This window comes from Marmota flaviventris, chromosome 1 (genome assembly GCF_047511675.1).
Source record: "Marmota flaviventris isolate mMarFla1 chromosome 1, mMarFla1.hap1, whole genome shotgun sequence".
NCBI lineage: Eukaryota > Metazoa > Chordata > Mammalia > Rodentia > Sciuridae > Marmota > Marmota flaviventris.
This window is the reverse complement of record NC_092498.1, coordinates 103,859,261-104,003,439: the sequence shown is the minus strand read 5'-3', so window position 1 is coordinate 104,003,439 and position 144,179 is coordinate 103,859,261.

The following is a 144,179-nucleotide window of genomic DNA, read 5'->3' as shown; positions in this document are numbered from 1 at the left end:
TGTAATATAGCAAAAGATTTTTAAATTTTTTAAAATTTGTTCTAATTAGGTATACATGACAGTAGAATGCATTTTTCACATGTACACAAATGTAACACAACTCATTCTTCTGGCTGTACATGGGTCAGAGACACACCAAGAGTATAGTCATACATGTATATAGGATAATAATGTTCATCTCAGTCCACCATCATTCCCACCCCCACATCCCTTTCCCTCCCCTAACTCTCCTCTGCCCACTACAAATTTCCTTCATTCTTTCCTACTCCACCCCCATTATGGATCAGCATCTGCTTATCAGAGAAAATATTCAGCTTTGGCTTTTTGGGTTTGTCTTATTTCGCTCAGCATGATATCCTCTTGTTTCATCCATTTACCTGCAAATGCTATAATTTCATTTATCTTTAAGGATGAGCAATATTCCGTTGTGTATACATAGCACAATTTCTTTATCCATTCATCTGTTGAAGGGCATCTAGATTGGTTCCATAGTTCAGCTATTGTGAATTGAGCTGCTGTAAACAGTGTAGTTGCTGTATCATTATAGTATGCTGATTTTAAGTCCTTTGGGTATAAATGGAGGAGTAGGATAGCTGGGTCAAATGGTGGTTCTATTTCAAGTTTTCTGAGATACCTCCAGACTTCTTTCCAGAGTGGTTGCCCTAATTTGCCGTCCTACCAGCAATGTATAAGTGTACCTTTTCCACCACATCCTCACCAACACTATTGTTGTTTGTATTCTTGATAATTGCCATTCTGACTGTAGTGAGATGAAACCTTAAAGTACTATTGATTTACATTTCTCTGATGATGAACATTTTTTCATATGTTTGTTGATCAATTGTATTTTTTCTTCTATGAAGTGTCTGTTCAGTTCCTTAGCCCATTTATTGATTGGGTTATTTGTTTTTCTGATGTTAAATTTTTTGAGTTTATTATATTATATTACTTCTATTTGAGGTGCCTGTGGTACCATTTTGTAGGCTGTCTCTTCACATTACTCACTGTTTCTTTTCCTATGAAGAAGCTTTTTGGTTTGAATCCATACCATTTATTGATTATTTTATTTTTTGCACTTTAAGAATCTTGTGAAGGAAGTCAGGTCCTAAGCCAACATGATGAAGATTTGGGCCTATTTTTTCTTCTATTTGGTGCAGGGTCTCTAGTCAGTGTCTAAGTCTTTGATCCACTTTGAGTTGAGTTTTGTACAGGCTGAGAGAGTTTTAATTTCATTTTGCTACATATGGATTCAGTTATCCAAGCACCATTTATTGAATAGGCTATCTTTTCTCCAAAGTATGTTTTTGGCTCCTTTGTCTAGTATGAGATAACCATATTTATGTGGGTTTGTCTCTCTGTCTTCTATTCTATACCATTGTTCTACATGTCTATTTTGGTGCCAATACTATGCAATTTTTGTTACTATTGCTCTGTAGTATTGTTTAAGATCTGATATTGTGATGCTTCCTGCTTCACTCTTCTTGCTTGATTGTTTTGGCTATTCTGAGTCTCTTATTTTTCCAAATGAATTTCATGATTGTTTTTTCTAATTCTATGAAGAATCTCATTAGGATTCTAATAGGAGTTACATTGAACTTGTATAATGCTTTTGGTATTTTGGCCATTTTTTTTTTAAAGAGAGAGGGGGAGAGAGAGAGAGAGAGAGAGAGAGAGAGAGAGAGAGAGAGAGAGAGAGAGAGAGAGAGAGAATTTTAATATTTATTTTTTAGTTATTGGCGGACACAACATCTTTGTTTGTATGTGGTGCTGAGGATCGAACCGGGGCCGCACGCATGCCAGGCAAGCGCGCTACCGCTTGAGCCACATCCCCACCCCTATTTTGGCCATTTTGACAATATTAGTTCTGCTTATCCAAGATCATGAGTGATCTTTCCATCATCTAAGATCTTCTTTAATTTTTTTCTTTAGTCTTCTGCAGTTGTTATTATAGAGATCTTTCATTTCTTTTGTTAGATTGATTCCCAGTTTTTTTTTAGGCTATTGTGAATGGGTAGTTTTCTTTAATTTGTCTTGCAGTGGATTCATCACTGATGAATAGAAATGCATTTGATTTGGGGGTATTGATTTTATATCCTGCTACGTTGTTGAATTCATTAATTCTAGAAGTTTTCTGGTGGAGTTTTTGGATCCTCTAAGTATAGAAACATATCATAGGCAGATAATGATAGGTTGAGTTCTTCTTTTCCCATTTGTATCCCTTTAATATCTTTTGTTTTTCTAATTGCTCTGGCTAGAGTTCCAAGGCCTATGTCAAATAGAAATGGTGAAGAAGGGCATTTCAGTTTTTAAAGGGAATGCTTTCAATTTTTCTCCATTTAGAATGATATTGGCCTTGGGCATAGCATAGATAGCTTTTACAATGTTGAGATATGTTCCTTCTATACCTATTTTTTCCTAGTGTTTTGAACATGAAAGAGTGCTGTATTTTGTCAAATGCTTTTTCTGCATTTATTGAGATGATCATTTGATTTTTGTCATGTGATGAATTACGTTTATTGATTTCTGTATGTTGAACCAATCTTGCTTTCCTGGGATGAACCCCACTTGATTGCGGTGCACTATCTTTTTAATGTGTTTTTGTATGCGATTTGCCTGAATTTTACTGAGAAATTTTGCACCTAAGTTCATCAGGGATATTGGTCTGAAGTTTTCTTTCCTTGATGTATCTTTGTTTGGTTTTGGTATCAGAGTCATACTAGCTTCATAAAATGAGTTTGGAAGGGTTCCCACCATTTCTATTTTATAGTATAATTTGAGAAGTATTGATGTTAATTCTTCTTTAAAGGTCTTGTAGAACTTGGCTGAGAATCTTTCTGGTCCTGGACTTTTCTTATATTATATTTTGATGGCATCTTTTATTTCATTGCTTGAGATTGAACCTCTTGTTTCAGTTTGGGTAGATCATGTGTCTCTAGAAATTTGTCTATGTCTTTGAAATTTTCTATTTTATTGGAATATAAATTTTCAAAATAATTTATATTTATCTTCTGTATTTCAGTATTATCTCTCATATTTCTTTTTCATCACAAATTTTAGTAATTTGAGTGTTCTCTCTTTCTTTTCATTAGAGTAGCTAAGAGTTTATTGATTTTATTTACTTTTTCAAAGAACCAACTTTCTGTTTTGTCAATTTTTTCAATTGTTTCTTTTGTTTCAATTTCACTGATTTCAGCTTTTATTTTAATTATTTTCTGTATTTTACTGCTTCTGATGTTTATTTGTTCTTCTTTTTTCTTGGGCTTTGAGATACATTATTGGGTTATTGATTTATTGATCTTTTATTCTTTGAATGATTGAGCTCATTGCAATGAACTTTCCTCTTAGCACTGCCTTCGTAGTGTCTCAGATATTTTGATATGCTATATCAGGGTCCTCATTTACCTCTAAGCACTTTTATTATTTCCTCCCTGATTTTTTTCTATCCATTCATCATTCAATGGCATGTGATTTAGTCTGCAGGTGTAGGAGTAGCTTCTCTTTTTGTGTTGTTGATTTCTAGTTTCATTCATTATGATTCCATTATGATCTTTCATTCCAAGACAGGGTAGTATTTCTATGTTTTTGTATTCGCTAAGATTGTTTTGTGGCATATCATATAGTCTATTTTAAAGAAGGATCCAGGTACTGCTGAGAAGAAAGTGTATTCATTCATTAATGGATATAATACTCTAAATATGCCTGTTAAGTCTAAATTATTGATTATATTATTTAGTTTCTTTGTTTAGTTTTGGTTTGGGAGATCTATCTAGTGGAGAGAGGTGTGTAAAAATTACCCAGTGTTATTGTTTTGTCGGTCTATTTGATTCTTGAAATTGAGAAATATTTGTTTGAGGTACAGAGATGCCCCATTGTTTGGGCATAAATATTTACAATTGTTATGTCTTGTTAATGTATGATTCTCTTAAGAAGTATGAAATGTCCTTTTTTAATCCCTTCTGACTAACTTTGGCTTGATGTCCACTTTATCTGATATGAGGATGGAAACCCCTGCTTATTTATGCAGTCCATGTGAGTCATATGTTTGTTTCCCAACCTTTGCCTTTATTCTGTGAATGTCTTTTCCTAGGAGGTGAGTCTCTTGAAGACAGCATATTGTTGTTGTTGTTTTTAATCCAATCTGCCAATCTGTGTCCTTTGACTGATGAGTTTAGGTCATTAAAATTTAGTGTTATTATTGAGATATGATTTGTATTCCCAGTTATATTGATTTATTTTTGTTTTTTAACTTGACTTAGTTTCTCCTTTGATTGACTTTTCCTTTAGTGTAGTTCCTCCCATTGCTAGTTTTCACTTTTGTTTTGTTTTCATTTCCTCCTCATGAAATGTGTTGCTGAGAATGTTCTTTGGTGCAGGATTTCTACTTGTGAATTCTTTTGACTTTTGTTTATCATGGAAGGTTTTTATTTCATCTTCAAATCTGAAGCTCTATTTTGCTGGATATAAAATTCTCCGTTGGCATCCATTTTTCTTTCAGAGCTTGATATATATCATTCCAGGACCTCCTGGAGGTGAGTATCTGAGTTGAGAAATGAACAGAGAAGCAAATTGTTTTCCCTCTGTATGCAATTTGATTTTTTTCCCTTGCAGTCTTTAAAATTCGATTCTTATTCTTTATGTTAATCATACTCATTATAGTGTGCCTTGGTGTGGGTCTGTTATAATTTCTTACATTTGAGGTCCTGTAAACCTCTTGTAGTGGATTTTCCATTTCATTCCTTAGATTTGATAAATTTTCTGATATCATGTCACTGAAGAGATTGTGCATTCCTTTTGTTTGTATCTCCATGTCTTCATCTATCCTGATAAATCTTACATTTGGTCTTTTCATGTTATCCCATAATTCTTGGAAGTTCTGTTCATGGTGTCTTACCATCTTCTCTGTATGGATGACTTTATTTTCATGAATATATATTTTGTCTTCTTTGCCTGTGGTTCTGTCTTCTAAGTGGTCTAGTCTATTGGTAATGCTTTCCATTGAATTTTTAATTTGGTTTAATGTTTCCTTTATTTTAAGGATTTCTGCTTGATCCTTTTTTATAATCTCTGCCTCTTTATTGAAGTGACCTTTCACTTCCTGTAATTTTTCTCTGATACCATTCTTTTTAAAAAATTCTAATTTGTTATGTATGGCAGCAGAATTCATTACAATTCATAGTACAAATATAGAGCATACTCTTTCATATCTCTGGTTGTACACAAAGTAGAGTCACACCATTTATTTTTTTATATATGTACTTAGGGTAATGATGTCCATCTCATTTCACTGTCTTTCCTACCCTATACCCCTTCCTTTCCCTCCCTCCCCTTTGCTTTATCTAGAGTTCATCTAATTCACCCATACTCTTCCTCCCCACCCCATTATGAATTAGCCTCCTTATATCAGAGAAAACATTCAGTTTTTTTTTTTTTTTTTTTGCAGGGGGGGGGGATTGGCTAACTTCACTTAGCATTATATTCTCTAATTACATCAATTTACCTGCAAATGCCATGATTCTATTCTCTTTTAATTCTGAATAATATTCCATTGTGTGTATATATAATTTTTTTGTTATCCATTCATCTACTGAAGGACATCTAGGTTGGTTCCACAGTTTAGCTATTGTGAATTGTGTTGCTATAAACATTAATGTGGCTGTGTTATTATAGTATACTGTTTTTAACTCCTTTGGGTATAGACCAAGGAGTGGGATAGCGGGTCAAATGGTGGTTCCATTCTCAGTTTTCCTAGGAAATCTCCATACTGCTTTCCATATTGGTGTCCCTGTACCAATTTGCAGTCCCACCAGCAATGTATAAGTGTGCCTTTTCCCCCACATCCTTGCCAACACTTATTGTTGTTTGTATTCTTGATATCTGCCATTCTGAGTGAAGTAAGATAAATCTTAGAGTAGTTTTGATTTGCATTTCTCTAATTGCTAGAGATGATGAACATTTTTTCATATATTTGTTGATTGATTGTATATCTGATACCATCCTTTTTTTCAAAGATCAGTCTAACTATGTATATTCTAAACTCTTTATCTGACATTTCTTCTACTGTGTTGTCTATGGATTCTATTCTTAGAACATCTTGGTTTGTTTGAGGCACTTTGTTCCCTTCTTTTTTCATGTTGTTTGTGTATCTTCCCATCTAGTGGTATGGATCTGAGGCAGTACAGTTTCAAATCTGTAGTCTTATATTGTCCCTGAAGGCTTCTAGTACCTCACTTTTAAGAAGGAGATGAATATTAATGCACCCAATACAAACAATATACAGCCATAAATCAAATAACTCCTATTAATTTGTCTACTGGTTTGTCACAATAAACACAAATAATGTGTTCAATTATTGTCTATAATATGAATAGTAAGTTTGCTAAAAGGGTTTAGTAAGAGCAAGGGAGGGATTAATAGAGGTTGGCTGTTAGCTTGAGAGAAGTAAGAAAGAGAATCCAGGATGACAGATAAGTGAGAGAAAAAATATATACAGATTTTTTAAAAAGTAAAAATATAAGAATACACAACAAAACTGTATTATACTATTCAGGCATCCCATTACTTAATAAATTGATACATGAAAAATATTTGGATTCGAAGATAGTAATGTGAGAGAGGGGGGAGAAACAGTCTCAGTGAAAGACTGAACAATTATTTCTGTTGGCTTTCAAAATTTTTCAGCTTCTCTTCTCCACCAATAGGTGGGGTTGTCTGAAGTTTGATGGCAGCTCTAGTCTGGTGGGTGCCAGTGGGGTTAGCTGGGTGAGCCATTAGCAAGATGCCCTCATATTCTCTTCCAGTCTTCCCACCTATTGCAGCTGGCCCCTTCTATCCCTGCACACTTCAGGACTCCTTGAGCTGGAGAGAGCCCTGTTCTCTCCAGTTTCTCCAACCTGAGTTCCCCCAGGGGAAATGCCTGCAGTCTCCACCTTTCCACGGGTCTGCCAGGCCCAGACTGGCCCATGAAGACCCAGATGCAATCTGATGAACCTGGTGTCAGATTCCCCAGGCTCTGCCTTGCTGCAGTCCCAACATCCCAATGCCATTTCAACTTGCAGAGAGACTACCACAGATAAACTCATGCAAAGGAGTGACCCTGCAAAGAGGCAGTCAGATGGTGGCCACTATCAACCCAGCAGGAAGACCAGACCTGCAGGTGTCCAGGCAATAGATCTCCAGGCCCTGGCAGGTTCCCTGACTGAGATGGCCAGGTGTGGTGGCAGTAGCAAACCTGCAGGCTCTTTGGCCCTGGCCATTGTCCCAAGATGACTGTATCTGCATGTAACCAAATATACAGGTATCCTGACAATGGACTTCCAGGCAGCAGCAGGAAGTGGGCAATCTGCTGGTAAATGTCAGGCAGTGAGTGATTTGCTGGTGAAAGGTGGGTGATGAGCAAGCAAAAGGCAGGCAGACAGGCAAATTATTTTTTCACACTATACTTACTCCATGAAACCTTTGCACATCTATTGAAAATCACTACCTCATATAAATGAGTCTAGTGAGTCTTGATTATCTATTCAATTCCATTTATCTGTCTCTTTTTTTCTGCTACCACAACATCATCATTACTATACTTTATAAGACACTATAATGTTTAAAACAATTCTGAAAAAGATTAAAATGGATAAGATAGAATGTGTCTTCTTTTTCAAAATTTCTTTAGACATTGCAATTCCTTGGAATGTTTACATAAATTTTATAATGGGTTGGTTGACCCCAAACCCTTCTGGTATAATAATCAAAATTGCATTAAATCTATACATCAATTAGGAAGCTTGACATTCTAATAATATTGAGGCTTCCAACTCATGAACAATGTGTATCTCTCCATATTTTAGGTTTTCTCTAATTTGTTATTAGTGGTTTGCAATTTTCAAGATTTTCCAGATATCATCCTGGTATTGATTTCTACTTAGTTCTAAAAGAATCTGAGAATTTCTTTAGAGAATTAAATTTTTTTTAATTATTAAGTATTTATTTCAGGACCCAGAATATGGTATATCTTGGTGAATATTTTATGAACACTGAAGGTGTCACAGGTGTGTGATCTGCAGTGAAATAGTGCATAATCCTACAGTTTGAAAGGTCACTATGGGAAGTATTTCATGCTAGAGGCAAGGTTTATGATGGACTTGATGTGTTTTGAAGTGTTATAAAGAGGATATTTTTCTTCTGTATTGTTTACTTGTTTGTTTTAGATATGGAATAAACTAAGTTAGGGTCAGGATGGTGTTTGAGAACTATGAGAAACATACTCCTCATATTCCCCAGGGAGGACCTGGAAAGTAGAAAGGCATGTGACTGTTGGGTCATGAAATGACAGCCTACCACTTTGACCACGAGCCATCAGGCTTATTCCAGCATCTAGATGAATGTGATAACACAGTGTATTGAAGACTTTGTGCTTATGTTATATGGAATGAACTTCATGTGTGAGATTATGAAGATTAGTTATGACTCAATGAGTCATGGAAACTTCTTTCAGACACATTCAATGATAGTCCCTGAAAACACATTAATTACAAAGTACAGTTGTGAAACCTGAGTGGTAGGTTACAGCATCTTGGAAGTTGAAGGCATCAGAGACTTAGAGGTTTAGGTACCTGAATTCTACCTGTGTGAGATTAGGCAAACATTCAGGACAGAGTCAAAGCTTACTAGCATGTCCCGTTGCCCAGTCTCCTGCCCGCCTCTCCTATTTTATTACTAGAGGCCAGATTATAAGTTTTAACCATGTCTACTCAGTTTAGTTTCCTCAAACCACCATGTTCTTTCTACCCTAGAATCTCTGGCCACACCTCTTCTGACACACCTCCCATTTTATAACTACAAAACTTCTATTATACATTTAAACTAAATTTTGGAACTAAAGTCTGTTCTGATATTCCAGGAAAGAATCAATAACTCAATGTACACATGGATTTTTACCTAGTATGAAATTATATTGTTAACATTATGATAATCTATTATAACAATTTGCTTATAAATACGCTCTGCCCATTAAGATATAGTGTTGAAGGACAAGAATGCTTTCATTATATGTATTTTTTATAATTCCAATGTTAGGATAGTGCATAGACAGTTAGAGATCTCTCAGTTAATTTTTGTTTTAAAAAATGTATAAATACAGCTTAGCTATTTTTTCCCCTAGTTGGACAGTATACAGACTGACTTCAATTTGAGATCATTTGTAGAAATTTAGGACTGAATACAGTTCCAGTCCTTTGAGGAAATTAATTGTACTTGGAAAAAAGAACTGGGCATACAACAAGAATTTTGTAATAGTAAAAAAAAAATTAGTTTATTTTAGATGAACATGTCACCAAATTATATTGCTTGAATATATTCATTTCTGAAGTTATCTTTGGCTTGACACATTAAGAAATAACCTCTAGAAAAAAATATGAATAAATGGATAACTTTGGAGGAATTTATAATGCTTAATTTTTGGAGAAGGTTTGTCAGCAATCATCAAAGAAGTTAACACAAAAGAAAAGACTGTAATTATGAGACTTCTTACCCTGTCATAAGCATTTCTGTTTTAATAATGTCCAGTTGTGCTCACAGAAAATAAAGAACATTCCAGGCTAGGGCTGGATGCCCATGCAGGCAAATGACGAGCACATAGCACATAGGGAACAAGCTGTTCTATTCTGCTTGCTTCAAGTAGCTGCTCTTAGTCCAGTGAATAAAGAGAAACAATAAAACCAGGAAAGAGTGTGTAACCAGAGACAAGAAGCTTGCTAACAATGTAGGGATGAGTGGTTGTGCAATGGAGCAAGAGCAGTGCCATCTTATGCCCAACACAGGAGCCATCCAGAGACCACGGTGGGGGTGGAGCATGCTGTCACAGCCACCTCTTTGCAAGTCATGTGCAACAAAAAAGTTTAAAGCTGTAGCTATTGTGAGATGGAAGGGAGGTAAGTTTGAGGCCAGCCTGTGCAGCACAATGAGACCCTGCTCAAAAAAAAAAAAAAAAAAAAAGAAAAGAAAAAAAAAAGTGGCATGGCATCTATACACAAGGAAACACTATTCAATTATAAGTAAAGATAATTTGTAATTTTTGACAACTTGGATGGAGCTGGAGATCATTATGCTAAATGAAATAAGCAAGGGAGAGAAATTCTGCAATCTCTCATTCATATTTGGAAGCTAAAATTTGATCACATAGAAGCAGGAAGTAGAATAGAGGTTGATAGAGATTAGGAAAGGGAACAGAAAGGAGGCTAGGGAGAAGGTGGGACATAGGTTCCAAAATATAGTTTGAAAAGGGAAGTAGTTCTGATACTGTGTAGCACAATAGGACAACTCTAGTCTAAGACAATCACTTATTCACTTCAAAGTAACTAACAGAGAAGAGTCTCAAGGTTCCCAATGTATAGAATGATAATATTTGAGAATATGGAAATGCTAATTACCCTGATTGGATCATTAAACATTGTTTATATGCATTGAATATAACACTGTATTATGTAATTAATTATAAATATCATGTCAGTTAAATAATGTTTTAAAAAATTTTAAAAGAAAGCCCTTTATTTGTCCCACTCTGTCCTTTGACTATACCTATGATGTCCCATGCCACCAAATACAGAGCTGACCATAATGCAAGAAGGGAGAGACAAGGGGCTGGCTGTGTTGGAGCCTGCCTCTTGTTTATATTGCTTGATAGTCATTTTAGAAATTGCAGCTTAATGGTATCAATAAATATTTCATTTATTCACTGAGTTTAGGAAAAATCAAGATGTCTCTGCTTCAGAAATGATTCTGTGATATTAACTGTGTCCAGGTGTTCATGCCTGAGAGATTTGCTGGGAATGTACTCTACTTCAAAATGTGATTTTGAGTGAGTCAATTTCATCATTTAATGTCATTACAAACACTACTCGTAGACTTGATGTTTTATCCTCACATTCTTTTTATTGCAGACATAATTTAAAATACAAGCTTATGAATGAATGCCCGAGCCACTGTGAAGCACATTAACACTGTGAGCTGTTACCAACTTGTTTGAATCTCGTGAGACAGAAAATCCCACATAGCTACTTACATGGAGCAGGTTTATCACTCACAGATAAGTGGCGAGAAATAACAGAAGCCTAGAATCCATCCACACTCATCCTGCAAGGCTCAGGAAAGCTGCCTAGGATGGATGGATTTCTTCTGTATGTGCTCCATTGTGTGCATGGCAGGCAGGGGGCAGGTGGGCAATTCACACTGGAATTAATCTCTCAGAGTAATGTGAGTCCCTGGGTTAAAAAATGTTGAATGATGGTCGATTTCTGGGGGTTGGGAGGACGCAACAGAACCTGAGCTATTCTGATCAGCAGCCCCACCCATATCAGGATGTTGTACCATTCGCACATTCTACAATTATTCTGGAACACTGAAAGTAAGAAAAGTGGGCAGACCTGTCTGTCCAAGTCTCCCAGAAATGTGTACTACAGTAACTACATCATATTTTTTTAAAAGCTAATTTATCTTCCATTTTTTAGTGAACAGGATTAAAAAGCTTTAGAGCATTTCCAGGTTTAAGCATAGTATCTTTAAGCATCCCTTGCCTTGGGATTCATGCTTTCCCACAATTTCTGCATCCTGTAATCCTTAATTCTGTGGCTGCTGTATGCAATCTTCACTATTACGTATTCATTCCAATTTCCTTAAAAAACAAACAAAACCTTTTAGTTTATTGTGAAATAGAGCTCATGTGGAGAAAATTGAAAAGAAAACAATACCTAAATATACAGATCAATAAACCATCACAGGAAAGCACCCACTTGAATGTCGTGAAGATCCAATGACCAGAATACCACCAGAGCCTAGGAGCCTCACCGCAATAGTAACAAAAACAGCATGGTATTGGCACCAAAACAGACTGGTAGACCAATGGAACAGAATAGAAGACACAAGAGACTAACCCACAAAATTACAATTATTTTATATTAGACAAAGGTGCCAAAAACATGCATTAGAGAAAAGATATGCTCTTCAACAAATGGTGCTGAGAATCCATATGCAACAAAATGAAATTAAACCCCTATCTCTCACCATGCCCAAAACTCCGCTCAAAGTGGATCAAGGACCTAGGAATTAAACCACAGACTCTGTGTCTAACAGAAGAGAAAGTAGGCCCTAATCTTCATCATGTGGGATTAGGCCCCAACTTCCTTAATAAGACTCTTATAGTGCAAGGGACTGGGCTGATTACAAATGATACATTACAAATGATACTTTAGTTACCATTTTTTTACATGTCTCTTGATGCAGATGTGATGTATTTCTCTTGGTCATATCCTACTGGAAGTAGAGTTGGCTGGCCATGGGGAAGGTTTACATTTAAATTTAGTGTAATTGCCAAACTCTTTCCTAAAGAAACTGTGTTAATTTAGATTCTCCCTGAAGTTTATCATCCTATTAAAAGCCAGTCTCTCTAATTGATGTTCATTTGCCAGTCTTCACTTATACCATGGTCATTTTAATCATAGAACCATATGTTTCAAGAGTTACAGAGGAGTTTGCAAACACTCTGGTTTCAGTCTTTTACCTTGTATATAGGAAAGCAAAATTCAAGGAGAGAACAAAAATTTCCAAGCAGTAAATCTTTTACATAATCATGTTTTATGTTTTGAGATAGGCTTATTTATTCTTGTGTTCCTTCATAGCCTTTAACATTTGTGTGAAATAATGTACAAGCATATTTTGTGTATTTGAAAGCAAGCTATTTTCTCTGTGGACTTGGTGAACTGTGCTCTGGCTAAGTTTTTTTTTTTCAATTAGAAAATAAGTAAAATGAGAGTACACATTCACAGAGTTTATTTATGTATATATGATCCTAACATGCTCTTAACTTATGATTTTATACACACAAATCTTTGAATTTCCAAACACATGATTTTGTTGAACATTTTTAGTTACATTATTTTTTCTCACCTATTCTATTTTCTATTCTCCTTTGTGGAAAATCCAAAATGTGGGACAAACAATTATAACCCTTTTCTTAAGATGTGTTTCTTCTCTGTGTGTTTTTTGTTCTGTTGTTGTGTTGGCTATGGAAAATTAATAAAATGTATTTTTTTTAAAAAGTGGTTTTAAGACTTACTCAATCAAGAGCAGTTAAATGCGGTTTCAATGCTGAAAATTTCTATTAATATAAGAACAATTTAATTCAGCTTAAATACAAGCAAACTTTAGGTTTCATTTTCCTTTTAGAATTGGGTGTTACCAAGAAACTACTTGTATTGTGAAGAAAGGTATTTAGAAGGATTTGGTTCTTACTGTTTTCTCTTCATATTATACTTTGACTTCTAATCAATTAGAACTCTTGATCCCTCTGAACTGTAGACAATGATCCATGAGCAATTAATGGAGTGAAGTTTGTTGAACACAAAATACTATATAGAAACTCAGTGTCACATCCTATTTTCTGAGAGAAAAGACAAATGCTGAAAATTTATTTAAATGGTTTCAGTCCTGATGTGCAAAGACATTAGAAGTTATTGCTCTTATCTTTACACAAGAAAAGCTGAACAAACTAAAATCAGTGTCTTTGCTCAGACCTATCAGAGAATCTAGGCTGCAGGGTGAACTGCAACTTGAAACCTGGAGAGACAGGTGAATAGAGAATCTCACCAGAGAGCAGTTTAGCTAGAAGCCTCCAGACTTAAGAACTGGTAATGATAAATTTGACAAATTGCTGGAGGATGAATCAAGACTGGTTTTAGTGTGAAAAATTCCTTGAGTCACAGTCTTAGGGGTCCCTTACACTCTCATGGGTTTCATGGTTACACATTTAGAAACTCCACTTGCTTCTCAAAAAGAGCTGAAAGACATTACCTCCTGTCTCTTGCAGGGGGTAAGGTGAAGATAACTATAGTCAAATAGACCCAGAGCATCTCTATAAAAAGTACTTCTCTCCAGGGAAAAGGTTTAACAGAGACTTTCTCACATGCTCAGAAATAAATTTAAATATATCCACCCTGCCCTTGCCTTCTCACCTAAAGGAGCAGAAATCAAAAGTAAGAAACACTAAAGATGGCCGCATCCTGGGGGCATGGTATACTAAGACTGAAATGTAATCATAAGATTATAGAATGTTTTCCCTTTTCCTAAGAACAAAGCAAATAAGAAAGGATAAAAAGTGCTTGACAGAATTATGTCCTTAGTATGAAGATCCTAGATACTTTGGGAAACTAAATCAGAATATGTCAAACAAAAATTTAAGTTGATATTTGAAGGAGCAAGCAGACCACAGACTCCAAGGATACAGCGAATTGAGCGGCACTATAGACAGTTACAGGATGGTCCATCAAACAGCAACAGAGTACATGTTTTTATCAAGTGCACATGGAACATTCCCCTACATAGACCAGATTATGGAACATAAAATGGCCTTAGTAAAGGTACAATATGGAAATCAAAGTATGTTCAGTCCATGAGCACTTGGTTCCCATTGCTATGGAACTGAGACAAGGTAGAATATCTTGGTGGAGAGCAAATGGAAGAGCAGAGCTGCTCACCTCATGGCAGTTGACAAGCAGAGAGAAAGAGTGAAAGGGGCAAGGGACAATGTATACCCTTCATGCACACACCTCCAAAGACCCACTTCCTTCAATTAGGCCCCGCCTCTTAGACTTTCCCCCAACTCCCAGGAGTGCCACCAGCTATGGACTAACACATGAACCTATGGGGGACATTCCAGGCCCAAACTATAACAATGTGCATATTATAAAGTGTATATATTTGAAAAGAAGAAAGATCTATAATTAATTATCTTACTTTCAACCTTTGGAAACTAAATAAAGAACAGCAATTTTGACATAACACAAATGGATGAAGATAAATAATAAAAGATCTGAAATCAATTAGCTTGAAAAAATCTTATAAATTATGAATATCAGCAAAATCAGAGTTGGTTCTTTATAAAGATTAACAAAATGGATACATCGTTAGCCAGAATAGTCATGAAAACATTGAACACATGAATTCCCATCATCAGAAATGATACATGATAGAGCATCAAGTATTTGCTCATTAATTATAACCAATGTCCTATATGAATGTAAGATGTTTGTAGTAGAGAAGATTGGTTCTGAGGTTGAGGTTTTTGTGAACACTTCTCATTAAGTTTTCAGTTTTTCTATGAATCTAAAATATTTCTAAAAGTAATTTATTTTAAAAAGCTTTTTTTCTCTTTTGAGATTATGTTGCCCAGACTTTTCTAGAATTCCTAGGTTCAAACTACCCTCCAGCAGCCTACCAGTAGCTGAGGGTATAGATGCATACCACAGTGCCTGGCTAATAATAGTTTTTAGTAATAAGTGTGGGATGTTAGGAAAGATGTAAACTCAGAGTCAACTGATGAATATTCCAGTCTAGACTCATCAGTAACCTCACCTGTGACTTTGAGTGGAACATTGCATTTCCATATTTACCAGTTTCTTCACTTACCCACTAAAAGTAGAAATGTGCTGATTGCTTCTTGCAATCACTATATTATTTACAGCATTAAGGGGGAACTTTTATGGACCAGAAAAGAAAATGTTCAAATCATGTGTTGGACTAGTGGATTGGAATTTTTCCTTAAAATATTGAGAAAGAATACATGCAAAACATCTATGTTTATTTGTTCCTTCTGTTAAGAAGAAAAAAAATTCAGAGGCTTTTCCCCAATGCTGTTTTCAAGTTTTATTTAAAGGTGAGAAATCTGAGCACAGTGACACAAGCCTTAAAAGATGGGGGCATACTTCCAAGCCTGCTTGAGATACTCAGCTGGTCTGTGTTAACATGAGGACACCAGGATGGCTTCCATGCAGCTGTGGGGTGTGTTCTGAGATCACATGACCTTCATTTTAATTCCAAACCTTCTGTGGCTGGTCTGATCTTGCAGCATTTGCCTGACTGCTCTAAGCTTCTTTGTCTGAAGATCTCAACAATACTAGGGTGTGTGACTATTGTGCAGACCATAATGCTACTGTCTCCCATTCATTCATCCCACATGGATATTGAGCAGCTGCTACCTTATGGTGCCAGGAGTATAATTACCAGGGTTAGAAAACAAATGAATGACCCCTACTCTGATGGCCTAGCAAGGATTTCCTAACATTAACTTTACAAAGTTTCATTTTAACACACTTATTATTGAGTGTAAAGTTTTCAACAATTACATTTCATAAAGTTATCTATACTGTTTAATGAACACTTGAGGTAGTAGTTAAATACAAAAGCAATTTATTGCATTTTCACTATGTTCTTTGACAATGTATAGAAGAAAAATACATAAATGGTCTTCAAGGAAATTAAAACTTTTTTTTTGGGGGGGGGGGTACTAGGTATTGAACCCAGGAGTGCTTAACCACATCCTCAGCCCATTTTTTATATTTTTATTAGAGACAGGGTCTCCCTGAGTTGCTTAGGGCCTTGCTAAGTTGCTGAGGCTGGGTTTGAACTAGCGATTCTCCTGCCTCATTCTCCTGAGTTGCTGGGATTACAGGCATGTGCCACTGTGCCCAGCCAGAGAGATTAAAACTTGCTAAGAAAACACGATATTCAATAATCTAAGACTTTTAGGATATTTGAGCTGTAAGGAATGGGAAATTCTAATCAAACTGGTCTAATAGTGAAGAATTTTTGTTTCCTTTAGCTGACTTTGCAAATACAAGAGAGTTCTCAATCTCAGTCCCTCTATTTCCTGGTGTGTTTTTGACTGGGCTTCTCATTGCTGGCTGGAGATAGGTATATATAGCAGTGTAAGGTGTAAATCCACCTTACAAAATCCAACTTGTTATGGTGTTCACATCTGTGTAAGATCACTTTCAGAAGAGAGGCCATCTTTTATTTTTCTTCAGAGTAAGAAATGTTTTCCCAGAGTGTTCAGAAACTTTACCTTCCAGTTCATTCTCAGATTTTATCAGTCAGTCCTTTCCACCACAATCCCCAACTCAGAAGTGATATCCAAGTAGAGAGGCCCCAGTTTGTCACTCTTAAGTCTGTGCATAGAATTATGTGTCTGGAATGTTTGGAATTAACAGAGCCATTGGCACAAATATGCCCAGGCTCCAAGGCATGTTTGATCTCAGGAGAGCCCTAATGTACAACAGCTGATCTCTTAGAATATTGAGAAACCCAACACACATCTTTGTTCCTTCTCTTCATTTCACATTAAAAATGTCCACCTCCACATGGATACTCAATGTGTAATCCTGATGGAGAAGCCAAGAGTCTTGTCTAGTTCCTGAATGCAAATCCAAGTCCAGACTGTGGCTCTTGTGGCATCCACTCTAGCATTCTCCTCTCACTGCAAACACACCTTTCAAACCCAGCTTGTTATGCTGTTCAGGGATGCAGTGTCAATATGAAAAAGGGCATTCTTATTTGTCACATGAAGAAAAACAATATCTTCAGTCACCAATTGCTGGCAGTCTCCTGGAAAAGTACAGCATAGATGCCTTTTTAATGAATCAAGTCTGGCCTCTGAGCTCTGCTCACTCTGAGAATCTCCACTGTCCTGTGGCTTGAGTGGCTAGTTCTTCCTTGGAAGGCTTATCTTGCCCACTGAAATCTTTGAGAGGTGTATGATGCTCCCAATGCTCCCATAGACTTCCACTCTGGTTATCTGAGTCTTGTCACTGAACACTGGGCTGATGTGGTGCTGAGCTATGGTGCCTTAAGGGGTATGCAAGCCAAGAGTTGTCTTTCTTTGGCAATTTTCATCCTTTAAATACTTAGTAATTCCTTCTAGTCAACCAGAGATCTTGTCTGCCCTTTCCTTTGAATCTAGAGATTTCTGTATCTTAGCTACAAGTTGTTGCTATCTGTCCCCTGGAATTAAGTTTATTAGACTCTACTTTCTTTCAGCTTCTGCTTTAGAAGTGTGGAGGAGAAAAAGAGCCCAGTATCAGGATGCATCTGAGCTTCATCTTCTCAAAGCAAGACCATCTGTCTCAAGGAGACAGTGCCTCAGAGGAAGTGGTTGGTAGGGGATCAGATTTGTCTCAGGCAATCTCAACTTCTGCTAGAACTCCCATCTACCTGTTCTCCTAATGCATTTTTACTTAGAATCTACCTTAGTGTCTTGCTAACCCCTCAAATCTGCTTACCTTTCTTTCTCCCTTTTAAAGACTTTCAACTAGCAAGAATGGTCTATTATTTCTTTTCAGTTTCAGGCAAGCCATCTTAAAGCTAAAACTTTAGCCTACAGCCTGGACTCTTGGCAGATTCTGAGCAAAGGCCACAAGCCAACACATGCTGATGACAATGTTAAACTTTCCCAGAGCCTGTGTGCTTACAGGAACCCCCTTTCCTACCCTAGCCTATTCCCAATCAGTCCCACCTCACAAGACTCACATGTGCCTCCCTTGTCTTCCCGCCTTAGCACCCCAAGACTCTTTGTATTGATAAATATTCTCCCAATAGTAATGGCCTGAATACAACCAACTCCTCACTGTCTGGAGCGGCATCCTTTATATCAATGTCCTGAAGTTTCCTCACTACATTCTCCAATGCAGGAGTGAGTGTTATCAACTAGGGGTTTATTGTCTCCATTCAGCAAAGAATTGAAGAAAAGAGATAACAAACAAGCAGCAGGTTTATTGTAAAAGTCACAGAGAGAGATTTCTCCAAAGAAAAGGGGCCCCAGAAATGGGAATCTGGTGGGGAGTTTTGACTTGTCCCTTTTATGGTCTCTGGAATTACTTCCTTTCTTTTTCTCCTCCTCTGTCCACGCTCTCCTCACTATTATTGATTAGTGCCCTCTCTATCCACACATCTTTTTTTGTTTTTCTTCTGGATCCTCCACTTAGGAGCACGAGTATGGAAATGTCTGTCTGGTTGGTTCCCTCTGCTTGTGCCCAGAAGCACTTTTGTCAGCCAGAAGTTGACCTCATTAGAAGACCCTCTCCATGCTCCTTTGTTCTGCCCCTGCCCCTGTCCTCCTCACTCGCCATCTTGCCCTGGCTGCCTAAGTCCTGCTATATCTCTCCACCTCAGAGCACTGCTTGGCACATATCACCATGGTTTAATCCATTTTCTGGCTCAGAATAGTGGGGTCCCTATTACCCCCCTGGCATACCCCCATCATTCAGCTAGATTGATATTTTAGAGTCTGGTTTGCCAGCACTGCCAATTTCAAGTTCTGTACCAACTTTTAAAATCCTTATTTTTGACTAGTTTTTGAGATGCAAATGATAGAAACCAAAAGATGGATTGGCATAAGTGATGAAAGATAGTTTTGAGTTCATCAATTGAGATCTGAGATGGGGAAGCCTTAGGATGCTGTCAGTCAGCAGGGGTGGGATCATGCTGTCTTATTTCCTGACTGAGAGATGATCTGTTTCATTTTCATGCAAGTAAGGGAAGACTGCCCAATGATAACAAGCAAAGCCTATTTATTCAGAGCTTTTTACTACTAGGGCACCAGCCACCTTCTCTTGCATGTGACTGAGACTTACAGGAAGGCAACACTGAGCCCTGATGGTGGCTTGGGCTTGGAAGGTAGAATTGGGGCATCTGTATGATTGGTTGAGAGCATATTTAACTTTCTTCAATTAGGCCTAAATTGGAAGCAGTAAGGTATTCATCAAATACTGGTTATTTGGGACCAATTATTATGAGGTTGTTGTTTGGCTTCCTAAATCAGTTGTTAGTGTGAGAGATTCGGCTTCTTGCAAGATTGACTTGTAGAGAGCAGGGTGGTGTCCTGGGCAGGCCACTGTAGAGAATAGAGTGGCTTTCTGGGCTGCTTGTTGCAGATTGTGGATCAGAGTTCAATGTGGTCTGGATTTAGTATCTCAAGTCCTTGCTTAAACCAGAGAGGGGGGGGGGGTGCTGGGAAACAAGAAGTTTTCTGGAAGCCACAGGAAAACATCTTCATGTATTTATTTGGCTTGTTTTTGCAAACAAATAGCCAAGCCTCCATGATGGGGGACAGGTTGTGGCATTTAGCTAAATTAATCTTGCTAAGGGGTCTAATTGTTTCTTCTTTCCCTCAGGCACACAGGCTACATGGGGAGAAGTAGGGGGCCTAATACTATAAAAATCCTATCAGAAGAAGAAAGAACCACTGCCTCAGCAATTTTGTGTTTCTGGACAATTTTTAACTTATACATGTTAAATGATTCAAATTTAAAATCTGTCACAAACCACCTGGAACAATTTTGGTTAGGAAAAGAGGCCATGTCTAGTGTTCCATTTTGAGAGGAAGCCCCCCAGCACTGTTACAGATGGAAGCATTTCAACTTCCAAATATAGCTGCTTGTTATTACTGACACATGGTGTGGCCCAGGGGGACTTTGTGCACACAGAATTTCTTGTGAAACAATAGATGTTGCTTAAGGCTTCTAAAGTGCATCACATTTATTTTGCTGTTATAACATTAGGGGGAAAAAAAGCCTGTAAATAATCAACTCCCTTGCAAAATGCTTTGGTAAATTTTAAGATTCCATTGTTAAATGTTTCCTTATTTGCGCTACAGAAATTACAAAAGACACTTACCATAAATAAACTTTGGTATTAATGTTTAGGTACATTTTTATAAAGAAATATTTTAATCATGAAAGCAAGTCTTTGCTTGTTTACATATATATTTATTTACTAGTTTGAAAATATAACTATTGACCAACATTCATGATTAAAATATAGTTTTCTCTTTAATAATATCTAACAAAATACAAATTATCATTGAGAGAGATTGATAAATAATTTAAAGTCAGCACACTGATTACAATGTTGAATTTTTCCCCCCATGCTTTCTGGGGACAAAGAGAACTAATTCCTACTATAAACAGTGAGGTATATGCAGAGAAAACAGGAAACAGGCACATCATGAGGAAAAGGTATTTAAACTGTGTGTGCCTATCAAAATTATTTCCAAGCGTAATATAAATTGGAGGCTAGATATGCTTTTCTTTTCTTTTTTCTCCTTTTCTTAAACAGATGTATGCATTTATGATGTACATATAACATATGGAAAAGCCATGTAAATGCTGAGTTCATGGCCTTGTGCTATGTGTCAAATAGTCTCTAGTGCATACACTGGCATCGACTGGTTTTCCAAGAATGGGTACCATAATCTGATTTAATCAGCCAGTCAGAATCTCTACCAAAGGAGCCTCCACAATATCTTCCTGGTTTTTCTGACTTATCTTAATAAGCAAAATCTCTGCTCTTTGGTTTTAGTACAAACCAAGATTGCCTCTGGAGTTCTTTTTAAAGCTGTTATCTTAAAGGAGTGTAAAGCTTAGCATTTCTGCATTCATTTATAATTTGCTAGAGACTGTCGCGGCTGACAGGTTTCTAATGACTAAGAGCTCTTTTCCTCAGAGACTGAGGAAAGTATACATCACTAAGTGCTGTACGTGCATCAGTGGCATGGTGAAGTGGCAGATAGGAGTAGGTAGGTTATTTATCTTCTTATTAATGGTGTCTTATAGTTGTACATAATTTTGGAATCCTTTGTTACATATTCATGCATGCACTCAGTATAACAGCATAATTTGGTTAATATCATTCCCTAGTATTTCCCTTTTTCCTCCACTCCTCCCTCCCTTTCCTTTACTGATCTCCCTGTGACTTTCATGAAATCCATTCCAGGTGTGTTTATTGTAAAGGACAAAGAGTAATGGCTCAAGTGTGAGGTTCTGAGATATCTATTCTCTACAGGAAATGCACATCCACAGGATGGAGGCCTCCCAAGCACAGTGAAATGGCGCAATGTACAGATGCTTGAGGGATGCATGCACATCATCTATGTGGGAAGCTGGCAGAATTTTGGTCATGGTGGACAGACTCATAGACCATGGGATGAGTCCTGGAACAGGCGTCTAAGTGATGGAGATAGCTGATGGGTTTTAATCTTGAAAGACAAGAAGCCAAGTGTACAGAGAAATATAACAAATATTCACTTATTAGTTTCCAATACATTCAACAAACTCTAGGCAATAAATACTAGGTATACAGTCTAGAGATATTCTGAGTCCAGAAGACTCAAAGGCACTTAGTGTAATCTCAAATATATTCCCTGAGAAGTGTAGAGTCTTGCCTGGGAGACCTCTTGTCAAGAGTTAGACATTGGAATAGTCAATGGGCTGGGCACATAGAGAGCTATGCAAAATCCAAAGAAAGATAAGTTAGAAAACCTTCATGAAGATGGTCCACCAAGTAGAACATCAATGGGTGGGCAGATTATGTGACTAAAAGAAAATTACCTTCAAAACAATTTGACTAAATGAAGTAAGGCTCAAATATATTAGATTAAAAGTAAGGTTGTCAAAGTAGCAAATTCTACTTTAAATGTTGGGTTGAAAATAATTATGATCTTCCTCAGTTACTGTATGTTTGAATTCATTATTTCTCTCATTCCTCCTTTATCAGTTGAATGCCCACTATGTGGTAGGGCCTGGGACACATCATGAGGCAAATCTAAAAAATGACTAGCTAATCTAAAAAAAAAATGTATTCTAGACAGGAAGAGAATTGTAAATCAGAGTTAACATATAAAATGACATCATAATTGTTGCTGCATTCTTCTGTGGGAAGGAAAAATTAAGAAAATGAATGCTCATTTTGCAATATTATATGCTGAGAATCATGACTTTATTACATGTATGTAATTTTTTTTCATATGTAGATACTATTATCTTGACTTTACTGTGGAAGTAGCTAAACCAAGGCTCAGAAAGCTATATTAATCTAGAGACTATCAAAATGAAAATGTAAGTTCATCGGTGTACCTTGACATATGATCTATGTATATTGTGGACAAATGAGAAGCAATTAGAAAATGCAGAAGTAGGACCAATAAACTTGCAATGGAAACACAGCTAAGAGTTAACCCAGAAATCAAGGTAATGAAGTGTTCATCAAAATAGTATGCAGAAAATATAAAATATTGTTGAAGATGTCTAAGAGTAAAGTAATAATGAGAAGGTCTATATAATATGGAAAGTTGGAGAATATCATGCTAAGTGAGGTAAGCCAATCTCAAAAAACCAAAGGCCAAATGTTCTGTCTGATTCATAATGGGGGCGGGGGTATGGGAAAAAATGTAGGAGAGCAAAGGGGAGGGAGGAGTGAGGAGGGGATGGGGGCAGGAAAGATGGTGGAATGAGATAGACATCATTACCCTAGATACATGTATGACTGCACATATAGTGTGACACTACATCGTGTACAATCAGAGAAATGAAAAGTTGTACTGCAATGTGTACAATGAATCAAATACATTCTGCTGTGATATATACCTATTTAAAATTAATTAATTAATTAATTAATATAAAAAGAATGAAAGTTATAAAGTTGTTATTTATGGCTGCATGAATCGAAAACATTTCCAAGTGAGCAATAAGAGTTATACATGTAAAAACGTGACCAGTGCAATCCACATCATATATGACTACAAGAATGGGAAGCTATACTCCATGTATATCTATGCAAGATACATCCTACTGTCACAAGTAACTAAAAAGAACAAATTAAAAAATTATAAAAGTGTCACCCATTAAAACAAGAGGTATACATGTGTTCTAAAATGCAGTTGGAATTGGTCTCTCTCCAGAGAGAGACCTAAAGTTTTCGAAAAAATGAACAAAGAAGATGGATTGACTTAACTGGTATCAAATTCATTTTAAAATTAGTTTAGAGATTGATAAACAGACTGATCAATATCTAGAATTTTAAAGACTTATTATTAAATTAATAATAATTTAATTTTAAAGATTTAAATTTAAATCTTTAAAGATTAATTTAAAGATTTAAAGATTTAAAGATTAATTTAAAATTAATTAATAAATTAATTTTAAAGACTTATTATTGAAATTAGAAAACTATCCAAAAATTGTAAATTGCCAAAATGCAAATAAAAAGTTAACAGAAGAGAAAATTTGAGTGCCTCATAAACAGCTAAAAGATTCTCAGTCAGAGATAAAAGCATTCAGCTAACACTGAGTAACATCTTCACACAAATCAGATTGGCAGCAGTACAACAATGTTATAATACTTATGCTGCTGAATATGTGGGCAGATATTTTGCTTGCTCAAGGGCCCATAAGTTGGCACAACTTTAGAGAGCAATTTAAAAATAGCCAGTAAAATTGAACAGGGGCATGCTCCAAGCTGAGCTCTTCTGCATGTGGCCATAACGTATCCTCTGTTAAATTGTGTTATAGCAATGCTGACTTTAAATGGTACAGCACCTGTAATAGTGAAAACTTGGAGACAATCAGTGTCCATCAGTGGAGAATGGTTGGTTATATGTCCAATATGAAGAAAACAACAGGTTCTTTGAAGTCCCATGAAGTTGCATCACATGACATTACCTCCTTGTGAACAGGGTCATGTGATTTATAACACAGTACAGCTCCTGAAGACATAGAGTGGGAAGCTTAGATGGAGGCACATCCTGGCCCTGACTTAGGACAGAGGCTCTCTTTTACCCCTTCTGGATGGTTTGGGTTTGGATAAGTGGGTGGGGTAGGATGGGCAAAATAAAAGACCAAGGACACAATTTCAGACAAATTGCTCTTGGCAAGCCCATGAATCTCAGTGAACATTTAAGCAGGCACCTGGATATGAGTTTGGAGCTTTGCAGAAATGGTGGGGATCACTCATGTATGAGAGGGGATGCACATAATTGACTATTAGTGTTCCTCAGTTTGATCAAAAGTTTCAGGTGAATTAACTTTAATGTATATGTTCCAAGGGGAAGCCTATGAAATTTTCGACAGGTCTTTCAGTTTCAACTTTTTTGGCACAAACTACAAAGACTTGATTTCCTTCCACCTGTCTTCCACCTACCACCCTTTTGGAACGACTGAACATAGAAAAACTAAGATCTGTGTTATGCTCAGGTTTCAGAAAATGCAAACAACAAACCTTTCAAAATCCAATCACAGAAATATATCCTCAAGTTTTGCTCCTTCCACATGCCTCACACACTCAATTCTCAAGAAAGGAGTATGGTGCTTTCAGGGATTAAGAAAAAAAAAAGGCACAAAAGGAAATTAAACCAGTAATGAATAATTTTAAATATATACTTTTTTAGTTGTAACTAGGTACATTAACTAGGGAAAAAGAAAAATAATATGTGATTTCACATTTTGTTCCAATAAAGATCCATGAACAATCCAATTTTTAGGCTTCTAATGTTGAAGGAAATAGCAAAGGATATTAACTTGTCAATCTGAGTTTTACTGTCTAAGTGTGAACATGTTAGGCCATGTGTATGATTCACATGAATGAGGTCTGTGTGTATGTGGAGGTTGTCTTTGACATTGCCCCACTAACCACCAGCAGCCAAATATCAGGAGTAACATATCAGGTACAAAAGACATTGGAGTGCCACTTAGTAGCTTTTGCATTTCAAGCAAATCATTGAGTACAAAATGAGATACCTTTGTAAGTCTTGAAGATTACTCACCAAATTCTCAGTGTCATTATAATATTAACATTGATACTGCAAATTATATTTATAATTTAATTTTTTTTAAACATTGTCTCATCCTCATCCAAATCCAGAAAGGTAGGTAGAATGATTTTTTTTTTCTGATTTTAGAAGCAATATAGAAATATATGAAACAATTAAGTTACTTGTCAAAGAACTTATACATAGTAAATGTGTGGTAGCAGAACCATAACCAAAAACTTTAGATTCCAAGTACTTCCCCCCACCTTTGAATACTCCTGCCATTGTCAAAGTGTCACCTACTGACAGATTCTTTTGGAAAGAATGTCTTGAAAATCTTCCTGTCACAGTACATCATTGCATGTATGACTATAAGCAGTCCTCAAATTATGAAATAGTTGTTGAAAATGGGCCATTTATTTATTTGTTTTTAAGGTCTCAATATAATATAGAAAAAATATTTTAAGTAACAGTTGTGTATTCACAGATATCTATCACAATACTTCACTGCTTTTTTTGTGAAAGTGAAAATAATTTAGATATGGTGAAAGGAAGTAAAAAAAGAAGACGAATTCAGAAATTCCCTGGTTGAGAGTTGAAACGAGACTAAGAACAGAAGGAAGGGCAGACCTGATCCAAGAAGCTTGCGTCTGTCCACTCCAAGGGCTCTCTCAGCAGTGGTTTGGAAAGCATGGTGTCAGGCAACTTGAGATGACCCTGGTAAGAGCCTGTGCCTGGGCTGCAGGACACCCAGCTTCCAAGTTTAGCCCTACCACCAGCTGGTCGGGTGCCCAGGTTTAAGTAACTTTCTGGAATTTTTTAGTTTGTTGTTGTCCCTACCATTTCTGAGATCAATAATTCAAATTATGCAAAAAATAAGATCTAGCTCTTAAGGTACCCCTTTCTTTCTAACAAATAGTGATGCATCTACCATAGGGGTTGAGTTCTGTCATGGACATTCATGCACATTTGTATTCATGTATATTCATATGATTTCACTTATTATTCCCTCTTCCTCCCTTTTTCTTCTATCTGTTTTGAGAACTTACCCATTTCATTTGAGATGCAGCAAGAAGCCTATAATGCTCTTTTTGTTGGGTTTTCTGAGATTCCAGAAGACAGCTCACAGGACAAATGCCTGAATACATTCAACTAAAAGGAGACGCAAGACTGATTCCTCCCTTCTTTCCATCTTAGGGGTAAGGAGGCATTGTTATTTAGGCCAAGTCTTCTAAATTAGATGCTTTTGAACTGTTCAAGTTATTGAAACCTATATTGAGTTATATATGATATATACACACATTTATATACATTTAGACATATGCATATAGCTGTGATTCCATCACTACAATCTAGGTAATAAAGCCCTCAGTATTCTTTTCTGCTTGTTTGTTTGTTAATATGATAGGAACACAATATGAGATGTACACTCTTAACACATTTTATTTTGATACTGGGGATTGAACTCAGTGATACTTTACCACTGAGCTACCTTCCCAGTCCTTTTGTATTTTTCTTATTTGGGGACTCATTAAGTTGCTTAGGTTCTCACTAATATTGCTGAGGCTGGCCTCAAACATGTGATCCTCCTGCCTCATCCTCCTGAATGACTGAGATTACAGGCATGCACCACAATTCCCTATTCTTAACATATTTTAAAGAACACAATATTGCATTGTTAACTGCAGTCATGGTGCTGTGTGACAGACTGTTAGAATTTATTCAATTTCCATAAATAAAACAGTACACCCATTGAGCTGCCATATGATCCAGCTATCCCACTTCTAAGTATAAATACAAAAAAATGAATTTTGAAATCAGGATCTTGAAGGGGTATCTGCATGCCTATGTTCATTGTAGCATTATTCAAGATAGCTAAGATATGAAAATAACCCAAATGTCCATCAATGAATGAATATATATTTTTTAAATGTGGTATATGTGCATACAATGGAATGTTATTCAGCTTTAAGAAGAAAATCCTACCACATGTATCAACATGAATGGACCTGGAAGACATTTTTCTGAGCTACTCAAGTTTAACTGCATAAAAACAGCAGCACTAAATAAAGGCATCCTGAAGGCAAGTGCATCCAAGCCCAGCCTCTTATTGAGCACACTGGGACATGACCTGTCTGCCTTTCAGCGGTTCAGTGCACTGTATGGATAAGTGCAATGTGCATTTGTGCATTCACACATGCAGATGTGCATGCAAGTGCATGATGGAAAACACTTTGAAGACTCCAATGAGCAGCCTAGGTGTAAATATAGGTACAATATGTATGACAGATCTATCTGTCTGTCTGTCTATCTGTCTGGATATTTATACTTATTAAGTGCTTTTAAGTAAGTTCCATTATGGAAATTATCTCTGATTTAACTTCATACTTTAACAAAAATGAATCAAAGTAAATAAAATATATAATACATTATTTTTATTCTTGATGAAATTAAAATTAAAAAAAATACTAGTGGTTACTGTTCAGAGTACTTCCTAAGTGTCAGGCCCTCTGCTTAATGATGTATTTCTATTGATATTTGTCCCTACCCTACTACAAAGGTTGATATTTTTATTCCTACTGTCAAAAATGAATGCCTCCACTAAGTTTGACAGATGTTCATTTGAACTTGAATTTTAGATAAGTAACAGTTGATGTTCTATACTAGAATATTCCATGGGGACAAAATTACACTAAAACCTTATTTGCTGCTTATTCAAAATATGGGTGTCCTATATTTTATCTTGAACTCAACCCTGAACTCAGGGCCACAACTTGAATTACTCTCTATCAAAACAACCAGCTTTTGGGAGTCAAAATCAGAATTTGACTTGTTTGGGGCTGGGGTTGTTGCTCAGTGGTAGAACGCTCGCCTAGCATGCACAAGGCACTGGGTTCGATCCTCAGCACCACATAAAAATAAAATAAAGATATTGTGTCCACCTAAAACTTAAGAATAAATATTTTAAAAAGAATCTGACTGTTTTGTCTGATTCTAAGGACCATGTTTTAGTATTTCCAAGCTCAATTTTCTCTAAAACTGAAATAAGCCAGTGTATATCAGAATGTAGGAATATAAAAGGCCTGATGTTCATAGAATAATTCTTTAGTTTGGTACCTCAATAGTTAAAATAATCTATGTTTTCAGACTGTAGTCCCTGGTGTTGACTGCCTTAGGGACTTTATCCCATTTTTTTCCTCTGCGTTGTCTATGAGGTCAGTATCTTTCCCATTCAAAGTTAATTCCAGATGTCCTTTTCTTTTTCCTTAAACTATGAAATAATACTTTTTTCCATTAGCCTTTGATGATTACATCAAAACCAGTAGATTTTCTAAAAATTTAGTACAAGGGCTGGGTTGGCTCTGGCTGTGCCAGGATTCATGTGCTGGAAATGTTTTTCCTGGAGGGGGTGGTCATGGGGCCCCTGGAGTGAGCTGTGAGATCAGCTTCCTCTCTGTCCTGTACAATGAAGTCATCTGGTCCAGCCTGCTATCAAGTGATTGGCCTTGTCTTCTGGATGAATAAGAGCAACAACAACAACAAAAATCAACGTTCTTCTGAGTTTGAATTTTGAATCCTTTAGTTTTTACTTTATTGAAATTTTACTTAACTGCATGAAGCAAACCTTTTTAAGACAGATTGTTTTTGTTAATTGACGCTCCTCCCATAGCCTTGCATAGACTCCAGATGCTTCTGAGAGTCTTGCTCTACTAGGGACTGGATGGTGGTAGCCTACCTGTGTTTGCACAACCTGTCCTTTAGCTGGTGTTGGGTACATAGTTAAATAGGCTCCTGCATTTTGTCTCATCTCTGGCCTATAACCTTCCCCAAGAAGGTTATTCTAAGGTTGTGTCCCTGTTTCAAGGCCAAATTGATGTAATTCTTCTCTCCTTTGCTTAACTCATCTTTCTTTTGTTTGTTCTCTAAAAATTTGTTATTCAATCTCTGTCTCCTGTGAGGCACTATGCTTGATTATGGCTTACACTATGTCAAGAAACAGGAGCTATTATTTATGAAGCACGACTAAAATCATATTCCTGAGTGATGTGTTCCATAACTATTTAACTTATTCCTCCCAATAACCCAGAAAGACATATGTACCATTATTCCTTCTTGCATGTGACATGACTGGGGTCACTCACCAGGGACAGAATGAGAAGCTGACGGAGTGACTCAAGGTCCTACTGTGTCCACAAACTGGACGAACAGCTGGACACAAAACGATGCTTCAAAAAGGAGGGGAAGAAAAACAAAACATCAAAAGAGGAAGAATAGTTGTAATTCCTTTTTATGTTTCCACCAAAATTGACTAATCCAAGAGGAAGGAGGGAGCAGAGAAAAGAATTTGTTGTGTCTTCCTCCCCTGGCTGTTAGGTTTCCTGCATGAGTCCCACCCGGAGAGACCACAACAGGGTCCTGGTGATGCCACTGCACCAATCCAAATTCACTCTTGCATGCCTTTGCTCATGTCATTTCTTCTTTTCTCCACCTTCCAATTCTCTCCTTCTAGTTGAATTCACCTCTTATTTTTATCCCAATTTAGTATCTCATATGCAAGGTCATTTTCTCTGCTGCTGGTTCCCCAAGATCCATTGCCTTTCATTTCAAGCTCTTTCCTCAATTCCTTTCTAATTTGAAATGAAGAGACAGAAGTGCATCATAAACATTGGGTAAGAAGACACTCATGGTGGTGTCCAAACTCAGGTGCTAGAGGAGGGAGGTGAGTCTCATTTTGGGATTGTGTATTCTGGTATCTCCATCCGTGGTTCACTCTACTGGTCAGAATCTGATGCCAGGTCTATGCTTCTGCCTCTGCTATTTCCATTACTTTAGAGGTCCGGGGGACTCTCTCTCTTCTTCCATTGAGTAGTTCTTAATCCATGTGTTGTTCTTCAATACCACTCTTGATTAGGAGAATAATAGTAATTTCAGTGATATCATATTTTATAGAGAGAGTGCCAAGCACCAGATAAAATCTGAACTAATTTTTGTACCACTTATGCCTTATCTCTACTCCATTCTTTCTGATATTTTTTGCATTGGCATATTTAAATTTTTAAACATACTATTCAATTGCTACTTTGCAGGTAAAAAAACTGAAACCTAGAAAAGTGTGTAAAACAGCAGAACAGGGTTTTGAATCCAGACAATCTGATTTTGGAACCTTATATTCTAACTCCAAGAACACAAACTTTTTGATCTTAGGTACCTTCCCAAGAACTTCCAACTTGGAAAATTTTTGACAAACTGTAGTAGCATCCACTGTCCTTTTCTTCACAAGATAGTAGTTTCCTACTCACTGGTATATGAAGCAATCTGAGACTCATTTTCCTAATTTTGTAAAACTGGAATAAAAATATAGATCCTGCAGGGGAACTTTGAGTTGAAAGTCAAAAAATGCATATAAAAGTGCTATGTAATTGTGAATAGGAATAGAGCTATGCATTCATGAATGGTGAAATGCCGGATCTTTCTTCATTCACACATCAACCCTGTGGATTTATGAAAAGCAAACAATGATTTCATCCTGCTCAATCACTATTAAGCTTGATGGTATAGTAGATTAAAAGAAAAAAATTGAAGTGTAGGAAGTATGTACTTCCCCTTTATGGTTATTAATTTGTTCTGCTTCTTCCTGTGCAATCTCTTCAGTTGTTATTGGGATCATTAATCAATGTCTTATTCTGGGTTTTAGCAGAGTTAGTGAATGGACTTGGAAGCATATTTAAAATGTGTCTGCCTTTCACTTGGGCCTCTTTGACTTCAAGGCCATTTCTACGTGCAGGGTAGAATATGGAAGGAACCAGAACATCAAGGTATTCCTGAATCATTCCTGGCATGAGGCTTTTAGATGGAAAAGTGAAAATTATTTCAAGGTTTCTGTACATTCAAGGAGCATATACATAAAACCCTAACTTATTCAATGCTGAATCTAAGGAAAACATATTTGGAGATTTATTAGATCCTAATGCACATCTTTTAGCTTGACTTTCCTAGTTCCACATACATTAAATTTAAAATGTTTTCATGATTATGTATGAAAATGCAATCAGTTGCCTTGAGTCTGTTGTAGTCAGTTTGTAAATAAGACTTATCATCACATGGGACAGAGCAGGAGGCAGATGGACATAGGAGACTAATGGGAAATTAGATGCAGCAAGTAGGCAATTATCCTAGATTGTCTGTGAATAAGCACGTGAAATACACACACACACACACACACACACACACACACACACACTCTTATTCCCTGCCCCCCACCCACAGGGATATTATTCAACTTTGAAATAAGGACTTTCTTCCATTCACAACAATGTGGATGAACCTGGAAGTTTTTATGCTAAATGAAATAAGCCAGGCACAGACACACAACAGGAAATGATTTCATTACATGTGGAATCTTAAAGTTAAACTCAGAAGCAGAACATAGAATGGAGTTCCAGGGTTCAGGGGTAGGGGAAATGGTGGGATGTTGGTGAGAAGGTACAAAGTTTCAGTTATAAGACCAATAAGTTCTGGAAATCCCACTGAACCAGATCTAGTGCACATTTTTATAGTTGTACAAACAGATGGGATTTGTTGTTACATATTTGTACATGAACACAATATACACTATAACAATATAATTTGGTCAATAAAGGATTGCCTTTTGTTTTTTTCCTCAAAAATCTGGATAAAGATTGAGACTTTGGTTGAGTAAGCTTCCTTTAATTTCTTTGCTGCTCTAATATTGAATCTCCAGAGTAACACAGAGGTCTGGTCTCACGGGGCAGGGGTGCTGAAGACATTTGTGTGACAGGACAGATTTCACAGTAGCATCAGCCAAGGTCCCCAAGGAGACTCCTCCTGTTGCAGGAGGAAACAGTTCTGACAGATTCCTTCTCAGGAGCTGGAGTCTGTATTTCAAAGCACAAGCCATGCAATTGCAATGTATATTGTGCCACTTACCATCTGCACACAGATCTTCTGTCTCCTTATGCCACATGGCTTGGGCGGGGATTCTGGCATTGGGATTGGGCAGCTCGGCAGAGTTATATTTTCACTCTGCTGACCTTTTCTCTCTCCTGTTGAGTCATTTCATCTGGAGAAATCAAGCTCAGAGCCTGCCGTGTAACCTTCCCTCACCCCCTCCACTGTAGGGTTACAATTTCTTGTCCCATATGACTTGCATTGCACCATAAACATTGTTTACATGTTTTTCTTCCTGAGAAGGATTGGTACTTGTTGGTGGCCTAAAAATACCCATTTGTCTCATGATCCCTGTCTCCAAATCCACAGCATTCAGTCCACAGGTGCCAGGCCCATGCCCTCTTCCTTTCCCTGCTTCTACCCGCTGACAGATATACACAGCCTTTGAAGCATATTTTTGCACCTGAAAAAGCCAGCTCTCCAAAATGTCACCCATTTCAACAGGATCTCCACACATCTCAGAGGAGAGGAGTAAAATCAGGATACTTACCAAAACTTTGAAGTCTGTTTATGTCTTCATTGGTGTCTTCTGTCCCTTCTGTTGGGATATCCTTTCCAACCAGTTCCTCATTCTTCTCTGTAAAGAGTAGTGACCCATTTCCTCTGTCTTGCTCTGTTACATTGTTCACATCTTCATCTTACCCTCAGAGCATAGTGCTAGGGACAGTCCCAGGAATCCTTCTGCAGTGGTAAGTAAGCTCCCAGTCAACAGGCTGCGTGTCATTTATATCAGTAATTAGAGCCTATAAAAAGGAAGTGATCATTGTTCCGGGCCTTGAAATACACATGGAAGCTTTCCATTAAATTGAAGGGCACTGGAGGCTGTGATGTAAGTACCATAGTGTAGATAGAACTGCTTGCAATACGTGGATCATTTTGGGTAACTGACAAGTCAGATTGCAGGCAGGTCCTCTTACATGATAACATGCTAAGACTTTATGTGCTTATCCTGGAGGAGAAAAAAGAAATACTATAAACAAACAAACAGTTCTTTGAAAATATTTTTCTTCCTTGCTACTTAAGCATCACAAAGTGACTTGTTCCAGTTGATTATCAAATCTTTAACACTCTTGACTGAGGCCAGCATGTGTCACATAAATAGAATAAATGGATTAAAGGGTCATTTTTGGAATTTATTGCCCAGTCCTATAACAATCATAATCTTAATAATAATGCTATCTATTAATTCAGCTTTGGCTATTGTGTTAGACACTGATGTTATGAAAAAACAATGCAAGGTTCAAACTCTGAAGGAGCAGATAGAGCAATAGCTGTAGTTTGTGTTAAGTGTTGTGAGGTTGTGAACATAATTCACATGGGCACAGGAGAGAACTCCTTCACCCTGCATGGACACAGCCCCAGAAGGCATGCATGTGATCAGGCCTGATGCTGAGCATCCAGTAGTTAGGGAGAGGCACCTTCTGGGCAGTTTCTAAGCACAGGAACACACATAAGAATAAGAGCCTGATGAACTGACAGGGAAAGGAAAGGAAGCTCAGGGTGTGCTGGGGGAATGATGACTCTGTGTGGATGGGAAGTTCATTAGGAAGGAAGGCAGCCCTGATCAGTTTAGGAAAGCATGAGCACTGTAAGATCAAGAAATTTGGATCTAATTACCTGGCACTTTTCAATTGTTGGCATTGATCTAAGGATGCATTATAAAAATCATCTAGTAGACCATAACTAAGACTTAAAGACAATTGCAACAGAGCAAAGTAGACTGGAACAGAGAACATTAGTCTAGTTTGAAAATAGAGAGCCTGAAAGCATTGCTTTGTGAGTTTCCTTTCATTTTCCATATCTGTCTGTATATGCTGTTCAAGGGCATTTGGAAGTCACAGGAGAAGACAATGGAAAACCGGGGGTGACGAACAACTTGTGTAGATTGATACAGCAGGAGTGGAAGCCGTTTATTGCAGGACAGGAGCAGTATTTATACATTCCACACAGCTCCTGGGGAATCCTCCTGAACCACAAGGCTTGTCCAGGAACCCCCAGCCGGAAATATCTCTCCCGGAAATCCCTCCTCCTGCACTTCCCCAACCAATGGGAACTCTCGGGGAATCCCCGGAAATCCCCACGAGAACTCCAAAATAGTGCGAGAACTCAAAAGTTGCGGCAGAGGCGGATAGTAATGCCTCGCCTGTCAATCAATACTGTTGGCAAAATGCCAGGGGCCATACAGACTCGGCCGTGGCTCTCAGCACCCTGCTTGCTATCAATTCATATTATCTGGGCAGCTTTTATGACACTTTTGACTTGCACTGAAACTAAGCAAAGTCACAGTGTAACTGAGATGAACAAAGACTCTCTTAGGGTGCAGAACACTTGCAGGTCCATCACCTTTCCATATTTAGCCCCTCAGAAGACATTGACTGAACACCTACTATATGCCACAAATCACGTGGAACAAAGGGCTCAAATGTGGAAATGTACTATTTTTTCAGATGACAGTGAAGACTGACAAAAAGAAGAGTAGGTATCGTGTGCTGGGTCTGGGCTGTTGCCCTCCAGGGGGCCAATGGTGCCCTTCTGTCTAAATTGACATTGGAGCAGACATCTGAGGGAGCAACTAAGACTTCTGGGGCAAATGTGGTTCAGGAAAAGAAAAAAAGTAAGTATGAAGACCTGAAGGCATGGCCCTTATGAGGGGAAGCTGGTAAACCTACAGCAGAGAGAGAGAGAGGGCTGGATGAGATGAGGTTACTGGGAGAACAGAGAATGCCGCTGGGTCTTCCGGGAGGTTGGGCTCCTTAGTTTTCTTTGCTAAGAATACACACTAAGTGGGAAGTCATGCTTCCCTCCGACTCCAAAATCTAACATGCTTTATTTTCATTCATCTCTTATCATGTAACATCAGCATAGTCAATGTAAACACACTCATGTTGGTGAGAGGAAATCATGGAGGTAGATATTAATTTTCTAGATCCAGTGCCGGGTGTGAAAAACCAAAGTTTTCTCTAATAGGAAAAAAAAATGTTACTCAGGCATAAATTTTCCATGCAAATTCACAAAGGCAGAAATGACATTTAATCCTTAAAACCACAATAATCTAAGATAGCTTTATTCACTTTTTCCACGGAAACCATACAAAATTGTATACAAATATCCTAGTTTAAATGAAAGTTCTTTGTAATAAACTCCACTTTGGGAATTTAGGGCAAACCCAACATATTTACAAGAAAAAAAAGATAAGAGGATGGCTTACTGATTTAAGTAAAACCTCCTTTGGAAATGTTTTGTTTTTCACTTGGTATGTGGGTTCATAATGTGGTTCAGATCTTTCGGGAATCGTTTCTTTAAAATGACATGTGATTGAGGAAGGTGGGATACCAAAAAACCACAGATGTTAACACTAAATCACCTTGACCTTGACCTAACCAAGAAAAAACAAAGCAAAACAAAAACTTCTGAAGAAAGAAGAGTTTGGCAAGACCCAACCTCCCCAACTTTGAAAATGTTTGGAAACCCACCATCCATGTAGGAGGAGGTACTTGAGTGAGAAGTCTCTCCATGGATCACAGGATGGGTTCTCTGACTTCTTATCCTTTCTCTTGTGGGGAAAATCTTCCAGAAAGTCACATTTTTATTGTGTTCCTTCTGAGAAGCCAGGATGGAGTTGTGGGAAGAGCAGATACTGCACAGGATCTTGGTCCATCTTCTTGGGGACCATTGCATCACCTTTAATGGGCTTCTACGTACCTGACAGACCAAGAGTCATAAAAAATGCACACCTTATTGCACACAGATTCATTCCAATTCCATCTGTGTTTAGTTCACATCTTACACTCCACAAGTACCATTTCACAACAAATTCCTGAAGGACCAGCCAGTATTCAATGATAAAGAGGAAGGTGTGGAAATACAGGAGTATTAGGGAACTAAAATCTTCTCATTTTGACAGTAAGTCCCTCTTTATCTCTAGTAAGTGTTGGAATAACTTTCGGTTCACAGCTAGCAGCTACGAGCAGCTCAGAGTGCTAGGAAAATCTGCGCTTGCACAGGCCTGACAGGAACGCCTACCTGCAGGACGAGGCGCTCTGCTCTAGCCAGCCATCAGTGAAACCACATTCTCAGTACTTGTGGTCAGCATTGCCAAGCTACCAGACTACCAGGTCAGGAAACCAAGAGGCAGGTGCTTCAGGGCGTGAAACCCCCAAACTCATAAAGCCCCCCTCCTTTAGGGACAAAGACCCTTCCAGACTGCCTTCCATCACAACAGCAATATTTAGAGCTTCCTCATAGTGTGGCTACATTAATAATAAGATGATTGGTTTCTAGATGTTGTTTAACCTACTTGCTTATGTGTGATTGGAAGATGCATTATATATCAATTGTAATTACTTCCACATTAAACGAGCTTTCCTGGAGGTCGACTGAGGTTGTCACCTGCCAGCTACAAATAGTATTTGTACCCACAGGATTTTAATTTGCAAAGGTGAATGACCCTGCAGAAAAAAATCAAGGTCATTGAAAGATTTATTGCTCATGATTCTTAAAATAAGGGGACCATACCATGCAGGGTACCTTGCAAAGCCTCTGGATAGTTTGAAGGTAGAAATAAAAGGAAGGTGCAGGCCAGACTTTCATTAGAATTTCTGTAGAAGATAAACGCAGAGAAGAGTGTACAACCCAAGATTAGCTTGTGTTAAGGATTCTAGAGGGCTTGGGCTTATGGGAGTGGTGGTCCATTGCCTCATCCCTGGTCCTGGGATAAATTAGGGCAGGGGAAGTATTGGGTTGGTGTTTGAGTCAGACAAGAAGGTGACCAGGAGCATGGGAGACTTTGAGGAGAGAGGTTGACACTTTGGCACGCAGTTTGTGATTCATGGATGCCAAATACACATCCAGAATTTAAGAAACAGAACAGAGAGTGTTAGATTTTTTAGAAGATATTAACAGCTTTGGAAATTTTCTGTTTGAACTGGCAGCTTCTCATTGGTTCCCAACAGAGTGGTACTAGCAGGCATTTGGACATAGCTATCTACAGGTCAGAGCCAAAGCTTGATTGGAGATCTAGATGAGAAGTCTCTTGTGCTCAGTGTTCTCCTTGGTGGACTGACTCTAGAACCCCTAGGGAAGGAGCGGTGGCTGTTTCAATCCAAGATTAAGAGCTCAGTGCATCTTCTCACATCTTCTACTTCACTGCAGTGGGTAGTGGAGCGTTGGGAGGTTGGTGAAGCTTCCTCTGTTGATGTTTATTGTCTATGTCCACCATATATCAGGCCAAAGATGTCCTATTTAAAATAAAGGAAAAATATTTAGTGAACATGAGAAAATGTACCCAATGCAGAAAAAAAAAAATTTTCAACACGTCCACTTTTCAATGTGAACAAATGAAGAACATGTCGCCTTTCTATTTGTTTTGGTCTAACTTTCGAGATGTGATAATCAATGTCTCAGCTGAGGAAAGATCAGACAGGAAGGAACCAAATGCAAGTTCAGAAGGCTCCTGAGTATGGTCAGTGTGTGCAGCGCATGCCAGAGAGGAAGTCTCAGGGCACACATGGACCACACTCCAGAAGCCAGGATTCCTGAGGGTACTGTTGGGTCAGGATTGCCCTGCTGTACATGTGGTTAAAAGCCTGGCACCTCAGTCCTCCTTCACTGCTCTCCCTTAGATGCAACACTATTTCTTTCACCTACACGTAGATTATATTTTCCAAAGTTCTTGATGACCAATTACACATTATGGTTTTGTTGTAATTGTTGTTGTTGATGGACCTTTATTTTTATTTATTTATAGGTGGTGCTGAGAGTTGAACCCAGTGCCTCACACATGATAGGCAAGCACTCAACCACTGACCACAACCTCAACCCTACACATTATGTTTTAAATCATGCTTCAAACCAAAGATGTTTAAAGAGCTATGGGCTACAGCACCATTTTCAGATTCCTTGCAAATTTTCTTCCCATTTTCCCACTGAAATAGTTGTGAACTTCAGACTGTTTCATGTTCACCTTTGCAAGATGTTAAATCTTCCTTGCTTTGTCTTTACTGTGTGATTGTTTTTCTCACACATGCAGCAGGTATTCTTCCCTATTTAGTGACCCACCAGGAAGCTCTTTAAAAATTCACTCTCTACTCTTTATTCATGACTATTCAACTTTATCAACTTCTGACTATTGTCCATCCTTTTCTTTTACCTAAGAATATAGACCAATATAACATTATCTTTCCTTCATCTTTCCTTTGTTTTTATTTCCAGGGTAGGGACACAGTATATCCTGTAGATTATTTATTTCAGCCACTAGGTTATGATTTAGTTTTTAGTATTTTCAATCTTCAGAAGATTTTTTTTCAACTTTTGCCCTTCTAGTTTTATACATTTCTCAGCTAAACATTTAATCATTCCCTATGTACTGACTTTGAATACTATATTTCAATATTGAAAAATTATTCTAAACAATCTTTAGTAATGATGCTGGGATTTGAAAGACACCAAGTCAAAAATAAACCAGTAGTTGAAACTGTCTGGAAATACTGATAAAAAACAACCAAATGAAATTATATAACTGATAAATACAATAATAGGGGAAAATCATTGGATGAGTTCAATAGTAGAGTGGAGATGAAAGAGATAAAATAAGTGAATTGAAAAGAGAAAATTAGAATTCACTCAAACAACCCAGAGAAAATAGACTTAAAAATATGAACCTGTGAAGCAATAACAAAATATTCACTTAATTAACATGCCAAAGGGACAGGAAACAGAGGGTGGGAGCTGTAATACTTTTGGATGAAATTGCTAATGGTTGAAATTTTACTAAATTCTGTGAAAGACACAAACTTAAAAATTCAAAAAGCTGAGCAAATCTCAAATAGAATAACCCCCAAATGGATACCAAGTCACAAAACTCAAATTCTGAAACTAAATACAAAAAGAAAAAGAAAAGAAAGAAAGAAAGAAATCCTAAAAGTAACCAGAGAGAATCCACACATTATCTGTGAGGGAACACCAATTCAAATGACATAGACTTCTCACTCATACCAAAGAGAAAGAGTAAAGGGGGCTCAACATCATTTAAGTACTTAAAGAAAAGAGTTATCAACTGTGCTTCTGTGACCAGTAAAAGCATTCTTCAGGAACAACAGGGAAATGCAACAATCTCAGATAAAGAGAAACTTAAGAAATCTGTTGTTTCCAGACCTATTCTAAATGATTGTCTAAATGAAATTCTTCCAGCAGGAAGGAAACTTGCATAAGGGTATTGTGATATCCAGAACAACAACTATAACAACTATAGCAATACTCTAAAAAACAAATAAATCAAGATAGAATCCTAAAAATACTTGGCAGCTCAAAGGAAATCAAGAAAACAGAAATAAGGACTGTTTCTGAATAAGAGAAAATCAATAGAAACAAATAATAAAATATTTGTTGATCAATTGTATTTCTTGTTCTGTGAAGTGTTTGTTCAGTTCCTTAGTCCATTTATTGATTGGGTTATTTGTGTTTTGGTGTTAATTTTGTTGAGTTCTTTATATATCCTGGAGATCAGAAGTGCACGTGATAAAAACTTTCTCCCAACTTGTAGGCTCTCTCTTCATGTTATTAATTGTTTCCTTTGTTGAGAAGAAGTTTTTTAATTTGAATCCATCCCATTTATTGATTCTTGATTTTATTTCTTGTGCTTTAGGAGTCTTGTTAAGGAAATAAAATCCCAGGCCAATGTGATGATTCTTCATAGAAATAGAAAAAGCAATAATGAATTTTTTTTGAATAAATAAGAGACCCCAAATAGCTAAAGCAATCCTTAGGAAGAAAAGTGAAGCAGGAGGCATCACAATACCAGACCTCAAACTATACTTTAGAGCTTTAGTAACAAAAACAGCATGTTATTGGCACCAAAACAGACTTGTAGACCAATGGTACAGAAGAGAGGACACAGAAACAAACCCACATAAATATGGTTATCTCATACTAGACCAGGGTGCCAAAAACGTTCACTGGAGAAATGATAGCCTACTCAACAAATGGTGCTGGCAAAACTGGAAATCCATATGTAGCAAAATGAAATTAAACCCTATGTCTCATCTTGCACAAAACTCAACTCCAAGTGGATCAAGGACCTAGGCAGTAGACCAGAGACCCTGCCCTTACTAGAAGAAAAAGTATGCAAACTCTCCATCATGTTGGCTTAGGAACCAACTTCCTCAACAAGACTACTAAAGCACAAGAAGTAAAATCAAGAATTGATAAATGGGATGGTATTAAACTATAAAGCTTCTTCATAGCAAAGGGAACAAATAAGAACATAAAGAGAGAGCTTACAGAATGGGAGAAAATCTTTGCCATATGTACCACAGAGAGAACATTAATCTCCAGTATATATGAAGAACTCAAAAAACTTAACATCAAATAAATGACCCAATCATAAAGGGGCAAAGGAACTGAATAGGCACTATACAGAAGAAAAAATATGAATGGTCAACAAATAATAAAAAAAAAATGTTCAATGTCTCTAGCAATCAGAGAAATGAAAATTAAAATCACACTGTGATTTCATCTCATTCCAGTCAGAATGGAAATTATCAAGAATACAAGTGGCAATTAATGTTGGTAAGGATGTAGGGAAAAGGTACACTTACACATTACTGGTGCAAATTGGTACAAACACTACAGAATGCAATGTGGCCATTCCTTAGAAGACTTGGAATGGAATCACTATTTTACCTAGTTATCTCACTCCTTGTTATATACCCAGAGGCCTTAAAAATCAGCATACTACAGTGATACACCCACATCAAAGTTTATAGCAACTGAATTCACAATAGCTAAGCTATGGAACCATCTTGAGGTGCCCTTCAACAGATGAATGGTTAAAAAAATGTAGTATATATACATAATGTAATATTATTCAGCCATAAAGAAGAATGAAATTATGGCATTTGCTGGTAAATGGATGGAACTAGAGACTATCCTGCTAAGTGAAATTACCAATTCCAAAAAACCAAAGACCAAATGTTCTCTCTGATGTGTGGATGCTAACACACAATAAGGGGGAGGTGAGAATTGAAGTTCATTGGATTAACCAAAGTAGAATGAAGGGAAGGGAGGGGAAATGGGAATAGGAAAGACAGTAGAATGAATTGAATCTACCTTTCCTAATTCATATATGAAACACAACCAGTGTAACTCCACATCATGTTCAACCACAAGAATGGGATCCTAATTAGAATAATATACTCTATGTATGTATAATATGTCAAAATAAATTCTAATGGCATGTATATATAAAAAGAATAAATTATAAAAGAAGAACCTACAACAAAGAAAAATTGTGGAATTAAGCTAAAGCAGTACAGACAGGAAAAATTATAGTACTAATGCTTACATTAAAAAATAAGGAAAGATTTAAATTAATAACCTAAATTCTCATCTTGAGAAATGAGTACTAGAACAAAATAAACCAAGAGCAAGAAAATGGAAGGAAGAAATACAAACAAGAGCAAAAGTAAATAAAACTTAGAACAAAAACAATAAAGAAAAATCAGTGAAACAGAGAGTTAGTTTCTTAATGTGATCAATAAAATTGATAAACCTCTAGACCGATAAATGAAAAAAAGAAAATACAGATATGAGAAATGGGGGATATCTGCAATTTTTTATATATTTCAGTTACATTTCACTTCTTACCTGGCAAAAGCTGCTTTTTCATCATCTTACCCTGATATGTGGGGTACAGTCACCTTCTAGATTTCTTTGGAATACAATTATCTAGATATAATTTGCAGAGATTAAAATGATAATAAGAGAATACTATGAGACACATACTTCAAGTATACTTAATGACACAAACTAATGGAACTTAGGCAAACGGAATACACCTTTATCTATTAAATAAAACAAATAATTGATATATTTTGAAGAAAAACATCAACATCACATGGTTCTACCCAACACTTAGGTATGAAAAGATATAAATTCTCACACATTGGCTTTCAGAAGTGAGCCTGTGTTCATTGCTTGCCTATTGAAAAGGTCAGTGCCTAGAGGGCAAGTTGTTGGGACAGGAAAAGTAATTATTTGGAAAGTTAGCAAACCAAAGAAAATGGAGGCTATCACCAATAAAGAACATCTCACTTTGGTTCAGGTACAAGACTTATATGGGGGGTTGTGGGGAGGTATATCAGATAAGTGGACACCAGGGTAGTTATCAAATTCTACCATAAGTAAAAATTTATCATGGTCTTCTTTACTTCTTTATTGGCAGGTAGCAGCTGTTGTTTATAGGTCAACAGATGCTCTGGTTTCTGTGAATCTGAAAAAGGTTGCTGATTAGAACATCTTACGATCCATATCTTTTTAATTCCTTTCCCCAAGAATAGCTAAATCTGTATTAATCAAGACACATAAAGCATTTTTTCAATGAAGAACAAGGGCAGATAGTGAAAGGTAATTGCCTCCCAGAGAACAGGGGAAGATAATGGAAACTCAACTTCCCCTGGATATCAAAATACAACTCTTTACCAATAGTTTTAACCCATTAGGTGGCTTCAGTCAGAGGTATCGCCTACAGCAAGGCTAGGAAAAGACTGATAATATATTGCTCAGCTGCATGACCTCCAAACCTAATGATTTAAAAAGTAACTAAAATCAGAAGGAGAGAGAAGGCTTATTTAGGATTTTTATCAGAAACCGAAATAGAGGAAACACTTCTTAACACTTTCTATAAAGCCAACATTATTCTTTAGCAACACCAGATGACATTACAGAAACATAAAACTGTATAACAAAATCTCTCATGAACCTAGTTGCAAAATACTCAATAAAATATTAGCAAACTACATTATACTACTTGTTATGTACTCTCATAACAAAGTTTGGCAACAATTTGTTGTGTGCTGCCTATTGTATCTAGTACTGTTGTTCTATCATACATAAGACAAAGATCCTGTCAACAAAAGAACATGCTGTCTAATGGAAATGCCTCCAGTGACTCAATCAGATGCAGAAAGACAAGAGGCACAAGAGAATAAGCACAGTTGGCGAGGAGTCCCATAAGGATCTTGCATTGGTTAGAGGGTCAGGGAAGGCTGACTGAGCATATTTCAGCTCCTGTAGCAATGAGGTCCTGTTATTTCTTAATATGGATTTCTCTCCATCTCTACTAGGGTATTCCTCCAAACTAACGCTTTTATTTTATTTTTCACCTTCAAAACCTGTGGGAGGCCATCCTCGCATGTGATTTGAGTTACCTCCTTGGCTGGGCAAGAGGTGCTTAAACATATCCTTGTTTCCAGAGCTTTCCCCACCCTTCTCAGGTCCGAGGACTTGTCCATGTGAAGGTGTGTCTGGCCACTACCCCGAAGACCCAATCATCGCACCTGACCTTGGGACACTGCCCCCCTTAATCTTCATTGGATGGGATTTTCCCCAGAATTTTTTGTTTCCCAATAAAAGTCCACTCCCCGGAGTGTTCTCTCTCTCTCTCTCTCTCTCTCTCTCTCTCTCTCTCTCTCTCTCTTACTAGCCTCTTCAGTAAACCTCACTACCATAATAGGTGGCTGGAGGCTGGAGGTAGGAGAAGCCATCCTGGAGCTGGTTTAAAGGTAATTAGAGCCTGTCTCCTTAATTCAAACTCCCTTAGGTTTTCTCACGTAGCTGAACCTTCATTTATAAATCCTGTGCTGGCCGCGGGCTAAAAAAAACATTAATTCTTAAAATACTTCTGGGAATCTGGTAAGTCCTCATGTGTGTTTGCTGAAGTAATGTGAACTCGTTGGTGACTGGCATTCACAGTGAGAGCCTTAAGGTTGGAACAACCACCTGATGCCCACACTGCTGGTGTCTGGGAAATCCCGGTTGCCTGATTCTCCATACTTTGCCTGAGCACCAGCAACAGCCAGCACACCACTTGCCCTGTTGATATCCCATTCTATTCATCATATCTTCTTGTGAAGTACTTCAAAGGTTTCTGAGTTTTCTTTTTGAGGCTCCATAGTACCAGCGTAGATATCTCTGACATGACAGCTCTTAAAACTAACTGGAGTTTCCACCATGGTGGCTGTACTCCTTTTATGGGTTAAATAAGAAACTACAAACTAAAGTATCAAATCTTTAGCCATTTGCATATGTTCAAATGCAAAATTTATTGGAATTCTGCTCACAGTTATGTGTCTTTTTCTAGGGAATTCCTGCTCAGTTTCAGGAATGTCACCTTACAATGACCTCTTTAGTGGGTAAGTAATGAAACTTTGTGCAGAGCCAAAGTAGTTCTCCATTATACTACTTTATTCTTTTATAGTGTGACCTTGAGGTCCCAGAGTTGGAACACAGTATATTCCTTTCTCTTGTCCTGATTGTGTTGAAAAATAAATAAATAAATAAATTTTTAAGATAGCATGGCTCTGTTTTATCCTTTTACAGATTAGAAATGTAAATTCTGGGAAGGTTGAGAGACTTGCAGTAACTAAGCCAAGGCTCTGTTAATAATTTACAATACTCAATATGATACATATCTTTTTCATCTCACTACTGAACCTCCATGAAAATAGGAGTCACCCTCTGTTTCATCTAAATATCTGAGAACATTGTATCTCTGTACACTTAGATGACAAAATAGTCATCAAAATGCTATTTAAAAATATCTTTGATGTGTTGAGTTAGGAAATTTATGGGTGTATAATACAGTATCTTTAGATGAAAAGCAGGGTCACGGCTCCATAAACCATCTGATTTGGGAGACCTGCAGAAGCTGTTGAGCTACAGTGGTGTTTGCACTCCTGCCCTCTTAATTTTAAAGTCCTACAGTTTCAAGTCAAGCCTGACCAAGATGCTGTCTACTGAAGTGAAACACATTGGAACGTAACTACTGCTTACTTTTTTTTTTTTTTTTTTGGCTGTTTTAGTTTGTTTCTTTTATAAGAATTAGATAATCTGTGCCCACCTTTATAACTGAAACAAGGCTTGTATTTTCATAAGATTTGTGTCTAATTGAGAGAGATGGAGACTGAAATTCCTACTGACATACAAAGCAAAGCAATCGCAATATTAATGTGCTAGCACATATCGAAAAACAAACAAAGAAACAACAACAAAAACACCATTCCAATTTGTTCAGTCCTCTGGCTTCACTTTTTCTCCAGTGGCCAGAAGAAATCTCTTGAGACCTAATTTATTTTATCTGTGCTATCCATTGAGTGCATTGGATTATTTCTCAGGGTCCCGAACAAGCTCTGATACTTACATTCATCCCACTCCTACCCCCATACCCTAGCCCATATCCTCCATAATCCAGGCCTAACTCTGTATTTGTTTGGCTGCCTCCAAGAGAGAACAGCATTGTGTTGTATGTCCATCTTTCTCCAGTAAAACTGCTCAGTACAACACATGTGGAGAGAGCCTGGACATTATTTTGAAGTTTAAATAATGAAAGTATCCATTAGAACACCAAGGTCAAGCACCTCTGTTGTCAGACACCCTTCAATAGTCTCTCTGCATCCTTGGGCTACACAGGCTTGCTCTCTACCAATAGAGAGAACTCTCTCATACCTCTCCTCTTTATTTGTTCTCCATGTTAAAATGACTCCTCCCTTTGGATTTAGCCAGAGGGAGCTGCTAATAATGCCATGATCTCTTCCAGTCTCTATATCCACAGATGTTATTCTTTTTATTTTAATATACAAGGCATCTTAGCCTCCTTTTAAATCAACTAAGGGCCTCTCTTTTTCTATTCATTGTTTCCCACTAAATTAGTAGCAATTCCTCCTGATAATTCTCATTCCAAAACTTATTTCTCTTACTTGTTCTCTACCTACTCTATCTTAACCAGACTTTGTTGTTGTTCTAATTAGTTATAAATGAAAGCAGAATACATTTCAGTTCATTGTACACAAATGGAGCAAAGCTTTTTGTTTCTCTGGTTGTACACAATGTGGAGTCATACCATATGTGCAATCATACATGGACCTAGGGTAATGATGTCCATCTCACTCCACCATCTTTCCTACTCCCATGTCCCATCCCCTCCCCAACCTTCCCTTTGCCCAATCAAAGTTCCTCTAGTCTGTCCATGCCCTCACCCTACTATGGATCAGCATCCACTTATCAGGGAGAACATTTGACCTTTGTTTTTTTGTGGATTGGCTTACTTAGTATGATATTCTCCAACTCTGTCCATTTACCTGCAAATGCCATACTTTTATTCTCTTTTAATACTGAGTAATATTCCATATATATAATATTATATAAATATATTATTATATAAATATAAAATTATATATTTATATAATATATAAATATATTATATAAATATATTATATATATATATATATTATATAATAAATATATAAAACTCAGTTTCTTTATCCATTTATCTATTGAAGGGCATCTAGGTTGGTTCCACAGTTTAGCTATTGTGAGTTGAGCTGCTATAAATACTGGTGTGCTGTTTTTAAGTCCTTTGGGTATAGACCGAGGAGTGGGATAGCTGGGTCAAATGGTGGTTCCATTCCAAGCTTTTAAAGGAATGTCCATACTGCTTTCCAGAATGGTTGCACCAATTTTCAGTGCCACCAGCAATGTATGAGTGTACCTTCCCCCCCACATCCTCGCCAACACTTATTGTTGCTTGTATTCTTGATAATTTTTACTCTGACTGGAGAGTGTTTTATATCATCTAAAATATAGATAGCACTCTCTTAGTTTAAGAAATTCCTAGTCTTGGTGTTTCTTTCTCCTAGCTTCCAAAGCTTCATCAAACTTCTCTTTTTCACTTGACTTTTTCTGGAAAACATTGACTAGAAAATGTATTCTCAGTACAGATATGTTGCCCCCAGTAAAGAAAAAAATTGTTTGGGGGTGCTAAAATATAACTTACACTTTTATTTATAAATTACACATACACATAATATAGGAATAGATTTACAGATTATCTATACTATTGAAGTGATATTAAAGTTTTATGGGGAGGAAATTATCTACAAGCACTCATGGGGGATAATGAAGAACATAATGAAGCACAACACTAGAATATATTACTTATACAGAGACACATTTGAAATGAACTATTCCTCATACTCATGGCAGAGGGATAGCTTACTGATTTGTCACACTGCATATGCAGACAGTAACTCCTCCTCTTTGGGATGGGTACAGCCTTGTTATCTGCATTGAGGGTTCATCCAAAAATGTTTGCCGAAAGAATGAGGAATAAAAGCTTTTTGTATGGTTCTTTCCCTCAATACTTATCCATTATAGTATTTTTAAATTACTGATTTATTTTTATACACTTGCATTTTACTTTTAAATTATGGCTACTGAAACACATCCATGGAACACTCTATACTGGGATAGCAGAACATATTCTTCTCAAATGCACAAGGATTGTTCTTCAGCATAGCCCACATAGCCCTTTAGCAAGAGGAACAATGAAGAATCACACCAGACCTTAAAAAATACTGTGAGATGGATGAAAGAATTTGCAGCATACCAACACTTTTGAGATGAAGGCAGAGAAGTGCCTAGTGAAAAAATTATAAATGTAAAAATACATATTTAACAACATAAAATGTTAATAAACCTTCTACCAGAAAATGCTGAAAATGTGTTTAGGGAAAAGTGAATCTAAAGTGAGCAAGAAGTAAATAATAAAAATTAGAGTAGATACTATGAACTAGAGACTAATAAACAATAAAAAATCACAAAAAAACTATGACTCATCCAAAAGAATAAAAATATTCAAACCTATAGATATTGTTATTAAGTAAAAAAGATGTGAGGGGGAGAGACAGAGAGACTAGGAGTTCTCAGTTCTTAAATTGTTGAAATTAGGGGTTCACATTACCACTGACCTTACAGAAATAAACTGATGATAATGGAATTCTATGTCAGCAAATTAGATAATCTAGATGAAATGAAAAAATTCCTAGAACAACACAAACTAATGAAATGGATTAAAAATAAATAGAAATTCACCTGCATATAAAAAGCAGAGATTTTAAAATAGTAATAAAACATATTTACATATAAAAGCTTCCTGAGTGAAGGTGACCACACATTTAATAAACTATTGATGCATATTCTTCATACTCTTCCAGAAGCAGATGAGGAGAAATAACCAGTTCATTCCACAATGCCAATATTATCCTGATACCAACCCAGACAAAGATAACATACAAAAACAAAGAACAACAAATATATGTATTTTGGATTTAGATGCAAGTATCCTCAACAATACAACTACCAAACTAAAACACATAAAAATGATCATATAGCATGTTATGGTTTAGATACTAGGTGTCATCTAAGAGCTCATATGTTAGTGCAAGAATTTTCAGAGGTGAAATTATTGGATTATGAGAACCTTAATTTAATTGATGGATCAATCCACTGAAATGGATTAGCTTGGTGGTAACTACAGGCAAGTAGAGTATGATTGGGAAGGTGGGTCATGGGAGTGTGCATTTGGGGTTTTTGTTTTGTCTCTGGTGAGCAGAGCTCTCTGCTTTTTGGTTGCCATATCCTGACTTCTTTTCTTCACCACACCCTTCCTCCGTGATATTTTGCATCACCTTGGGCCCAGAACTATAAAGTCAGCCATCTGTGGATTAAGACCTCTGAAACTGTGAGTCCCAAATAACCTTTTTTTTTTTTTCTCTCCATTGTTTTTGTCAAATCTTTTTGGTCACAGAAACCAAAAACTGACTAAAACCCAGCATAACAAGATAGATTACATCCAAGGAACTCTAAGTTGTTTAATATGTAAAAATTAATTGATGTAAAACATCTTATATTTTAAAATGATAAAATACACCACATATTAGTAAGTAAAGAATTTTCCAGAATTCAACACCCTTTGAGAAAAATAAACACTATCAATTATGAATAGAAGGGAAACTCCTTAACCTGGTGAGGAACATTATAAAAAACTCACATCCAGCATTACTCTTAGGATAAAAAAATTGAACACTTTCCCCTAGTACCAAAAGCAGAGAAAGGACATCTGCTCACCACTCTTATTGAACATCATATTGGAGCTTCTAATAAGACCAACTAAGCAAGATAAAGAAATAAAATATATGTTGGAAAATAAAAAATAAAACTGTCTCCATTTGGAGGTGACATGATATCATGTTGGACAATTTTATGGAATTCACTAAAAAGATATTAGAAATAATAATTTAGCTTAGCAAAATTTTAGCACAGAACATCAATACACAAAATAAGTTGTGCTTCCATGCAATTACAATGTTTTTAATTAAGAGAAAAAATCCATTCATAATAGCATCATAAGAAATATTTAGGAATAAATTTAGCAAAACCAGTACAAACTTTCCATAGTGGAAACTATAAAATGTTGTTTAGAAAATTAAGGAAAATCTAAATCAATGGAGAAACATTCCATATTCACTGGAAACATTCTAGACATTGTTAAGATGACAATAATTCACAAATTGATATAAAAATTGAGCAAAATCCCACCAGTCACAGTTTTGCATGCCTGTAATCCCAATTGCTCAGGAGGCTGAGGCAGGACGATCTTGAGTTCAAAGCCAGCCTCAGCAAAAGCAAGGTGCTAAATAACTTAGTAGGACCCTGTCTCTAAATAAAATATAAAATAGGACTGGGGATGTGGCTCGGTAATTGAGTGCCTCTGGATTCAATCTCTGAAACACCTCCCACACCTCCCAGAAAATTGAGCAAAATCCCTATCAAAGTCCAAGGTGATTTCCTTGTAGAATCTCATAAGTTGAGTCTGAAATTCATATGGAATTTCAAGGTACTCAGAATCACAAAAGCAATCCTGGAAAAGAAAAAAGTAAGACACACCACTTCTGGATTGCAAAATTTACACAAAGCAGCAGTAAGCATGGCTTACTGTTGAAACTTTTCCAACAGTAAGTGTGATCAACCAATTTTCAACAAGGCAGAAAAGACCATTCATTAGGGAAAAGATTATTTATTCAACAAATCACTCTGGGAAACTGAAAAGTCACATGCAAAAGTGTGAAGTTAGATCTTTACCTGAAACTACACTCAGAAATGAACTCAAAATAGTCCAAACATTTAAAGTGAGAACTTAACTGGCTGATCTTTTTGTAATTTTTTTGATTTTTTTAGGTGTATATGACAGTAGGGTATATTTTGACATATTTTACATACATGGAATATAATTTATTCTAATTAGGATCCCATTCTTGAGGTTGTGCATGATGTGGAGTTTCACTGGTGGCATACTCATTTATGAACCCAGGAAAGTTACGTCTGATTGATTCTACTCTCTTTCTTATTCCTATCCCCCCTCCCTTCCCTCTATTCCCCTTTGTCTAATCCACTGAACTTCTATTTCCCCCACTCTTGTTGTGTGTTAATATCTCCATATCGGAGAACTGATGATTTCCATTTTTAGCAAAGGATTCTTAGATATTGTCTTTTGTGGTAATATCGTATGTAACAGAAGAAATAATGAATTGGACTTCATCAAAATTAAACTTTTGTGTTTTAAAGGTTACCATCAAGGAAATGAAAAGTCAGTCCAGTGAATAGAAGTAAATATTTTCAAATAATAGACTTAAATAAGGAACTTCCTTCCTTCTGTTTTTTCTTTCTTTCAATTAGCTACTCTCATGCTAAATTCTACTTGGACTTTGGTCTGAACCTTCCCAACTGATCCTCTTTGATGATAGATTTTAGACTTTGTTTTGCAATAATTTGAGGTTCTTTTTTTAGTTATTTTTAAAATTAGACAACATAATTTTGTATTTTAATGTCTGCTTTCTATTAACACACATTAATTGCATGTATTAGTGGAATTCACTGTGATATTTTCATATGTGCACACTAGTACATTGATCATACCCATCCACTCTTCTTTCATTCTCCCCCAACCCAAGTACCCTTCCTAGTCCCTAGTAATCACTATCCAACTTTCAAGTTGACATTCAGAAATAAAAAAGACAAATAATCAAATATTAAAATGTGTTAATGTTCTAAATAGCAATTTCTTCAAAGCAAAATATGCAAATGGTCGATAAGTATATGAGAATATACTCAGCATCATTAGTTGTCAGAGAAATGCAAGTCATGACAAGTATGAGACATCACAACACTGCCACTGGGATGGGTATAATAAAAAAAGATAGATAATAACATAATTAGTTGGTGAGGATGGGGCAACATCAGAAGCTGACACATTGCTGGTGCAAATGTAAAGTCCTGCAGACACTCTGGAAAACCATCTGGCAGTCCCTCAAAAGGTTAAACAGAGCCACCATTTGACTCAGCAATTTCCTCTCTACATATTTAACAAAGAAAAAATGAAAAATAGCCCCAAAGTGGAAATGATAAAAATGTCTATCAATAGACGTATTGATAATAAAAATGTGATACAGTCATGCAAAGTATGTTATTTTACAATAAACAAAAAAGAAGTAATAATACATGCTACAACATGAATGAAGCGTGGCATCATTATGATGAGAGTTAGAGATTAATCACAAAAGATCATGTATTAATCCATTTATATAAGATGTCCAGATTAAGCATATCTATAGAGTCAGAAAACAAGTTAGGGTTTGCCTGGGACTAGGAGTGGGTGATGTGGAGGGGTTGGGAGAGACTCTTAATTAATACAGGGTGTCTTTTCAGGGTGATGCAAATTTTCTGCAAATGTCCTCATTATAATTCTGTTGTACATCATTGAATTGTATACTTTGTATGGGTGAATTGTGAGATACATGAATTCTATCTCAACAAAGCTATTATTTCAAGGATGGGGCTCCCAATTTAGGCAGCTTTGGATTATACTAATGTCTGCTGAAAACAGAGGCAATATTTTGCTGTTGACTTTCTGGTCTTCATTTTACCAACATGTAGTATGGTAGTATAAAGCCAAATATTGCTATGTGATCCTCATGTTTAATCCTTTGTTTGATTTCACTTCAATAAGGAAGAAAAAAAAAAAAGAATTAGAAGTTTCTCATCCCCTTCCTTTTTCATAACCAAGATTCCTTCCATTTAAGATAATAGTGTAAACTTTGACCTGTCTTGTGGCTTGGCCTCTTAAGAGGCAAGAGATAAACAGCTTTTATCTTTAAAATATCTGAAAAAGATAAACCGATTTTAATTTATAGACATTAAGAGAACCAGCCTAGAAGATGATGTATTCCTTATATCAGTGGATTAAGGAGTTTAGCTCAAATATAAACCCAAAGAAGAGGCTGACAAATGTTCTTTGGTTTGAAATATGTAGGGTGACACTGCTTGGCTTAAGTCTCAGCTAAAACATTCTTTGAGAAACGTTTTCTTGGGCAGATCAATGAACACTATGCATTTAACAGGCACGTCTCCAAAACTTTTATGTACACCATCCTGGATCCCCCAAATCTGTAAGTGGACTTATTTAGAAGATGACATACATGAGATTTAAAGGATTTAAGAGATGCATAGCCCAGGCTTAGACAGACTTAGAATCACAGATGTGGAAGACATTTAGAAATTGCTTAATTGATGAACTCCCATTCTCTCTGAAAACTTAAAACAAAAAATCTTATTTAACACATGCAGCATTTACCAGTTCTTCCCTCCTTCCTCTCTCTCTCCCTCCCTAGTATTAACAGAAGGAAGGAATAAAATATTTTCTTTCCTCTTTCTCTCCCCTCCTTCCATGTCTGTCTGTCTCTCTGTCTCCTCTGTCAATTACCTACTTTTCTGCTGAATTCAAGTTGGCCTTCATTCATGGTCCTTCACACCTCATTTTGCAGTAACTTGGACTTGGTGGGGGAGGGTTATAGTTTTTTAATTAAGCAAAATTTTAAAAAATTTTAATATATACTTTTTATTAAAACACATTAGTTGAACATATTAACATGCTGTGATATATGAAACATGCATACAGTGTGCACTGATTATATCCATCTACCCTTATTCCACTCTCCCTCATCACCAGTACCCTTCCCTGTCGCTAGCAATCACTATTCACTTTCAGGTTGAATTTTCTTTTTCTTTCTTCTCTTTCACTTCCTTCTTTCCTCCCTTCCTTCCTTCCTTCCTTTCTTTTCTTTTCTCTTTTCTTCTCCTTCTCCGTCTCCTTCTCCTTCTCCTTCTTCTTAGCTTCCACATAGGAGAAAGAACATGAGACACTTGTCTCTCTGTGGGACTTATTTCATATAACATACTATCTTCCATTTCCATCCATCTTGCTGCAAAGCACAGGATATTATTCTTCTTTGTGGCTGAATACTACTCCACTTTTTTTAATCCATTCACCTGCTTAAGATGATTTCATATCTTAGCTATTATGAATAATGCCATGATAAAAAGGAGCTTGCAGCTATCTTTTTGTATGCTGATTTCCTTTGCTTTGCATATAGACCCAGAAGTCTGATTGTCCTTTTATATGTTTCATGAGTTTGGCCTTGTGACACTATCATTATAGGAGGTGAGCATAAGCCATGTAAGCTTGGTACCTTTGTTAATATGATAGATGGGTTTGTTCTTCTACTTGAGTCATATTATTTCCTCCTCCACCATTTTCACTATTCTTTTCCTCAATGGTTCTGGATTATTATTCTTGTCACTAATGTTTTAGTTTTATGTGCTTCAATGAAAATTTGGAAGGCATGAATTTTTCCCAGTGCTTAATTAATCATCTAGTTTCTTCTAGAAGTATTATACTTGTGAGTATATATTGACTCACCAGCATTAACAATGACAGAATGAGGATAATTTTTCTACATTCCCTCCTCTCCCTTTTATCACCCAAACTCAGCTTAACTCATGTACCTTGAAATCTACATGGTAGATTTGTGACTTGACTAAATAGTTTTAAATGACAAAGTCTCTATATCATAAAAGGAGAAATCATTTTACTTCCTCTTCTCTCCCATTTACTCTCTTAAATTTCTATTCAACATGCTGTTTCTATATATTAAGTCTTGTTTCCTTTCTATTTTCCAATCACAAATCTCATGTTAGTTTTGCCCTAATCCTACAATTAAGAACTCAATGCTATCGTTCACTTTGTCATCCTCTCTGGCTGAAGTTTGTCCTCTTACACTTTGTTAAGAAAAGAATGACATTTTGTTCAAGATGGACCTGGAGTGCTGGATTCCCTGAATTCTCTCATGCTTAAAGTCAAATCAAAATATTTATCTCAATCTCAAGTACTTTCTGAGTATTGTTCTTCTGCCTTCAAAAATTGAATGTATCTGTGAAGAAAACCTGGCCAATGCTACCTTGATGACTCTTTTTTTTTTTTTTTGAATGGCCATCTTCTTTATATTTGACCAATGATTCTAAGATACTGTTCAATATTGACAAAGATGAGATGAAGTCTGAGAGGTAGCAGGAGGCCAGGCTATGCTAGATATTCTATAGTGATTCTACATAATCTCTACTCTGTAATTTTGCTTTCCATGATTTTATTACCTGCAGTTGACTACTGTCCAAAATATTACTCTATACACTGCAATGAGGAATTTATAAAAAATTCTTGAATAAAAATTCAAGATGAACAGAAATGGAAGATAGTATGTTTTATGAAATAAGTCACACAGAGAAAGACAGAGATTATATTTGAATAATCTCAAATTATTTGAATAATCTTAAATCCTGTTCTTTGCAGCAAGATGGATGGAAATGGAAGATAGTACGTTGTATGAAATAAGTCACACAGAGAAAGACAGAGATTATATTTGAATAATCTTAATACAATACATTTTTATAGTTGCTTTATTTTATAATTAGTTATTTGTGCAAATCTCTTGTTATGACTAATTTGTAAGTTAACCTTTATCATAGATGTGTATGTAAAGAAAAATCATAGAATATATAGAGTTCAGTATGATCTGTGGTTTCAGGCATCCATGGGGGACTCATTGCACACTTCCCCCATGTATTACACCGGACTTATTATATATCATTCTAGAAAGATGGGTTTTTGCCAGGAAGTTATGGAGAAGCTCCTGAATGGCTTTGAGTTGAGTTGTGACATTGACCAGGGACTTGACACAGGTTCAGCATCCAGTAACACTGAGTATAAATCCAAAGGTCAATTCTGCAACATACAGCACGGCATCAGGAGCCGTCCATGATTGTAAAAAGAGTGTGATGCACCTTAATCATGATCAGCACAAAACTTACGTATTTCTCACTTTTTATTTTGAATGAAGTATAGATTCATAATGAAGTGCTAAGTAAAATGCACAGGGAGGTCCTATGTATCCTTTACACATTCTATGAATCTACCATTTGAATAACCAGAGTACCAATAATACGAGATTCCCTTTATTTCCCTCCAGGTTGTTCTTCTCTTTATTGATGAGAACTATTCCATGGTATGATCTACTACCATGGTAGAAAGATGCTGGGGTTGTTTCCAGTTTTTTTCCTTTTTCTATTTTGAATAATGCTACCCTGAACATTTGTGTACAGATTTTTTTGTGTAAACACAAGTTTTCACTTCTTTGGGATAATGATTTCAATGTAATTGTATATCTATTTTTATAATAAACTTCCAAACTTCTTTTCTTCCAGATGTTTGGTGGTTTCTCATTTTCAAAGACTTGATACATTTCTTTTTTTCTTTTCTTTCTTTCTTTTTTGTTTTTGTATGGTGCTGTGGATTGAACCCAGGGCCTCAGGCATGCTAGGCAAACATTCTACAGCCCTGATTCATTTCTTTTGAAGTGGTAGAGTTAATGAACATAGAGTACTTTCACATCACTCCTTTCATTTGCATGGATGTCCTCTATTTTTGCCATTGGTGATTTGTGTTTTTTCCGCTTTTTATTATTTTCAGTCTTTGTAGAGATATATCAATATCATTGATGTTTTTAAGAACCATCTTTTCTCTTTCATTGACTTTATTTCTATTTTCCCCAATTTTTAATTTTACTGATTTTATGGTTTTGTTTATTCTCTTTTCTGTTTGTTTTGGTTTGATTTTTGCTATTCTTTTTCTAATTCTTTTTTTGGGGGAGTTTATGTAATTTATTATGTACATGAAAATGTCAGATTATACAAATTTATATCAAGAGTTACAACAATATCAATTATTGCATATCATAGTATGTTTTTACTATCTTGATATCAAAATTTTATTTTTAAAGAGATGAAAGTAGACATGAATGGAGTAATGACTTTTTAGTATATAGAAACATAAACTTTTTATGATCCAAATCAGGCAATTTTTAGAAGTGTATGTTAAAATTTTTATTTCACACTAATTGATTTTTTTTCTTTAGCCAGATTTATACATAAATAATCTCTAATTGTATTATGTATGACATTGAATGCCTCTCCATTTATGGATAAAGGCCAGTAATAAGAAAATAAATTATCGGTTTAGAATAGGTTAAAGCTAAAAAAAGCCAAACTTATAAATCATTCCTTTCCTGAAAGCTTCTATTGCATTTCTAACTAAACATTGGTTTTCAAGATCTTTAAATTTTAATTTTGTGCAGAGTTTAGTTTTAATTAAGTTGTTAAAATGTTCAATGTATTTATAATATTTTAAACTTCTACATCATTTTTTACATTGATCCCTAAAGTACAATAAATTCATTGGATCACATCCTTCTTCACAAAATTATTTAAAGGTTACTTTATCATTTTTATTTAGAATTCTGATTTAAAAATAATTCTTCAGAGAGAAGCTCAGATTACTTTCTTGAATGTTTTCTCATTTTTAATATAAGTATTTAATAAACTTAAATTTGCCCTTTCAGAACTGCTTATGTTTTTGACACAGATTATGTTTTTATATTGCATTTTCATTTCTATTCAACTGTGTATATTTTAAAATTGTATTTCAGATTTTTTTTAATCTGTAGACTATTTAGGAGTGCATTGTTTAGTTTACAAGTTTTTTGAGATTTTTCAGTTATCGTTCTGTTATCAATATCTAGTTTGAACCCATTGTGTCTAGAGAAAACATTCTTCCTAGTTTTAACTTTCTTAAAATTTATTGAGGCTTATTATGTGGCCCAAGATTTGATGAACTTTAGTGAATGTTCGAGGGACTCTTGAAAGAAAATGCATTCTGCCGTTCTTGAATACTGTGGCAATGAGACCAATTAGTTGGCTGCCATTGCTCTGTGTTCTCCTAAGTGTCTATATTCTTGCGGGTTATATTTCTAGTAGTTATGGCAGTTGCTGTAAAGAATGGGTTGCAGCCTCTATCCACAATTGTGGATTTCTCTATTTCATTCTGTAGGGATGCTTTTGACAGATATTGCATTTTTTTTTCTTTGAACACTTGAAAAATATTCATTCACTCACTCAGTTTTTTCTGGCTGCATTATTTCAGATGAGATATCTACTGTCATTAAAATTAACATCTCCTTATAGGTAATTCATTTGTTTCTCTTTGGCTGCTTTTATGTTTCTTTTTTTTTTTCCTTCTGTTTTCAAAGAATTATTCTGTGCCTTGTTATGCTTTTCTTTTGATTTATTTTTCTGTGGTTTGTTCAGTTTCTTGAATCTGCAGGCTTATGTATTTTGCTAAATGGGGAAACTGTCAGCCACTATTTCTTGAAATAATTTTTTAGCCTCATTCTATTTCTCTTGGAGTCTTTCTGGGACTCCAAAAATGCAAATTTTAAGACTTTGTTATTGTCTCACAGTTTCTTGAGTTTAGGATCATTCTTTTTAAGTTTCTTTTCTCTTTTCAGATCAGGTGAATTCTATTGACCTGTGGTCAAGCTCACCCTTTCTAATTTCTGTCATCTCCATTGTATTACTGAAGCATTCTTGCAAATATAATTGTTTTTGTCTGTTATTGTGGGTTTCTTTCTTTTCTTTTTTTTATAATTTCACTCTGTTCTTTTCTATTAGTTGCTATTTCTTTTCTGAAATTTCAGATGCTTCTATACATTACAAAATAATTTACAATTTTCTGTTGAAGCTTTTATTTATGATATCTGCTTTAAAATCCCTGACAGGTAATTTTAACATTATATCCATTTTGGTGTTGGCATCAAGTTGAGTACCTTTCAGCATTCAAGTTGTGATCTCATTGTTTTTTGTAAGATGGATTTTTTTAATTCTCATTTTGTCCACAATATCTAGAGGCATAATGGGTCATATGTAAGCCTTTTATTTTAGCTGTTATTTCTTTTTTAATTAATTTTTTTGTTTTAATTAGTTATACATGACAGTAGAACGCATTTATGCACTTTGATATATCATACATACATGGGATATAATTTCTCATTTTTCTGAGTGTAGATGTTGCAGAATCATATTGGTCATGTAGTCACATATGTACATAAAGTAATAATAAAGCAATAATGTCTGTTTCATTCTACTACCTTTCCCATTCCCACATCCCTCTCCTTCCCTCCCATCACTTCCCTTTACCTAATCTAAGGTAACACTAGTCTTCTCTAGTGCCCCCCGCCATATTGTGAATTAGCATCAGCATATTAGAGAAAATATTTGGAATCAGCATATTAGAGAAATTATTTCACTTAATATGATATTCTCCAACACCATCCATTTACTGAAGAATGCCATAATTTCAATCTTCTTTAAAGCTGAGTAATATTCTATTGAGTATATATGTCACATTTTCTTTATCCATTCATCTGTTGAGGGATACCTAGTTTGGCTCCATAGTTTAGCTATTGTGAATTGAGCTGCTACAAACGTTGATGTGGCTGCATTATTATAGTATGTTGTATTTAAGTCCTTTGGTATAAATCAAGAAGTGGGAGGGATAGCTGGGTCAAATGGTAGTTCCATTCCTACTTTTATGAGGAATCTTTATACTGCTTTGTATGTGTGTACAGCAATGTATGTGTGTACCTTTTCCACATCCTCGCAAACATTTATTATTTCCTGTATTCTTGATGATTGCCATTCTGACAGGAGTGAGATGAAATCTTAGTGAAGTTTTGATTTGCATTTCTCTAATTGCTAGAGATGTTGAACACTTTTTCATATATTTGTTGATCCATTGTATTTCTTCTTTTGTGAAGTGTTTGTTCAGTTCCTTAGCCCATTTATTGATTGGGTTATTTGTTTTTCTGATATTAAGTTTTTTGAATTCTTTATATATCCTAAAGATTAATGCTTTATTGGAGCTGCATGTGGTAAAAATTTTCTCATAATCTGTAGGCTCTTTCTTTCCTCATGGTATTGATTATTCTCTTTGATGATAATAATTTATTAATTTGAATCCATTCCATTTATCAATTCTTGATTTTACTTCTTGTGCTTTAGGAGTCTCATTAAGAAAGTCAGATCCTAGGCCAACATGGTGAAGATTTGGGCCTATTGTTTTCTTCTATTAGTCTCAGGGTCTCTGTTCTAGTACCTAAGTCTTTGATCCACTCTGAGTCAATTTTTGTGCAGGGTGAGAATTAGAGGTTTAATTTCATCTTGCTACATATGGATTTCCAGTTTTGCCAGAACCATTTGTTGAATAGGTTATCTTTTCTCCAGTGAATGTTTTTGGCACCTTTGTTTAGTATGAGACAACCATATTTATGTGGGTTTGTCTCTGTGACCTCTATTCTGTACCACTGGTCTATAAGTCTAAGTTGATGCAAATATCATGCTGTTTCTGTTACTATAGCTGAATGCCATCAAATGCATGTTTTGTATGAGACAAAGATAAAGCAGTAAATTTATAGAGTCTTTGTTTTTGAATTTCAGAATCCCCTGTCTTCTGTGGTTAACAATTTTGTGGGAAGAACACTCATAAAACTGAATTATTGTGACTGGTACTCGATGTTCATTCTTTAGTACATGAACACGGATTTGGAGCTTCAAAATATATGTAGCAAAAGTCAATTGAGCTAAAAATAAAAATAGACAAGACTTAAATTTTATTTGAGGATATTGACATACCACACCTAACAAATGAAAGAAGTCATAAGCAGAAAATAAACAAAGCTATTGAATTGAATTTTACTATAAACCAAGGAGGGCTAATGAACATTTATTTACACAGTAATCCACTAAACAATGCCAGAATATGTGTTCTTTTCAAGTCCTCATGTCACATCTACTGATATGGAGCATATCCTTGCTGTTAAAAATAAGAACAAACTTAAAATAATTAAAATCATGTAGCATAGCCTATCTGACCACAGTGGATCAAACTCTGGCAATCAACATTAGAAAGGCAACAGTAAAATGTTCAAACACTTGAAAATTAAATAACACTTCTAATAATCCCTGAGTCAAAAAGAAAGTCTCAAGTAAATAAAAACTGCATAAAACAAGATATAAATGAATGTAAAACATAAAAGTCTGTGGGATGGGGGGATTCCATTCCAAACAATATGAGATGCAGATTTGTTCTTCTCTGTACCTCCCTACAGGGCTCTACCATAAATCCTAGAAATGGCAGAAAAGACAACCAAAGAATGACTCTGAAAGTGATAGAAGAGCTAGTTGTGAGTTCCTTGGATTGAAAGAAGAACACAAAGGTAGTGTGTTTTATGTCAACCTCACGCTCCCCCTACTCAAATTTCCTGATACTCAATGTAGCAACAAAGCCAGTCCAGAAGTCTCGCTCTCCTCATGCACTGAATTCACTTCTCTCACACAAAAAGGCCAGATTAACACTATAGGCAGAGAGGGCTGACTGGGAATCCTTCCAGAAATCAGTAGCCTTCCCTGTTGGCAGAGATTTTCTTTTGAATCAAGAGATACATACTCTGGAGCATTTGTAGGTAGGTGGCAGATGAGACCTAGCTATAGTATCATCTTGAGAGCCCTCCTTCCTGACTGGAATACTGGCTGGGCAAGTGGAACCCAAAAAGGGACTACAGCCACAATTAAGAGGTCAATCTGCAGATCTTTTTTTTTTTTTTCTGAGACTCCTCTGTCTATCCCAAAGCTTCCTGTCTGGTACCAGCAAGGAATTCCGCCATAGTCCTCCCCAACAGAAAGACACCTGGATGGGAAACACTTTTTGTCTCCCCAGGTGACACCTACAGGGTCTGGGCTAGTGAAAGCCCCTTGGCAAGAGAAAACTGTAGCAGTCCAAAAATCACACAGGAAAGTTTCTGTGGACTAAATTGTCACAAATACAAAGTCCCATTTTCCAAATCTAAAGAAATAACAGCTAGGCCATTGCTGCAGACACTGCAGCCTGCCTAGAGTCTCTTCTCTGAGCATAGCCTCCATTGCCTCGGTTACCTCCAACACCACTTCCAAGGCTACTTCTGTGGTCTCTGCCGCTGAGAAAGTCTCCTGTCAATCAACCATGGCCTGCCCTGCTACTGCCATTGCTGCTACCTCTGACTCTGTTGCTGCCAGTCTGAGGTCACCTGGAGGTCTTCTTTCTGGGTGCTGCTGCCACAGAAGACACTGCTGCCCTGGCTGCAACTGAGGCCGACACTGCTGCTGACTCCTGGAGATTGCCTGGTGAGACTGCCTTCACAGTTGCAGTTGCAGCTGCCGATGCAGCCACTGCTGCATCCGCCACTGCTGCTGACCCGCTGCCTGCTGCCAACAACCACCACCACTACCGCTGCTACTGCGACCTAGAGGTCTGCTTCTGGGAGACTCCAGTTTGGTTGCATGTGGCTGGGACACCCAGGAAATCCAGAAATCATACTCCTTGGTATTTACTCAAAGGAATTGAAGACATAAGTTTACACAAAATCCTGCACATGGATGTTTAAAACATCCATATTCATGATTATAAATCTTGAAATAACTGTGATGTCCTTCAGTAAATGAATGGATTAATAAACTGTGTTTCATCCATACAATGGAATATTATTTGAAGATAATAAATAAGTTTTAAGCCAGAAAAAAGACATGCGGAAAACATGAATATTATTCTAACCCTATGGCATTTTGGAAAAGGCAAAACTAATAGAGATAGTAAAAAGATCCGTGGTTTCTAGCTGTTAAGGAAAAAGGAGAATGATGATATATTCCTTAAATCTATCAGGTTGAATACAGCCATTGGTGTGACTGTTGCTCATTGATAAAGGCTCCCACTCTCTCCTCCTGGCAATTTCCAATCATCCTCTAAGAAAGACATCCCGATATGGTGTTGTGATGCTCTAGCATGTACACATGTTTCTAGTTCCTCTTTTGAGGATGCCCTTTCATGTAAAAAGCATCCTCAATCTTGAGTCATAGTAGTTACATGTTTCTGTGCATTCAGAAAACACTTACTAATAGATTTTTTCACTGTCAATTATAAGTATATTTTGAGATCTGAGTATGGACCTTCCTAAGGATGAAACAAACCTGGATACCACATCAGAATACATGTACATCTGCATAATATTTAAACATTTCAGTCAATTTTGAGTCAAATGATAAACTGAGAATTAAATTTATAATACAAATGATTATAAAATCTAAATAATATGTATCAGTAAATTAAAAATTAAAAAAACAAAGGAAATTAGAAAAATGCAATAAGGGGTAATGTTTAATTGCACACAATTAAATAAATTCAAATTAAACAAGAATTTATTTTCCACCTATGTATGATATTTGCCTATGCAATGAGGGAAGAATTTTGTTTCAATGAGTGAGCAATACGCATGCTCACATACTATTGGTGGATATAAAAATTAATTCAGTCTTTGTGGACAATAATTCGGTAATCTGCCAGAATTTTAAATATTAATACATTTTGATCCAACTTTTAAAAGTTTATGTTCATATATATTTGCATACTATACCTTGAATCAATTCCAAGTTTTATTATATTATAGTAAAAATTGAAAATATTTACATGTCCACTGATAGAAAACAAGTTAATTAACAAAGACCCATCTACATATTTGAATACTATACTAAAAAACTATGAGAATAATCTATTTAATCCATTCTGGAAACATGTTTGACATATGTAGTTAAGGTACAGTTAAGTTCAAAAGAAAATCCTATAATAGTAAGACCATATTTATGTAAATATCTGTAAAATATGAACATACACACACACACACACACACACACACACACACCTCTGTTCATATTTGCATCACAAATTCCTAAGATTGATAAGAAGCTTAATAGTGGTACATGTGGGAGATAGGATTTTGCTTCTCACCTGGTATCCCTTCATGCTATTCAATTGATTTATTATTTTTGTGTGTTGTGCCTGAACAAGTTCATGCAAAGATGATAAACATACATTCTCTAGCACTTGGCCAGATGAAAATCTATATGAACTTGGGTGTTCTGCTTGCCTGGTCTGCTCACCTTCTCTGAAATGCTTTTTTTTTCTGTGTTGTTTTCTTGAATAGTGTCATCAGAAAAGATGTTTACATGATTTGCAAAAATTAACCAAGTTATCAAGGATTTTTCTCAAATTTATTGCAAGCTCCTATTAAAGTCTTTGCACATTGGTGCAAGCATTTTAGATAACAATTTTGGCATAACTTGAAGTAGTAAAAAAATTAGTTCAACAATGGTGAAAAAGAAAGGAACAAGTCTCTAGTATGTTTGATCACAAAAGGCACAGATAGCTGAAGGTTTTGGTTTTGATGCTGTAAATATGTTATATCTATAGTTTTTATATTTGTGTCTTAGAAACACATTTTAAAGAGCTCTTATTTGTTGTATTAGAAAACATTCTGTGAAAATGCACCATCACTAGTACATTTCTGTTAGAATTAAATGCTAGGAACACTTTAATGGTTATGGAATAGGCTTCATTTAAAAAAAATGGCCATGAGGACCACTTGAGCAATAGTGTTTCCCATTTTCTATTGCCTGTGAAGATGCCCAGAAGTGGTCAATTTGATGTTCAATCATCATAAGGATATGTCAAGATGATTGACATATTTATATCTCTTCTTTCTTCAAGGCTTTTTAGTTTTCATTTTTAACCATATGCATATGAACCTTAAATTAAGTCACCTCAGTTATTTTTAATATCTGCAAGTTTTTATTTAAATAAAGATAAGATCATGAAACCTAAGGAGGGCTCATTATTTATTTTTCAGGAGGTTTGGATTGAAAATGAGGAAGAGGAGCTCAATTTTATTTTATGTTTTATTTGAACTGGGGACATAAGAATCACTCTTCCATTATCTTGGCATGTCTGCTTCACATTTTGGCCAGAGCCAAGAAGAACAAGGAGTGTCAAGTATTAAAAATATAAAAGAACAACTACACAAACATTTTCAGAAGGTTACGAAAAGGTACGGGTTAAGGTTCAAGTAATTTACTTCTTTCCAGATGATTATTTTATTTCTCATTTGACCTAGAGTCTCTTATTTCTCAGTTTAGAGGTTTTCTTCCAGTTATATTAATTTTTTTTTAAAAAAGCAAAACTGAAACAAACTTAGCCAATGATTTCATAAGAGATTTATCATAGAATAACTTTCTCATGGATAGTATCTTAAAACTTTAGCCCCAAATCAAGTTTTGCAGAAGTGTTTGGCCTTGCGCTCTCTCTCTCTCTCTCTCTCTCTCTCTCTCTCTCTCTCTCTCTCTCTCTCTCTCTCTATCACACACACACACACACACACACACACACACACACACACACACACCAGTAGTATGGAAAGTCATGAGCTGAGTTTGCCATCTGATAGAATCTGAGGAAGGAGCAAGCTTCGAAGCTGGGTGTGGGAGTGACTCCAGTTGAGTGACTAGTATTTCAAATTCTGTTAGAAGAAATGGGGCATTCACTTCCACAGAATAGAGTGAAGATGAATGGGTGGAATATCAAAGAACATTCTGTACCTTAACAAAACATCATAATCATTCAAACCCCTTGAAACATGAATGTGATTGCCTGTCAGATTGCCATGTGGGTCTTCATGCTGACCACTGCAGGAGCACCTTCAACAGCTCTGGAGAAAAGAAAGCACGGTGAATGTTAAGTTCATGAACTGCTTAACCTCACAGTGTCCTTCATCCTGTACTCAACCTACTTAGATGCTAATACCCATAAAACATCATTGGCCAACAGTACACTTGGTCAAGTCTGCCTGGATTCAGGTCACTGTTGGACATGGAAGATAGGAGATGTATAAATACACTTTTGATAAAAGATGAGACTGAAGTTCAAAGTGGTAAAGGATTTTCTGTAAAACAACCATCTAAAATTAGAAATAGTCATAATAGTTGCCATTTATTAAGTAGTACTCAGATGCTGTTCTATGTGTGTTAATGTTTTTTATCCTAAGAAAATTATTTCAGAAATGGAAAAACTGAAGCCCATATAATTATCTTGTAGGTACAATTACTAAATACATTTTATATCTAAGCATTTCCAAACCTAGAGAAGATTAAAACTCAGAGAGGCTAACCCTACAGCCTATCCTCTATACCAAGACCTCAATCCAGGTCCCGATGCCCCATGCATGACACTTGACCATACCACCACTGCCACAAGCGAATTGTCCAAGGACATGTTTCCAAATATATTCATGCCCATGACATTGTTTCCACTGGCAACTTCTACTCTTTGAAGCTTATCTAATCAAAAGGAAAAAATAAAATAAAATCTATTTCAAATATTTTGTATTGTGGACTCTTTATTTAATCTATATATTTGCATTGTCTTTTGGCCCTTGGGATGGGTTGACCATCCCTAACACTTAATAATTTATGGAAACACAAAACATTGATTTTCCAAAAAAAGTGTACTTTGAACTCTACACATTCAAATAAAGAAAAGAAAAGAGACAAAAAGCAAGAAGGAACGAAAAAAGGAAGAAGAGAAGGATGACTGATGAGTTGATTGGATCATCTCTACTATTGTCCAAGAGAAGCTGAATGATCATGAGACAAATACTCAACAAAATTAGATGACTGAACTAAAATGACCCTTACAGAACTGTATAATTTAATACTTTTCAAATTTCTAGTTGATGGCTTTGATTTAGATTGTGAAAGCTCCTCCTTCACATGAGAAGCCACCAATCCCTGGGCCATGGCTGAAGGTTGACAGAGAACCTGGAAAGCACAGTGAATGTTAAGTTCATGAACTGCTTAACCTCACAGTGTCCTCCATCCTGTACTCAACCTACTTAGATGCTAATACCCACAAAACATCATTGGCCAACAGCACACCTGGTCAAGTCTGCCTGGATCTGGAAATCCTCCTTCTGGCCCTTTCCTCTTTCCCTAGGGTGGCTAGTACAGCACCTCTGGAAAAAAAAAAGTTCTGAAGATGTTTTCAAAGGAATGGTGTTCTGATTCCACCGTGAATGAGAAAGTCAGGCTTGTTGGAGAGAGCACTTGCTTTATCCTACCTGCCCAGTTGTGGCTCAAGCTCCTTCAGGAAATGAGACCTGGATGAGGAGAAAGCTGTGAGGCTTCCCTCTTCCTGAAGCCTATCTCTGCCATTGAGAGGAGAGGGGGTCTTGAGAGCACTTGTCCGGGTACCAGCGTGTAACTAACCTGTAAGAGTTAGAGAATAAGCAGGAGTTGTCTTATTGTTCAGGACCCTGGCTTCTCTCAGCTTTGCTTCCTATCCTGGTCTTCAGATTGAGAGAGGTGCTTTCTCTGGAGGAAACTGATTTGGAGTTAAGTAGGACAGGAGATGATTTTCAGCTCCATCCTCAGGAATCGTGGCCTGAGCGAGAGTTCAGGTGCTATCTAAGAGCAGAGCCAGAACTGGTAAGAATTCACTGCCTGTTGGAATGCTGAAGAACCCAGACCCATTTCTGTCCTGGGTTTCCTCTTATCTATAGGCTACAGTTCTATCTATAGTTCTACAGCAGTAGAATCCTTAACTTAATTCAGATACAGTAAAAGTAGGAAATTCTGCCAGGCAGAGTGGTGCACGCCTGTAATTTCTGAAACTTGAAGCTGACAAGGAAAGATCACAAGTTCAAGGCTGGCCTCAGCAACTTAGTGAGGCCCTAAGCAACTTAGCAAGACCCTGTCTGAAAATGAAAAAAAAATTAAATTAAAAAAAAGGCTGTGGATATGGCTCAATTGTTAAGCACCCCTGAGTTCAATCCCCATGCAAAAAAAAAAAAAAAAAAGTAAGAAACTGTTCTAGTCTGCATCACCCTGGAAATATAGGACCCCTCAAACACAGATGGATGGCAGGAGTCAGGGAACCTGAGGAGGATAAGCAGCCAAAATTGGTGCCTTGTGAATAGAGAACCTATGGGCAGGAAAGATAGGGTTGGTGTGGACAGATGGCTATGGCCCTATCTGCAAGGGAGAAATTAGTCTTGGGATCTGGAATCCTAAAATAATAAGAAATTCACTTTTTTTTTGCTCTGATAACGCCACAGATGGTACACTTGGTGATTGATGGGTTTCTAGAGTAAAAATATAGTAATTGGGAAGAAGGGTAGATGCTGGAGTATTAAGAAATAGGCTAATAGTGTAAAAGACAAATATATGAGTTGGGACTTTTGTGATGATATTTCATCATTATCTTATTAGTAACTCAGATTATCTATTACTATATCTATTACTCTTATAGATAAGAAGAAAGTTCAATTCAATAACACATACTTTGCCTATTTCTTAGAAGACAAACTTAGGGATAAGTATAATGAAATGAAGTCTTATATTTTTTGACCATACATAATGGAATATGGCTTTACTTAGCCATTAAGAATAAAAACATGGCATTTCTGGTAAATGGATGAAACCAGACACTATCATGCTAAATGAAATAAGCCAGTCCCAAAAAACCAAAGACCAAATGTTCTCTGTGATATGTGGATGCTAACCCACAACAAAGGAGGGTTGGGAAGGAATGAATAGAAGTCCATTGGATTAGACAAAGGGGAATGAAGAGAAGGGAGAAGAACAGGAAGAAGAGTAGAATTAATTTATATGTCTTTCCTAGACTTACATTTGAATATACAACCAAGGTAACACCACATTTTTTTAAATAATTTTTAGTTGTCCACAGACCTTTATTTTATTTATTTCTGGGTGGTGCTGAAGATCAAACCCAGTGCCTCAAACATGCTAGGCAAACACATGCTCTACCACTAAGCCACAACCCCAGCCTGTTACTCCACATCTTGCACAACCAAAAGATTAGGATCCTAATTAGAATAAGTCATACTCTGTGTATGTATAATATGCCAAAACACATTCTACTGTCATGTTTACCTAAAGAGAACAAATAAAATTTTAAAAAAAGAAAGGAAGTCATGTTTGAAATGAGTTGAGGGGCTTGCATCACCTCAGTAAAAACTGATTGATTGTCTTTTGTGTATTAGACATTGTGTAACTCTTACAGAATGGATAATAAGTGAAAAAGCATGATTTATAGCTTTGGAAATATACACCGTGTACTAGGCACTGTACAAACCATCAGATATGTCACATTTAATCCTGAAAGCAGCTGAAAACTAATATTTCAGTGGACTGAGTTTCTTACCCAACTACCATGACCTGGAGCTGCAACCCTCATCCCTTCAAATCCTGCATCTTTCTGGGAAATGTCCATCCACCCAAGTGTGACCAGGTAAAATGATGCTCATTGTTTCCAAGGCCATTTCCTCTTGGTATCTGTTGAGTCTGTTTTGTTCCTTGCCCTTCCCTCTCTTTCCCCGAAAAAGAAAATTGTTCCAAACCTTTCTAAAGATATAGATTATACCCCTTTTCTAGGGAGTATTTAGAATCCAGATGAAGTGTTTGAGCAGTTTACTGTTACTCTTGGATAAGACTAATAATCCCTTCTGGAAAGAAGATTTGCCTCTCCTACTCTACTGTCAGACTTCCTGGAACAAAATATTGACAGTCGAGCATCCTTTAAACACTCTGAAACTCTTCTAGGAATCTTTAAGCAAATATTCCCTCATGTTCTGCTTCCTTTTTATCTGTAAATGTCCCTTAGAGAATTCTTTGAATTGGATTTCCAATGGCCTTTTCCCCTTTGCAGCTGGTTTGAAATCAAAACATGGCATGTGCTTGTGATCAACACATTTGAAAAGTTATTCTAATCCTCCTGAGTCTTCTCATCTCTTGTTTCCTTCAAGATTTTCACTCAAGTCCAACTTAGGGAAATAGGAGTAAGTTTGTTCAAGAACAGAAAAGAAAATCCTTCTGTGTCAGGAACCGTGGTGCAAGCCTGTAATCCCAGCAGCTCCGGAAGCTGAGGAGGGAGGATCACGAGTTCCAAGCCAGACACAGCATTGGTGAGGCACTAAGCCACTCAGTGAGAGCCTGTCTCTAAATAAAATACAAAATAGGTCTGGGGATGTGGCTCAGTGGTCGAGTGCTCATGAGTTCGATCCCTGGTGCCCACCGCTCCACCCCCCAAAAAAATGAAAAATAAATACTTTTATAACTTTTTTTCTGCCTTATACTTAGTATTAAGTATTTCAATTCTTACTGATCAAAGTTTGTGGGTAGAATTCTTTAGGGGGGATGGTGTGAGGAGGGTATCATGTTTCAAAAATTGGGAAAAAACCCGACATTATTAAACTCACTAATTACCAACTAAAATTTAGCACTTGAATGCTTTTCAAATCTAGTTTTTTTTAAATAGTGTCAGAAATATCTGTGACTTTTTCCCCAATTGAAATTGCAGATATATTTCCTGTTTCATTGTAATGCTGTGTGTGTTTGTATTAGGTGTTTAAGTCTATTACTCTGAGAAGGATCCCTAAATTCTTTCAATTAACAAGGAATTCATGGCACTCACACACAAAGTTTTGCAAAACTCTGGATTTGATGAGATAAAGAGAAGAGAGAAAACTCAGACCAAAAAAAAAGAATTTTAATCTATGTATTTACTAGTGTGGTCATCTGAAAATCAGATTTTTTAGTTGTATCTCAAATGTCTATTTCTCAGGGAAGCTTCCCAAGTTTTTGTGCTTTATAAATATAAAATGAAAAGATTAACATTAACTCATAAAATGATACTAATTTTGTATAGACTAAGCTTAGTTTCTAGGAAATTTACTGAATACAGTAAATTTCACTGGAGAGGATACTTGGAATTATTTTGTGAGATTGAACTTGGAGCCACACTGTTGGCTTGTCATTTATTCAATCATCTGGAGTCTTTATCAGCCCTTGAGTGTTTTCAGCTTCTGTGCTTCAGAATGAACACAAGTCTACGAGTAGCTAATTATAAAAGGACAGAAGTGTAAACATATATTCATGTGTTGCAGGATGTTTAACAAGCACCCTGACCTAGCACCATATAACTACTATCAACAGTTGAAGACCAGAACCCACAGCACTATGGAGAAAGCCATATGGCCCTGGCCCCGGCCCTACCCACGGGGTCACAGCTGAGATAAAATGCTGGTTCTTAGCCCAGACTCTTCCCATGCTGTATTTTGAGGATTAAAAAAAGAAATCATGGGGGTCAAAGAGAAGCTTTAGGGTTGACATTTTATACTTGACCTTGGCGTCAGAACTTCCAAGGCCAGCAGGAAACAAAAACGAAGAGAGATAAGTTTCCTAGAAAATTCTGATCTGGCTGCTGAATAATGGCTGCTGGCCAAAGCTCACCAGCCTTTCGCTCTGGCTGGGCAGTTGCAGATTGTGGGAAAACAGCAATCTCGCCCCCGAGCACTGAGAGGCTGAACACACTGAGGTCATCAGCCTGCTCTGGCCTGTCTTAAACTTGGGGTCAAGGCTGCTGAGGGTTGAAGAAAAAGAAATGAGAAACAAAATAAAAAAGCAAACTTCCTATCAAGAAGAAATTCCTTTGGTTTCTATTCAGGTAGTTTGGTTTGCTCCTGCCCCTCAAAACTCAGTGAGTCTTTGCAAACAGGTGGTGCTGAGTGAAACCGTCTTCTCCTGGCCCACCAGAGATGAATGACTGTGACCACCAGGACAGGAGTTTTCACCAACCTTCATCCTGAGGATTGGCCCCAATCATTTGTTACTAAAAAGTGATGAAAGAGGAAAGCTCGGATTATGTATACCTCAATATATTGGAGCAAGTTCAAGGTGAATCTGTAGGTTCTTATAACTTTTCCAAGATGCTTTTAAAATGCTCCCCTCATCTGTCCCCTCATCTGTATTGCTATCATCAGTTGAAGATGAGAATTCACAGCACTAGAGAGAATCTGAAATCCACCATATCACAGGCTCTCCTCTGTGTTATTTCACCCGCCATTTGCACTGGATTGGGAGGGCATCATCTGAAGCCACAGCCTGGGATAAACAATAATTGTATCATCTTCTTTCCGACTCACAGTGAACACTGCAGATTTTACAGAATTTTTTTTCTACCTCATCATTCCCATGGGGAATTTTGGCCCTGGGACACTTTTTAGTAAAATATCTAAGATTTCTGGCTGTCTTATGCAGAGCACACAGAGGAAACACCAATCTCTACCAGCTAAGGAAGTGCCTAGGGCTAAACCAATCTTGTCTAGGAAAGTGGTGTGGTAGGAAGAACAACCATAACATTTTGGGAAAATTCACTTTGGGGTAATGGGGTTCCATGCTAGGAAGTTCACATGTGTTCAAAATTCTATTTAATTCTGAAAATGAAGTTTTGAAAAAAAAAAAAAGTAATGATATACTCTCTCCCTCCTCTTTCTTTTCAGGCTCAGGATCAACAAGTTAAATAATTTTTGTATCAGACCCGTCTGTCTGACTTCAAAACCAACAAGGCAAACTGGATGAGATTGATACATGAACTGCAAACAGTTTTGAGAGGAGAAATACATCATCTCAGTCCAGCTCTCTTCTTATTCCAGCATATTTATTTTTCATTTATTTTATTTATTTATCCTTTTTGCAGTGCTGTGGATCAAACACACTATCTAAAAGAATATGTGGAAGTTTCTTAGTCCACATCTAGATTTTAAAAAAATTGAATCCATAGAAATATTTAAGCAGGTGGTAGAATTTTCTTAGTATGGCAAAAGAAGCAAGGCCTCAGGCATGTTAAGCAAGCACTCTACCTCCCCAGCCCTGCATTGGTCCAGTGTATATTGGAAGATATGCAAGTCTTTCAAGTCCTATATTTCTCTCACATTATTATTTTAAAAAGGTGGCCAAAGAAGAGATCAGGAGTTGTCTAGGAAAGTGTCTGGTAACTGTGTGGAACAGAGGATTAATGGCACAGTCAATAAAATACCTGTAATCCCCTGTCCCTGCACATATATCTTTAGAGTAAAAAGGATCATTAAGTTTCTGGTTTGGAAAGAAAGATGAAAGTATGGGAACCATCTGCTGCCCACGTGTGCTCTGAAGTGTCATCTCTCACCCCAGCAAACTTTGGACAAAGCTATGTTCCCTTCGTTAGGAACCTCTCCTTGACTAGGAAATGCAGTCTCATAAAATAACCAGTTAACCCTCCAGCAAACTGATGACTTGTGAAAAGGAAACAGACTGTCCTTACATCATGATTTGTGTCTAATTTAAGGCAAGTTACTTATCTTCTCTGGGTCTCTGGCAAGTCATCTCTGAAATAATGAAAATTATGACCAGGGCTACCATGTTTATTGGGAGAATCATAGAGCATATACAGATAATTACTGTCAGAAATAAATCTATAAAGAACAGTATAAAATATGTTGTAATGACTAAGATGCATTTGTGGGTGATCTTCATAGTGCTCCTCCAAGGTCACATTTTTTTTTCACTTTTAGTCATGGATTGAAAACGGTTTAATTTCACACACTACCTAAAAAATTATCTGGAAGTTTCTTATTGCACCTCTAGATTCAATGAGAGGTTCGACTATTTATTTATTGGTTTCAATTAACGGAAATATCTAAACAGGTCGTAGAAATTTCCTACTAGTATGGCTACAGAAAATCAGGTCAGATATCTTCTGAAGTTGCTTTTCAATTTTGAGGCTTTGATTCTATGTACCTGAAAATTGGCATTAAAAAAACCTCTAAGTAGCATTCATGTTAGGAAAAAGACAGAGGTTATTTCTCCTTGCTGACATACTTTTCCACTTATTCTTTCATTTACTGTCTCCCCCCCCCCCCAAGGTTCAATTTAACTATCATCTATATGTTGAGGTTTAAAATAAAAATGTAGGAAATTTGGTACACTTTGGAATAGGTTTACGTTTTCCTTGTGCCAGAGATGGTCATTATCAAAAGGGAGTTGGTGCTACATCAAAAATAGTGTAGAAATCTGTCAAACAGTTTTGTATGGAGCTTTAAATTGCTATGCTTTAAAATATGTATCAAACAACTTCTGTCCAGCATTTTAAAAGTGCCTGACGGTTGCATGTTTTAGTCTGTTAGCATGAGTGATCAGTAAACAAGATAAAGTTCACAAAGTTTAATATTATTAAACTGCTCTCTAAACATCCCCATTATTTACAACAAATTGCTAATCTGGTCGGGGGCCAGGCACTTATTATACAACCACAGTGTTTAAAAATGTCTGTCACAGCATCATCTGAAAAAAAAAAAAAAAAAAGAACTGCCTGAAATACATTAGAGGAAACTTTTTTCTTTGATGTTCAACTAGAGCTAAAAGAATGCTGAATCATGAATGCCCAAGAATGGTTTTAGAACAATTATGGAAGCTGTCAGACCCCAAACTTTACAATTTTCCCAAACAGACCTTCTAATTTAGAAACAAGATCTTGTTTCCTGTTTCTTCTTTGTAATTCTTTATAATTGAGAATTATAAATTCACAGACCTCACTGTGTTCTCCAAATTGCACAATGAGCTTCCTTCCTTGCAAGGGAGATTTTGTTTCCACAGGCAATTCACACATCGGAGGGAATTAATCTTCCTCTCTCTGAATGTCATCCATACAGGAGAGGTTTGAACAAGACAAACCCTGCCAGTTCCAACACTTCTCATGGTCTTTCTCAGTGGTAGAATTTAAGGAAAATTTTAGCTTTAAAGGGATATATAGAAAAATCTATAGGAACTAATGGGGAGCTGTTTTTTATTATTATTCTAGAAATTATTAAAAGTTAGATTAAATTCTAAATTGTTTGTTAATTAGAATTTAATTTGCAGTCAAAGTCAGACTGCTTAATCCTGAAAAAAATAAAATTAAAAAAGGCTTAGACTTTGGGGGGAAAGACTTTTCCTGATACTGCAGGTCAATGCCCCCTGCAGGCAGAGGTGCTGTTAGAAAGTCTCTTCCCACTGTCAGGTTCCTATATGAGACTCTGCTTCTCAGATAGGCAGTCTGTCTAGTCCTGGGGAGCATCCCTTCCTGCCACACAAAGACTCTCTATTTCTGTCTCCAAATACTCAAGGCCTCTCAAGATAGTAACTGGCATGCAGAATTTCTTCCCTTGGCACTATTTGAAAACCAGCTATCCGGGTTCCCTACCTTCAATCTTGGGTACACAAATCCATCCCCTACTGAATAGTTGATTTGATTTATGTACATTAAGAATCTGACCATTTCTTGCTCTTTGGCTTCTCCTGGCCCACAGGACCTAGGTTATCCTGTTGGGACTGATTGCCCTCATCCACCTTACAGTTTCCTGATTTCTACACAGCCTCACCGCAGGGCGAATGGATTACAAGAAGAATAAATAGACAGCATGATCAAAGCATGGGGATTGGGAATTCAAATTTGGTTAGCAATTACCTTATACAATACTTTTTTTAAAAATACACATGTAATAAACGTGAATACAGTTGTTGCATTGTTGAAAAGGGAGCATGGGATGGAGAAGCGGAAAGTGCGGATTCAAGTGCAGTCTACCCTACTTATTTGTTCTGTGGCTTTTGACAAATTGCTTGATGTCCCTAAGTGTGACTTTCCACACCCACACTGTGGTAGAAACAGCAGCACCCACCTCTAGAGGCTGTTGCGAGTGTCAGAAGCACAGTTCCTGGCCCATCTTAAACACTGACCAATGTGGGCTCTCACTGTACCATTGCTTTTCTTCTAGAATTTGTTATGATATGAAACACAAGGCAGGAAAAGTTTTGAGACTAACTATAAATGCTAGGACATTTTGAGATAAACCCCAACAGACAAGCCCCAAATGAGGAAAAAAAAAAAAAGAGTTACAATGTTCTTGATGTTGAATTGAACTTTTTTAGGGGAATGGACTTCTCTTAGCAGAAAATACTTGCATCAGCAGATAATATAGAAAATCCAGAAGTGTCTGTCTTATATAGTAGGGGATGGATTTGTGTACCCAAGATTGAAGGTAGGGAACCCGGATAGCTGGTTTTCAAATAGTGCCAAGGGAAGAAAATCTGCATGCCAGTTACTATCTTGAGAGGCCTTGAGTATTTGGAGACAGAAATAGAAGAAGCAAAATAAAGAAGCAACAAATATCCAGTACGTGACTTCAGTCGAATGTAGGCTGCCTGGCTCTGACCCACAAGATAATTTTTATCCTAAATGTATTTTTCTTTAACAGTTTATTATTGGTAACCTATTGCTTATTGTGGTGAAACCATCTGTTTGTTAATATAATGTGTGTATATGTGTGTTAGTTGTGTGTTTGTGTAAAAGACAGAGACTGAGACAGAGAGTCAGAAAGACTGAACATGCACCTGCAAGTACGTATACCTGTGTATATAACTGTGGTCAAAAATTATGCTGGCAGTCCTCTATCAGTTAGTCATCACAATTGAAGTTTAATGTCATCAATTACATCATCTTACCTGTGAAAATTTTATTTTGTTAAAATGATATCACCTAATTGGAGTTTGAGGAAGAAAGCCTTGATACAAAGTCTCTGTGGCTTACCTCATTTTGCAACATCAGATGGAGTCCTTAACTACACCTTAACACCTGTAACAAGACAACATTTCTGTAACCACATTTCTGTGGTATTCCAGCTACCAAAGAAAACCTTTGGACACACTCATGCTTGGTGGGCATCCATTGAAATGTTGAGGAACCTGAGAGCAGTGATTCATGAGGGCCATTTGGTCATGGTAATATTGTTCCAGGGTCCCACTTCCAGATGCTATGGTGGGGAGACTGTTCTTTTACACATTATAGGGGACCAATAGCCAATGTGGGAAGACAGAAGAGAAATGGGAGGAACTTGCTCTAAGGAAAATGGGAGAACAAATACACAACACTATGTCTGGTCCTAACCATTCAAGATGTCTTTTTCAGATCAGAATTCAGAAAAATAATTTTCAACATTTCTGAAAACTGTACATTTATCCACTTTACTTGCAGTTATATAGATAATTTCCAGACTAAATTATCCATAAATACGTAACACTACTACAATTTAGTTGAGGAAATGACTCAGCTTCCTGACTCCCAGTATACTCAATGAATAATTTTGCCCTGTATTTCTAGAATGTTCTTTTCCCATATCTCTATCTGGAAAGCTATTGTTTATTCTCAAAAATCTAGCTAACAATGTGCTTCTGTACAATACCATTTTCTTTTGTAAATATTCCCAAGCTCCTTGGGAATATGCTACATTTTCTTTTAGAGCACTGATCACTTTTTTATAAGTATCCTTTTAAAAACTCACTCTTCTGGGTTGTGTGTTTTTCATTTCTCATACCACCTCCTATACCAGCCCTCTCTTCAGTCCCTTCATAAAGCATAGGTCTCACTAAGGCTTATGGAAATGATAAAGGGGAGCTGATTGCCTTAGATGACCACAGATATCACTGTCAACTCTTAGGGCCAAATGCTCCGTGAGAAGACACAAATAGTACATAGTAAGATGTGAAAACTGAGAATTAGAAAACAGAACTATGCCCAAATCACAACCACCTAAAATCCAATCCACCTGGAGAAAAAGTTGTGCACCATTCCAATGTATCCTGAACCATCACCCATGGGTGCCACTGTTTAGGGTGCATATCTTCCTGTGTGTTATCCTCCCCCAAGGATTCAGAAGCAGTAGCAGGAGTCTTCATATATAGTCCCAGGGTACTTTGAGGACAGTTGAGATGAAGAGTCAAAAAGAGTCAAATGCCTGTCTTTGATTCCCAAAATACATTCTCAAGTCATAGCTTTGAAAGCCTTAGTTTTCAACTGAAAATAGATGCGCATTTTGCACAATGAGTCTCTTCCATTGTGATGTTCCCAAGTTGTGTCCTTTAAAAAAAAAAGTTAACTGTAGGCACAGCACTTTCCTGAGTTCTGTGAATCTGTTATCAAACATGAGGGGTTTCTTACCAAAAAAAGTTGATACTTTTTTTACCAGAAGGATTTCTGTTCTTACTAATTTAAAATTTTAACTAAGATTGAATCAAAAGTTTGTTTATGTCTTTGGTTAATTTTCAAAATGATGCTGAAAGTCACTTTTCAGTTTTGTCCATATTTATAGTTGGATTTTTATTTTTTTACTTGTTTTTTGGTTCTGGGGATTGAACTCTGATAAGCATACACTATACCACAGCTATATCTCAGCAATGGATTTTTGAGAAGAGGATTCATGGATCCCACCCAACCATAAGTGTGGTCCTTACTTTTTTTTAAGTTTATTTTTTCTTTTAAAATTATCCTTCTGTCTTCATTTTATGTTATGTCTTACAACATTTTCCCAGGGTTTACTTTTTCTTTATATTACTTATATTTTATGAAATGATTTTAAAAATTTTATTAAAATTTCTGTTCTATTTTCTGTCAAATCTTTTAATTCTATTTTATAATCTCTATTCTTTCTAATGTCAATATATGTTCTGATCTTTTCTCATTTTTTAGATTTCATGTGCATATCATGCTAATGGCTCTTCATGGTTTGGGATACATTCTTCTTATTATTCTCTCTTTTTTTTCTCATAACTTTTTATGGGCTTTAGGCACACTCCCCTCTATTGCTCATATTTAAATGAAATGGATCTTCCAGTTCCTTTGATGTTGATTAGCAAGTCATCTAGTTCCATCTCCAGGTCTTAGCACTTACTCTACTCCTTCTTTAAACCCTTTCCTCAAAGATATTAGCTGTTTTATTTTTTCCTTCAGTAACTTTTCTTCTCATATGTCACCCTTTGAGAAGCCTTACCTACCTAGTCTATTTAATTATCACTTTCTGGTCTTTCAATTTCCACACATATTATAAGATTTTAATACAAATCCAATGGTAACATATAAGTAAAATTAGTCATTAAATTCTTAGGTCAAGAATGTATTTATATCATACTGTATCAGAAACATCAAGAAAAGTGACTTCTGTGAAGTAGATTTTTAATAAAAAATAGTTATATACAAAACATAGTTTTTCTTGTTTCAAAAGTTACCAATACATAATAACATGTTTACTCATAATATTTGTGATGGTCACACCATGTATACTGATAATCTGTCCCAATGGTCAAAGAAAATTGGTTAATGTTATCGGATTAGAAATTGAAATGTTTTGGGTCAGTCCTTTGCAGGACTGACTGGGAAAGAGGAGTGTGTCAAGCAGTTTTGCTATTTCAAAAGCACAAGTTTAATGTTCACTTGAAGAAAAGACAAGCCTTTTAACTTCATACCAGTGACAGTGATTTTGGTTGATTAATGAGATTCCCTGTGATTATTCTGCTTCATTCCTTAAAACTAGAGATCAGACTTTTAAGTTAGGGTTTCATCTGGGATATAGCACTTCTCTTTGAATGGCAAATTTATGAAGATTCAACTATGTGTAATGTCTGTATAAATTCATCCATACTGGAGATCAAAGCAGAGGGTATTAATTTTATCAGTCCACCTAGCTCCAGATCTTACACAGCACTGTCCACTAACCCTGATTTCTGTTTCTCTTTATCCCCGTATATGTTCCCAGTACCCATTTCCATGTTCCTTAGAACATGCAGGCATTGAGTGGAGAACCCACATCCGTAGGCTGCTTATTTAAGGATCTTCAGTAAATGTCTGTCATGAGCACTTTGAACTGAAATTAGGAGTGGTCTAAGGTAAATCCAAGTAAATACATGCAGAGTGCCAATGAACATTTATTTGCAGCTACTATTGCCTTCAGCTTTATTTTCCCCCCTACCACTTTTAAAGGAAATTTAAAATTGAGAACTATTATTTCACTTAGAATTGATACCTTCATACAATTTTTCCACTTTTTTCAGTTTGGGTTGTCACTAATTTGCTCTTACTCCTGGCCATAAACTGTGCGTCAAAATTCCCTGTGACTAATCTAAGTGTTTGATGAACCCCAAATGCATTATTCTTAGGCTTATAGTAAAAAAGAAAGAAGTTTTACATAAGAGAGTACTCAAAAATATTACATGCAATTAATATCATTTGAATTTAATTACTTGGGCAAAAATAACCCCAAACATCCGTTGGTGGTTGGGTCAGGGCAAAAGTCCCTAAATGCTTTCAGTGAAATTGAAACAAGGCAGCCAAAGCAACATCCCTAGGAATGCAGTCTCACTCGGGGAGGATAGACACTCTGTTTTTAAGCTTACCCTAGATTATAATTTTTCACACATAAGCACATATTTTCAATCAATTTTTAGACTTACCCATAATTCAGAAGTTTATTTGCTTACTAGTTCTTTATGAATTTCACTTTTTCATGTTGAGACTAATTTCCTTCTAACTGAAGTGCATCAGCCTGTAACTTCTTATTAATGACATTGAGCTTTCTCAGTCCTTGTTTTACAAAGAAAATATTTATTTTGCACTTCTTCTTGAATGATGTTTTTAGTTAAGTCACCAGCTGTTTTCTCTCAGCACTTTGAAAGAAGTATTCTGTTGTCTTCTGAAATTTATTTTTTAATCAAAGAGAAGTCTGCTGCCATCCTAATAACTATTTAGGGGTGAAGGAGGAGCTTGTCTGCCTGTTCTGTGTTAATTTTTGCATTTATACTTTTGCCCTGATGTTCTGCAGTTTATACACACACGTACCTTTTCATATACAAAGGTACACATATGCACACAACATATGGAAACAGAAACACACACACAAGCAGACACATATATATACACACATACATACTTATGCACATGCATGGATACCTGCTCCCACTTGTACTTAAGTTCATTTTTTATTGCTATTTATCCTGATAATGTTGTATTTATTCACATAGATGTTCTTTTAGTCTCTAACATGTTCCAGAAGCCATTTATCACGCAGTGTGTCTATTAATTTGCAAATGGCCGAAAATGTTTTCTTTAATATGTGAATGCTAATTCACAATAAGTGAGGGCAGACACTAGAGAAGAATAGAGTTACCTTAGATTAGGTAGAGGAAGTGAAGGGAGGGGAAGGGAGGGGATGTGGGGATAGGAAGAATAGTAGAACAAAACAGACATTATTACTTTATGTATATGTGTTACTGCATGACCAATGTAATTCTACAACATGTATTCTCAGAAAAAAATGAGAAATTATGTCCTATCTATGTATGATATATCAAAGTGAATAAATGCATTTTACTGTCATATCTAACTAATTAAAACAAATAAAGAATTTTTTTAAAAAAGAAATAATTAGAGGAAAATAATTGCAAATGAGGAAATTTTTCAGAAGTGACTTTTGTTTTGTTCCTCTTTTCCCCATTCTTTCTCATAGGTACTAGTGTTTCTTATTTTATGAGTACCCTAAACTTTGTGCTTTAATAATAGCTATCATTTATTGAACACCAGCTATGTGCTTTTCCAATTTTGGCATTTGATATTATACATTATAGTTGTTTTAGCAGCTTTTGCAATCTCAATACCCTGCTATGTAGGTTCCATTATCATCCCTGTTTACAACTGAGGACACTGAAGCATGACAAGGATGAATAGTATATCCAAGTTCACCTAGCCATTGAGCAGTCAATACAGGACTGATCCAACTAACCTTTCCTCAGGGTACATATTTTCATTGCTATATCTAGCAGTGATTTTTTCTCCCATATTTCTTTTTTTTATTGGTTGTTCAAATATTACAAAGCTCTAACCAATCTTCTATATGTTCTGTCTTTGTATCTCATCATACTGCACTGTAAGTAACTTCTGTGATTTTATTTTTAATGTGAATCCAGTCTTAATCACTGGTGTCTTATTTTTTCATTAATCCACCTATTTAAATTTTTATTAATGGAAATCTTCAGAAGATTTCCCTTCTATAAATATCTGCCTAGCATCTTTTTAATTTTAGATTACATTTTTATATCATTTGCACACACAAAATGCTTAAATGCTTCATTTGATTTCCTCTTAAAATATTTTATTCCTGAAGACCTGACCTATATTTATGTGGCCACAGGGTCTTCTTTTCCATGTTCCACTTCTTTATGCGTGGTTTCTCTGTGGGAAGTCCTAGTTCCTTGGACTATTTGAGTGCTATGTGGAGTAAATTTGCCTTTGCTTCTTCTTTGTGGGAGCTATCAGGTTTTATAGTCCTGGATAAGATTTTATGTTAATACCTTGGCTTCATGATTCCCTTATGGAGGAGTTTACACAAATTTATATTCTTGTCCAACTGGTGGTATAGGCCTTGCATTTCAACTTTTCATACCTGCTTCCATGTTTTTTCAGTTCCTGAGACTGCAAAAAGGCACAGAACTTCTTAAACTTCCCTTGGGCTTTCTGTCAGAGTATTATTTTTCACTTCTCACAGATAAGTAGACTAAGTGGTCTCAAGTATATTTCCCAGGCCTGTAGTTATTTCCACTATTCTCTATCCCCAAATGTCAGGTAGGCTCCAAGTAGACCTACACCAGGGATGGAAACATCTATAGATTACTGCATGGCCAGTCAATGCATGTTCTCCTTCTTTCATGACTTTCCTATCTCCTTTACTCTAATCATAGAACCAAGAATTCTCTTTTACTTATTTTATACTTAGGTACAAATTAATATCTGCTTTATAATTAGGAAAGAGATTTTTATAAAGAATATAAATAAGAAAGGAAGAAGTCAAATTATAACTATTGCAGATGATATGATCCAGTACATAGAAGATTCAAAGAACTCCATCAAAAGATAGCATGAACTAAAAAAAAATCAATAAAGTGGTAGGTTACAAAATCAACATACAAACATCAATAGCTTTTCTATATACTGACAATAAATCTTCTGAGAAAGAAATTGAAAAAAAAAAGCAATTCTATTCACAATAGACTCAAAAAACATAAGATACCTGTCAATAAACTAACTAGGGAAGTGAAAGACCTCTGCAATGAAAACTGTAATAATTGAAGACAAACAACCAAAAAAGATTCAAGAAGATGGAAAGACCTCCCATGCTCATGGATCAGCAGAATTAATTTTGTTCAAATGGCCATAATACCAAAAGCAACATGCAGAATCAATGCAATCCCCATCAAAATACCAATGACCTTCACAGAACTATAAAAAAAAAAGTCCTAAAATTCAGTTGGAAAAATAAAATACTCAAAACAGTGAAAGCAATTCTATGCCAAAACAGCAACACTAGAGGCATCACATTATCTGACTTCAAATTATACTACAGCACTATAGTAACAAAAACTGTATGGTACTAGCATAAAAACAAACACATAGACTAATAGTACAGAATAGTACATAAACTACATATCTGTAGTCATCTGATTCTTGACAAAGACGTCAAAAACTTACACTGGAGAAAAGACAGCCTCTTTACAAATGGTTATGGAAAAATTTGTTATCCATATGTAAAGAATGAAATTAGACCCTTATCTGTTATTCTGCACAAAAAAAAATCAACCTCAAATGGATAAAATACCTAGGAATTATGCCAGAAATTATGCAACTCCTAGAAGAAAATGTAGGGTCAAAAATTCACCATATAGGTACTTACAATGACTTTCTCAATAGGACCCCTAAATCTTAGGACATGATGCCAGAATTAATAATGGAAAGGCATCAAATTAAAAAGCTTCCACACTAAAACAGAAACAATTAGTAATGTGAAGAGAGAACCTACAAAATGGGAGAAAATCTTTGCTAGCTACTCTTTTGACAGAGGGTAAATATCTAGAATATATAAAAAACTCAAAAAACTTAACATAAAAAAGCAAATGCCCAATTAATAAATGGGCAAATGAATTAAGAAGACACTTCTCAAAAGAAGAAATATAAATGGCCAACAAATATATGAAAAAAAAATCTTCAACATCCTTAGCAATTAGAGAAATGCAAATCAATACAACATCAATATTTCATCTCATACCAATCAGAATGCAATTCTCAATGATACAATTAGTAATAAATACTGAAGAGGATGTGGAGGAAAAGGAGCAATTTTACAATGTTGGTGGAAATGAAAATTAGTACCACCACTGTGGAAATCAGTATGAGTTTCATCAAACGACTAGGCATGGAACCACCATATGACCCTACTATTCTAGCACTCTGTATTTATCCTTAAGAATTTACAAACAGAGATATGAAAAATTGTGCTCTTTATGTGTAATAAGAATTGCAATGCATTCCATTGTCATGTATAAAAAAATTAAATCATAATAGTACAGTAATGCATGCATACCCAATTCACAATAGCCAAACTATGGAACTAGCCTAGATGTTCATCAAGAGATGAATGGATAAAGAAAATGTGACATATATACATGCAATGCAGTTATATTCATCCATAAAATATGAAATTATATAATTAGCAGGAAAATGGATGGAACTTCATTTTATTAAGGCAAGTAAGCCAAAATCAGGAGGTCAAGGGTTGTGTGCTTTCTCTCATTTTTGGAAGCTAGAGAAGAAAAAGGAAAAGAAAGTTGGGGTTATCACCTAAAAAGCAAAGGGATATTAGTAGATTAGAGAAAAGGGACCAGCGGATGGGAGGAAGAAAGGGAGAGTGAAGTACTGGGAATGGATATCTATCAAATTATACTGTTCTAACCTGTGCATGTACTAATAGGTAAAAACAAATCCCACCATACATTATAGATGTATAATGTAACAATAAAAATATGAATAAAAATTAATTTCTGCTTTAAATAGGAATATTTCTAAGTGCTTTAATGAAAGCTCATCCCCATTAACTTGGCCTATTGCTCCAGGTTCTTAAATACATATATCTTTCCTGTTCTTCAATGTTAAATGCAGTGATTTTTTCCCTATGTTAAAAACACATAACCATGCATATTACTATTGTCATTTTTTAATTGATTTTATGTTTATAAATACATGACAGCAGAATGCATTACAATTCTTATTACACATATAGAGCACAATTTTTCATATCTTTGTGTATAAAGTATGTTAATGCCAATTCATGCCTATATACATGTGCTTTTTTCATTACAATTCTTATTACACATATATACCACAATTTTTCATAACTCTGTTTGTATATAAGGTATGTTGACACCCAATTTGAGTCTTTATACATGTACTTTGGATAATGATGTCCATTACATTCCACCTTCCTTGCTAATCCCCTGCCCCCTCCCTTTCCCTCCCTCCCCTCTTCCCTATCTAGAATTCATCTAATCCTCCCATGTTCCCCCTCACTGTCCCACTATGAGTCAGCTTCATTATATCAGATAAAACATTCAGCATTTGGGGTTTTTTTGGGGGGTGAGGGGGATTGGCTAACTTCACTTAGCATTATATTCTCTAATTCCATTCATTTACCTGCAAATGCCCTGATTTTATTCTCTTTTAATGTTAAGTAAAATCTTATTGTGTATATATGCCCCATTTTTTAATCCATTCATCCACTGAAGGGCATGAAGGTTGGCTCCACAGTTTAGCTATTGTGATTTGTGCTGCTATAAACATTGATGTGGCTGTGTCCCTGAATATGCTGTTTTAAGTCCTTTGGGTATAGTCCTAGGAGAGGGATAGCTGGGTCAAATGGTGGTTCCATTCCCAAATTTCCAAGGAATTTCCATACTGCTTTCCATATTGGCTGCACCAATTTGCAGTCCCACCAGCAGTGCATGACTATACCTTTTTCCCCACATCCTCGCCAACACTTATTGTTGTTTGTATGCATAATAACTGCCATTCTGACTGGAGCGAGATGAAATTTTAGAGTAGTTTTGATTTGCATTTCTCTGATTGCTAGAGATGAAGAGTATTTTTTCATATATTTGTTGATTGATTATATATCCTCTTCTGAGAAGTGTCTGTTCAGGTCCTTGGCACATTTGTTGATTGGGTTATTTTTTTTTTTTCAGTGCTTAGCTTTTTGAGTTCTTTATATACCCTAGAGATTAGAGCTCTATCTGATGTGTGAGGGGTAAAAATTTGCTCCCAGGATGTAGGCTCTCTGTTCACCTCACAGATTGAAATTAAACCCCTATCTCTCACCATGCACAAAACTTAACTCAAAATGGATCAAGGACCTAGGAATTAAACCAGACACTCTGCATCTAATAGAAGAAAAAGTAGGCCCTAATCTTCATCATGTGGTATTAGGCCCCAATTTCCTTAATAAGATTCCTATGGCACAAGAATTAAAACCAAGAGTCAATAAATGGGATGGAATCAAACTAAAAAGTTTCTTCTCAATTATTGTCTTTTTTTTTTTTTGCAATTTTATTCACCTTATTTGCTATTACATTAACATAATAATAGATTTTTTTTTAAAGTAATGTAGAGAATAAAGGTGAAGAGAATTTCTACAATCCCCTTTTTCCCCCGCAGATAGTTTTTCTATCTGTAATATTTTGCATTAGTGTTCCAGAGAAACAAAACCAAAAGGATGACTATATAAATACAGACAGATCTATGATAAGCCACTGGTACACATGACTATGCAGGTTGAAATGTCACAAGATGGGCAGCTGGCAAGCTGGAGACACAGAAAAATAGATGGTGGAGGTTCTAGTCTGAAATCTAGTAGGTTCAAATCTAAGAAGAACCAATTTTTCAATTAAAGTCCAAAATCAGAAAAAGAATCAATGAAAGCTTAATAGTCAGACCAGAGGAGTTTCTTCTGACTCAGTCTTTTGTTTTGTTCAGGCCATCAATTGATTGGGGGAGGGAGGGCAATCTGCTTCCTTCAGTCTACTAATTCAAATGTTCTCATCTAGAAAAACTTCAGAGATACAGCCAGAATAATATTTGACCAAATGCCTGGGTACTCTTGACACCTAAAATTAATCATTACAGTTATTGTGGAATATTCATAAAAATGGTAAATAAATATCAATGCATTGTTATAGATTCCATAATTTATATTAAGGTTCAATCTTCCAGTTGCAAAGTTCTAAAGGTTTTGACAGTGTTTAATGATATGAACCCCCATTTTAATAGAGGACAAATTCACTGCCCTATTCATTCCTCCCTTACCTGCACCCCTGACTACCACCAATCTTTGACTATACCACTAATTGTGCCTTTTCTAGACCATGATGTAGCTAAATTCATAGTCATTTCAGTCTGACTGAATTCTTATTCAGCAATAAGAATTTAAGTTCCCTCCATGTCTTTTCAAGGCTTGATTGCTTATTTATTCTTATCACTGAACAATAATGTGTTGTATGGCTGCAACAGAGTTTATCCACTCAGCTATTAAAGAACATCTTGGTTGTTTCCAAGTTTTGACAATTGAATAAAGCTGCTACAAACACCTGTGTAAAGTTTACAAGTGAGTATAGGTTCTCAAATCACTTGGGCAAATGTCAAAATCTGCAATTGCTGGATCAAATGGTGAGAATATGTCTAGTTTTACAAGAAACTGTCAAGCTGTCCTCCAAAGGGACTGGACCAGCAATGAATGAAAGTTCCTGTTGTTCTACAAACCTTGTCAGCATTTGTTGTTCTGGTGATTTAGGTTTTCACCATTCTAATTGGTGAGTAGTGCTTTCTCATTATAATTTCAATTTGCAATTTCCTGAGGACATGGGATGCTGAGCACATTTTCATATGCTTAATTTTTACCAGCATGTCATTTTTGGAGAGGTGTCTGTTCATAAATGTTTTCCATTTTTAGATCGAGTTATTTGTTCCTCTCCATTAAATCTTAAGAATGCTTTGTATATTTTATGCCCAAGACCTTTATCAAATAGTGTTTTACAAATACTCTTTAGTTTGTAGTTCATTTCTCATTCATTTGACAATGTATTCTATAGAGCAAAGATTTTTACTTTTGACTCATCCTATTTTTTTTTCTTCCATGGATAATACCTTTGGTGTAATATCTAAAAAGTCATCACTAAAACCAATATCAAATAGAATTTTCATAAATCATTTTCTAGAAATTTTATAATTTTGCATTTTAAATGCAGAGTTAAGATGAATTTGGAGTTAATTTGGCAAAAGTTAAAAATGCGTGTGTATTTCAATTTTTCTTTTCTTTCTTTCTTTCTTTCTTTCTTTCTTTCTTTCTTTCTTTCTTTCTTTCTTTCTTTCTTTCTTTCTTTCTTTCTTTCTTTTCTTTTTCGTGTGTGTGTGCGTGCTTGTTTTAGTCAGCTTTATCACTGCTATGACCAAAAGAGTTGACAAAAACAAAACAAAAACAACAACAACAACAAAAAACTAGAAGTAGGAAAGTTTATTTGGGTTTCATGGTTTCAGAGGTTTCAGTCCATAGATGGCCAACTACATTGCTCTAGGCCAAAGTGAGACAGAACATCAAGGCAGAAGGATGGAAGAGAAAAGCAGCTCAAAACTTGGCCACAAGCAGGAAGATAGAGCTCTGCTCATCACGGAAAAGATATATACCCCAAAGGCACACCTCCAATGACCTACCTCTTCCAGTTACACTGTACTTACCTACAGCTCTCACTGAGTTAATCCATTCAAGAAGATCAATGCACTGATTAGGTTAAGACTTTCATGACCCAATCATTTCACCCCTAAACTTCTTATTTTGTCTCACACATCAGCTTTTGGGGGAAACCTCATATATGAACCATAATAGTGATAGTATGAACGGTGCCTTTTTAAACTTTATTTTAAATTTCAATCATTTTAAAAACAATTGACTTTTTCTGTTTCCTGAAATCTTATTATAATTATATAATAGTTCCAAGTTTGTTGTTGATTCTTTGGGATTTAGTATATGAACAATCATTTCATGTCTAAAGTCACTGTTATTTATTCCTTCTCATTCTGTATCTATTTTATTTACTTTTATTGTCTTATTGCACGAGGCAAGCTTTACAGTATGATACTAAATAGGAACTGTGAGAAGAGGGCCTTGTTCTCTTCCTGATTTTAGGAGGAGAGTATCTAGAATTTCAGCATTAAGTATAATGTTGGCTGTTAGTTTTTATAATGCTTTTCATCAAGTCGAGAGATTCTCATCTGCTCCTCTTTTATTGAGTCTTTATCATTGCTGGGTATTGGGTTTTTCCAAAAACTTTCCTGCTTATATTGATATTATATTATATGATTTTTATTTTTTAATATGTTGATTGCATGATTACATTAATTGATTTCCTCCATCATTAGATTCTTGGATTGATTCCATATCTTGGCTATTATGAATAGTGCTATAATAAAAATGGGACTGCAATGATCTCTTCAACATATGGTTTCTCTCTTTCTTTTCTTTTTTTTTTTTCTTTTTTTTTTTTGCATGTATTCTCAGCAGTGGGTTACTGGATAATTCCATAATTCTATATTTTAAGGAACCTCTATAATGTCTTCCATTATGTACTAATTTACATTCCTCCAACAGTACACAAATGTTCCACTTGCTTCACATCCACCCCAGCCTTTGTTTATTTTTTACCTCTTGATAGTAGTCATTCTAATTAGGGTTAGAAACATCTCATTTCAGTTTTGATTTTTAATTTCCTGGTGATTAGTGATGTTAAACTAGTTTATGTATCTGTTGCCTAGTTTTATATTTTCTTTTGCAAATTATCAATTCAGTTCTTATGCATATTTTTTTAATCAGATTGTTGGTGGTGGTGCTTTGTTGTTGTTTTTTTTTTTTTTTTTTTTTTTTGCTATTGTGGTATTCAAATTCCTTAGATCTTCTAGATGTTAACCCTGTGTCAGACACAGTGTGCAAGTATTTTTTTACCAAGTATTCTCCTATTCTGTAGGCTATGTTTTATGATATTGATTGTTTCCTTTGTTGTAAAGAAACTTTTTAGTTTGATGTAATATTATTTATTTTGCTTTTGCTGCTTATGCTTACGGGATTTTATCCTAACAATCCTTCCCTAGATCAATGTCACGGAGAGATTTCCCTATGTTCTCATGTTGTAGTTTTATCCTTTTTGTTTGTATATTCAGGAAGTTTTGATCCATTTTGGGTTGATTTTTATGTGGTGAGAAATGGAGGTCTAATTTCATGTTCTGCAGATACATACCCAAGTTTTCCAGCACCATGTATTGAAGAGGCTCTCCTTTCTTCACTATGCATTCTTGGCATCATTGTTAAAAATATGTAAATAATTGACAGTAAATATGTGAATTTATTTATATTCCATGTGCCTGTATGTCTGTTTTTTTAAACAATATCATGTAGTTTGGGTTATTTTAGTTTTGCCATATATTTTGAAATAAAGTAGTATAATACCTTTATCTTTGTTCCTAGGGAACAGAATTGCATTGGTTATTTGGTATCCTTAGTGTTTTCATATGAATTTTGTAATTGTTTTTCTTATTTCTATGAATAATGTCATTGGCATTTTGATAAGGATGGGATTAGGTAGTGAGGATATTTTAACAATATCATATGGGTGCCTATGTATTTAACATTACTTTCTTGTTTAGTGATCTTTTTATCCTTATGCACTGACCTTTGTCTTTTTATTAAATAGTTTTTAATTTAAAGTCTACTCAACATGATATAACTATTCCATCCTCCTTTTGGTTTTAATTGCATGAGATATCTTTTTCTATCCCTTCACTTTCAGACTGTGTGTGTTATTTCTCAGGTAATGAGTCTTTTGTAGACAACATATAGTTTGTTCTTATTTTGTATGCATTCAGCTGCTATATGTCTTGAGACTTGGTTGAAATTCTTATAATTTATCAAATTATAGATGTCTTGTAAGGAAAACAAATGAATCATAAAGATCTATGTTGAGCAGAATACTGATTTGTAAATTCTAACATGAAATCTTGGATTGCATTACTTTAAAATAATGCATTAAAAGAAAATGTTTTATTTATTGAAAGCCATGTTATTTTCCAGAAAACTTTAAAAATGTTAAATTCTTTCTCTTTCTGAATACATAGTTGACATGAATAGACACCAGGCAATGCTAGGATTTTAAACTTACAGTAGAAATAACCACAAACCAGAAATCAAGACGGCCCAATTTATATTCCCTGTTAAAAGTCTGTCTTACGGCAAGCCATTTCAATGTTTTTAAATTTTTTTTTGTACTTTTGGATGGACATCATGCCTTTATTTTATTTGCTTATTTTTTAATGTAGCTAAGGATCAAACCCAGTGGCTCACACATGATAGGCAAACACTCTGCCACTAAGCTACAGCCCCAGTCCCAAGACACTTCAGTTTTAATGACATGTTCTTTAACATTTAAGGCAAATTTTACTTCACAGAAGGACTTTGAAGAAACAAAATGAGAAATCATGCTATAATTCTCTAGTTCTCTCTTTAGACTTTGCTGTGAGAATCTGAGAAAAATTTCAAAGCTGCATTAATTCTTTCAGGTCATGAGGTAAATACACTAAAGAAAAGTAACAAAACATTAGCCTAAAACCAAAACCAAGGGAGTTTTCTACAAGGCCTTGCTTATTTTCTTTCCAATTTCCATGCAAGTTAATTTCAACTATCTTCATATTTACTGACTTTCTTTTTGCACTTAAATCTGCTGTTGAGCCCCTCTAGTGAATTTTTCACTTCATATATTATACTTTTCATCTTGAGATTTTTTTATTTGGTTCATTTTATAGCTTATTTTTGTTGATATTTGTGATTTATTTATACATTATTCTAGTGGTTTTCTTTCTTTATTAATTATGTATTGTAGCTCTTTTGAAATATTTAAAATGGTTGAATTTTCATCTATTAAGTTCCACAGGAGATTCCTCAGGATAGTTTCTGTCAATTTCTTCTTGTTACAGTGAATGGGTCACACTTTAAGTTTCTGTGCATGTCTTACCATTTAGGTATGAAATTTTGAGATTTTGAAAACTATAATGCAGTCACACTAGAAATCAGAGTCTCTCTTCCCTAGGGTTAGTGTGTTGTGTATTGTTGAGGGGTGTAATCATCATTTCTTAGGGACTTTCTTCAATTATTTTGAAAATATTGTATTCTTTGTCATGTGTAGTCACTAAAGTTTCTATTCTGTTATCTTAACTGTTGACCTGAAGTTAACTTGGCAAAGAGTTAATATAATGTTCAGAATCTGATAAGTATAGTCTGTCGATCATTGCAGATTGGCTCAGAGGAGGGCATTCCTTCACTACTAAACTAAACTATGTATAATTCTGCCTTAGCCTTCAGTTCCTTCTCACATGAAGAACAAAGATTAGTTAAAGGTGAAAGTCTAGAATCTCCCAGTTTTTTCCTCAGTGTGCCTTCAACCTTAAGCATGTACATTTCACGTGTGATGTTTTCTAGTAGAAATGGCAGTCCTTCAGAGGCTTCATTCCCCTCCCCCAAATAATCTTCCTCTTCAGCATCCCTCTCAAAATGTTTGTAATCTCTGCTGCTTATCCCATCCACTATCCCTTGTTTCAGGGACCTATGATTATTGCATGTCTTAAATGCTTTGATCAAACACCTCCTGGAAACCCACTCCATTCTGAAGGACAGTATTATAACCTGGGAAATGGGAGAAGCTAGGTGGGTAAGCAAAACTACTTACTGTGACCTTGTGCTATTTCTTTTATTTACTTTATTTTTAAAGTACAAACTCCATTTCATTGTAAGATTTTTCTCTGGATCCAACATTGTTTTGCCAGCTCAATGGTTGCTTCAATGAGGGACCTATTTTTGGAGCTTCCTTCTTCCCCATTTCCATGACTTTACTCCCTCATTCACCTTCAAAGCCTAGTTTATTAGTAGTAAATTTGATTCAGTAATCTAATTTATGAAATGGCAATACTTTTAATTTATTAGATCCTATTTTCACAAGTTTCATATATTTTACTAAACAGAACAAAACATGTAAAGTAATTGAAATTTTGAATAGGTCAGAAATATAGAATCTATATTGTCTACATACTTTTATGGCATAGAAGCTAAGAACTAAAAGGAAGGCAGAGCATCTACTTTGAGCCAGTATTGACACTAATCTCCTGGTCTTATGACATAATGTTCTCCACTAGCCACTCAAGAAATATATATGGATCATGAAAAAATATGACAGTTTTTGTTCTGACAAACCAAAGTCAATGATGACATGCAATTAGAAGGGGAACATTAGTGTGCCTCAGAAGCCCTCCAACCAAGACTATTTAGTGACAATGAGCAAAGGAAGATAGCAACAGAAGACTTTTAAAGAATTAGTAAAGTATCCATCTTGATTTTCCAAAATGGCACAATGTCACAGTAGGGGAAAATCCCTTTTGTGTTTACTCTTTGAAGAATGGATGCATGGCATTTATAATTGTGTTGGCAACAAATCATGATTTTGAAGCAATGATTTTGAACTAATCAATTCATTCATTTACTAATAAATGGCTACAGCATCATAGGGAATGAAACTTTTATGAGAAGGACAAAATAACTTCCTCTATTGTTATTTAAATGTGATATAATTAATAATTATAAGCATTGCCTTTTAAAAAAAAGAACTTATTTTTATAAACAATTGTTACAATCTGCAGAGCTCTCTATTTACTCACAGTTCTCAATTACCCCCTAATTGAAAAGATGTGTGGGGAAGGGAAGGTGGAGATGTTTATATAGTGTTTATCATCAATATATGGAGACTCTTAGTGATTTTAACAAATTGAAAAAGATAAAACATGCAGCTAGTTTAAGTCAGCTTTGGGGCTACTATGATCAAAATACCTGACAAGAACAATTGTGGTTTATATGAACAACTCCTGGTACCTATCCTTTTGGCTGCTTCATCAATGATCTACTTTAAGAAAACCACCAATTTACTATTCTAACCACCATTGTTACTATTCTAAAATTTACAGTTCAGTTTCACCTCATGCCCAGCTACATAGTGAACTAAAACTGAAACTGTTGGTCCCAGTTTTGCCTATCACAATACTTAGTCAGGATTGAGGAGGTATAGAGGTTTGCTTGGAATCCAGAAAGGAGAGGGTCCTTCCACACATTCCCTGCATGAATCTTAGAGGCTCTGGTCCCATCAGCTGCCAACAGCAATGTTGTAACCATGAAGGAAGAGCCTGTCTTTGATTCCAGCCATCACTACAGAAAAAGAAGAAAGGAATTGAGAGGGAGAAAGGGAACTTGGGTCCCAGTAACCTTTTATGAGCTCTGCATCTCGATTCAGTTGAAATCATTTTAAGCACTGAGCATTTTTTTTTCTTCTGAGCTAATAATTTTCCAGATTTTGTCCCTCATTGTCAAAATACCCTAGTCCCCCTGACACAGGAGTAATTGTATTCGTCTTGCTTTTCTTCATTTGTTGGAAACAAAGATGTAACCTCTTTAAATATTTTTGTAAAATAATTACTTTTTAAAAAATATTTTTTAGTTGTTGATGTACCTTTATTTTTTATCTATTATATGTGGTGCGGAGGATCGAACCTAGTGCCTCACATGTGCTAGGCAAGTGCTCTGCCGCTGAGCCACAACTCCAGCCCCAAATAATTAATTTTTATTTTTACAGCTGTATTGAAGTAAATTCATGTGGGAAAACATGCATATATTAAACATACAATTTAATGAGTTTAGACAAATGCATATATCTCTGGAGGCATCACCACGTTCAAGTTAATACACACATTCGTCACCTCCAAAAGGTTCCTTCGGTTCTTATAGGAGTGTGTGTGTGTGTGTGTGTGTGTGTGTGTGTGTTTGTGTGTTGTTAAGAATACAATGTGAAATCTGCCTATTAATAAACTTTTCATTTCCACATTGTTGCTGACTGTGGACTCTATGTTGTGTAGCAGGTCTCTAGAGTTTATTCATCTTGAGTCACTGGACAACTTCCCATTTCTTTGTCTTCCAAGGCTTTGACTGACTATTATGACTTAGCATAATGTATTCAGGCTCATTCATGTTGTTGTAAATGGCAAAATATCCTTTTCAAGTTCCAAATAATATTGCATTATATACCACATTGATTTTTATCCATGTATCAGCCAATGGAAATTTAGGTTGTTTCTGTATCTTGGTTATTACAAATAATCCCACGATATTCATGGAAGTCCAGATATCTCTTTGAGATCCCAGCTTCAAATCTTTTACATATATATACCTAGAATTGGGATTTATGGATCAGATGGTAATTGCATTTTCCATTTTTTGAGAAACTTCCATAATATTTTCTGTAGTAGATGTACCATATTACAGTCTCTCTGAGAGTGTACAAGAGTTGAAATTTTTCCACATCCACATCCAATTTTTATCTATTAGTTTCTGATAGCAGCCATTTTAACTTCAAGTACGAGGCGATATCTCATTTTGGTTGTGATTTACATTCCCTGATTATTAGTGATGTTGGCCACATTTTAATATAACAATTGGCCACATGTATTTCATATTTTTGTTTGTGTTGTCTCTGTTTTGAGTATCATATTCAAAAAATCAAAACCAATGTCGTGAAGATTTTCTCCTGTTTTCTTCTAGTTACTTTATGGTTTCAGGTTATGTTCAAATCTTTAATCCATTTTCAGTTTATTTTTATATGTGGTGCAAGAAAAGGGTCCAATTGTGTGCAAGTGCCTGTGCTGCATGCTCCAGGTATCCAGTTGTTTAATGCAAAAAAAACTTAACACTATTAGTTATATAACATTAAAAAGGAAAAATAATGGATTGCTATGGTAGATTAGGTGAGAACATCAGGATAATACATTTTTATAAATCTCTCTGAAGAGTAGAAGGTCAGGTTATTTATGAAATTCCAGGTCACAAATGGGGACAGGAGACCAGTTCTTTTTATTTATAAACATTCCAATAGGTGCCAGCAGAACACTACTGCCCCAGAAGGACCTCACCTTGGGGTATTAATGGAGCTATACAAGTGCAAATGCAGGTGGGCATGGCAAGCCCCATGACAATGACCTTGTTCAGCATTATGCAGTTGAATTAATTACAGAGGTAGAGCATGGCCTGTCTCTGCATCCATGACTGGTTTTAGTCACAGGAAATTAACCTGTATCAGTTAAGTAAATGCTACCTTATACAGGCCCTAGTGTTAGAACATTCTCAGTCTTTCTTTAACTTAACCATCTTTTTCTTTCTTTAATGTGGCCTAGGAAATTTTAACAAGTAACACATTCCCCCAACATGAGGAACCATGGATGGTTTCCATTAAAGGAGAAAAGAAAGAATTTATTTTTGAATTTCAAAAATAAAAAAGGCAGCCCAAAGTCTGTTATGATTATTTTTTTGTTTGTTTCTTATAACAAGCTGAGAAAATCAACCACAGTAGAATCATTCTATCATCTTTCAGTTTAGCACACAACATTTACAAATGTGTGTACCCCTGTCCTTCCAATCTACTCTGCCAAAAAAATTTTAAAAAGCAGAAGGTAAATACCATTATCCAATTATGGTTTAATATTTAAATTACAGCCACAACAACAATCTTTAGCAACTACATGACCTTTCTCTCTGCAACACTGAAAACAGGGGAGTAGTAAAGCTTTGGGGTATATACTACCCAAATTCAAGATCAAACAGATAAGTGACTTTCAGACAGGAACTCTACTGAAAAATCTTGGAATGATCAAGTATGCTGGAGCAATTTACTAAGGTCAAATGGCTGACAACAGCACTTATGAAGCTGATCTGTGTTTATGTTTGACATTTCCATTCCCTCCAGGATATTTTTGAACACTGAGTACATGGTTAAATGGACGACTGCTTTTATGTTGAGATCGAATATTTCAATGAATACATGATGTATGTGGCTGTGTCTATACTACTTGCAACAAATTAGATGTTTCTCAAAGGACTTTGTTTCCCCTTCCCTAAAAATCAAAACCAAGACACAGAATCTAAAAAAAATGAACTTTTGTGATCATTATGTTGCTAAAAGTAAAATTAAGATGCCAACATATTGAAAGTTATGACATGATTTGGTAATATTTTGGTGGAAAGGAAACATGTATTAAGACTGCTAAGGCTAATCCCTCAGGGGGCAGGGTGGGAACAGAACTTCAGTGTTGGGAGATGATTCTCCATGCATAATTCACATTTCTGCTTATTTTGTGAGCACCCATAGTTTGGTCCTAGAACACTTTCCAGGTAGGGTGGTATAAGAAACAGCCTCTGATAGAGGCACTGTCTTGAAAATAAGGGGCAGATTTTCTCATTATCCAGAGTAAGGGTCATATTTCCTTCTGGCCATTTAAAAATATCTGGTATAGTTTCTTAGCTGTGATGTGAACATGCTATGTCCCCTGCCTCCTTGTGAACGATCTCCATGGTGTGACATTATGAGGGATAAGGGGAAAAAAATCTAAATCACAGAGAAAACATTCCAAATCTGGTCACAATATTGTGAATAGTGCAGGCTATTGGGAGGCTTGTTCCAGAGCATTTGAGGAGTCACTGTCATGATAAAGCATTGCCAGACAGTATCACAACCCAGTTTCTCTGGTGGAATGTCATGGGGGTGGGAATTTCTAGATCTCAGAAAATCCCGTTACCAAAATATCATGCTGACCAACAGAATTCTTCAGCAGGCCTTGCCAAGCTTACCAAATTATGTATGTAGGTAGGGTCCTTGGCATTTATCAAATTGAGAGAAACATGATGGCTAATGGGTAATCCAGGATAGGCAGGTAGGGTACAGTCAAAAGGCATTATACCAATGAGTAGGAAAACCATAGTCACTAAATCTCAGATCAAGTCCATAGGATTTGATCTTGTAAGAATCCATTCAAATCTCTTGATTTTGTTTTCCATCTATGAGTACTTGTGAGATTTGTGATTTGTAATGGCATCTCTAGCTGCAGAACTATTTATTCCAGCAAAATTGTGAATCTGACCACATATGCCAAGGAACAGAACTTGTCTGGCATACAGGGCTCATTTATACCCCATCCTGTCCCTGTTTGGCTATGACTTCTCATATCACAGGCACTGGGGAGTATCATGGCACCATAATGCAAGGTCCCTAAGAGTACAGTTTGCAAGATCTAGACAATCATAGAAAGTCCTTTTGCTTTGATAGTCTCTGATTCCCTAAGGCTTGAATCTCATGAGAATGTCCATGGAGAGTCCGGAGGATACTCAAGGTCTTTAACACAAGAAGGAAGAACAACTTCCATTAGGCTCTGGAAGAAAAAGCAAAGTATAGCAGCATGAGTCATTTATGGAGGTCAAGTTCTAATTTGGGTTCAGATTAGAGTAGTCCCTTCTTAACTGTAGGGGTTTTGTCCCAAGACTCCAGGAGATGTGTACAAGTATGAATAAAAAACTTCTACATACCATGTGTTTTTCTATACATTCATATCTAATATAAAGTTTAATTTATAAACAAGGCTCAGTAAGAAAGAAACAATCACTAGTAATAAAGCATGACAATTATAACAAGATACTGCAATAATAGATATTTGAAATTTGTGAATTATTATTTCTGGAATTTTACATTTCATATTTTAAAAATGTGGTTGCAAATAACTAAAATTTCAAAAAGCAAAACCTTGGATAAGGGAGGACTACTATATTAATGTTTCTCAAGTTTCCAAGTTTTACTGTTTAAATTGTCCTTTTTAACCTGTTTATGCTTCACAGAATTTCTCTCCTTAGGATCCTTCCCTTAACTAGACAAGAAGTATAAGTATTTTCATGATAGAGAGCAAACACGGCAAAGTTTTAAAGGTTGATACTAAAGGATCTTGGTGCATGTGATTTTGAAGGAAATAGAACAAATTTTATCCTTCTCCTCTTTCAAAGAAATGACAACTTCACAATCTCATAGAGGGAGAATAGTGGAAGCTTGTGTAGGACCTGCTTACTAAAGTAGCCAATTCAGTGCTCTGTCTCTGGTAAACGTGGTTACCTATCTGTCCCTGAAGGCTGTGCTCTGCCCCCAAATGCCCTCCTTATAGGAAAAACCAGGTTCAGTGGCTCAAGGTAGTGATATGCCCTGGGAGTGTAGTGTCTGTACTCTGGCCTGAAGGAAGGTGCTTGGTGGAGCTGTAGACCCTGGCTCTCGCTGGTGACCTGAGCTGACGAGATCAGCTGGGTTCAAAGGAGCTGGCTGAAACATTAAACTAAGAAAATAGCAAAGAAATCACTCAACACAGAAGTAGTTTTCATATTGAGGGTAGGATGGCTCTGCAAGTTTAAGGGTCAGATTCCATGCTGGAAGGCATTAGAAAGAGAGTGTGCATCCAGAATCTCTTTATTTTTATGGGGGGTGGGGGACATGCAAAGGAGATTCGATGGAATGTTGTTCACCAAATAAGGCAGGGGATAAGGTTTCAAAGGTGGAGTCTGGCTTTGTGATGTCTTGTGGTCAGCAGATTGATTGACATTTTGGCAAGTCACACCCATCTTAGGTGCTGTGTGGGATCACAGGCAAAGCAAGAGGAGAGGCACACTTGTGTTGCACAACCCAATTAGCGTGCAATGCCAGACTTGTCCCCTCATATAACGTCAATGTGCACAGTTCACACACACAGCCCATGGATGGCTCGTGACACCTGGCTACCAGAGGTGTGACAGGACTAGATGTCCAGGTCAAGCTCATACTTGCCCCACATTCCCTCACAGTAACATGGTGCCAATTTGGCATGAAAGGCTGTCTCTAGTAGGTGCCACCACTGCACTGGCTGAAAAATTTCTTCTGATTCCTGCCTTTTCTCTGTTCTTGTGACTTCTCTTAACTCCTATGCTTGCAGAGTTTGTTGTTTTGGAGATAACTTCTCACTAATAATTGATGGGGACCGATGGGGAGCACCTGGCCAGAAGTCACCTCCAGCTCATGAACTGCTAGATGTGCTTGCAGTTCTGCAGCCATGGCCATCCAAAACCTTCCTGTGTGTCTCTGCAAGTCAGAACCATCCTGTAAAACTTTGTTTTATCCCTGGGACATTTCTTCTTGTAGGAAGAAAGGAGGTCTTTCTTTCTGTCCTATCATTTGTTCAAGAAAATGCTGACGGGAAGCTATGGAATAAGAGGTATCATTCCTGGTTGAAAAGGTCCACTCATGGCCAAAAAATGTTGAGTGTGGACTTCCTCTGCATGCTCACATCTAGAAGTCTTTGTTTTTGAAATTAATATTTTTTAAAATTTTTATGTGTGGTTCCCAAAGGACTATAGAAGCTGAGTATTGAGTTCCTTGATATTGCAGAAGGCATTTGGGTCATGAATGCTAGGAAGAATTCTACTCACCCAAGTTTCTTGTCTAGTTTTCCTTTCTGTTACAAGAAATATATGATGCCTATAAAATAGAGTGTATATCCCATGTGTATATTTGAAAGATCAGTGATCTCTCTCTATCACTGATATGATCTTTGAAGTCTTCTGAGTGTCTGCCTCTCCCCACAAATATTACTTATTTTCATGTTCTCAAAAATATTTTGATCTCTTTGGCTTATATTTCTGAATGACATCTTGTTTCATATTGTCTACTTTATGCTGTTATATAAATAGTCTTGTTCTTTCTTCCACCCTTCAACGTCAAGTTTATTAGATTTAACTATGGTGGTGTGCCTATCAGTCATTCACTTTATTTCACTGCTTTATTTATTTGTTCATAGGACATCCAATACTAAGTCCGTCAGTATCTCGTCCTCTCTACTGTCAGTGGGCATTGATGTAATCCCCTTTTTTACTAACATGGAATATGCTGTTGGAAGCACCCAACATGTCCCTAAGCACAGGCCTGATGATTTCTCTGGAAGACACCCTTAGTGTAGGGCTTGCTAGGTCACAGGATCTGCACACCCTCCATACATACTCTATTTGGAAGTGATGATAATCAATTGATTGATACAACTCTGTACCCAGTGGAGTCCACAGCACACAATCAGTCCCAGAGTCTCCACTACCTACTCCTACACAGTAGAACTTTATAAAACAATCTAGGTGCCATTGCTTCTCTTGGCTCAGCCATTTGTCCCTGCCTGAGCTCTCTGACCCATATTCATTCCCTGCTCTCCTTTCCTTCTGCTCATTTCTTGTCCATTTGTCTCCGAATCATATCTTTGAGTTGGGTCTTCAGTTGGATGACTTTTCATTTGGCACCTCCACAAATCTGTGCTCCCATGAGGAATTTTCCTAATGTGGTTTTGACTGGGGCCTTCCAGGGCTGTATAAGATTACACAGTAGGGTGGCTTAAGTTAATGATAACTATCAGGTATAAGACACACTTCATAATATCTAAAAGAGAGGATTCCCAATATTCTCACCACAAAAAGAAGAGAAATATGTAAGGTGATACTCTAATTACCTGATGTGATCATTGCACAACACGTACATGTACCAAAGCAACATATTATACTCATAAATATGCACAAATATTGCATGTAAATTTTTATGAAAGAAAAGTCCAATTTGCTAGGCTTCTAACTTGTTTAGGCCAGTAGACTTTTTATAAATTTATTTTATTTTTAATAGTTTCAGGTCTTCTCTATTGTTTATAAGTAGTAGTTTTGGACTGTATTTTCATAGTAATTATTTTACATACATATTATCTTCATAATATCTGGCTACATTTGTAAAGCTATTTTTAAAATTTACTTCTCCACAATTTGATCAAGGTATAATTGGCAAAAATTATATATATCATAGTGTGATTTTTTTAAAAAAATGTCAGTTATCAGAATCTGTAGTTGTATGCTAAGGAAGGTATAAACTAGGGCAATCTTAGGTGAGAGAGAAGGGAATAGAAATCTCACCACAATAGTTAGACTTAAGATATCTTTTGAATGATTAAGTAAATCAAAGGCAGATGCAAAGGAAACCACACAACACATGGAAAAACAAACTCCACTTACCTCTCCCCTCTGGGATTATTTGGGATTTTCCCAGACAAGAGCTGACCACTTGTGAAATAGCTTAACTTTGAAGTTTAAGGATGGATGGGATCCCAGTCCAAGGTGGCATGGCTCTGGGGTGAGGAAAATTGATATATAAAGAAGGGGAAGCCTTGCAAGGGCAATTTTTGTTCTTTTTGTTGTGGGTTCCTGTGATCATTATGTACTATAGAATGGTATGTGCTCAGGCCAATCTGTACTGCAGGAGACGTGCGCAGGGTCCCGCACAACCCCGTAGTGTACGGCCCAGGGACCATGGAAAAAAATGTGTCTGGAAATCTTCTGCAAAAAGCAGTAGAGGTCATCTGGGGAGGAAGACGTGCCTGTTCACAGATGGAGGGGCGGGAGCTAGTAGAATTTTCCAGTAAGATTAAGCCCACTCAAGCTCCCTTTATCCCTAACACACTGGGACAAGCTGATTATTGACTTCATCCATCCTTCTGAGGCTTAAGGGAAGGGTGTGCAGTTTTGATCCAACTCAGTTTTCAGATTTTTTCATTGGTAATGCTTTTAAAAACAGTACTGAGAAGTGATAACTTTGTTTTTATATGTATTTATGGGTATAAATCCTTCTAAGAAGGATAGAGTCTATATGCCTCCAGGGAAGCTGTGCAGGCTTCCAGGTTGAGCAATCTCAGGGGCCAGAGAGCACTAGGGGTTATCTGACTCGATGTTAGGGACATGATTTGTTTCCAGGGTGAATGCAAGAGGAAAGGTCAAACCAGGCAGGGGGCTTTTATAGCTAGACAAGCTATAGAATAATTTCCCTATATAGCTCTGCAGTGTTGTGGATTCCTGCAAACTCTTCTCTCCCCTACTTGAACATCAGTGCCGAGAAGCTTCCAGAAGGCACTCAGAAATTCTATGACATTGGATAGAGTAACCTATCTTTGAGAAACAACTTAGAAACATTGGAAAGCACTGGAGTAATCTCAGGTCAATTTGAAATTTACTCAGCTTTAGATCTTTCTAACCTTAAAAGGAAAAAAAAAAAACATATTTCATTAATTTTTCCATGGTAAGTTAATGGAGCCAATGCATCATAGAGATGCTTAGCAAGGCAAGAAAAAAAGGCTTGGTTGGAGAAGTAAATAAACATTTGACTTCTTTTTTTTTTTTTTAACTTGATCTGAAATTGGTTGGAATTGTCCATCTAATGGGTTTTCTGGCAGAATTTAGAATATCTTTGTTGAAGGCAGGCCAAATAAGGAGATGATTTGTTTTTCTCTGCAATTACTAGAACAATGGACATCTTTTCTGGACTAAATATCAAACCATGTTGTCTTATAAGGACGTGACAGTGGAGCCCAACAATTGAATGGAATGGAGAGAGGGCAGGACCTTGCAGAGCAGAGTGGGAAGGGAAGTCAGGCCCTGGGATTGTAGCTCTCTTCTTGTCCTGACCAGCACTCCCTGGAAGACTTTAAGCCTTCCTCTCTCAGCTTCTAGACTAAATTTTATGCTCTGTAAAGTGAGTTATCAGGTGATTTCTGAAGCCCAGTCTTTAGTTGACCTCCTGCAATTTTGATGGGAAGATTATTTTCTTATTTGAAATATTAGTTACAACATTGTTGTTTTGAAATAAACCAATTACTATTGAGAAGGGCTTATAATTTAAAGAAGTAAAAAGCTTTGCTTGAATTCAATTTGGGTTAACTTAGAGCTAACACATAGCAGATCTATCAAGAGACACATTAATAATAAAGTATTTTAATACTCAGTATTTAAGTATTAATACTTCGTGTTTAAATCAAGTATGTAACTTATACTTAAATGCTTAGCATTTAAGTCAATATTTCACTTAAATAAAGCAGAAGTCATCTGGGGAGGAGGACTCACCTGTCAGTAGGTCAAGAGGTGGAAACCAGTAGGATTTTCCAGTAAAGATTAATTCCACTAAGCTCCTGTTATCCTCAACACACTAGGACAGATGGAACGTCCAGTGATAACTTTTATGTCAGGGGTCACATTATTCTAGAAAAAATAAGCAAATTAATCTCATTCTTATTCTTCCTGCCATATATCAAATCAGCTAAGGAATTTAATATTTAATGGACAAAAATTATACATGCTCAATGTGATGTTTGACATATACATTGTACACAGTTGAGGGCCACAGCCGAGTCGGGATGACGCATGGCATTTTTGCCAGAAGTAGTGTTGAGAGGTGACGCCAGCGAGCCATAAAGATGATGACTTTTGAGTTCTCTCGGAGTTCTCTTTGAGTTCTGGTTGAGGTCTCGCGGGGATTCCTGAAGAGTTTGCGTTGGTTGGTGAAGTTCTGGTGGTGGGAGTTCCAGTTGGTGTGTGGTGTGTTCCTGGAGGAGCCACGTGGGTGGCATTCAGGAGAGTTTCCAGGGAGTGTGCTGGTGGAGTTTGGAAATAAAGTTTGTTCCTGCTTGAGTGGCTCGTGATTTGTGCCCAGCCAGACTGCGGCAGTACACTGAACTACATCAATCAAATTAATATGGCCATCACCAACTGTAGTTACTATCTTCATATTTCTTCTACCTAAAAGCCCCTTTCATCTACTATTCCACAATCTGCTTCTATTAGTTCAACATTTTTTAGATTCCACATGTAAGTGAAATTATACTGTATCATCTTTCTGAATTTAAATTACTTTGCAACATGTCCTCAAGGTTTACAATATTGCTGCAAATGGCAGAATATTCTTCTTTTGATGGTTGAATATTATCCCACTGTGGGGTGTGTGTGTGTGTGTGTGTTTGTAACCTTTCTTTATCCATTCAGTCATTGACCAACACTCAGGTTGACTTCATATCTTGGCTATTGTGAAAAATTTTCAATGAACATTTGGGTGCCGATAACTCTTCAACAAACCAGTGTCATTTTCTTTAGATATATACCTAGAAGTAGGATTTCTAGATCCTGTTTTAGTTTTTTAGGACTTCCATACCACTTCCATAATGACTATACAAATTTACATTCCAGCTGGGCACAGTGGTGCACACCTGTAATCCCAGCCACTCAGGAGGCTGTGACAAAAGGATTGCTAGTTCAAAGCCAGCCTCAGCAAAAAGTGAAGCACTAAGCAACTCAGTGAGACTCTGTCTCTAAATAAGATACAAAATAGGGCTGGGGATGCAGCTCAGTGGTCGAGTACTCCTGAGATCAATCCCTGGCACCCCCCCCAAAAATTACATTCCACCTGCAGTGTGCAAGGAGGGTTCCCTTTACCTCATATTTTTGCAATATTCATTATCTTTATTCTTTGTACTAATCATCCTGATAGCTGTGAGGTGATATATGATTGTGATTTTTAATTGTTTTATTTGTTCTTTTTAGATATATGTGGTTTTGATTTGCATTTCCCCATGATCAGTAAGCCAAGCATTTTCTGATCCATTGTTACTCCATTTCACTCCATCCAGAGAACCATAAAATGACTTCTTAGTGGGAAAAGTCCCTCCCCATACACAGAGGAATTAAGAGCAGAGTCAATTAGGTAATATGGGGTCTGAATTTTATTCAGTTTGTGGTCCCTCATAAATAAAAGATTATAAAATTACAAACATAAAGTTATATATTTATGAGAATAAAGGAAATAGAAACACAAATCAAAATGTTTTAAAAATGACTAATAAAGTCGTTTGGAACACAATATACTTTTAAAAAACTCTGGAGTAACTTTTTCCTACATTTTTGTTTTCAGAATGTTTTTATTTTCAGAATAATTTTGTTTTCAGTGCAATAGAATTCTTTGCAGTGTTGAATTATGTTTTGTGATAGAACTATTCTCAGGTTTGTAAGTGGACTTTATGATGAGGATATGCAAAAGTTTTGTTTTGGGGATACTTATGTATTCATCCTGTGCAGCTATGTGCCTTTTGGTTGGACTACTTCTGATAGAAAAGGAGAGAAAAATGGATGGTAATACTTCCAATTTCCCAAAACAATGTTTCATTTTTATGCATAACATTTTTTCCTATCTTGTTTTTCGGATGACAATATGAAAACCAAGTGGGTCCAAGAATTGTCTAAACGCCTGAAGCTGAGATGAGACTGGACTTTTAAATCGAGATTCCTCTCAGTTGACCACACAGCTAGTGCCCAAAGAGGCAAAAGTAACAAGATATCTGTATTTGTAGGTGCTCCAAAAAAATGGGAGATATATAGATACATTTTAAGGAATTGACTTACTTGAATATGGAGATTGCCAGGTCCTATGATCTGCAGTTGACAAACTGGAAACCAAGGAGAGATAATTGTGTATGTTCCCATTTGAAAGGTGGCAAAAAATAACTGATGTTTCCTTTTGAGACTGAATACTGGTAAAGACTATGATACCAGCTTAAGCAGTCAGGCAGGAGAAGTTCCCATTTAGTCAGTTTGTTCCATTCGGGGACTTCAACTGACTGGATGAGACTGATCTCCATTGGGAGGTTCATGTTTATAAATGTGTAATGGTTGAGATCTGAATATAACATAACATAATTTAACCAACACAACTACTCATTCAAATGCTGATTTTATCCAGGAATATTCTCACTGATACACCCAGACATGTTTGACCCAGTGTCTGAGCATCTGATCACTGACTCAAGTTGAAATACAATTAAATATCACAGTGCCCAGATCACTCAATGGTCACATTTTCTCTCTGTTGATCTGAATTTTTGAGAGCTGAGGAATAGTTTTGTTACTTGGTGTAATTTGTTTCAGAATCTTGTTTTTACCATTCACATCTCCATCCCAATTCCTTTCCTGTCATTTAATTGGCATTAATTCTCATGAATGACCCTCATCTTTGTTTATATCACCAGGTATACCTTACAGGGAGAATTTCATGAGAACATGCCATTATCAAAAGCTACTTATACTATAAATTGTATTTTCCTTCCATCAAAATGGACTTGTGCTCATTCTTTGAATACTGACATTAGAAAACAATAAATGGTGTTGTACTCCATCTCTAGTGATATCGCTTAATTAGAAAGACCTACCATAGATGCAAAAAGAGTGTTTCATAAGCATTGTCTAAAATGTTTCCATACTTGTACTGGAGATAAACAAGAACATTGCACACCATCTCTGGTAAGACAATAGCAACAAAGGAAAATCAGGAAGAGAAAGATATGACAGCCCAGACCTTTCCCTTGGCAATGCTATTGGAGACAAGAGATGATCCCTGTCCAACAGGCAAACAAGAAGGAGAGCTGTGTCCCTGCTCCAATTCTGAGAAACGAGCTAGGGTAACACACTGAGTTTGTTGCTAGACTTTCGAAACATTCTTCCAAGGTAGCTGTGACTTTGTAAAATTAATTCCTGAGTTGGTGGATAGAGGTGCATCCTTAAAAGGTTTTGCATTTGGAGTAGAGGTTCACAATGCCTTGGTGTAGTGAGAGTGACATTAGATATAAGTGAAATGAGCAGGCAACCTCTGCTACTTCCTTCCTACAGGCAAACTGCCTGATTAGGAATAAAAAGGCTTGCCCTTGGATTCCCCTGGGCCTGCACAAGTGGTGTGTGGACAGCTTCGACAGAGTAACAGCTCTCATAGCCTGTGGCAAAGGCTTTTCTGTTTCCTGAAGCAATAATAAACAGATGTTATCTGTTGCAATGAGGACATAGATGTGTGGTTCTTGGAATTATCATGAGAAGGGTGATACCATTAAAGGATGATCTCAGAAGTGGGGTAATGTAATTTGCATAATAAAAGCCAAGTGTCTGGATTTCGTACCCTGGTAGGTGAACAATATTGTTTCTTCCTGTAATTTATGCATATGCCACTATCTGTGAAATATGAGTAATGATGGATCTGCTGAACTTCAGCAAAAGATTAGTGAGAGCTACCATGGGCTGGTAATTTTATACCATAATTTAACCAATGCAACAATCCTATGGAATGGGATCATCTATTTTATCACTATAAAAATGAGAATAAAGGGCTGGGGATGTGGCTCAAGCAGTAGTGCGCTCGCCTGGCATGCGACCCGGGTTTGATCCTCAGCACCACATACAAACAAAGATGTTGTGTCCGCTGAAAATTAAAAAATAAATATTAAAATTCTCTCTCTCTCTCTCTTAAAAAAAATTAAATTAAAAAAATGAGAATAAAGAAGTAGCTACATCAATATTAGTATGTAGTGCTTTGCCACTCAAACTTGAGTGTTTCTTCCACTATAAAGCTGATCAATATCTCTTGTCTTGACACATGGAGCATGTTCCATCTCCAAAATGATTTTTTTTGTGATTCCTGCTCTGCATTTGAGGTATTCCTTGATAGGAGAGATGCACAGTACTTTACACAGCTATTCACAATTAGAATATTTAACTGAAATGAGTCCCCTTCATCTGATGAGAAACAAGCAACTCTTATAGGAAGTCCAGTTTTCAGGATTGACCTTAAAAGAGAGCTTGTTGTTCAATCCACAGGCCATACCTCATGGGTCTTGAAGACTTACTCTGAGGCAGGCATTCTAAGTATGATACACAGAAAGCAAAGAAAGCATTCAATGCATATTATTCCCACTGTATGAGTAAGATAATTGTGGCACAGATTCTTATCTGCCCAGAATCACACAATCAGGAAAAGGCAAACAAACAAAAATTCAACATGAAGCAGTACAACTTTGAATTCAAACCCTTAAACACTGTAGAGCTTGGGAGAAGGGCTAGATCCCTCCAAATTATGTCTAGTTCTTTGACTTCATGAATGTTGAATTCTATCATCATTAAATGGTTATAGTAATACTAACACATGACTCGTTCATCTGAAAAGGTGGTGAAAGCAGAGAGTAGTTCCATAGACAGATCCAGAGACATGTACAAAGAAACCTGAACTTCAGAGCCAACGTCTACAAAGGCCAATTGAGCCTAATCTACATCATTTTGTCCCATTATACCATTCTCTAGGTGATAGATCTGTCCGCCTCCCATGTTCTTCTATTGTTCTTTATTTTCTGGAAGTATTTAAAAATCTTGCAATTCTTAAGTTTCTTTTGACCATCTTAGAAGAAAACACTGAGAAACACAAAGAACTCTGGCAGCATGTATGTTGTCATTGATCTCTGACCTGTTTCATAATATTGACTTCCTAGAGAGAGTGTTTTCCCTGACCATAAATTTTACTTGGTTTTGTGTGAATCCCAGGATCACAGAAATTATGCTCTTGTTTTCTATACACAGTGTTCACAGGAAAGCTTCCCAATGTCTGTGTAAATAAAGTTGTAGTAGCATAATGGCTAAATGCACGATTTTTCTGAAATTTGTGGTAAGTCTGCATTTCATATCAGTAATGGCATTTCCTACCAAGGTAAATTTCCGGAGTAGTTATAAACTTGACAGAACAAAAGCTTTAGTGAAACCTTTACTTTTGTTTTTGTTATTGGTGTCAACAACAAACGTTTCCAGTAAGAACAAAAAATAAAAACATCATCAAGTTAAAGAGAGGCACCTGGGGAGATTGGCTAGCAAAGAACCGGCAATTTCTTTTTCTTTCTTTCTTTCCTGTAAATTTGTAATTTGGTTTTAAGTTTTGCTGGTCAAAGGGTCACTGTGCAACCACTCTGCCTGTGTAGCACAAAAAATTACCAGAGAGGACATAGCATGGCTGTGTGCCAATAAACGTTTATTTATCAAATGGGTAACCATTCAGAGCCCTTCCCCACTAACTTCTCCATGTGGGAATTCCATATTAGAGCTTGCTGCTCATCAGCACAGAGCTTCCACTGTTTACTCCTCCAACTCCAATGCCAATTCTAAGGCTTTAAAACCTGGAATCAGATGGCCACGTTGTGCCAACACAATGAAATCTCTCCCTTGTTCATTCTCAGAGTCTCACCACCAGGAAAAGTGATGCCTGTGTTAAACAGGGAGTTCCTCTTTCTGTAACTGTGATTATGTCACCCACAGCAAGAGGTATGCTTTTGTTTTTGCAGAACAAACTCAAGATTAATCTCCCCCCAAAAGTTATCTAGCCAAAATGTGTGACGGATCTCTATTCTCGATACTCGTCTCTGAATTACTCAAAATCCATCTTTTCTTGGAATAGGCTGCTTTTAAAATATTTTTTTTAAATTTTTGGTAATTTTCTGAAGTTCATTTCAGTAGTAAAACTCCCTATGAGGTAAACCACTGTATAAGTCATATAATGAGAACAAAAGGGACAAATCAACAATGCAAAGTCTTACAATCAATCACTACTATTTTTTTTCCATTTTAAATATAACACATAACCTTGGTTGAAATTTTAAGAAATATAGAAAACATAACTTAAAAAATAACAATTTACCACACCATGATTAATTTTATGTATCATCCCTTCACTTTTTTAACTTCCTAATACAATGTTATATATTTTGCTTTTTCTACATATATTGATTAACCCATTAAGCTTCATTGCCTAGATGTAGGACACCTGTAAAAATTTTAGTTGAGCAACAAATATACCACTATGGCAACTCTTAAAAAGATATTTTGTTTTTAGAGTTCAATTATGTTGTAAAAGTAATAGAGAAAAAGTTTTATTATATATGTATACAGGCTTACATATATATAATATAAATGCCCTAGATTATGATTTCAACCTATGTTAATGTGCCTGTGTTAATTTTGTTGAAATATTAACAGAATTAAAAATTCATGATTTAATGGGTTTTAATATAGTAATCACCTTTTACTATTGAAAGCATATAGACCTTTATTTTGAGATACATACCTGGACTTCCACATTCACGGAGGAGTTTATTCACAACTATGTATTTCAGACTTAGAATATTTGTGTTCATTTCCTTTTGGTTTGTACTTTTTCTTTTTGCATTAACGTGTTTATATATTAGGATCTGATGTTTCCTTCATGAAGTTCCATGAGTTGTTAAAAATCATAAAAATATCACACTTCCTAGTTGCCCTAAGTGCTTAGGAAAATCTACTTTGACTTTATCAAATCCACTTAAAATAGTTTTAAAGTTGTTTTTAAATTTTTATATGTCAAAAGTTAATTTCATATGTGACCTACCAACTAAATTCCATAAAGCTTAAGGATCATGAGTGAGATTGCCTTTACAACATGAAGAACAAGGGTCACTTGTCTCTCAGTGTCCTGCTGTCTTCTGACCCTGACCCCATGCCCAAGTTGCTTTCCCTTGCCATCTTTACCTGGTCACCTTCTTCTTGGCTTCAGACCCTCCACTCATACACAGCTTCCAGGAAAATTCTTCCTGATTCTGAGACTTGAGTCCTGGAAGGATCATCACAATGAGTAGGGTTTGCCCAAGCAGCTGGCCAAGATGGAAAGCCCCTGGAATTCAGAGATATGCCATTTCTAATTTGTCACAGAAATATGTATATGTGTATTTTAATTGTTACTTTGAAATAATTTCAAAATTGTGGAAGAGTTACAAAAATAGTTCAAACTCCTGTGTATTCTGAGGATCACTTTCTTTTTCCTTTCTTCTGTTTATATATGTGTATGCATATGACTATTGACATTTTGTAACTTCTTATAATTAGAAAATATTTCAAGAATTGTAAAAAAATTCTGCATGCCCTTTGTACAGATACACTGATTTCCTACATTTTGCCCTTATACTTCATCTTTTGCTCCCCCCATATATACATGTATACATATTGACATATATGTGCATTGTTTTTGTCTAAATCATTTTAGAGATACTGAAGTTATCAAGTCTCTTGGCCTGTTAATGCTTTAGTGAGAATTACTTTCAAACAAAAGCATCATTGTCTCAGAAAACCATAATATCATGATTAAAATAATTTAATATGATCCTATACTTATTAAATCTAAAGAGCTTATTCAAATTTTGACAATCATCACAAACATATCTTTTAGGTATTTTTCCTTTTCAGGATCTAATTAAGAATCACTGTCCCATGCCCTTTAATTTAGAACCTATGCCCCATCTTTTAAAATTTTTTAAAGAAATTAAATATTTCAAGGTGGTCATTTATTTTATTAGTTTGGGTCTGTCTGCTCTCCTCCCTGATGGTGTTCAGCTGTGCCTTCTCATCAGGATGCCACAAAGTGGCACCATGTCCTTCTCAGTGTATCTTTCCAGGTGCCACTGGCCATGAGCAAGCCCTATGATTGGGGGTGTTCTCTTCAATCACTTGGTTATGATGCCATCTGCCAACTTTTTTGCAGTGTGGATTTTTACTATTATAATTAGTGACTCATTTGTGATGAACTGCTTTGAGATTATGTAACTTTCCTGTTCATCATCCAACTTTCTCCCACAGTTTACTATACACTGATTCCTCCTGCCTGACTCAGCTATTAAAATGATAATTGCAAGGTGATAATTTTCACACTCTTTCTATTATTTCTTCTCAATTTATGAGTTGGCTTCTAATGTAAGGAAAAATGCTCTTGTCTTTTTTCTAGCTTTTTATGCATGTATGCATTTGAAGATATAAAATTCCTGGTCAAATTATACACAGTCCCTCTTCTTGGGGTGCTGATGGCCTTGGTCCTTGGGCTGTAGGCTATGCTAATGACTTTACATACCTCATCTCATTTGTTCCTCTCAAGAAATGACCCGATGGTATTTTTCTTATAGTTGAGATTAAGATGTTAAGTAAATGATTTATGATCACACACTCTATAATCAATAGAACTGCAATTAAAACCCAAAGGGTCAAATCCCAAAACAGAAACTGTATTCGTCAGTTTTCTATGGCTATGACAAAATACCTGAGTTAAATCAACTTAAAGGAGGAAAGGTTTATTTTAATTTACAATTTCAGAGATCTCAGTCCTTGTTTATTTGTCCAAATTATTTTCATGCCTGTGGTAAGGCAGAACATTATGGAAAAATTATGTGGTGGAGAAAACTGCTCACCTAATAGCAAATGGAAGAAAAGGGAGTCCAGGGTCCCTTCAAAGGCTTGCTCCCATGACCTAACGACCTTTCCCACTTTCTATATGTCCCACCACCTCTCCAGTCGCAACACTGGAACCACTTCCTCTTCACTTCCTAGTCTGATTTCCTTCATGGCTACCACTTGACCTGAAGTTTTGTGTCTACCCTTATATACAACTCCATAAGTACCTTCTCCAAGTTTCTCCATTTTGGTATAGTCTTCCACAGTTACTCAATGAGTATGATAGATCCCTGCTTATTGTCCCACAGCGGTCATGGTGGCTGCAGCAGCAGCTGCCACATCTGTGACTCCACACTCAACTTCCAAGTGCCAGCTTTGAAGCAAAGTCTTATTATTTTTAATTGACATGAAATAATTGAGCATAATTATGGGGCATAGTGTAATGTCTTGATAAATGGACACAACATGTAATGATCAAATTTTAGTAATTAGCTTATCTATCATCTCAAACATTTATAATTTCTTGGTGGCCAGAACATTCAAAATTCTCTTTTCTAGCTATTTATAAATATAAAATATATTATTGCTAACTTTAGTCACTTTACAGTTCATTAGAACACTAGAACATATTGGCACTTTCTGTAACTCTGTTCTCCTGTCCAGCCTCCCCCATTCTTCTCTCACCTTCACTTTTCCCATTTTTCAACTTATTTGGCAATAATTTTTTCTAATTTCTACTTGTATGAGATCAATTTCCTTTAATATTCCACAAATTAGAGAAATTATATAGTATTTGTCTTTTTTGTGACTGGCTCATTATATTTAATATAATGACCTTCCAGGTCACCCTTCTTGCTGCAAATGACAGGTTTTTATCCTTTTTATGATTGAAGAGTATTCCACTGCCTCTCTCATTCATCCATCAATGGACACTTAGGTTGATTCTATTATCTTAGTTGTTTTGAATAGTGCTGTGATAAATATAGGTATACAGATACTTAAACAACAGGTTTCCAACATCACTACTCATCAGGAAAACACAAATCAAAACTATGAGATATTATTTTATGCCAGTTAGAATGCATGCTATCAAAAAGCCAAGAAATGGCAAAGGCTGAGAAGCCTGTATAGAAAGGAGAATTCTCATATATTATTGATGGGAATGTACATTAATACAACCATTACGGAGTTTCCTCAGAAAATAGAAGGAGGATATTATTCCCAGATCTTAGTCTTATCAGCACATCCTTGGGATCTTTTGCTCCATATGAGATAGAAATCATGCATTGGCAAGCAATATCATCCAAACAAGACTTTTTTGGGGCCCATGGTGAGACAAAGTGAGGGGTGAAGTCAATATAGTCTCTGTGCCCCCAGCTTCAAGAGCACCCCAGGCCAAGTGACAATGGACTATGCACCCATGGTGGGATTATTCTTTACATCTCCTGCTGAGATAATAAACCCTACATTCCCTGAGGAAATAGTCATGGCCTCCCTTGATATAGTTGCTATGCAAGACAATCTGATTCTCCTCTCTATCCACATCTACAATTTTATTTTGCTTTGAGGCTTATAACTAGACTGGAGAGAAGGTACCAAATGTGATCCCTGAGAAAGTATGTTACACTCTAAACGTACTACTTGAGTTTTCTGATTTACCCAGACATAAATCTTCGAAATGTGTGGGAATGGATACTAAGAATGTTAAAGAAGGTAGAAAGAACATAAAGTTGTATCAGACCCATCTGACTGGCATGGGCTCAATAATAAGAAACGCTGTGTTTAATGTTGCACCTCATAGGGGTTAGAAAAGGCTCTTTTGTTGGTTGGCTAAAATATTGACAAGAAGGTGGTTCGGAATAAGCTGGAAATGCTTGACTTGCCTTGGTTTAATGTGGAAAGGGATTCAAAAGCCTAATGAGAACAAAATGTTGGAGTCTTATTTTTCACTTAATACCTAATCTCTGGCACTGGGAGGGTCCAGAAAACACAATTTATATGTATTCTAGAAAAAAAATTGTGAGGGGACTCTGCATCTTGAGAGCTCTGTGGTTGCTGTTATCCATAGGTCATACCTTACAGTAAGAACTACAGCCATAAAATTGGGAAATTCAAATAAATTTGAAGAAATTGGATCTCAGGGTAGACAGGACCAAACAGATACACTAAGCCACCAAAACAAGATGAGTGTAATTACCATAATGGGCAGCGAGTCAAAGCTGCCCTGCTCTGGCTTGGGCAGACTAATTGGCCAACCATAGTGTTCCTGGATGTGAAGCAGATAAAAAGCCTTCTATGGTGTTTCTTGTTCTGTATAAGCAAAAAAGTTTCAGGCCAAGTGAATGAAAGTCTAACCCAAATTATAAAAGCAGTCATGATCCCTCAGTACATTCCCACAATTGAGCTTATTTACAGACCCAGAACTGCTTCAGTGGAGGGTCTTACGGTTTGGATATGAAATGTCCCCCTAAAATTCCTGTGGAATATTCAGAGGTGAAGAAAGTACACTGCCAAAAAGGTATATCATTAATCTTTCCTCCAGCCTTCCCCAAAGGGACCTAGGCCTTTTTTTCAGAGTAACTTTTTTTTTCAGCATTGGTTGAAAAGAAATGATCAGGTCTTTGGGGATTACTGGACACTGACTCTGAAATGAGAATGATTCCCCATTTGCCACTCCTCTTTGACCTATGCAGAGGACAAAATGAATGATGGAGAATGATGGTGATCACTGTAAGCTTAACTAGGTGGTGACTATACTTAAAGCTGCTGCATCAGATGTTTTGCTACTTGAGCAAATTAACACATCTCCTTACTCAGCATGCAGCAATTAGTATGGCAAACGTCTTTTCTCTGGTAAGGTGTACCAGAAGCAGCTTACTCTGAGCTAACAAGCAATACAACTTCACTGCCCTGACGGATATATCAACGCTCCAGCCCTATTTCATAATCAAGTGTGCAGGAATCTCAATCACCTTTCCCTTCAACAAGTCCATTATACTGATGCCATTATGCTAATTAGATCTGGTAAATAAGAAGTGGGAGGCACTCAATTACTCTAAACGGATTGGTAAGATATTTGTGGGTTAGAGGATGAAAAATTAAGCTACATAAAATTCAAGGGCCTTCTACCTCAGTATAATTTATAAAATATTCCAGTTATATAGAATATTTTGAATTATCCCTTTCTAAGGTAGAGGACAAGTTGTTGCATCTGACCTCCCTACAAACAAGAAAGGAGAACATTATCTAATGGATCTATTTGGATTTTGAAGCAACATATTCCTCATTTAGGTGCCAATTCCCCAAGTGACTAGCAGATCTGTGAGTTTGTTTGAGTGGAGTTCAGAAAAGGAGAAGGCTTTGCAAGGGGTCCAGGCAGCTGTGCAGACAGCTCTGCCATTTGGGTCACATGATCCAGAAGATCCAATGATACTTAATATTAGTGGTAGATAGGAATGTTGTTTGGAGAATTTAGCAGCCCCTAAATGTGAATCACATCAGAGAACCTTGGGATTTTGAATAAATATACTACCATTACCCAAATATAATTATTATCCTCTTGAAAGAAAGATCTTAGACTATTACTGAGCATTAGTGGAAACTGAACATTTGAGCATATTCACCAAATTTTCTGACCTATCCATCTCGAATAGGGTGTTGACTAACCTACCATGTCATAAAGTTCTGTGTGCACAGCAACACTATCACCAAATGGAAATGATATTCACGTGTCCTTCAGGCACAAATATTTCTGAAAAGTGGCCCATATACACACGGTCCCCAATTCTATGCTGTCTTCTTTCTCTATGTACCTATGATTTCATGAGGAGTGCTGTCCTATGATCAACTGACAGAGGAGGAGAAGACTCAGGTCTAGTTTATAGGTGGTTCAGTATGATATGCAGGTACCACATGAAAGTGGACAACTGCAGCACTACAACCCCTCTTTGGGGCTTTTCCAGAGGACAGTGGTGCAGGTAAATCTTCCCAGTGAGCAGAACTTTGAAGGGTGCATTTGAATGTTTGTTTTAGTTTGGAGAAGAAATGGCCAGATGTAGCATCATATACTAATCCATGGGTTATAGTTGATGGTTTGCTTATACAGTAAGGGACTTGGAAGGAATGTGATTGGAAAACTGGTGACTAAGGAACTTGGGAACGAAGTATATGGATAGACCTCACTTAATGGATAAAAAAGTCAAGGTATTTTGGATCCCATGTAAATATCACCAAATGGTGGCTTTGACAGAGGAAGATTTTAATACTCAAGTGGATAAGATAACTATTTTGTGGATATCAGTCAGTTCTCTGTCTACCCACCTTTGTTATAAACCAATGGACTGATGGGCAAAATAGCCACGGTGGCAAGGATGGAGGCTATTCATGGGGTTTGGTAGCATTAAATTCTACTCACCAAGGATGACCTGACTATGTCCACTTATGAGTGCCAATTTTTCAGTAGCAGAGACCAACATTGAACTTCTATTATGGTACTATTCTCCAGAGTGATCACCCAATGACTTGGTGCTAGATTGATTACATTTCACCACTCCCATCATAGGAAGGACAGCATCACATTTTTCTTGAAGAGACACCTGCTCTGCATGCAATGCTTCTTCCAATGCAATGCTTCTTACAGAATGCTTTACCCATCATCATGCTATTCTATGCAAGCATTCCTTCGATTTAGGAAGTACAGCAATGAGCTCATACTCGTGGAATTCACTGGTCTTATGTTTCTCACCATCCTGAAACAACTGGCTGGTAGAATAATGGAATGACCCTATAGAGACTCAGTTACACACCAGATACATAGCAATAACTTGCAGGGCTGGACATTGTCTGAAGACCGTATATGCTCTGAATCCATATCTAATATGTGATGATCTTCTTCCCATATCCAGTATTTAGTGACCAAGGAATCAAGGGATTGGAAAGGACTGATACCATTCACCATTATCATGCCTCTGAATCAACAAGATTGTGCTGGCTGGGATGGATTGATCTGGATGGCCAAAGGGGAACCAAACTACTCCCAAGGAACAGTAAGTCTGAAATACAGAAGTAATTAATATTACCACACTCGGAGTGCTCCAAGATGGCTGATCAAGGAAGAAAATACTTACCACTTGCTTTGATGTTCAGAATTGAAATAGCAGAAATAATGGTTGATAACGAGGTGGCTTTCTGAAGAAAATAAGTCATTATTTGTCTCTTAGAAGTTCAGAGAATCCCAGAGATTCTGGTGTTATAAATGGAGGATAAAAGGGAATACAGTAGCAGCAGTCGTGTTGTATCACTGCAAAAGGAGGGGCAATACAAAGAGAAAAAGAAACACAGTAGATAAATTTGGCACATAAGCAGCTGAAGAAAGCAGTCTGTACTTAGCTGATGCAAAGACTGCACAGCTAACTGCCATTTGAAATGCACTCTTGCTTTCTCAACTTGTAAGCAAAGAACTGAGGTAAAAATCCAAGCCCAGGAGTACATGCAGAATCTTGTTCCTAAGGGAACCTGAGAGATCTTAGCAAATACTTCTACTCTGACTCTGCCAGAGCTTACTGCATGACCCAAAGGGCACCTGGAAAATCATGATCCCAAAACAATTATAGAGAGTAATGGATTCAGGGGGATTCAAGAAAGAGATATGGAGGAGAGTACAACCCACTCTCCCTTTGGGTGCTGTGGTATGAATGACCAGCTGAAAATGATTAGGGAAATTTAACAAGCAGGTGTAAATACATTAAGGACAAGAGAGTAAAATTTGCTCTACCTTTGAGTTCTGTGGTACTAACAACCAGCTGGAAAGGATTAGGGGAAATTTAACAGGCAGGCATGATTGCAATTTCAGGATGGAGATTTGGACATTCTTATTGGTGGCATGGCATGGTACTACAGGAAACCTAGTGTGCACCCTCCACCCAGAGTGGTTGTTTACCCTGCCCTACCAAGAGAACTCTTGGGAAATGCTGACTTCCAGTCAATATCAGCATCTACTTGGCCTTAGGAACGAAAGGATTTAATGACTCTGGAGTAGATACCACACACAAAGGTTCAAAGTTTCACTTAAGGCTCAATCCCAGCCACCAGAATGTCCTAAAAAGATCTCTGCACCACTTCCAACCAAAAAGAGAAACAATCTAAGACATCTGGATAAAGCTCCAATAGAATTTGCTTCCAGTTCCATGCCCACATGCGCTGGTAAGCGAAGACGACGAGAGCCATTTCAACCATCTATACTTGCAAGACACTCCAGCAGGCAGAGTAGCAAAAAGTCACAAAAGAAGGATAGGTTTAGTAACCCCCAACCCTTACTTTTTCCAAGAGATGCATAGCCTAAGAAGTAAGGGGGGAAAAAAAAGGACAATCCACGTAAGATACAAATATTCACAAATCCAGTCACCTCAGAGGGAAAATTCTAGCATTTTTAATTAATATATTTTTCTATTTCATTTTTAAATTATTTTTTCAGTCATTCTGGTTATATTTGTTGACCAGCTCATGTATATACACATACACACACACGTTTCTATTTTTTCTATTTTATTACTTTCTTTTTCTTTTATCAATCTGTTGCTATTTCATTTTGTTTTTCTAGTAGGTAGTAATTGAATTTTTTTTTTTTTAGTTTTTTGTTTGTTTGTTTGTTTGGTTAGTTGGTTTGGGGGGGTTGTAATTTTTCTCTACTTGTTTACTTGTTACTCTTCTTGCCTTTCTCTCTAGTAGAACCTATCTTTTCCTCTCTCATCTTCTCCACTTTCTCCTTCTTTAGGGACTTCTGTGTTACCTCTCTTTCACTTTTTCTCCTCTCACCTTTGATTATTCTAAGCTTCCTTATGCCTTCATACACAAATTTTCTTATTTTTGATGAAGTATATTTTTAACGTCCTTTGAATCTATGTAGTTTATTCCTTTGGGGAGTGGAAGAAGGTGAATCAGAGGAAGCCACATTATCATAGCAGCTCCTCAAGAGCAATGCAGAGCAATTCAGCACTGAGGATCTACAAAGCTGAGAAGAGAGAAGACCTATTTCACTTGAAACAGGGGATCTGACCTGTTTGGCTCCTCTAGGTGCCAACACTAGACCAAACCTGGTAATCTTCTGAGTCATCTCTCTCAAGCCTAGAAGAGACTGAAAGATAGACTTACATCTCTCACACTCCTCCCCTCAGCACATGGTCTGACACTCCCAGAAAGAGGGGTGTGTTACCTGGCCAGCCAAAAAGTGAGTGAAACTCTGCAATGAAACTATGTATACAGACTCCTCTAACAAGTTTCATTACTTTGGGTCACAAAGTAATTAAACAAACCACACAATAGCTAAAACCCTGGAAAATAAAGAACTCTATTTCAAAAACCTCAGCATGAAAAATAGATAACTGGCTCCAGGAGACGGTGGAGGGTAAATAGCAAGTCTCAACATCTCCACAGCCCTGAATTGAAGCAGTGAGAGAACAGCTAACCAGAGAGCCAAATATAGGTTGATAAACCTTTACCCAAACTAAACAAAAGGAAACATGACCCAAATCAACAAACTTAGATGTGAAAAGGAAAATATCACCACAGACATTCCTAAAATCCAGAGGATCATTAGGAACTGTTTTGAAAATTTATATTCCAATGAACTAGAAAATGTTGACAAATTTCTAGCATATTTGACCTACCCAAATTGAATATGATGATATAGAAAACATCAGCCAAAGCCAAGTGAGAGTTTACACATCGACTTCCATCATCCATAATTAGGTATTTCAATCCCCACTAGGCTCCCTGAGTTAGGAAGCCAAGGCTTTTGTCCCCATTGGGCCATAATAAGTTCTTATCCACCCATTATGTCAGAGGGGGCATTCCAGAAGCAGTACCCAGGTGTCTCTACTCCTCCCAACCAGGGTGGCACTGCAGAGCCTTGGGGCAGCCATGCTTCTACCTTCCCTGACAAATGAGTTAGCACCATTCCCTGGCCTGCCAGAGCTGGGCCAAGTAAGTCAAGGAGAGCAGAAGATTTAAATAAGCATCACAACAGAGTGCCTAAAATGTCCACAGAAATGTCTAGGAAAGTCCTAATTTGAATAATAAAAAAAAATCACACAAGAGAAAGCGTGGTCTACAAAAGGAGCAGGGCTCTGTGGATGAACAAATGACAATTTTTGTAAAATTTTATAAAATACATAAAATGCAGACTTAAGAAGCAGTGTAAACTCCTAGGAAGCTAAATCTCAAAATATCCACACTAAGGCATATCACAATCAAGTTTATGATTCATGAAGACAGAAAATAACTGGAAAACAGCAAGAGAAATGACAGTTCACTTGGTGGAAAAATGATTTAAACAATAAGGGGATTTTTCATCAGAAACTATAAAGAACAGAGGAAGTGGCATGTATTTCAGATGCTGCAAGAAAAACAACAACAAGGAAAAGAATGTCCATCTATAGCCCTATATCTGGCAAAAAACATTCTTCAGAGATGAATGGGAAATCAAGACATTATCACATGAAGGAGAGTCATGGATACTTGTTGCTGGTTAGACCTTCCCTAAAGGAAAGGCTAAGGAAGTAATGTAAACTGATAAGAAAATAAGAAAGGAAGGGATTTTGGAACATCAGAAAGATGAAAAGAACAGAAGGCATAAACATGTGGATATACATAACACTCAGACCTTCATTTATGTTTTCTGTACTGTTGGATGGTTGACGTTTTTACATTTCTGACATGATTCAATATATGAAGAGGGAATACTTGGCAATTATAAATAAAGGAATGTAAATAATCTTTTAGACTTCATTCAAACTGATAAAATCTCAATTCTCTCTCTCAGACTTGAAAAAATAAAATTTCCACTAAACCATATTATACACAAAGAGAATATGTAAAAGCAGTACAGATAGATGAAAAACAAAAGTTTAAAAACTCAAGTCAGAAGAAAATGGATAAAGGAGAGAAAATAAATAATAATGAAATACTTCAAACCTAAATTATCAACAATTACATCAAATGTGAATGGATCAAATATGCTAATTAAAGAAAGATGGCAAAAGGATCAAAAAATATGACCCAAGTGTATGCTGTCAGTAAGGAACTAATATCAAATTTCATGATCTATAAAGATTGAAAGGCACAGGATATAAGTATTATGAAAATATTAATGAAAACAAAGAAAAACTGTCTACATTAATGTGAGATGAAATTGAATTCAGAGCAGAAAAAGTTACCAGAAAGGAATAAGACATAATGATGAAGTGTCAATTGGTATAGCTGCACTAAATGTCTGTGAAACAAACACTAAAGCTGAAAACCATGAAGCAAAACATGAGAGAACTAAAAGAAGAAACAGAAATAGACAAATATGCAAGTATCGCCAGAGAGGTCTCTGGACAATTGGCAGAACAATTGCACAATTTAATGCCTGAATTTTCAGGACATATCTGAAGCTGAGCCAAGAGCTAAAATTATAATACAGAATGTTTACAATAACAATCAGGAAATGTCTCAAATTGATAAACTTTATCTCAACTAATTAGAAAAAGAATAGCACAATGAAAGGGAGAAAACAATAATGTTAAGAGCAAAAATCAATAAAAACAGAAAAAGGAAAACTCAACTTGATGAAACAATCAAGTACCTTTTGACAAGATTACTTAACAAACCACCAACCAGAAAAACAAAAACCAAAAATAAATAAACAAAGAAGATAAGATTATCAGCATCATTTAATGAAATAGGAGATATTATACCCTGAAGACACCAAACAATAGCAAGACCATTTTAACAACACTCTTTACATTTCTTACTCGTTTGTTGGAGGCTAGTATTAGTCTGACAACAAAAATTAAAGTTATGGACATAGAAAACTATAAAAATCTTTCTCATGAATAATAAAATGCAATTCTTAACAAAATGTCAGTAAATATAGTCCAGTAATATGTGAAAATGACTGCAAAATATCACTAAGTAGAGTTTATTCCAGATATTTCATAGAAAACTCCAAAGAATCTGAAAAAAAAAATTACTAGAAGTATAAATCGAATCCAGAAAGATTTCTGGATATAAGGCTACTCCTAGTCTACCCACATCATCTCTCTGATGTTTCTCTGGTTGCCTTCTGGTCCCTTGGAGGCTCTGACCAGTGAGAAGCCCCAGCAAGGCATGGAGCTAGGCAGAGAGAAGGAGGTATCATTCCATCTGATTCTTCTGTGGGTGGTCTTGCTGCCTCCATCCATGTCTCTCTCTCCTTCCTCAGCTTTCCTTGCTGATAGAGCTGCCCAGCGACTGCAGGCTTAGGCACACTGTGCGTCCTACTGCAGGTTCAACACTGGGGGTCGCTAGCTCCCCACTCTTTCTGCCTCTGGGGCCCCTGTGGTCCCACTTACTGGACCTTGAAAGACTCTTTCCCAGATCAGTTTTAATGTACCTACTGGGCATAAGCTGACTGGTGGTACTTTCACCTGCGCAAGGAGGAATGGTTTCATCATTTTCATTTTTTAAAAAAAATTTTCTGCTTATACTGAGTTTATTTTTTTATTTTTTTTTTTATATTTTTGAGGAAAAGCATTCCATAATCTAGATTGAGGGTGGACACCTTCCCACTTTCTTTCCTCACATCTGATTCTGTTCTTAGGGTTCTCATGGCCACCCACCTGCTAGGACAGATGGAAGGGCTCCTTAGAAACTGGATACTCAAAGTGTGGACTAAGACAAGGAGCTGGTGGAAATTCAGAATCTTGGAACTAGATCACATGAGATCTCACCGTGTCTCACATGAACCATCCACGTGTTAAAGTCTAAGGAAAATTTTTTCTCCCATTCACATGTGAAAAATGGAAAGAAAAAAAAAAAGTCAATTTGGAGACTTTCACAGTATAAAATAAATAACTCCCTACAGTAAAGCTTTTCAGGTTGCATAACAATAGGGAATGCTGTGGCTCCCAGCACCTAGATGGAGCCCTGACAACTGCCTGTCCTCATTCTTAGCCCTGCCCAAGGACTCCCTGTTGGCAAAACGTTTTAGGATTTGAATTAACTTTTTGTTATGCTTTGTAAAATTCACTGTGTTTTCATTGTTTAAGATAAAAAATGGTGAAGGAAGGTGGGAATTTAATCAGGAGAGGCACAGCAGGAGACTGCTCATCCAGCCTCTCTGGCTCCTGCATAATGGAAAGAGTCAGGAGTCTTGGAAAGAGATTCAAGGGGCAGCTCACTGTAGCTCTTTTCTTTTTCTGTCTGGGAAGGTCTGCAGGGGACATATTGCGAAGGCAGCGCTTCCCCCTGCATCAGTCTTTTGAGGCCCCAGAGAGAGAGGAAAGTGATAAGGAAAAGGGAGGAGGAGGACATGTTCAACTCTCTAAAAAAGAAAAATCCTTCATCCCTGCTTCTCTGCTGAGCCGGTGAGTTCCACACCACACTTCAAACTGGGCTTCCTCAGTAGTCTAACCTGTGTCTGTGGTCACAGTGGCAAGACCAGTGCCTACCTGATTCATGGACCCATTTTCAGGAAGAAAAGGGAAGCGTGTAATCCACATCCATGCCCAGTTGGCTCAGACAGCAAGCCAGGTGCTTATCTGTAAGTGTCATTTTGGTAACCTGGTGGGTATTCTTTCTCGTGAGCAAACAGAGACTCACAGAGAAACACTAATAATTTTAGGGTTGATTCTCAAGAACTTTGATGAACACCATCTATCAAACGTGTCCATTACTTGATCTTTGTTGTCATCTTGAAATAATGGCAGTTTCCTTTATTCCTTTCAAACTTAGATTGCAGCTTCTTGCCAGAAATAGCTGGTGAGAGAAGATGAAGATGAGCATCACCTTGCCCGAATGAGAAAGGCGAGGTCTGAGTATGGTACAGGTGGGGCCTGATGTCTCTGCAAGTCCTCCTCTTCTAGCCACAGCATCCCCATTCTGTCGTCACAGACCTGTCTCCGCTGCCCTCAGCCTCACCAATGAGTTCACAATTGATCAAGCAGCCTAGTCTGAGAATGGTAGTTGGTTCTCAGCTGGGGACTGTGCCCCGCAACCAGCCAGATCTACATGTGCACAGACAGACTTCCTATTCAGTTCAAGAGGTCATGTGAACCAGCCACTGTTAGCAGTTGCCACAGAGGTAAACCTAGCAAGGTTCTTGGCTATAGGTCTTTTGGACTTATCAGCAATGAAACATTCCAATGAGACGTGATGGATTCAGATAAGGCAATTCATATGAACACACTAACACTTACAGAAGGGACTTCTAGGGGAGACATCCCAGAGAAGAGCTGTCTTGTACAATTGTACATTCTGTGAACCATATACCTCTAGGCGATACTATTCACTGAGACTGTAATTTGAAGGATACTTTGCAAAGATGTCCACAAAGACTGAAATTTGGTTTTATCAGTTTAAGCAAAAGTACACCTGGGTACAAATTGGCTATGCAAAGGGCTTATCTAAGTGATGAATGATGGCAAGATCAATAGGAGGTTCAAAGACAAAGACAAAATTTTTCAGTTTTATTAGTCAGGGAGATGGGCCATGAGTACAGGGGCCTATCCCTGAAAGTGTGACTGAGCCAAATCCCAAAGGATGAGAATTCTTCTTTGAGAAACAAGCTTTAACAATAAAGATGATAGATGCCACAGAAGGGCTCTGGGAAGGGAATGAGTCTTAGTTGTTTATGCTGTTAAACAAAATTAATTACCCAGTTATACTGTGCCCTCACCAGGCAGAGGGGACAGAAGGACTGCAAAGGGGAATGCACTCTCTTATTCAAGCCCTTTTATAAGGGCACCTAATGCCATTCAAAGTCCCCACTTACCAGCTCTGCCACCTTAGGGACAAATGCATGGGGGGTGGCACATTTAGATTGTAGCAGAGTAGCATGCTTTTGCATTCTAAGAAGCTTGCCCCATGGCCTGTTGAGGGAGCACAGGCATTGATGGCCTGGATTTAGCTCTATTCACACTGTGTCTGAGGCTCCCTGCAGTTAGGTGGGCTACAGTGAGAAGCCTTTAAATTATTGGCCCAAATTTTCCATAGGCAAAACTGCAGGTCACATATTACCAATTTTATTGCTGATTAGATGTCAGATTGGATCACATGGGTTTGCATTCCAGATGCATCAGCCATCAGAATATGCTTTGCTAAGCAGGTAGAACCATGGATCCCAATTCAGCCTGCTCAACAAATAACCTGCAGGAGCCCCACAGCTCCCCCATGGCATCATCTCCTGGTATCCTCTACCACATTCCTTGTGATTTCATTCAGGCTAAGGTCCCAACAGACCTTTATTTTGAACAATGCCTACTCAAGAGACAGAGCCTCCTGACCTCCATAGAAGGCCCAACCCTTAAGATAGCACCTTACCCAATACCCTGTGCAAATCAGATGTCCTGAGGGTGGAGTGGCGACAGCTCCCTCAGAATGTGAGCTCAAGGGAGGATTCGTGACAGGCCTCTGGGGTGGAAGTGGACAACAGGATTATGCACAATTGTAAGATTTGTGTAATTTGTGTATTTGGATGTACACAGTGGTAATTCTCACTGAAAGAAAACTTTGCAGTGATCCTTTGGCAAGCCTGGTCTTTCTGCACTACTGTCTCATTCCAGATTGAGGCAAATTTTTTTTTCTCATTTGAATTCTGGCCTTGGTAAGGTCTTCCTCACTGGGAGAAAGGGACCCAGAAATGACCACTTTGGCCTAACATGTGATTTGTGTGGTCTGGCAGAGAACCTGGGAGGTGAGAGGTCGGCCTCATGGGCTTCCTTTTCTGCACCAGATTGCCTTGCCTGGTGAGCTCTGCCCAAGACCTGTCCAGGCTCACTGTGGCCAGCAGTAGCAGGGAAGGATGCTTAACATAGGAGTGTTTGGCATTATGTTATTTACAGTGGCATCTTCTCAGGAATTGCCTTTCTCTCAGGTTCTTCCATTTCTCATCCAGGACTTTTGGGAACCCAGCAAAACCCACTTGCTAAGCACTGGTGCCTGGCAGTGACAATCAGTGTTTTTGCTGTTTGAGGAAGACTCTCATGTGATGAGGGCCATCCACTCTCCTGACTGGGCTATGGAGGCAGCTTCAACATACAAATGGGGCTTTTGCAATAAATCTACTTATCCTTCAGAGATTGTTGTTGTGCACATACATTCCAGCAACCAGCAACAGAGTGTGGACTTTTCAAAGGGAGAAATGCAACAAAATTTATGGTTTCCTAAAAGACCCTGTTGCTTCCTGCCTTCAACGTCTTTCCCATGTCTCTCCCATTCTTTGTAAGCATTCCCATGTCTCCTGGAGGTCCCTTCTCTGTGTCCCAGCATGCAGCACAGCAACTATGACGCAGGCATTGCAGTCCCCCCCCACGGCATCCCCTGTGACTCAAGCAGATGTTAATGGATCCTTATCCCACTTCCTCCTGGAGCATTTACAGTTGTTGACTACCACTTCCTCTTCTTGAACATTCCCTTTATTAATTTCCTGCAATAACTTCCCCTTACACCCACAGACACCAGCAGGCCTGACAGTTCCCACCTTCAAAATCCATCTTGGATTTCCAAGTTCTCACGTCCTCCGTGTTACCCGACACTAAAGCCCCAGCTTCTGTCTGTGACTCAGAGGGCCTTGGACGCCTCCTAAGAGAGCTCCCATTTCTACAATGGTGTCATTGAGTCTGTTCCCCACACCATAGACAGATGAGCCTCATAAATACAAACTCAGATGCTTCTTCAATGTAAAATCCCTTGGTGGTTTTCCTGTCACTGGGAATGGCTTCTACCACCTTCTAGCCTCATCCTGAATCTCTTTCCAGGACTCCTCTCTTTTCTCCTCTAGTTGTCTTGCTATATTTCCAGATCTCCTCCTCTGGAATCCTTCTGCCTGGAATGTTCTTCACCAGACTCTGCTTGGCTCCTTCTTCATTGTCTGCTCCAGGTCTCAATGTGGCACCCCATCCACAAGGGCACCTGAGCTCTATTACTAGATCACCAACTGAAGGCATTGCCTGTACTTGCTTCATTCTTATTTTTCAGCGTGTTCATATTGCTAGATAATATAGTTTACATTTTGTTGTAAGCATCCTTTTTGTTTTCTGTATTCTGATTCTTGGATATCTGAGCTTTGTCAACTCCTCAGACACTACCTCCTTCCAGTTTAGCCAATTCCTGGAGACAGCAAGAGATTTGTCTTTTCATATGGAAATCACCAATCCAGAGCTCACTGTTCCACCCACCCCTTGCCTCTGTGGGGTTCTTACTCTATCATTTTCCAGCTGCCCACCTTACCCAAGGCTGGATACCAGATAACCAGTCCCAGCCCTGGACCTAGAGCACCCTAAAATGATTCAAACTAGCCAATCCTAAGCCTGCTTACCCTACCTCAGGGTTCCTTCCCGCAGAGACCACAACAAAGCTCCTGCTCCCTTTCCCCTCTGCCTCCTGACCTACCCTGGATCTTCCTCCTGTGTGGAGCACAACACCCACCTCCTCTCAGACTGTGAGGACAAACCCTCTTTTTAGTAGCAGTCATCTCCTAATCTTCTGGCCTTGCCATGCCAAAATAATTTTTTAAAAAATCATCTTAACTCACATTTATTTATCTTTTGACTGTTTTTCCCACCATCCGACTCTAAGGCCCACAAAAATGGGGCTTTTTTCTCTATAGTATGTGGTTCATATTTTTTTTCTCCATAAATATATATTAAATGCATACAACTTTTGTAAAAATGTGTGCTTTGACTTCCACCTCCAAAACCACATCTGGATTCCTTTTGAAACACTCTTTCTCCTCATGTCCACCAGACCAGACATTCCCTGAGGTCCTCTACTTGTCATGTGCTATTCTTGTCTGACACCCTGCTGTTCACCTATGATTTTCAGCTATCACCCTGACAGGCATGAATGGCAAAGGCACATCTCTTCCTTACCTGTGAGGAGCTGCAGACTCTGGTGGACAGGTTCCTCCAGCACTTACTGTTGGCTGCATGTCAATATGGTACAATCACTGACCCTTGTCACGGGCACCCTGTGGTGCTGGCTCTCTGAAGCAGGAGAGGCTTTGGGCAGCATCATCCCCTTCACAGCAGATGGCAAAGCAAGCTCCCTGGGAGGGGATATGGCTTGAACAGTAAGTGGGAAAATGGTAGAATTTAGATAAACTCTGACATCTCAGTGCTCTCCTGCTACATCTTTCTTTCTTTCTTTCTAATTTGCAAAGGCAAAATGGAATATATCCATTTGTTTGTGAGCAAATCACTGACTCACATCCATAGAAAAGATGAGCTGCTCTAAAGCACTTTGCATCTGTTATCTAAAATTACAGATGCCACATACTTTCCTTCTGAACTTATTATCTCCTCTTCCATCTGTGGGTTCTCTTAGAGTCTCACTGCTCTTCACCTCAGGATGCAGGGAGCCTGTGATGGACTTTCAAGACTGAACTTTTGTGCCCAGAATTCCCCCAGCAATTTCTGCTGAGTGTCTGCAGTCCAGGTTCCCAGGTTCCAGAGGTGTACAGATCCGTGAGCAACCTATGTGTTAGCCTCTCTTGTGGCAGACTCAACCGTACCAATCAGTTGGACCCCAGATGCTGCTCAGAACATGTAGCAGGATACAAGAGTTGTGATGCAAAACAGGAAGCTCTGATATGAAAAGGGGTAGTGTCCTTTTAAGAAAGTGCAACAAGAAGATCTCAGGTTGGCCACCTTCTACACTCATCTTCCATGATCTTCTTTTTTAAAAAAAAATTATTATTATTATTATTTTTTAAATACATGACAACAGTGGAATGCATTACAATTCTTATTTCACATATAGAGCACAATTTTTCATATCTCTGTATATAAAGTATGTTCACACCAATTTATGCAATTATACATGTACTTTTTTTGCATTACAATTCTTAATACATGTATATACCACAATTTCTCATATCTTTGTACTTAAGGTATGTTGACACCCAATTCAAGTATTCATACATGTACTTTGTATAATGATGACCATCACGTTCCACCATCCTTGCTAATCCCCTTTCCCGCTTTCCCTCCCACCCCTTTGCCCTATCTAGAATTAACCTAATCCTCCCATGCTATCCCTCCCTACCCTACTATGAGTCACCCCCTTATATCAACGAAAACAATCAGAATTTATTTTTGGGGGATTGGCTAACTTCACTTAGCGTTATCCTCTTCTAAGAAACTGTGCTATCCAATAGCCCTCCTACTGCTCAGGGCTCAAATTCTTTTTCCTGGATAGATAATGATAACTGTCCATTAAAGAACATGCTAGAACCTCTCCCCTCTTTAAGGAAAATTATCTTGGCAACATATCTATTGACACCCTACAGCTGTCTCTGCCTGAGCAAGCAAACTTTGTGGAAGAGCCATCCATAGTTTCCCATCATATGTGCCCCCTTGAAGAGCTGTCCTTTCATAGCTACCAGTTCAATGTTGTCAAAATACGAATCCTCTAATGTCATTACATTTACAGCTGGCCAATTTCATTGCATGGCTCTGAGGAAAAAGTCTCCAAATCATCATTCTCCTTGGCCCAGAGCCTGGGCCTTCCCTCTCTGTGCTTGGTACTCAGTGCTTACCATGCAGGACTCAGGCAGGAGGCTTGAAACTGAAGTGTCAGTGATTCTCATGCTTCTCATGGGAATGAAGGGAAAGGTACACTAATTGACTCAAATTCCTCTTCTAACACCAGTGCCAGTAGCATACTCTTCTACTTGTTTAGCATTTTTGTTTGTTTGTTTACAAAGCTCTTTGTGCATATCTATTTGTTTTGAATCTCACTAAGACTCTGAGCAGCAGGTAGAATTTTATGCCCATAATAAATGAAGAAAAGGAAAGCTTGGGGAGACTTGGGGCTCAAGTCACCCACAATCTGAAGGATAGAAACATTCCTCATGTTCAGCTCACCTGACACATATTCCCAATACTCATCCTGCCCCATGGAAGTTGTTTCTTGAAAATAGTGTTAGTGGATTAGTGGATACAAGTAAAAGGGGATTGTGCTTAAAATAAACAAGCCTCCTAAAGTATTTATGAAATGACCTCATCTCACACAGATTCACTGATTCTTCCCAGCAGACTCAAGTGCTTTCACCATTGTCACTAAGAAGCTAACAATACATCCTGGTTATTTTTTGTCCACCCCAGTCCTTGCGTCCCTCTCATCAGCTTATCTTCAAAAAAAAAGTCACTCTTCCTCCTTCATTAATGACTTTGGCCCTGCCCAAATTCTTTCATCATTCTGGATATCTGGTTGATATGTGGGAAGTTCACCCAGGTTCTTTGACTCTGACCTTCACAGACATTCTCATCCATTTCTGCTCAATTACCCCCTTCCCAGGTCAAATCATCCTGCATTTTGTCACCACCTTGTAACTGGTTCACCTTCAATGTATTAATGCAAATCTGCTGCTGGCTAATCCTCTCCTCATCTCATCACCAATACATCCTTCATGTTTGGTGGAATATTATATACTGTGAATCTTATCATTGTGTGAATCTTGCTATCATATACAGTGAATCTTAAATGAGCATATTTGCCTCTGAATTTTGAATTTCATATATATATATATATATATATATATATATATATATATATATAAAGAATATATATATATGTATGTTATATATATATTCTTTCTCTGAAGAAAGGAATGGAATAACAAAATCAAGCAAAAAATAGAAAAAACACACATAGACACAAAATCTTTCCTGTATGTGATTCTCATGTTTATGAAAAAATGTGATCATTTATGATGCTCATATTGGCAACTTACATAGTTGACCTCTTTGTCTACTCTTTTAGAAGCATTTTCAAGACCATCATGTGCTATGGCTTTCTGACATTTTATTTTTTAGCATCCCTAAGCATCTTCTGACTTCACTTCTCTCGTTTTCTTTCTTCTGTTAATTTATTCTTTATTTTACACACAGTAAACTCCCCTCTTGGGTGTAGTATCATGTAAATATCACCACAGTCAAGAAACAGAATGATTTAATCTTTCCTAAAAATTTCCTCATGCTGCCGTTTGTACTCATCTTCTTTCCCAACTCCTACTCCCTGGTTGCCACTGGTCTGCTCTATATCCCTGTGACTTCAATTTATCCAAAGGGGAAATCTGATAAGAAAGTCATTGGTCTTTATTTGTTACAGAAATCTTACTCACCCGATTATTCAAGGGAGACATTCAAAAAATAATGATAAACAATCCCTTTTCAAACTTCATGTCTACTCAGTTATTTTGTCTGCCTTAATGTTTCTGGAATTCCTTCTCCTTTTCAGTGAGCTAGGATAAGGAAGAAGATAGCATAGGAGTTTCATATTTAACAAGCATGGCTTTGATATGAATCATCACTGTTCTTGAGCTCTCTTTGGGACTGAATTTTTTTCTCATCACAGGCCAATGTTGCTATTAGGAGAACTGTAAAGGTTTCAAACAGAAAAACCTAAACGTAGGCTATAGGTTTCATTTGGAAAGGAATGCACCAAAGAAATAATTTGATGAAGTAAAAATATTTTCCTTGAATGTTTAAAGATTTAGGAACAGAAACTTGGCAAAATATGTGGATAGAGAGAAGTTCTAATAATCTAATTCTTATTTTGTGTTTAAAACAAAAACATGAATTTATTATTCTGTTTATAGTTCATCTTACACTGTCCTAATGCTGGAATATTCATCATTTCCCTTCAAATTTGTGCTAATTAATGTATTTCTTCTTGGTTGTCCTTATGAGTAAAGAATTCAGGATGTTTCAGGTAGTTATTTTTAACAATACCTAAACAAGTTTTTATATTTACTAATTGTGATAAACTAGGTACTGAGAATAATTAAATCAGTATCCTTTAATGACAGGTATTTAGAGTTTGCTACAACATTTACATATAACCCTTTGTACTGGATAATTTTCCATTAAGAGACCATTGCCAGGGCTGGGGATGTGGCTCAAGCGGTAGCGTGCTCACCTGGCATGAGTGCGGCCCGGGTTCGATCCTCAGCACCACATACAAAAAAAAGATGTTGTGTCCGCTGAAAACTAAAAAAAATAAATAAATATTAAAAATTTTTAAAAAAGAGACCAGTGCCAGCTCTGTGTGTTCCAGTCCACTATATTCTTCACCTTTTGTGTAATATTATATGACTCTTCCTATAATCTTAGATTGAACCTTAGATGAATGCCTCTGACCCTGAAATTTTAACATAAGTGTTATGGTTTGGATCTCAAATTTCTCCCTATGGTCTGTGCTAAAGCTTGGCAGCCAAAAGTAATGGGATTAAGGGGCCATGGACTAAAACCTTTGAAATCATCAGCCAAAATAATCTTTCCTCTTTTAAGTTGATTTTCTCTAGTATTTTGACATAGCGATAGAAAGCTAACACTGAAAATGTGTGTGTGTGTGTTTGTGTGTGTGTGTGTGAATTTTCTCTTTCTCTCTGTCCCATGAATGTATAATTGTCTTGATGTTAAAGGAAATGTAAATTTATGTGGGGAAAAGAGTGGAATAGCGAGAAAACAAACAGGTAGAAACAGGAACACACATATTGTACACATAAATTCATAATATTTCTTGAATCTGATAAATTCTTATCTTTATTATGAAATTATACCAAATATGGGCCTGGTGTGTTGGCAAGTGAATGAATTTCTCATCCTGGATGATGAAATCTTTTTATCAGATGGAAGATCTGAAAGGAATGAAGATGTTGGTGTTAGAATGACAGTTAGGGAGATCATGAAACTGTAAAGCCTCTGGAAAGCCCCAAATCCTGTAGTGCCCAAGGGCCTACCTGGGTTACACATATTCTTTGGCTCCAAACTCTGTTTTTCTGGTGGAGAAGTGTGAAAATGATGTTTTTAATTTAAGTATTTCCAACTTGAATATCCCAATCTCTTTCAGACTTGACAGTGCTCAACACTGAGAAAGGCTGCCTGCCTCAACCTGTGTTTACTCTCGATTTTCATTTCCATTTCCCCAAATTAATAAGAGTTTGGTACCGTTTAAACTATTGTGTCTTCTCTCTCTCTGTGTCTACTGTACCTCCTGTATGTTCCTTTTCTAACTTTACACCATTGTACTCCAATTAGTCTTCAATTTAATTAGTTTTAATTTTAATCTAATATCCCCTCCTTCCCTGGCATCCCTAGATCAAGAGCTCTTTGTACCCCTTAATAATACCTCATAGTATATTTTAACTTCATGGTACATTTAATCTTGTGTTATTTAGCAAATTTATAGATTTATATTTACTTATATTTGCTGTGAATTTGTTTGGCTAAAGATGTCCCCAACCCAAGAGAAGGTCAGTAATCTCTGTGGGCATTGAAGAGATGCTGGCCGATTCATCCATTTGAACTGAACTTAGAAGGTCAGAGTCAGCCTTACTAGTTCATCATCATTTCACACATCTATTCAATCTTAATTTAAAATTAAAAATAAAGAGGTGGTTGCTATGGAAACAGAAGCTTTCCAGCTTTTCTGTTTCAGCTCCTTGGCTCTTGCACCCATTCATTCTGCAATGATCATTCCTTATTTGAAAAGTGTCTTCGGACATACTTTGAAGCTTCATGAGGCTCATGAAAAATTCCATCACAAACCGTGCCCTGGAGGAGCTGACGCATTGGTGATTTTCCTCAGCTGCATGACTTGCCAGCTGGTTTGACCACGTTTCATACCTGCTGCATGCATAATTTGCTCCTGAGCTCAGTGCTCTGAGATGCAATGAGCAGAGGAGGAAAATTTCTTCAAGGGTGTTATCAGGACTTCAGGAAGAACAACACAATAGACAAGTCGAGTAAAGTTATGATGTGAAAATTACTGTAATTATCAGGATTAATAAATTTGAATTGGCACATCCTCCAGGACACCTCATTCTTGGCTGTGCTTCACTCTTGCTTTGAATCTCCACATACAATTCCAGGAGCTCTCAGTGCAGAACCTGGGCATAATCCAAGCCAGGGATTTTTCCTTGCTTTGGGTTTTTTGAAGAGTGAAGGCATCACATCATGATTACACATATTCTTACAACTTCAAATCAGTTAAAAGATAGGATTTTAAAATCACAACTAACTGGGAGTGCATGTGGATTTCATGGTGCAATGAACTATAATGGACACCACAGCTTAGAGTGTTCTCACCTATTTCTTTTTTTATTTCATTCTATCAGAAGTAACATTGTTCCTAATTATGCTTATGTTCCTAGCACTCCACAATTCCATCTTGATTCTGCTCCAATCAGATGAGAATGAATCGATTCTCCTATGGACCAACCGGGCTTCTGTCTTTAGCATATCACTTTCCACCTTGTCAAAAGAATGTTTTGCTGACTCATTCTTCTGCTCCCTCCTTTCCCACCCCCTTCAATCCTTGGGAACTTCGAGTTCATTGTGTGAGTGATTTACAATTATTTCCATTGAAGATACAGAAAGAGGAATCTTGAAAGAAGACAACTAATCCAGACAGGGAAAGACTGAAAGTGCTAGAGAAAGGGAAGACATTCCTGGTCAAATTTGCAGTTTGTAAGAATGAAAAAGGAAAAAGAATCAGTGTCAGGAAAAAAAAAAGGGGGGGGGGATTTTGCAAGAGTACCAGGTATCTAGACCCAGGTCTCAATAAATGTGGCCATTATTCATTTTCTTTTAAATAAATGTACCAAGGATGTGGCTTTGGCCACAGGCAATACTGAAGCCATCAAAACTGAGTTCATTGTTTTAGTTTCGGTCTGTAATGTCCCAAAGGCTTATGTGTAGAAGGATTGGTCCCCAGCTGGTGGTTATTGAGAGGTATTGGAAACCAGGATGTGAGGTGTAGTTGGAGGAATTAGGTTGTTGGAAGCGTGTCCTTAGAGAGTAAATAAAATGGTAACCAATTGTCTACTCACCTAATCTATAAATTGTAGCTACATGGTTAAAGAAACTACTGTATATAAACTGCTTAGTCCAGTTCCTGACAGATCCTACCAGTCTTACCTCTACTTATGTGCTTTTTTATTATTTTGGATTCATAAAATAATAGATTATCTTTACAGAAAAAGGTTTTGGCAGTGCTGGAGATCAGACCCAGGGCTTCCAACATGCTAAGCAGCTGCTCTCCCAGTGAGCTAAACCCTCAGCCCTAAAGAATAGCTGAAATGGAAATTTTCATAGAATTATCACTTTCGATGTCAACAAGTAGGGTTATTCCTCCGATAGCTTGAATACATAACATTTCTTAAATCCTTGAGATTTCAAAAGTGAAAATTTGATTTTTGTTGTAATTTTTATAAAGGAGTCTGGATAGGCTCAGTTATGCTTTGGTAACAAACTCTAAATATTATTAACTTGAAACAATCCATGTTTACTTTTTGCTCATAGGCATGTCACTCTGGGTTGAATAGAGACTCTGTGTTGATATCATCACTTTCAAAATCCCTGTAAAGGAGAAGTAAGATCTAGAACCCACTCATTATAGGAAGGTAGGTTTGAACATCTCCAACTCCTTCCAGAAGTGACAGGTTGTATTTGATAGATGATAACATCGGGATTCAGGAAGTATCATGGGGCCAGACGGAGAAGGATGAGAATGACTAATCTTTCTTATTTTTTGACCGGCTGTTATTCAGGTTTTCATTGCTGTGATCAAAGTTGACAAGAACAACACAGAGGGAGGAAAAGTGTATTTGGGGCTCACAATTTTAGAGGTTCGGTCCATGATCAGCTAGCTACATTGTTCTGGGCCTGAAATGAGGCAGAACATTATGGCAAAAGGACAGGGCAAAGGAAAACTGGGATTCTACATCTCAGGTGATGCCATTGGCAGAAAAATGGTCCCTGATAGTATCCACAGCCAAATCCCCAGAGCCTATGAATATGGACCCTAAATTAGCAGAAGAGATTTGCAGATGTGATTGAGATTAGGCGAGTTTCTGGATCATCCCTTACATTTATGGATCCTTATCAGTGGGAGAAGGAGTGACCATAAAAGAGGAGCTCAGAGTGAGAAAAGGACTCAACTGGCCATTGATGGCTTGGAAGTCACCCCAAGAGGATGCATCCTTACTGGCTAAAACCAGCCATTCTCCCTAATATTTAACATGCACCAAATGACCAGCAATGTTTCCCTTATCATAACTGATCCAGGAAAAGAGATGGCCTTTACTGGAGGAAGAGAGTCTGTGACAATCAGAGAGCCCTGTCAATGGTTACTCCTTGGATCTGGGTACAAGGACCTTCTTTCATTCACACAGACTCTTATAGGCATTTTCTAGTGCCTGACTGATCACAACATTGTTTCCAGAGGCCATTCCTTCTGGATGGTCCAGGGGAACGCCCTCTCCTAAGATGCTTGTCTTCTTCCTTCACATCCACCAGTCTGTCCATCACCAAGTGCATATGTTTCATTCCATCCTTCATGTCCATAAGCCCTCTTTTCTCACCTACTAGCCCTGCTACTTGTAAATCTCTCTACTTCTAAAATTTTATTTCTCAAGCAAACTTCTCTCAGTCCCTCTTACTGCCTTGCTGATCTCCCTGGCGTCTATTGCCTGAAGGGTCAAAAAATGAATTTGAGGTATTTATAAGGTTGTCTGTGAACTTGTATCTGCTTATGACTCACTTCAGCTCTTCACAGGAGAGTGTCCCATCATTCAGCACTCAATGCTTCCCCTCCACTGTCACCTTTCTCAGAACTTTGGGTGATGATATTAAGTGCATCAGAAATACAGCACTATTTTTCCTGTTGGCAATCTGGACACATCCTCAGCCCTCAAGTCTTTCAGTAGTGCCACCTACCCAGGGGGTCATTGCTTATCTTCTGCAGGCAGTAAGACACACTTCTTCCTCAATCCTCACACAGTGTCTTATAAAGATTTTGGTTATTGCTCTGTAATAACTTTGGCCTTGTTTGTTAATAAAACAAATTCTTCATTTTGGTTTATGAGTTGCTCAGGGACAGAGATGACATTGTATTTTTCATTCTACCTCAGTGCTAACATGATCTCTAGAACAGAGTAAATACTCAATATAGTGACAGGGAAGAGGTTAGTGAAAGTCCACTGAAAAATATCGAAGGGCCATTGTCTCTCTGATCCTTGGTTTCCTGGGTCACTTCAGATGGCTACTTTGGGCTATGACCCATAAGAAGAAAAGTCTTCAGGAAATTCCAAGACCTAAGATGGAGATAGAAATAAGTAGAGAGACATAGAAAGATAGAAGACGGTAGAGAAATATAAGGATAGGTGCTCACCATAGAAAGATGGGGACACACAAAGGCAGAAATAAAGAGACCTATTCCATGGAACTCTCAGTGAGAGTAAGAGAGAGAAGGAAGCACTGCATGTGGCAGGGATTTGAACTGGGGCCTTCTGATTTCCAGGAAGTGTGCAATTATAGTGACATTGCAGAATACAGAGAAAATCCATTATTCTCTGTCAAAGTCTTTAGCCCCTCAGTGCTGGGTATCTAACATTTATTATTTGAGAAGTAAGGATTGTTGACCTCCTTCCTGGAAGAACATCCATCATATTTATTTGCATAGGTGACAATTTACATTGGCTCAAAGAATTAGCCAGAGTTTTCAAAAGAACCAAGTATAAAGCAATTGTTTCTCAAATGACTGGTAATTTATCCTTCAAACTAAAGTAGGAAGTGTGGCAACCCAACCATCAGCTAAGGTGAGCATTACTCGTTAGTCATTTTTTACAATGAGGTGTCACTGGGGTTCACCAGCACTCTAAAATTCTCCCCCCTCCATTTTCTCCTCTGTGAGATGGGCCAGGTAATGTCTGCCTCTTCCTGTTATTCTGCATGTGACACATGATAACTGTGAATAGGAGCATTGGCTTTTACTAGAATTAAAAAGAACACTTGAAAAAGCAACCAAACACTGTGTCTGCCCATGAGAAATGAGAAAGAAATAAATAGATAAATAAATACTCACTTCTTACAAGAGGGTGCCTGGACTTCTTGCCCCTTCTCCAATGTGCATGAGATTGGTGGGTGATGTCCTCAGGGTCTGGAGGATTGGGTCACCCAGAAGGTTTGTGACTAGACAGAGAGAGTGAGGACAGTGCCATGGGGATGGCCAATGACAAGCATAAGGATCCAGGGAGTTCACAACCATCATTGTGAAAATACTTGATTGAAAATAAAGGTCCCAATGGTTCATTAAAAAAAAAAAAAAAAAAAAAAAAAAAAAAAATTTAAATTTAAAAGAGAGTTAATTTATTGTTTTCATGAGATATGTGAGGATTGAAATTTACAGTAAAGAAGACATTAGACACTTCAAACATTTTCATGACCATATGCTTTAGACATTTGTCTTTTTTTTTTTAAGTCTTAACTTAAAAGGAATAATGCCTTTTTAATGTGAGAATGAAAGAAAGACCAAAGGTCAGAGACTGGGCTCCATTTACTATGATTAAATCTTGTGCATTTTTTATTTTATTTATTCATTTACCACCCCCTTGCCCTGCACTTGGGGAAGTAGACCATGCTTTTAGTTACATTGAAGCAAAGAGGAAAGAGTAGGGTAAGAGGAAGCTTACAAAACTGAACCTCACAGAAACAATGAGGAGTGGGATAACAGGGCGAGACTTGCTTAAGAGCTGGATTTGGCAGGACTAAGGATCCCTGAGGTCCAGCTGTGGGAATCTAGCCCCTTCCAGAGTGTTTGATATGTCTCCTTCTCTGTTTCAGGGTATAGAATTCACCCTCACACGTGGGGTTGGATGAACACAACTTCGGAGAGAGAAGGAAAAGTCCTTGGTGTGTTAACTGGAGAGCCCTTTGCTGCTGGATTCCAGCCTAGGGGCACGTCCATGTAACAGGAGCTGCACACTGAGATGCTGTCCTGGGCCATCCTCTAAGGACAGCCTTGTAAGCAAGGCTGGGGAGGACGTATCACTTCTCCAATCAAAAGGCAGCTTGAGAACTGATCTGAGCTCAAATCCAGATCCTTGGACTCAAAAGTGACTGACTGCTCCATCCTGTGCAGGATGGAATATAGACTTGCTAGAAAATGTGCAGAAATCAGCATCATTTGCCTCATCAGGCGGGAGTCAGCAACAAAACTCAAATGTGGGCTGGAGAAGGAGAGGGACACCTTCGAGGGCAACAGAGGGCTCTGGGCAGGCTGATGTTATGTTCTTCACAACGGACCCAGCCCACCACTGTGTCTCTCCCTGGAAACACAGTGCCAAAGCTCAGGGACAGAGCAGGGTCACCACAAACTGCTATTGGCATGTGATTTCTGGTTCCTGGACATGGCACATAGCTGTTCTTTCTTCATCCCTATTGTGCTTCATTTCAGAGCCCACTCAAGCTGGTCAGAGTATCTGCTGGGTGGAGCCCAGGCTCCTATCCCTGAATCTCCTAGTCTCAACTTTTCAGTGGTTGGGTGGGTTGTGCCCCTGAGGAGGCGGATCTCACACTCAAGCAGTGATGACACTGGAATCTGAAAAAAGAAATGGCAAGTATGAATTACAACATCATATCTTAAGGACTCACAGTTTGCCTACTTAACACTCATTGATGGAACACCTACTATGTACCCAAAGTAGGCAAAGGAATAGGGTGGCAATGTTCCAGGGCATCATGACATGAGGGTTAATGTTGTGTGTCAACTCTACCAAGCCCAGTGTCTAGTTTTTTGCTCAAACTCTAGTTCTGGGAAGGTGATTTTTTTTTATGTCAGTGTGATTAACATTCACATTCATTTGACTATGAGTAAACCAAATGTAGGTGGGCCTCATCCAGTAAGCTGAAGGTCTGCAAAGCAAAAGCTAAGGTTTCCTGGAGAAGCAGAAATTCTGCCTCAAGACTATAAGACAAAAGCCTGCCTGGGATTCTCATCTGCTGACCTGCCTTGTAGATTTCAGACTCTGTTCTCTCCTACTGCATATAATTAACCCTAAGATATCCTTGGAAGATTGGTCCCAGGAGCCCGCTTGAATATCAACCTATGCAAATGCTCTAGTCCCTTTTAGAAAATGATGTAGTATTTGCATAAAACCTATGCACATTCTTCCATATATTTTATATTTTTAAGTAGAAATTTATAGTTACACATAGTAGTTGGGTTCATCCTAACAAACTCACACATGCATGGAATTCAATTTCAACACAAGATTTCCCCCTTTTCTCTCCCTCTTCTCCCTTTCCCTTCTAGATATCCTTTCACTCGTCTATTTACTTATTCTGGGTTCTTTTTACTTATACATAAGGGTGAAATTCCCCGTAGCATATTTGAATATGCACATGTCATGATTTTTTCAAGAATTCACTCTGTATTGCCTCCCTTTACCCATCCCTCCACTCTGCCTAACAATCTCATTCTTCTACATTACTGATTTTCCTTTTATCTTTATGTTTTCTTATCCTTCCCTCCCACTTACATTTATTTCACTATAGCTTCTGCATATAAAAGAAAATATTTGACCTCAGGGAGTCTAATTTAGCTAATTTCACTTAGCATGACATTCTTCCTTTACATCTATTAATTGGCAAATGCCATAATTTCATTTTTTTATGGCTTAATAGAATTTAAATATAGATATTTGAGTTGATTCCATAATTTAGCTATTGTAAATTGTATTACTATAAACATTGAACTGGCTGTATCACTATAGTATATTCATTTTAGATCTTTGGGGGAAATATCAAGGAATAAGACAGCTGGGTCCTATGATGGTTTCTTCCCTGTTTTTTTGAGGAATCTACACACTGCTTTCCAGAATGCAGGTTGGAAACTGTGTATTGGTAAATACTGGTCTGCAGTCCCACCAACAGTGCACCAGTGTTCTTTTCTTCCTGCAGCCTCTCCAGCATTTATTGTTGTTTGTATTCTTGATTATTGCATTCTGACTGGAGTTAATGCAATGAAATCTCAGTGTAGTTTTAATTTACATTCCCAGATGGTTGGAGATGTTGAACATTTTTTTTTTAATATATTTGTTGGCCATTTATGTTTCTTATTTTGAGAAGTTTCTGTTTTGGTCTTTTTACCCATTTATGATTGGGTGACTGACTGATTGATGAATGTTAAAGTTTTTAAGTTCTTTATATCTTCTGGATATTAATTTCCTACTGGAGGAGTAGCTGGCCAAGATTTTGTCTCATTCTGTAGGTTCTCTCTTCATGCTTTGAAACATTTCACTTGCTGGAGTTTTTAGTTTGATGGCATCCCACTTACTGATTTTTGCTTTTATCTACTGCATTTTTGTGGATCTTATTTAAAAAGTTGGTGCCAGCTCCTATATGATGGAGTGTTGACCCTGTTTTCTTCTAGCAGTTGCAAGGCTTCTGTTATGTTCCTATGTCTTTGATTCATTTCAATTTGAGTTTTGTGCAGGATGAGAGTTAGGGGTCTAATTTCATTTTTCTATATATAGCTATCCGGTCTTCCCAGCACCATTTGTTAAAAAGAATGTATTTTCTAAACCAAACTATGTTTTTGGCACCTTTTTCAAATATTAGATGGCTGTAAGTGTGTGAATTTGCTTCTGTGTCTTCTAGTCTTTTCCAATGATCTTCATGTCTATTTTGGTGCCAATACTATGCTCTTTTTGTTGCTATAATTCTGTAATATAATTTCAAATTGGGTATTGTGATGCCTCCTGCTTTGCTTTTCTTGCTTCATATTGCTTTGGCTATTCTGGGTTCATTATTCTTCCAAATGGATTTAAGAATTGTTTTTATTTCTAATTCTGCAGAGAATGTCATTGATATTTTGATGGGTAGTGCATTAAGTCTGTACATTGCTTTTGGTAATATGGCCATTTTTCACAATATTAATTCTGCCTATTAAAGAACATGGGATGTCGTTCCATGGTCTAAGGTCTTCTTCAATTTACTTCTTCAGTGTTCTTTAATTTTCATTGTAAAGTTATTTTACCTCCTTGGTTAAATTAATACTCAAGTATTATTTTTAGGTCATTATGAATTCTTCCACATATTTTAAATTATCTCCATATTACTTACAATGCATACTATAATATGTTATATAAATAGTTGTTACAGTGATTCATTAGTGAATAGAAAAAAAAGAGACTGTATGTATTCAATATAGATCCAATTTAAAATATTTAATAATTAATTATTAACTATTTTATATTTAAATATGTAATATTTAAGTGTTTTTGAGCTATGATCCATCAAATGTAGAACACATAGATATGGAGGAACAACTGTATATTAATCTATCCTGTTGGTTCTGTTTGTGTGGAGAGCCCTGAAGAATACATACCATCACTATCTTCTGGCAAAAATATACAATAGCTGACAGGCACAGTGGTGCACACCTATAATCCCAGAGGCTCAGGAGGCTGAGGCAGGAGGATCATGAATTCAAAGCTATCCTCAGCAAAAGCAAGGTGCTAAGCAACTCAGTGAGACCCTGTTTCTAAATAAAATACAAAATAGGGCTGGGGATACAGCAGCTTGGTGGTTGAGTGCCCCTGAGTTCAATCCCTGGTTCCCCCCCACACACACACACAAAAAGGAATATGTAATAGCTGAGATATAAAACAAATAACCATAGGAGTGCATATGTGTGTGTATGTGTACGTGTATGTGTGTGTGTGTGTGTGTGCATAAAATCATAAGCGTTATCAAGGAAAAAACAGAATATTATCCCAGAGTACAACACAAAAACACTCCAATTAAAATAGAATAGTCTGGGCCAACTTCTCAGGAGAATGACTTAAGGTGGAGACTTGGGAAATTCAGAGGTAGCTCCTGGTTTTCTTGGTCATGAGAGCAGAAGACAAGCAAGAACCCATCAATGAGAGAAAGACAGATATGAAGAGTCTCAGAACTCCTCTGAAAAGAGAACCAGGTCTGGAGGAGGGGAGGGGAAAAGGCTCACATCTTTATTGGAAGCCTGCTAAGTACCAAGCTCTGGCATAAGCTCTGCACAAAGAATGCAGTTTTAAACATTTAATCCTTTCAAATTCAAGCAGGTTTGGTTTTATAATCTCATTTTACACATGAGAAATTTTCCCAAAATCTTACAGCAATTAACTGGTTCAGCTTTTATTCTAGTTTAGTCCTGAGTCAGTCCAATGTTCTTTCCCCCACCCAGTATTATCCAAATGATGTAAACAACAAAATGCATTTTTAATGTTTGACATGGCCAAAGGCTGTGCTTAAAGTTGAATTTGTCACCCATATGGCGGTGATGCTCTAAGGTCATGTTTTCTCTGACTGCTGATTCTTGGATATCTGAATGTGGAATCATTTTGTGTGCCGGCCAAGTTAATGCTCATTTTTAGGTAAAAATATGCCTACTGTTGAGAAAGGCCAAGCAGCATGCCATGTGACTCCAGGCAGCTCCACACAAGAGGGCCAGTGCCATATGGATATATGACTGAACTGAGGGCCTTTTGCAAGTTAGCCAAGCACTCTACAACTGAGCTAAATGACCAACTCCTGCTACATATTATTGACTTTCTGTCCTACGTTCTTTTTTTGTGTACCATGAAAGACTTCAGGCTCTTCTCTTCTCTGGACATCTATTTCCTTAAACATGAAACAATACCCTCAAAAGTAAGATTTCTGTGACCCCAACATATGACCAGGCTGAGTTACCACCTCCCATATCACTGTGTCCTTTGCCAACTGCATTTGCAGATTCTATTGTACATTGAAAGCATCTTTAGAATCTCTGAGAAAGATGATGTTCTGAAACCAGATCTCCCTGAAACAGTACAGCATTGGAAACATTAGCATTTTATTAACATTTGTTGTTCATAAAAAAAAGAAAATGCAGAGCCTGGTTTCACAGTGCTGGGAGCTATCATGTAGCATGACAAACCCTGTTTGGATTATGTTGACCCAGCTGTCCAAAGACTTCTCTTCTGCACCTGTTGGGTTTTATGAGTAAAGAATTATTTCTCAGTGTGGGAAGGGATTATTTCCATTGTCCTGTTATTCAATCCAGTTTGGAGTTCCCCTAATTTAGCTCTAAGTGTTCCTCTCATGTTCCTCCCTATGTGAAAGAAAAGCCTTCAAATCTGGTACCCATACCCATGGGCTCTATATGAACATATTTTTAGTGTTTTATTGTTATTGTTGTTAGTTTCTGTGAATTCATCAGTTTTGCATCATATAATGATAGAGCCTGAAAGTACTACATAGTAACATAGTTGAAATCTTTTATTTTAAGGGGGAAGAAAATGTAATACAAGAGAGCATCTGGCATTCTCTGAATTACCTGACTGCATGGTATAGTAGAGGTTCACAACACAAACCCTATTGTCACAACCTTGGGCCTAGGCATTTTTACTATACCATCTCCTCCCTCCATGGGTTGAAATTAAAGAGTTTTCCATTATCTACTTAGAAAATATTGAGGAACTATTTTGGCTAAAGGGAATGCTGTTATTTGCATGGGTGGGTTGCAGTGTGGAGTGATCCTGGGAT